Genomic DNA, 103,087 nt, shown 5'->3' with positions numbered 1-103,087 from the left:
CCCTCAATACGCTCCTGGCCTTGCGTGCCCGCCACCAACTGCCGTGAACAACAGGCCCCTTGACACACAGGCCTAATTGAAGGTAATATTTTATAATCTAGCAAATAGCAAAGAGAGAATAATTGCTTTGGGTTGTTCTTCAGCTGGTGATCTTTGTCTCTACTATTTTTCACAAATTCTTCCTTAAAGTCAGGTTCCTCTTGTACTAGGAATGTTCTACTATATACCAACATCAACCACATCCCACACAGAATCATACATTTATATGTGCACACATGCTCGTAGATGCACATACATGCACACACACATGCATCTATGCATGTACTAATTTAATAACAGTTATTCTCCAAATTGTGTTGTGTCTGGTAGATACTTAAACAGCCTATGCTCTGTAGACATGGTGCCTGTCAAAACTCATGAACAAAGCTGCCTACAAAACTTATCTCACATTCTCCCCCTGCATCTTCCATGTGTCCAAAGAAAGAAACCACACCTCCCCACCGGGAGAGAGAAAGCATGCTTGACAGGGCCACACAGAGCAGCAGACATGGATCTGGGGAGCATGAGCACATTGGTGACTAATAAGTCAACCTTGACCAAGGCTCTTGGTGTCTCTCCCCGAGTGTTGTGTCCTCCTTCTCCTGCTGGTGGGCTTTGATGGAAGGAGTGTGTGGTCTGAGTTAGACACGTCTGTCTGTGGCATTTAATAGTTGGAAGCAAACACCTGTTAGACCGTGCATGGCGGAAGAGTTAGAAACAGGAGAACTTAGGGAGTGTGGACTCTCTGTTGATGGCCCAGACTCTGTGCTGTGACATCAGAAGGCTTGGAACCCTCTCATCTTCACAACAGCTTTGCAGGAGGTGGGATTAGTTCCTGTGTTTTGTAGACAAGGAATACAGCTAGACAGATGCTGCCTGACATGCCAGAATCACAAAGCTCAGAGCCACAGAGTGAACTGATGGGGCTGGTCACACTCCATAGTTGCTCACTATCTTGTGTGTTGGAAAATGTGTGTGCATGTGTGTCATTGTGTGTGCATGTCTATAATTTATAACCTAAATTTTAATAGGTTAACACTCAGACTTTTGTCTCCAATTATTTTATTATAATGTATTTTCCTCTTCTAACATGTTGGAAGCATAGTAGTTATTTTAGCATTTTTTTTGAAAACCAATTCTGTTTAATGACTTTATGACGAGGATGATAAACATATTCATTTGCTAAACAGGAAAAATTATGATGGGGAAGTGGCCTTGCTTTCATTGAAGGGCTTAACTTGAAACTGAAGTTCGTTGTTTATGACTTGGGTTTATGACTTGTTTTTAACTCAATTTCCAGGTTTGCAAGGAAACCATGGAGAAGGACTTATCACCAAGTCTTGTCATCAAGTTGTGCTATTGTTTTCTGTCCTTCCTTAAGTGGGTGCTTACTTAAGAGGCTCAAGTAGAATTGAGAAATAGAACCAATGGGCCATAAAAACCGGATTTAACCTCCAGGTCAGTGTCTTTTTCCAAGTGCAGAGGTGGAAACAGTTCCAGTGGCTGCGTTCGCTAGGGAAGGAGTAGTATTTGGGCATTAAAGATTTACCAAATTGTAGTTTCACGATTCTATTTTTGGGGCATCACTGAGCCAGCAAGCCCTGCACCTTCTGTACCTGAACTCTGCACATCCCCTCTCTAGTTTACTATAAAAAGGAGATTCTTTAATAAAAAAACTGGACACAGAGGAGAGTTGGAAATTTCTTTAGTTCTTAAAAACCTTCCTTGTGGTTCCTGAATGTCTGGCTGAACAAGCAGAAACTGGTGAATGGCAGGGAGGAGACACAAGTAAAATATTGTCTTTATTTAAAGTCTTCGTTCAGAAGGAAATGTTATGAAAATGATCACATCAAGGGCTCTTGACACAACTCAGCAGTGCTGCATTGAAGAAAACACACTTTACATGAAGTGAAATGAGAACGATATTGTCAGGAAACGTGTGAGGGGCTAGAAGATTCTTGAACATGAGTCAGAGACTAGCTGTTTTGAGTCCAAGATGGACCTCAGAAATCATCTGTTTGGCTTTGCATGGTGTGTTTTAAACTATTTAATTGACGCACAACTTTAAATTTCAAGAAATTTCGTCTTCAAAATTGGGATTTTTAGTTCTCTTCCAATGTTAGCTCTGCCTACAGTGGACTAACATCCTGATGAGCACAGTTGGCTGCAGCTGAGTAACAAGAGTCCCTTTGGGCATGCTGGGCCCTCTCTAGTTTACCGCAGTCTCTGCCACTCCCTGCTGCCTCCTACCCAGTATATCTCCCTGTAGAGTAACTCTGCCTATACAATTGAATCAACCTAGAGTAACTGAACCTGAGGGGGATCAGAAGATGTACCAGAGTCCCCCAAGAAATTATCACCCCACCTTGTACATCAGGACAATGAGGCTCAAAGACAGGCTGGTTACCCAGCAATTGCTCAGATTCGAGTCTGGCTCTGGCTGGCCACAGAGCATGACCCCAAACAGTCCCCAAACCCAGTTCTCCTCCAGCCCCCAAGGGCCCAGATCCCAAGTGACTACAGTGACTCCTTCCCCCGTCCCCTTTCAGCTCTCATTTTCCTATAAGGTTATTATTTTTTTTTTAATGACTCTTTAGGTCCATGCTCCAAGTGGGACTGAACTTTAATCTCAGGAACTCATGCAAAGGCCACTGCTCTGGAACGTAGGTGCTGGGGCCTGCCAATGATTGACTGCTGAACTCCATCACCCCCGCTCACAGCACAGACACCCCTTCACGGCTGCGAAATCTAACCTGAGACTTTTTTTATATCTCTTGGCAAAAAAGCTGCTCTCTCATCAAACGTACAAAACACAAAGAGAACACATCCATCCACCTGGAGACCTTTCTGTATGTTCACATGGACATTACTGGTGCCAGAATAGCCAACAGCTGGCTTTATAATTTTATCTTAGAATTAAAGGTTTTGTCCTAAAATTTAGAATGAAAGATTCAAGCAGCTCCAACATCACTAAAGACTCCAATGCAGTTGGTGTCATTTCAGGCTTGATCTGGGGACAGAACAATGACGAGGGATAAAGACCTTAAATGATGGTAGTTGCTGAGGCAGGAGTCTCAAGTTCTGTTCTGGCTGAAGGGCTGGAAGTGAGCAGAGCCAGAAGTCAGGCAGATGGGCGCAGAGACCAGGACCTGGTGGGGGTGTGGGCAGAGGAGGGGAGACGGTGGGCACAGGCACATGGACAGAGAACGCAATTGTCGGGGAGCTGGATAGTGGTGTTTTCTGCTTCGCTCCCTAAGACACTTCACACCTCCTCAATGTCTTGAGTTGTCCAAGTGATATATTTTTTTAAGGTTTATTTATTTATTTATATATACAAGCACTGGGTACAGTCAGAAGCCCGGGAGGGTGAGAGAATTCACCAGAACCAGAGTGGGGAGCAGAGCAGGCAGAAGGACCGAGGTACACTGCTGAGGGGAGCAGCGGGCGGCAGGAGAGGCCTGCGCGCCATGCGGGACCCTCCTCCGGTGGCCGGGGAGCAGCCGGGGATCGAACCGGCGCCTCCGAGGCCGCGGGCAGCTTCGCAACCCAGCGCTCAACCGCTGCGCCACCGGGGAGGCCCATGTCCAAGTGATATTTTAAAAACATGGATCATTAACCTCCCAGTGGCTTCCTTTCCACCAATGGCAAAACCCAAAACCCTTGCCACAGTCCAGCACCTCCATGGTCTCACCCTGGTCACCTCCTGGCTCCCACTTCCCACCCCTCCACCCAAGACTGTACCCGGGGCCACCTCTGTGCTTTTCCCCCGAGGCCCCAGGTGGCCCCTGCCTCCAGGTCAGTGTACCGGCATCCCCTGCCAGGACACTCCCCGCCTGCATCTGCTCTTCCTGCCAGCCTCCTGCCCACATCACCTCCTGAACAAGATCCTCTCTGGCCTGCTGCTCAGCACCACCCAGGACACAGCTGTGAACCCCTCACACCTGGCTCACTGCAGCTGTGTTCACCTGCTTGCCCTGTCTCCCCCACTGCCAAGGGCACTGTCCCTGCCTGACTCTCAGCCCCGTTGCCTCGTGTGGGAGCCTCCACAGCACTCATGACAGGCAGCACTAGCTGGTAGGCTGCGGTCTCTCCCTGCAAAGGCAAGCCCAGATGGAGGTGGGGGGCCCACCTTCTAAGCCCAGCTGGGAGACCTCAGCTCTTACTACAGGAGAAGTGAAGGACAATCCCCAGGAGATACCCCTTGAGGGAACCCCTGGCAACAAACCTGGCCTGCGAGTCACATCTTCCACACGTCAAAGTTACACCTGCACAAGCGATCAGCACTCACCTGGCCAGTCAAGGGGCAAAATGGCACGCGTGCTTGCCGACAGGAGACTTTGCCGTGAACACCACACCACCCACCTGGTCCCCAGTCAGCCCGCCGAACCCCAGTCTACTCAGGCAGAGCCAATGAAACCAGGCCCGACTCTGCTCTATGCAATCACTGGGCTACAGTCTTTAAACTGTCCAGTTTCCAGAATGCTCTGTCCAGTTCTGGAAACCCTTCTAGAATAAGGGGACATTCTGGAAACTCTTCTAGAATAAGGGAACTAGAGAAATGTAAGACAATAGAGGACTCTGGAACCTGGGTCAGAAAATGAATAGCTTCCAGTAGTATTTGGAAAGAGGGGGACAGAACTTGGCCTGTGAGGACAGCATTGTCTCAATGTTCCGTTTATTGAATTAGATAATCGCGTGTGCTTATAGGAGAGGAAGCCTTTTCTTCCCTGATACTCGCTGATACTTGCTGAGGGGTGAGGTCTACAGTTTACTCTCAAATGACTTAGCGAGAATTAATGTGTGTCCCATCGCATCGTCATCTACTGTACATATTACGTGAGCCATAGTGTATGCGACCAAAAGCAAGCAGATGCGGAAAACATTACCACGTTGAAGCATCTGGTGAAGGGTGACAAGGTGTGTCTGGCACAGTTCACCCCACGTTTCCCTAGTCTGAGATTGTCAAAATAAAGAGTTGCAAGAATGTTTACAGAGCAGCAAGAAGGGTGCATGGCTGGAGGGAGTGCAGCAGCCCTGCTGCCTGGACCAACCTCCAGGGCTTCTGCAAAGTGAAATTAGCGAGTCACAGGAAGGTGGCCGGTGGCCCACCCCCCAGAGGCATCAGAGGGGCTGAAACTCAGAAGCAGAGTAGAAGGGGGTGGGCAGGCTGCTGGGGTGGGTGGGGACTTGCTAACCAGCAGGTATGAAATTTCAGTGATGCAAGGAAGTCCTAGACAGCCAACGCACGACACTGCGCCTGCCGAGGCTGCACGGGGCGCTTAAGGTGGTTGCAGGGTGGAGCTCATCTCTGGGTCCTTGTCACGATCAACCAAAACTTTTTCAACCCAGCCCACCATCCACAGAGAAGAACTGCTTCGTGCTCCACCTGGCTTCCTGGGGACCTCAGCTCCTGCAGGGAGACAAAAGCGCTCCCTGTGGCTGCTGAGTCATTCCTTGTTTAAATGTCAGTCCTCCCCGAGGAGGGTCATATTTCATGGAGTGCTGATCTGGGGGTTTATGAGCTTCTATCTACAAAGTACACAGAGGGGAAAGATACACGAAGTAGTGTGATAGTAGTTGATACGCAGCTTCACTCGCCATGCACTCAGGCACCCACATGCACCCAGGCACCCACACGCACCCAGGCACCCACACGCACCCAGGCACCCACACGCACCCAGGCAGCCACACGCACCCAGGCACCCACATGCACTCAGGCACCCACATGCACTCAGGCACCCACACGGACTCAGGCACCCACACGCACTCAGGCACCCACATGCACTCAGGCACCCACACGGACTCAGGTACCCACACGCACTCAGGCACCCACATGCACTCAGGCACCCACACGGACTCAGGCACCCACATGCACTCAGGCACCCACACACACCCAGGCACCCACATGCACTCAGGCACCCACATGCACTCAGGTACCCACACGCACCCAGGCACCCACACGCACCCAGGCACCCACACGCACTCATTGCCCGTCTGCACCCGTTGACACCGTCCAGCCCTGAACTCGATGCCTCACCTGCCCCCTCGTCCACTTCACCTTCCTGGGTGAAGTCACACTTTAACCGGAAAGGGACGAACCTCCTTGGCCTCTCTGACCTGCCCTCAGGAGGTGAGTCCTGACTCCACCCGCATCTGACTTCCTCAATAAGCCTTCTCCGCGCTGCTGACAGGTGCAGGCCAGCCGCGACCCCAGAGGTGACGGAGGGGACATCCTCGACCCCCTTGTGTCCTCCCAACCTGCCATTCTCCCCTGGGTGGGCCGCTGAGAGGAAGGAGTCGCTGCCAGGACAGCTCAGGGGGTTGACACAGACCTAGTGGGAGTCGTATTAAATAATTAACTCGATCCCGACTCCGGCTTGCACCTCCTGACCTCTCATCCGATCCCAGCAGAAAACAAGTCCCAACACTGGGAACTGGAATCTTAACCCCCAAATTCTTTACATGAGGTGCAGAGCCAGACGGGAACGTTGTTCTGAAAAAACACTCATCTGGAGGCAAGGTGCTAGGAGGCGTGGACAAGAAATAAGAAAAAGAGGAGCAAGAGCAGACAGGACGAGCAACAAAGTACAATTTTTAGAACCGTGAAGCTTTTCAAACAACAGGAGAGCACCCCCAGTGGCTTGTTAACCCGCCACGCTGGCCCTCTGCTCCATATTTCCATCAGAAATAAAATGTTACAGAAGAATTTGAGTCATCCAACTACTAATGAACAGTTTCAATTCACTGGGGAAAAAACTGCATCAGGCTTTGTCTTACAATAGGGCAACTTTCAACTCTTATCCCATGGGCACGTAATGCAAAAAAAAACCTTGTCACAGCTCTTGGGTTTGAAGTGTTCTGCAGGCGTCTGGTCGCCTCTGCATGTCTCGGGGTCTCTGAATCAGCGCAAGGCTGAACTCACGCTAAGAATGAACTCCCGCTAAGAATGACTTGTAGGGCCTTCCCTGGTGGCGCAGCAGTTGAGCACTGGGCTGCGAAGCTACCCGCAGCCTCTCCAGCACCGCTTAGATCCCTGGCCTCAGTGGGGGAGGGAAGGGTCCCCACAAGGCGCACAGACCTCTCCTGCGGTGCCCGGTGCACCCCTCAGCAGTGTATTTCGTCAGTCTGCCTGTTCTGTTCCCTGCTCTGGCTCTGGTGAATCCTCTCACCCTCCAGCGCTTCTGACTGTACCCAGTGCTTGTATAAATAAATAAATAAATCTTTAAAAAAAAAAAAAATGACTAGCAACTGCCTTTGATTATTCAGAGGGTCATTTCCACTGTCCCCTTGAGTCTAAAATTAAGTGCAATCCTTTAAAATTCACAGGAACAATGCGTGGAGCAGAAGGTGCCTGCCCCGTTCAAGAGAGAAACAACTGAGCAAGTGCATTTACCTCCAGGGACAGCAAGCAGAGAGGCCTGGTCTCATCACCAACCCAGTGGCATTGCTGCTGCAGCACTGAGGCTACCAGAGGAGGGGTACAGGGTGAGAGCAAGGTGGGGAGGGAGCACTGTGGGCTGTGCTGGGGCGGGTGGGGTAGCAACGCCTGAGGGAGGAGACCCTATACTTCTAATACACAAAGAGGTGGACTGGTTAGTTACTGCAATGAAAACAAATAAAACCCTTGGCACACCTAGCCAACTTCCATTGCTGTCCTCTAAAGAGCCAGCCATTCTACAGGACCCAAGTACCAGAATCACAGAACTTCAGGGCCAGAGGAAGTTCCACACTGATGGGGTAAGGCGGTTCCAAAGTGTAAGGACACCCACGCCGCGTCTTGGAGATCCACCGCACACCCGGGAAAAGCTCTCAGACCCAAAACAACACCAAAAACTTACTCAATTTCTTAGTGCCTCACTTCCCTGGGTGTGGATCACAGCAGGCTCCATCATTAAGACCCTTATGCTCATACCTGGGAACCAGCACCCCATGGACCTCATTCACCTGTGGTGCCATTGAGCCAAAGAACTTTCTGCTGTAGACATAAGAAGAATGTCTCTGAGGCCAGGGGCAGATGCTGGCCAGGCTTCTCCAGAGCTTTCTCCCTCGTCCCACACACATAAAGCTCCGCAACTGCCCTTCTCTCTACCCCACTGACCAGGAAAAGCAAGTCACACCTCAGCGGAGCTCAGGGAGTGGGTGAGTTTTTCTCTCCTCTTCTAGACCAATCGTGACGTTATAACCTCTGTCCATTGAGGGCCTACTGAGAGCTGGACAAAATGGCAAATCATTCATTTAATTCTTACAACCCTGGGTAAGAAGATTCCCACTAGCTACCCCTCATCCTCGCTGTTACCCCCACTTCACAGATGAGCTGAGGTTTAAGGAGACAACCAGCAGCATGGCCTCTGCCACCGTGATCGTCCAGGGCCTTCTATGGAGGACGGTAAACTCCCTCGCCCTGTTTATTGGTGATGGTGATAATGGTGGTCTAGACGCAGCAAAAAACTTTACAATTTTTTACTAGTTATCTGCCAAGCAAAGAGAATGCATCCAATTTACAGGTGAGGCGAAGACTCAGAGGAAGCCAGTTCCCAGTTTTCAGGAAAGATCAAGGCTCAGCCCGACTTGCTCAGAAATTCTGCTCTGGGGCCTTCCTGGTGGCTCAAGGGGTTAAGCACAGCACTGTGAAGCTGTCCGCAGCCTCTGCAGCACGAGTTCGATCCCTGGACAGGGAGCTACCCACATGGCGCAGCAGACCTCTCCTGTCTCACCTGCTGCTCCCCTCAGCAGCGTATTTCAGTCAGTCTGCCTGTTCTGTTCCCCACTCTGTCTCTGGTGAATCCTCTCACTCTCCTGCACCTCTGGCCTGTACCCCAGCTCTTGTTTAATACATTAAAAAAAAAATTCTGCTCTCCCAGCAGGCAGGCGTGGAATTCCACCCATCCCCAGTCCTTAGTGTCCCAGGTAGAGAAGCAACCTGAGCGAGTTTAGGTCCGACTTGTCTCCTGGGGCCATGAGGCCCTGGCTGGGTGCGCCGGCACCTTGTGGAACCTGAGACTCAGCTCCCTCATCTGCAGAGGGAGGCCCAGCACGTTGCTTGCCTGGCTCTGACCCTCCCTCACGAAAGGCCGGTCCTTCCCTTTATGCACCTGGCAGTCCTCACCATGTTGATCAGAAGCTCGTTCAGGCCCCAAGCAGCTGCATGCCCACCCCATGGGTGCTGGCGGGCCACGCTCCAGCACCGTCTCCCTGGACACGTCGGGCTAAGGCGCTCTGCCCCGTGGCCTCGGTGACCACAGCGACCTGGAGAAGGTGATTACTCAAAAGCCTCCTGACCCGGCCCGCGAGCCCTGGCAGCTGGGCCCGGCCCTTATCAGGAAGCCCAAGCCTGGAGCTGCAGCTGCAGGGAGCAGGCAGCCAGCCACGTCCAAAGGTCGCCAGGAAAGCTCGGGGTGGTTGTGGGCGCTGAATCCTTTCCTCTGGGAGTCACCTGTGCAGAATTTCCGAGCGATCTGCTCAGCACATCTCTGCAGCGTATCCGAGCGATTAATCCACCTGCACAGCAGGTCTCAGTGGTTCCCAATTCACTCAGCACTTGGGGGGCTCAGAGGGCGACAGAATCATTGCTGGGAAAGTGAGACGTGGGGATGACAAGGGAGGAGGAGCCAGAGGAGAAAGAAAAAGGGGGAGCTCTGCAGACTCTCAGGGAGAGGAGGGATTCTGGTTCAGCGCCCGCGGGTCCTGCACTGTCCACCCCCACGGCTGTCCAAACTGGGGTTCCTGGCAGCACTTCCAGGTGACACGCACCAAGAGCCCCAGAGTCACCCCGAGGGCTTATGAAAACTCAGGGTGCAGAGCTCACCCAGCATCTGGGGCGCAGCCCCTCAGCAATAACAGGGGAGGCCAAGGAGGCTGACATTCCAGAGCCAGAGCTCTAACTGGCAGAATTGGTAGTCATGGTATTCAGTGGAAAACAGAGCTTTTATTTATCCCAGATGCTAGTGATTTTCTTGATAAGGAATAACAGAAGACGATTATTTATCCCTTTGCAGAGACCCGGGGGCCATCTGACATGCAAGCCTACCGCACCCCCTGCTGGCGGTCGTGGGAAGCGCAGCGGCTCTTGGCCCATCTGGTGTGCAAGCATCTCCCTGCAAGTGACTCTTGACAAACCAGGGTTGGGGGTGCTGGGCGCTCCTTCCTGCCTTTGTTTCTTTAAGAGTAAATAGTTGTGACTGATCACAAAAATCTGCAAAGAGCTGATGAGACTCAACAAAAACAAAGAAAATAATCCTGTCAAAAAATGGGCAGAAGAGCTAAAAAGAAACTTCTCCAAAGAGGAAATGCAAATGGCCAACAGACATATGAAAAAATGTTCAACATCACTTGTCATCAGGGAAATGCAAATCAAAACTACCATGAGATACCATCTCACACCAGGGAGAATGGCACATATTAAAAAAACGAGCAACAACAAATATTGGCGAGGGTGTGGAGAAAAAGGAACTCTCCTGCACTGCTGGTGGGAGTGCAAACTGGTCCAACCACTATGGAGAGCTGTGTGGAGATTTCTGGACCTACTAAACATAGAGCTTCCATAGGATCCAGCAATTCCACTCCTAGGTATTTACCCAAAGGACACAGAAACATCCATTCCAAAGAGCACCTGCACCCCTGTGTTTATAGCAGCACTGTTTACAATAGCTAAGCTTTGGAAACAGCCCAAATGCCCAAAAATAGATGACTGGATCAAGAAGACGTGGTCCATATACACCAGGGAATATTACTCAGCATTCAAAAAAGATAAACACATGCAGTTTGCAGCAACATGGATGGTGCTGGAAGGGATCATGCTCAGCGAAATAAGCCAGAAAGAAAAAGAAAAATCCCGGATGGTCTCACTCATAGCAGGAATCTAGAAAACTTAAATAAGGGACCAGGAAAAAGAATAACTATAAGAAAGAAAATATCAAAATCAACAAACGACTATGAACCAGAGACACTCTATGGGGGGTGGGGGGGCGGGGAAAGGAGAGCTTGGGGTCAAAATAAGGGGGTTGTAATTGTATGGGGAATATAAAAATAAAATTTAAATAAAATGTGAAAAAAAGAGTAAATAGTTGTGTAGTTGAAATGTCTTTGACCTAAGGAATAATATCTATCAAATTACGCACAGAGCATTACTGGAGAGATTTGCTGTTTGATTTTCTCATTTAAGCACACGGAGTTCATTTTCATGCCTAAAGCCTCTTGCTGTCCACCAGACACATCTCACATTTTGGGGAGAAATGCCCCGGATACTCAGAGGCCCTAGGATCTTCTCCGTTTGGAGAGCGTATCTGTGGACTACTCACCTCACTGAGCCCTGATTTTGTCGGCTGGCTAAAGGCTGATATTTCCTGTCTGATTAAACCTGAAAGTTGAAATCTGTATATATTCTATTCAAAAAATATTGATGGGAAATGACATCATCCACATGCTTATTTGCCAGGATGCCCCAGGGAGCAAGGATCCAGCCAAGGCGGCCATTGCAATACACATTAGCCACTGCTTGTGGAACGAACTGTCTTTTCTTAAATGAAGATCAAGAATCAAAACTCTTCACAAGACTGGCAGCTCCTCCTTTCTTTGAGGAGTTGGACCTTCTCTTGGAAGAAGGGACCGTGTTGCCCCTTTAACAGCTGGACACACAGAGGCTTATGCAAAGGTCATTAGAATAGATTCCTTACAGTCTTTACACCACTTACTCAGAAGAGGGCATTTCCAAAAGTTGCAATCAGGAGGACGTTTTCATGCGTGTGGATTTTCCAAGTATGTGGACTGCAGCTTATTTTGTTAAGAAACTGTGCATTTGCCCCATAGCGGGAAGCAAACAAATCATGAATTCTAGCTGCTGCATCCTAAGAAGGGGACGGACCCCACCTCCTTGAGATGCTTTCCTCTAGAACGTGAAGGGCAGGTTTCTCGCATCTAGAATAGACTGTCATATGGAGAAAGCACTCAGAATTCATAAGCTTGTCTATCTATTCTGAAGGAGGAAATTTAATGTGACTGTATTTTTTGGGCTTTTTATGCCAGAGATGGGAAATAAGGCAGCCACCCCGTTGAGAGGAGGGTCTCCAGACCCAGGGTATCACCATAATTATACACAAACAGGAAAGTCAATTTATTAAAGCAGATTCAAGCTGCAAAACAGAGCTTCCATATGATCAGTGGGGGTACTGTTCTTCGTTCCCCAAGAGAAAGAATAGAGAGAAAGTGGATGGTTCTAGACACAATCAGGAAGCACAGTGCATCTTCTCCCCACAGCCGCTGGGGTGAAGGACTTAAATGTGTGAGCCAGTGGTGGAAGAGGGGAACAAGCCAGCAATGGAAAGGAAACAGAATTTTGCACGCAGACCTACTTTAATAATGTGCTGTGTGTCTCCACTTGTGCACAGTATGTGTTCTTCTCTGGCTGTAAGTGTCCTAGCCCATTAGCAAAGCTACAAGCTCAGCCCCCACCCAAATAAGGACCCCCCCCCCCCCGCCATGCACATTAAAATGCAGCCTTAAAATAGTACAAAGTGCTTCTGCCAGCCCACCTGGGACCTATGGAACTTAATCCCGGGGAGGCAGTGAGGCTGTACCAGGTGCTGCCAGGTGAGAACCTCTGAGCTGCTGGGTGGGCAGCAAAGCTTTTCAGACTCATAGAATGTTAGAAAATAATATTATAATAGGTATTATTTAGAAACTTTGTTCCATGCCAGGTACTGTGCTAAGCATTTTTTAAAAAATTCTATGGTTTAATTAATGCTGCCTATGAGGTAGACGCTATTTTAATCCCTAACTCCACATGGGAATTAGGCCTTTGTGGTTCCCCAGGATTCACTGGAAGCTTACAATTGCTATTTCTGCAAATTACCCCCATTCCTGAGCTCCTCTTGTAGGTTTTACAGAACACCGATGCTGTGGGTGGCAGGTGTTCAGCTGATCAGAGACTCAGGCTGCAGACCCTCCTGGCACTCAGAGCTGGGTTCCGCTGCCACTCCACGGTGCCCCCCACTGGAACACTGAGAGCAGGGCACTTAAGGTTGTCTTTAGAACCTTTGGGAATTTTCTTTGACCTAGAGACACACAAGCTACAGCTCAGGAAATAGGGAACATGGAACACAGGGAGTTAGGCTAATTTCTTGGGACCCTCTCAGGATGTCAATGCTCCTACCTTATAAGTAAATATTTCAATCTTTGAACTATTGTTTGACAAATAACTTGCAGCTGATGCTGTTGGTTCCCCCACTTCCCTGCAAACAGAACCTGGCTTATTTCTCCAGGCAGGAGCATCCAGCCCTAAGGGAAGAGCCACACTCGCTGCAGGTGGATGACATCACGCAGCGAGGCCTTACAATCCTCCAGGGACCTGTCTGTAGGTGGGCAATTAACCCAAGTGACTCGAGGCTGACCTAAGAGCAGGAGTCTCCATTAGTGGTTCTTGGAAGTGTTTTCCTTCCTGCCATGCAGAGAGAGATATTTTTGTCAGGCTAACCATGAGTAAGTTCAGGGACAAAACCAGCACTCTCAAGATCCAAGGGAAGACAGAAAGAGCTTTCCTTAGGCCTTCCTAAGCCCAGTGCCATCCCTGGGGTACAAATCTTCCCCAGTGATAAACAGGTGTCCTTCTGGCTTAAACCACTGTTTGTCTTCTGCTTCCCCGCAGCTAAGAATGTTCCCCACAGAGCCACAACTTCCAGGCAAAGGGAGTCAGAAGTCTTTAGAAAGAGAAGCTGGAACTAATTTTAGGGTCCAACTTCCTCAGACTAACACTGTGCCACTGTTTTCTGCCTTTGTTTATTTATTCAAACTTGACCTTCCATATGGTTAACCCCCAAACTCTTCAAGTTTCCAGAGTTTGGTTCCAGGCGATGTATTATTATCTACAAACACAAAGGCTGGATTCCCTCTGCGTCTTTGACAATATAACACCAGGAGAATTTCCAACTACTTAGGCTGTTCCAGAGGAACCGCTCCCATTCCAGGGCAAAGAAGGGACCAAGTGTTGGGGTGTGTCCCCAGTCCTGGGAGCGGTGTGTCGGGGTGGGGGTGGGGGGGTGTCCCTGTACAATGGAGAGAGTGGCCCGGGGAGAGAAATGCAAAATAACATGATGTTTTGCAACCATCTTGGCAGGTAGGTTCATTGTCAGTTCTCACAGGTGAGATCATTTTGGAGCCTCCGTAGATTCTTACAGGTCTTTAGTGCTGGCCCAGGGAACTAGGTACAGGACGCACCAGGCAGGGAGGCTGGGTGCAAGGATCCCAGCCCCCCCAATGAATTTCTCTGCTCTTCCTCTGGCATTATGGGTCTCTAGTCCCTGCTCAGTGAGGCCGCACTTATAACCCTGGCCTCTGGCACAGGTGCCTGCCCTTACACACGCACTCCCGCTCGCTGGGGCCCGGTGTCCACGCTCATGGCGCACGTGTGCTCCGCCCCACACCCCCGGCTGGCATCCACACTATGGCAGGTGGGCAGAGAAAGGCCCCATGGCTTCATTTACCCTACACAGAGCAAGTGAGGGATTTCCCAGTGAGCATGGCAGAGGCACGCTCGTACTCATGATGCGAATTCTCATTTCTTTCAGGGTATTTTGGTATAAAATTGCAATGGTGGGGCATCCCTGGTGGTGCAGGAGTTAAAGACTCAGTGCTATCAAGTTATCGCCAGCCAGGGTGGCCTGAGTTCGATCCCCGGCCAGGGAGCTACCCACATGGCACAGCAGCCCTCTCCTGTCTCCCCGCTGCTCCCCTCAGCAGTGTATTTCAGTCTGTCTGCCTGTTCTGGTCCCCACTCTGTCTCTGGTGAATCCTCTCACCCCCTGCACCTCTGGCCTGTACCCCAGTTCTTGTATGCATAAATAATTTAAAATAAATAAATAAAATTGCAAAGGTCAGAAGCAAAAACCAAATTCCATTCTTGGTAAAGTTAAAAGACCAGTGAAGAAATTTATCCAGGTGTCCCTGAGGTGCCTGAGGGGAAGTAAAATGAGCAAAGTCTTTGGATGAAAGGAAAGGGGTGGGGGGAATCCCAGGAGGCCTCTCTAACAAGAACCCTTCAGGCAGAGGTACCTGCCTTTCTTGAAAAATCCCCAAGACAAGCACTTGAGAAACCTGACTCTTGGTTTGAATTGTGGGTAAGGAGAAAATAGGAGACTCGCAGCCATCCAGTCAGTGGAGTCTTTCTAGATTCTTGTTTCCCCCTCTTGTTGACTGTTGTCTGGTTCACAACTAATTTGACAGCAAAGTTAATTTTTTTAAAGTTGCTCTTGGCTGAATCCCCTCCCCCTAGTGAATCTAACTAAATTTCCACCAAAGCAACAGCTCTCGTCGTTGTGATCCTATCGCTTGCTGCATCACTACCTGTTCTCAGTCATTATTAACAGGTGCTGCGGGCATCAGCCAGCACGGGAGACGGAGCCCGGCCCCGCAAGTGCAAAACTCAGAAGTTGGGAAGAAAATTGCCTGGAATCACCGAGTCGCACACACCGTCAGCTGCCACGGGCGTCCTCACTGTGCCTTCCAGACTGTGTGTGTACAAGCAAGAGTCACGTGTTTACAGACAGGGTGGAGGAAAGCCCCTCGGCAGGTGACTAATAAAGTCTACTAAACCCCGACCTTTCATGCCAAGACTGGGCAGACAGTGGACTTCCCTGGGAAAGACTCAATTGTTCTCAGATCAGAGTGCAACAAAAATCGTCTTCTTTTAGAGGATTTGCCTCACTCAAACTGTTAACTCAACCGTCAATCAATAATACAAAGCATCTTACCAGACCAGCTTCTCCAGTGCCTTCCAGTCCAAGCTGCCAATAGCTTCGCCCTCCTGGGACATCCCTGCTTGCTCTTGGGGGTCCACTTTGCACCCCCTCCACCTGCTGTGCCTCCAAGGCCAACCTGGATGGACTATATCAACACACAATAGATGCAAAGTCCACGCCTTTGGGCTTCCGGGTGGGTTTGGCCAATGGGAATATCAGGCAGGAAATTAGAGGCAAGTAGGAGGAGGAGGTGACCTTTGAAGAAACGTCCTACTCGGTGAGGCAACCAGCTTCTTCCTTCCTAGGGTTCACTGCTGCTGCCCCTCAGTTTCCACACTGCCCTCATCCTGCCGCCAAGTCCTCACCCACGCCTTGGAAATCAGTCTCTCAGAAGAGAAATCTTCCTTGAATTGTCCTCGCTGGACATGTGTCGTCATGCCACCAGATGACTTTCTTGGGTTTTAGCTACTAACTTATGATTCCAAAGTCGTAGGAAGAGAGAAGGACCGGGAAGATCCAGTTACTGAAATGCTTTCCTGTTAGCGATAGGTGTTGTCCAGAATCCCAAACTGCTTTTCAGAAAGCAAACTTGGTGGCCAGGGGCTGGCCTGTTTGAGAAGCTCTTTGAGCAAAGGCTCCTGAACAGCTGTTCTCGGCTCTGAACCAGGCAGAGTCTTTCTATGAGAGTTTACACACCATAACTGAGAGTTTACACACCATAACTAACACAAGAAAATGTACCTCCCAGGAAGTCACAGCAGTAAATGTGTTCCCCAGGATGGCCTGACAGGGCGAGAAAACAATAAGCCCTGGTTTTCTCTTCTCTCTCTGCTTTTCGGCTTCAACAGGCAAGGGAATGTGCATGTCTCTCTACTTGTTAATCTGTGACCCAGTGTAGAGGCAGGAGGACACAGGGCAGGATCTCTATGATCTGAGCAGATGGGGTAAGGAGAGAGTCCTGGAGGCCTCGGTGGCTTTTGCAGGCTTTTAATGGGATTTAGCAGGCACAGGGCAGGCAGAGGTGCTGGGTGGCCAGGAGGCTGGCAGGCCTCCCAGCTCCCAGCAAGTCTTCACTCTTTCTGGGCTCTCCGGCATTCTCTCATGTTCTCTCTGCTTCTCTGCTATCATGGTTCTTCTCTCTGCTGGCGTCCCCATGACACCGCCCTTAAAAGCCCAGTCTCTCAGCCCAGGTGTACCCACTTACGCATGCCCACACCTCACTCCAGGTGCCCGCCATCAGGCATGCATTCAGGACCGCAGGGATCCATCATCCATCCTAATGGCTGGAGGGCAGAAAAGCCTGACACTTTTTTCACTTACCCTACACCCAGCCAAGGCTATATTCTTCTTAGCCTTGTATTCTTTTATAATCTTAGCACTTAGTACAGTGCCGAGCACATCAGAGCTTAATAAAATGTTGGAAGGAAAGAAATTTGGACAAATAGAAGGATGGATGGGTGGGTGGAAGTGTGGGTGGATGGATGGATAGATGATGGGTGGATGATGGCTGGCTGGGTTGTCATTGGTTGGTTATATAGAGGGTGGGATGAATGAGCGGTTGTCTGCTAGTCCGAAGTCTGGTAGAAACGACAGTAAATCAGTCATTGCAAGCCTGGTGAAGTGCTCACTGCGTTCCAGGCACGATGCTGCAGGTTTTCTGGGCACTGTCCCACTTGATCTTCACAAATGACCTTAAAGTGGTTCCTATTGACTCCACATTTTACAGATGAGAACTCTGAGGCTAAAGGGAGTGAAAGCACCTGGCATTGGTCACACTGCTGGCAAATGGCCAAGACAGATTCAAAGGCAGGTCTGTGTGGCCCCAGTGCCAAGGGGCATACCAAGCGTGGGCAGGAGGCAGGCATGAGCTCAGATGCTGTCTGTGCCACTGAGGGCCTGGGTCATGTGGACAGGTCACCCAGACTCAGAAACCACCTAACTAAAGTCAGCCTAATGTCCCGTGTTCTGGGAGTGTCATCAAGATGAATTGAGGTCCCAGCTCTCTCTGTAGATCACAGCCACACAGCAGATGTTAAAAAGTGCAGGAGATGGGTCAGAGGTTGCAGTTGCAAAGCCAGAGAGTGTCTCTTTTCTTTTGCACATCTCCTTTTGAAATTCTTTATTTTGGCTAATTCAGGTGGGGCTTGAGTTGAGAAATAGCAATAACAACACTGGCTGAAACAAGCACCATTTATTCACGCCAGTGTTCTGCTGCATGAACCCATCTCAACCCCACACCATCCTAAGAGGGAGGAACTAGGAGTGTCCCCACTTTCGCAGTAGGGAATGAACTGAATATCAGAGAGGGTCAACAAGTCTCCCAAGGCTATCCATGGAGGATGGCAGAGCTCACAGAAGGATCTGCCTGGTCCCTCCCTCTTCACTCTGCTTCAGTAATCTATGATACACCTATCCTCTTTCATGGAACACACACATTTCTTTGCTTACTCTATGCTAGCAACTGTTCTGAACACCTCAAACATTAACTCATCCTCATAAAAACTTTATTAGGTAGGTGCTATTAGCCTCATTCATATAGGCAGAGAACACCAAAGCCCAGAGAGGTTGTCATTTACCCAAGATCACTCAGCCTTTCCAATTCCAAACCCACTTTTAATTAAGTTCACAAAGGAAACCAGTGCCAGGCACTACAGTATTTGGGGAGTGACAGGCTTGAGTGGCCCACAGACTTACTGATACACGCCCCCATACTATCAAGTTGATTCCTTTGCAAAAGGGTGAAGGAAGCAGATAATGGATCTCAGCTCTCAGCCTTACCACAGAGCAGCTGATGGCAGATAGTGGCCTCGCTGAGAATTCCATGAAGATGCAAAAAGTAAGCCCAGTCCTGGCAGAACCTTGGGCATCTGAGAGAACCTGAACCATAGGTCTGCAGGCAAAACAATTCTGCATTAAAGGTCTATCGATCAGCAGCCCTGGGCCAGAGAAACAAGCTGGAGAAAAGCTCAGTGTCTTGTTTGACAGGGATACGGTGGACACACCAGGATGAACACTGAAGGTTAATTGCTCTGAGTAATACTGTGGCATTTAATCCTGGTGCCAAAGGAACTGAGACAATATTGACCAAGATTCAGCCAACATCAGAACACAAACCCATGAAAATGCTCGTCCTGAGGCAGACTCCAAGCAAGAATCTGAATATTCAGGAACATCAGCCAAGGATGAGGAAGTCCCTTTGGAATCTAAAGTTCCAGGTCTCCCCTGCCAGCATCACACTCCGGGGAGTGCTGTGTAGCAGGGCCTTTGCTAATGAAGCTCTCTGCAGGAGAAGGGACTTTCTCCGCCCTGCCGGATCCTGCACTCCCCAGAACTGTGCCCTTGTTCTACTCAATCGCTTCCTTCAGAAAGTCTTTCTCCCCTCCCTGGGCTAAGATCAGGCTTCTTCTCAGCCCCATCATTCCCCTTTTTGGCTGCCAGTTGAATGATTCTTCAGTTTATGTGCATGTCTTTCTCCTTGTTGACCTGTGACCCAGACAAGAACCATACTCTTCTTATCTCTGTATCCTTTCTCAATCTTAGCACTTAGTACAGTGCCAAGCACTATAAATGTTGGGAAGAAAAAAGTTTGGATGAATAGAAGGATGGCTGGATGGATGTACAGCTGTATGGATTGTGGATGGATGGGTTGTTTTCCAAAGCTAGTGCTGCAACTGAGGAAGACGCTGGGAAGACACTTTCAAAAAAAAAAAAAAGATTGATTTATTTATTCATACAAGAACTGGGGTACAGTCCAGATATGTAGGGGGTGAGAGGATTCACCAGAGTCAGAGTGGGGAGCAGAACAGGCAGACTGACGAAATACACTGCTGAGGGGAGCAGCGGGCGAGACAGGAGAGGTCTGCTGCGCCATGTGGGTCACTTCCATGGCTGAGGATCGAACTTGTGCTGCAGAGGCTGCGGACAGCTCATACTCATAGGTTGCATCTTAACCCCTTGAGCCACCAGGGAGGGCCTAGGAAGACACTTTGTGCTGTGTTTTCACTGCACCTTCTCTGTGTCTAGAGAGGTTGAGGTTCAGAAATTCCGCTGTATTCAAGTTGCCTACAGCTCAATACAGCAACACGGAGCAAAGGCTGCAGCATCGAGCCTAGGGCAGCTGGGGCTGGACCGTCTCCATGTGCGATTCACGCGATGATGTTTGCATGATGGTAAAATCGGCTACCACACGGGTCTCAGAACATCCCACGTAATGTATGGCCACAGTTGGGGCAAATAACCACAAGGAGGAAGAAGATACCATTATGGCTATTCTGAGTGTGCTTTAATCACCCACGAAACCTTGCCAGTCTCTTTTTTTCTTAATCCCTGGGAGCAGCGTGTAGCATGTTCAGAGACAAATTTCATTTTCTCAGCTAGAGAAGCAAAGACAACCCGTGTCTGAACACTTTATGGGGTGAGCTGGAAAATCTCCCCGGGGAAAGACCCTCCCAGAGTTAATCTTATAGCTTCCACCAGAGGGCAAGAGAAAGATGGAGAACAGCGTGTCAGAACTCACAGACTTTCCTCTGCTGGGTCAGAGTGACCCAGCCCATGACAGAGACCTTGGTACAGATTCTCTATCAAAGGAGCACTTGATGCTTATGTATTTGCTCAGAGATTATGGGGTTTTAAATAATGAAAATAATGGTTATGCAGTGGATGAAAAAATTCATGCTTGCTCTTCTAAATAGACACATAGTCTATTAAGTATGTGCGACTATATTTATATTCATACATGATATAGGATGCTAAATGCATTGCATTAAATATGTAACGCCGAATTGTATTAAATATGTAACACATGAAATATCTGTAGCACCAATTCATCAGGATGCTTTCATGTTGTCATGGATCCCTTTATCTTGTGTCCCTTTACTTCCTTTTTCATACTTTTGATAGAAACTTGGGCATAAAAAGCAATCTATAGTTCTTTAAAATGTATCCTAGAAAGTGACAACACAAGGACGAGGGCAATGGCAACTGATACTGAAACTCAGGGGGAGACAGTGAGGGGGGAGACAGTGAGGGTGGAGCAGGGAGGGAGAGAGAGCAGTGACCTGGAGTAGAAACAAGGAACACAACCTTTTAAAAGCCGTAGCAGCCAACATGCAGCCCCAGCCAACTGAGATGACACGGTATTTCCAGAAACTTACAGTTTTTAACAAGAAGTTAGAAGTAGGAATTTTGCATCTATTTCCCTGACGATTAAATGTTGGCAATTCTTGCTTTTAAAGGACGCTCTTACCCCTAAAAATATCTGGAAATTGCATCCTGAGATGATGTCCCCCAGGTGACTTATTTTCACCTCTGCCTTGGCTGAGTAATGCAAACTTATCAGAATGAGGTCAAGTGCTGGAAGATGAAAGGGACTGGGTGTCAAGAGTCAACTGTTTTGACAACTGACAAAAAACATAGACAAATGTTCGATAAACAAGTGACCACATCTTCAACCTCAAAGTCACTAAAGGGAACAAATCACAACATGGAATAGTGATAAGACATCTGCTTTTTTGACTGAACAAATACAGATCATTGTTAACTACTCATGCCCAGCTTTAACCTGGATACAAGGAAACCCTCTCTCCATCCATTGGTCCATCCACCCACCCACACATCTACCCACCCACCCACCCATCCACCCACCTATCCACTCATCCACCCACCCATCCATCCATCCATCCATCCATCCACCCACCCATCCATCCATCCGCCCACCCATCCATCCATCCATCCATCCATCCATCCATCCATCCATCCATCCATCCATCTACCCACCTACCCATCCGTCTCATCCATCCATCCACCACCCACCCACCCACCCATCCATCCATCCACTCATCCATCTCTGGATGGAGACCTAATCCCTGATCTTGGAGCAATCAAATGTATTAAAAGCCTTTAAAACATGATTTCTCTTTGATCCAACGGTTTAACATTTGGGAAATGCTTCTAAGAGAAAAATCTAGGAAATGACAGCAATAATAGTGCTGCAAGGTTAATCTCTGCCACCTTTGTGAAAGCAGAATATGTCAGACACGTAAATGTACTACATGGCCAGAAAGCTGATTCATCTGGGGCACAGCCACTCACAGGAACTCACAAGCTTATTTTAAATGATGTGTTTTTGGCATCATATATAATGGAGAAAAAAAGCAAGAAAGAAAAATAATATGTCTTGGCTTTCAAGCAGCATTTCAGAATCACTAGTATATGTGTGATATTCACGTGGAAGGAGAAAAACACCAAAAGAGGACATTTCTCAATGACAGAAATATAGATTATTATTCCTTTTTTTTTTTGCTCCCTGCATATTTCATAATGAACATTTATCCCTTCTTTAATGAGACAAAAAAAAAGGCACATATATTCAGTTTTGTTCTCTAGAGTCCTTTACATTGTTTAAAATTATCAGGAACTCCAAAATGCTTTCAGTTATGAAACTTTGTGTTGCTGATATTTACCACATTAGCAATTAAAACTAATATTTTTAAATGCTTATTATGAATTTATTAAAATAACAGTAAACCCATTTATGTTAACAAAAATAACAGTTATGAAAAATAGCCATTTTGCCAATCGTTTCCAACAAAACTCTTTGGCTTGTTCCAAAATCGAAGAAAAGGCAAAAGTGTAGTATGCATTTTTGCAAAACTCTTAAATTTCTGCTATAATGGAAGACAGCTGGATTCTCATACATGCTCTGCTTTTAATGTCTTTCTGTATGTTCTTTTGGTTAAAGAATGTAAAGACAACCCCACCCTCTGAAATGTCATCCTCCCCGGTGACAGAGTCAGAAAGAAAGAGGTATAATAATCACCTTTGGAAATGGTAATTGGCTTTATTGCACTTGCTAGAACATTCTGTGGCAGGAATAATCTGTACAGGTTTCCAGAGACCTAGAGAAAGTCAGACACGAGTTTGCATGTTCCTTGTTAGCAGCATTATTGGAGACTGAATAAAACAAACAAAAGGCTATAAAAAAAAATAACAAAACTCCCCCCATGTGTCAGGTATCATCAGGACTCCATTCTGCTCCGTTGATCATTGGTCTGTCCTTCCATCAACACTATACTCTCTTGATTGTTACACCTTTATAATGAATCTTAAAATCTTTTGGTTCTTCTTTATTTACCTAAGAGTTTCATCCACCCATTCTGCAGTGTTTCTCCTGCACTGGCATGAACTGAAGCTTTTCAAATTTTAACAGCACAATGATAGATCAAAATTTTCATTTGATTATGTGCCCTGTATTCTTTTCATATATTTAATCCCTTATCTATAACCCCACTTTAATGTAATCTTATTTTGATTTGATTTCATTCATTTTTATTGCCCAACACCATCCCTTTCATCACCTAACCCTTTCTGCCCTGCTCCTCCCAGCTAGTCTCTGCAGCCTCCATTTGGTTCTCAGCGTCCGCTGGTGAACAAAGAGGTCTGTCTTGTAGCTCAACATCCAGAGAGGAAGAACCGGGCTTTCCCCAGAAGCTGCCGCTCAGGAATCCTCACCCACCATTCTGAAAGGTGGAAAAGAAATAAAACACACTCCTGTCGGCCTTTGTGTCTGTACTTTCTGCCTCTTAATTGTGTTTGCCCCAAGAAAGGAAGCCCCATGAGAATCCACATGAGGGGGGATTATTAGCACTTCAGGATGCCCATTTCCAGCTCTGTGTGCAGAAGTATTTACAGATGCTCCTAATTTAAAACAGCTTTCTGACTAAAGTCTCCAGTAGCTGAGTGCATCGAGGACACTGCAATATTTACACGTTTATTCTCCCCTGTGTTCACCACAGTGAGGTCTTGGGACAAGCTAGGAAACTGGAAGAAAACTGATTCCTCTCCTCTTGCCAGGTCAGGAGAGGAGTTAGTGTGGACGTTGTTAATTCTAAGGACTGGAAGAAAGAATAGAAGGAATGAAATTAAGGGAGTCTCTTACCGACTAATTGAGTTCTTTCCCCCATCCAGCACCCACACACGCCCTGGAATCTCACTGGAGTGAAGATTTAAGCAGCAGGGGACTTTATCCACTGGCCAAGGAATGGCGAGGGGAGCTCCTACTCTGAAGGCCTGCTCCCCAAACAGGGAGAAGCAGGGAGTTACGTGGGGAGTGTTAAGGAGGGGGGGAATCTGGTCAAAGGATTTCAGAGAAATCAGAAGTTCCAGGGGCTGCATTCACATCTCTGTTTCTCCCAAGTTTGGTCTCCACAGGATCTAACTATGGAGCTGGGGCCTCAACCTTGTCTGACTGCTACCTCCATTTTGATCTCAGCCGGTCTCACCTGGATTTCTGGTTTTGCCTACAAGAAAATGTGAGTAGAGCCAGGACAGCCGGAGTAAACGGACGGGACCTTATGGTCACAGGGCCTGGTGACATTCCATGGTGCCTGATTTCCAGTCCTCTCCTTCATGGCAATGCCACTTCATTAAGTACGATGTGTTAAGAATTTTCTGTGCATTATCGCACTCAACTTCCATGACAACTCTGTGGCTTGAATGCTGCCAAGGCCCCATTTTACAGAGGATAAAACTGAAGCACAGAGAAGGCAAGACACCTCCCCAAGGTCACACAGCTAATAAATCCCTGAAGCCAGGATTCCTTTTACAACTATGTGACTCTAGAATTGGGTTTCTGACCATGACTAAGTCCTGGGTTTAGCCTTGAGAGACTGACTCCAGCATTTGAGACAAGACCTTTGTCTTCTCTGAGACACTTACCATGTCATGGATTATAGTTAGGGGCACATAGGAACATTTCCAAGAAAGTGATCTGGAAAGTGCCAAGTGAAGAGGAGACGCACAGACAAAGCTGCCATGAGAGGTGCTGTGTCAGGCGGGCTGGCTGACCGCTGTCACTCCTGGGCCACGCCCCATCACTCAGTGACCAAACGCCAGCGCTATGGGCTCAGGGGGAGCCCTTGGGGTGGGGGGTACTCCAGGCTGGCTGGGGGAGGCCTGGAAAATGTGCAGAGGAGACTTCCGATTTCACACTGCCGGATGACTTTTTTCTAGCACGGTGGCCAGCCCGAGTCCGCGTGCCAGGAAGGCTGGTTGATAAGGAGCACTGACAACTGCAGGAGTCTGTCAATATTTGAAGAGGGGTGGAGGTGACCAACAAGAAGAATAACAGGCAGCCTCGCCAGGAGGCCACCTCTTTAGGTACACATGTCCCGAGGAGACCATCTTAGCGAACACCTGCCGTGTGGACAGAGAAGGGAACCTCTTCCACCAAGAAGCTCGCACCCCCCGCTGGTGCCTCCAGCCAGTGCCCTGGGCTTGCTGTCATGCTGTGGTCGAGTCCTGAAGTCCGTGATGAATTTTTGTTAGTCCTTGTGTTGTGGAAGTGAAACCTGCTGGGGCAGCCCACGAGGGTGGTCGGATCCAGAGCACGGACCACACCGTGCTGGCCCGGACGCCGGGCACGCTGTGGGGGCTGCTGGGTGTGCAAGGCAGCGCGGTCACTCTGGAAGAGAGTTCGGCCGTTTCTTACAAAACTAAATGTATTTTTGACCTTTCTATCCAGTGGCAGGACTGTTTGGTGTTTACCAAAAGGAGTTGAAGACTTATGTCCACCCATGGATGTTTGTAGCCATTTTATTCTTAATAGTCAAAACATGGAAGCCACCAAGATGCCCTTCAGTAGGTGAGCGGATAAGTAAAGCGTGGTCCATCCAGACGGTAGATTTTTCAGCACTAAAAAGAAAAGAGCAGGGCCTCCTAGCGGCGCAGGGGTTAAGTCTCAGGGCTATCAAGCTATCACCAGCCACTGCAGCCTGAGTTCCATCCCAGCCAGGGAGCTACCCACACGGCACAGCAGACCTCTCCTGTCTCCCCGCTGCTCCCCTCAGCAGTGTGTTCCAGTAGATCTGCCTATTCTGCTCCCCACTCTGTCTCTGGTGAATCCTCTCACCCCTCCATATCTCTGGCCTACACCCCAGTTCTTGTATGCATAAATAAATAAATCTTTAAAAAAAAAAAAAAGAACGATGTCGCCACTGGCACAGGGGCTGCAGAACTAGCGTCGTGTGATCGGGGGGGGCTCTGTGAAGTCCTGCTTGGCACAACACAAAGGTGACGGGCAACATTCAAGCAGGTATTTTAAAATTTCACTTTTTCTTGACACAGAATGTCTTTGAATAGCAAATAGAATACAAGAAAGGGGAAGTGACACGAACAGGGAAAACTTTATCTTATGTCTTATTTTTTATTATTGTGAGCATTGAGGTAAGGTTGATGTACAACATTTTCTATGTTGTAGGGGTGTGTTGTAGGGCTCAGTTTAGGGGGTAGGTATGTCATCACACCTCCCTGCTCTGCTCCCACCGCACCCCTATGCTCCCTCTCTGTGGACCTCACTTCTGTGGTCAGATTTCAAGGGTTTGTTTGGCTTGAGTTTGTCTGTTCCTTTGAAAGCTTTATCTGTTAATTCCTTTCATTGTGCTCCTTCCTACTTTCAGAACAAGGGGCTCCCCATCTGCCTCTGGCACTGGGTCCTGCAAATCCCATAGCAGTGGGCCCTGCCCCCTCCATGACCACCAAGTAAACCCTCGAGGAGGGTCTACAAGACGCCAGATCCGCCACCCAAATGGACACTCACTCATCTCCCCAAACCTCATATTCCTCTTCTGCAAAACGGGTGCGTAGATCCTAAGTATGACGTCACCGAGATGGATGGACAAGGGCTTTGCAGAGAGTATAAGGCCATGGCAAGGCAGTTACTGCCACAAGCAAGAAGAGGGAGCCAGCCCAAGGAGGAAGTGTGTGGCAAGTCCTGTGCCCCAGCAGGGAGGTGGCCAGCTGGCATCGCAGCTGCTAGGAAGGGTGCAAAACAAGCCCTCAAGAAACACAAACACACTCCCAGCCACGGAAGGTGATGGAGACTCGGGGAGGGGCAGCGCTGCCTCCAGCCACACCGCTGGTCTGGAAGTCAAGCTCTAAGGCCAGGACTGGAGCCCAACCTCTTGAGCGTCCTGGCCAGATGCCTCTGAGGTTGAGGCTGGCAGAGTGTGGGCATGCCAGCTGCTTAATAGCTGGGGTTTTTTATGTTCCAGATGTAAATGCATTAACTTTATTAAATTCCAGCACTGAGCAGGAATCAAGGTCACGGCCCTAATTATGGGGCCTCTGGTTGTGAAATCAGCATTTATTTAACCATTATTTTAGTCTCTTACATGTTGCTCTCTGCAAGGGGTCTTCTATGGCTCTCCCCAATTGTCTCTCCTAGCTGCTTTGGCTTTTGTTATGCAATGAGGATCACACTGGGTGATTATAGGTTTATTTTGTAGGTCTGTTCAATTACAATGAGCCAGGCCTCTTGGCCTCACCTCTCTAGACCCAGGCCTATATATAATACTCAGCAAGAAAGCATGTTGGGTACCTGGAAAAGCATATTGATGAGTAAAGCCACAATAATTACTACTCGTGTTCCTCCTGAATGTTTTCTCAAGAACACTAAGTAGTATAATTTATCATGTTTCTCTTTTTGCATTGGCTACTAGGAAGCTCGACATCACATTTGTGAAGTCTTTGTTGCATATGTATTTACGATTCTGGTGTCCTTTGCTGTATCCACTTATTTTTCTCTTCTTGAATGATTTTTAATTTATGCTCTTATACCGCATTGTACATGTCCTTGGGAGACATGGAATGAATGTCCATGCTGGAATTAAATAAACGAAGCAACCAGCCTTGAATTTCTAGCCTGCAGAGAAAAATAATGCCCTTTCCAATGCCATGCTCTGTCTCCAGAGCAATAAGCCACCCTCAGGTTTCCTGCTTTCCAGGGTCCTAAGCCCTTTGGGAGTGATGTTTACCTGAGTGGGGGCAGTGCGGTGGATGAGATGCTGTTTCCTTCCGATTAGGTGGTTAGGTGGTGGTGGAGGAGGTGTTCTGGAATAAATAAAGGTGAAAGGCAGATCGAGCTGCAAAATCTTACAGAACGTGTTTTCCTTGTTCTGACTCTGACCCACGGTTACTGGGCGAGGAAATCAGCCTCCCAGATTAACCTGGGGCTGAGGTTGGAGAGGGCATGCTTGGAGCTCCAGGGAGGCAACAGCGAGAGAGAAATCAGGTGCTGGGTTTTTATTGGAGAGGGGGAGGTCAGCCCCCGAATCCAGGAAGAGAACCTGCTGCTATAGGATATTCGGGGTGAGGAGGGCCCCACCCAGGCTGGTGTTTGCCCTGCTCTGTGTAATCAGCAGCAGACTCCGAACGAGGAAGCCAAGGGAGCCGGGCTCAGGGGGCAGCCAGCCGCTTGGCACCAGCAGGGGACACACACCCTGAGCAGGAGCAGCTCCAGGTGACCGAGGGGATTGGAGACATTCTCACCCACCCGTGCTCAGGACACTTCAGACAGGTAGGTGCTTCCAGAGCTATCAGCTGGCCTGGAGGTTTGTTGTAAGCAGTGAGACATAGAAGCTGGGGGTCAGCGAGGCATGAGTCCATCCCTGCTCTGCCCCTGAGTCCCCTATGTGGTCTCAGGTATGATTGAGCTTCAGTCTTGCCATCTGTGAAATGGACCCCACAATGGCTGACCTAAAGGTGGTCCATGTGAGTGGCAATGTGAGTAGCAAGGTACAAAGCAATACAACAGCTCTACTTGCATGGGTCTGTTGTGGGTTATTTCACTCGTAAGCCTGGAGGAAGGTTAGTGGGTGTAGGGGTTTGCTATGCCAGTGGGGGCATAGTGACAAGAATCCCCCGTAGAAAGTCAAATTTGGGTCTGCACCTCGGGGCAGAGCCAGAGCAAGTGGAGGGGCAGGGAGGAGCACTGAATGTTTTTTGTGATTGACTCTACCCACAAACCTTATTCAATATTCCATCTTGGAGGGGGTGCTGGAGTCAGGCCCTCGTTGTAGGACCCCAGAAATTAGCTCCCCTTCTGAACCCGTTTCCTGCTTTAAAGGGTCCTGGTGATTAGAAGTTCAGGCGCCCTGGAGGCAGAATAGCCAGGGACATTCTGTGCCCAGGGGAAGGCTGGGCTCCCCAGGAATGGCTTGCTGCACCCCTCTGGGCTTGGGATTCCTCACCTGGGAAATGCAGAAGATGATTTAATAACAGCAGAGAGACCAAAGTTTCATCGTGAGGGCTGAGAGGCCGCACGCACGTGAATAGCAGTGCATTTACTAAACATTTGCTGCTATTTTCATTGTTGTCATCACCTGTGAGTTATAATGGGGAAGAGGCGCAGAGGCAGGGGGAGGAAAGGAGTTCCAGAGAGAAGTTGTGGATGAGATCTGGGTCAAGTGGGGCAGGACTTGAGTGCGAGGAGGGAGGCACTCCTCGGAGCACAGACACCAGAGCACTCAGCTGTCAAAATATACTTAAAGCTAGAAATTAAAAACCCATACCCAAACACCCACAGTAGCCTCTTAAGGATAGGAGCAGTTAAAGCATTGATTTTGGTTTTTTGCAACACTGAGTTAAGATGTATTATTCATCATGGCTGAGTTTTCTGATGCCCCTTAAAAAACGTGCTGCCAGGCGCTGCACCCCGGCCCCAGCCGTCCACGCCCTGCTGGGCCACGCTGACTTCTGGTTTCCTGGCCCAAGAGCACAGACCCTACTTTTTCCCTGCATAAAAGCCGGGAGAGGGGTGTTGCTTTGTAGCTTTCGATTAAGGGATAGTGAAGGGGAAGGGAGGGCGGGAGGAAGCCAAGTGCCAAATCTTGGAGGATTCTTTTTTCTGCAGATTTCTGAAATCCAAAGGGCTGTCTTTTTCTTAAGAGGCTCTTGCTTTGGGAGCGTGATGGTTCTGGACGAGCCCAGCCTGGCTGCTTTCTCATGACAGGGAATGGCGGGGAGCTGGTAGGAGGGTCCAGGGAGGTGCTGCCCCTCCGTGCTCCCTGCTCCAAGCACCACCTTGTGCATGGGCAGCGCATCAAGCTTCTGCTCATTGTCACACTTTCTGCAGCTCATCCTGACACCCAGAGCCACGCCATGGAGTTAAGGATCTGGTGCCTGATTCAGACTCTACGGGGCCTCTTCAGAGTGCTCTGACCTGGGGAGCTCTTCCCCTGTACTCAGTGAACCCTCTCTTGTGAATGAGAATGCAGGAGTGCAAGGTGCCACCCCCCAAGGGGGTGAAGGGTGGCCTCCCAAGCCTCAGTTTCCCTTTTTTTTTTAAAGATTTATTTATTTATACAAGCACTGGGTAGAGTCAGAAGCGCGGGAGGGTGAGAGAATTCACCAGAGCCAGAGCGGGGAGCAGAACAGGCAGAAGGACCGAAGTGCACTGCTGAGGGGAGCAGCGGGCGGCAGGAGAGGTCTGCGCACCATGTGGGACCCTCGCCTGGCTGCCGGGGATCAAACTGGTGCTGCAGAGGCTGCGGGCAGCTTCGCAACCCAGCACTCAACCACTGCGCCACCGGGGAGGCCCCAGCCTCAGTTTTCTTATCTGCGTAATGGGAAGTCATGAGCAGCTGTAAGAGGGGGAAGGAGGCAGTGGGGGTTTCAGGCAGCCCCAGTGCCTGTCCCAGGGCAGGGAGGCACCGCTCACTTGCCCCCATTCTAGCCTGTGCCTCCTTGAGCTGCTCTGGCGACCTGCTTCACCCCAGTCCTGGCCTGCCTGGCCCATGGGAGTCTTCCCTCCGTGCTTGCTGCTATCAATTCAGCTTAAAGTTGCTTGGGACCATGTTGAGCTTTCTAGGAATGTCAGTGCATGGACGCAAACATCTACCCAGTGTGCTGTACCCGTAGCAAGACATCAGTTCCGGCACCTTCCTGAAATACTGGGGTAGCTTTGATAAAGGCCTCTGCTCCTGGGCATCTGCAAGTCAGCTCGCTGGGCTTGGGGCAGTGAGGACAGATTCCAGGTTCTGGTTGTAACAGTTACCCCAAGCTCCTGCACATGGGGGTCCTGGTGGCAGCTGGGGTATAGGAGGGTACCCGGGACAGCGGGCCTGGCAGAGGGATCTGTTCTCTGTACTCACACTGACCCAAGTCCTGACCTTTGGACTTGGGGGCTGGTGCCACCGGGCGCACCCACCTGGCCGTGCTGGCCTGGCCTCGCTGGATGCTAAGGAAGGCCCGCAGTTTGCCGACATTCCATTGCATTGATCCAAGGTGTTTCTGTTTGCTCGGTGACTCACTGTGTCACCATTTCACCCTGCGGGCCTTCCCCTTCCAGGGAATAATCATTAGTGCCCGCAGGCAGGGCAGCTTCAGAAAAACTCTGTCTCCAGGCAACTCGTACCAGGTTGGCTGTTTGAGCTGTTTCCAGGAGGAAGCCTGATTGTTAACCTGTAGCTCAAACGAAGCAACACAAACGCCCATCACTAGCGTCAAAGAAGCAGGAATCCAGGGCGACTTCCTGAGGGGCCAGTCAGTCCTCTGCTGGTCACAACATGGACCACATGTCCTGACCAGTTGTGATTTGTAGGGAAAATGGAGCAAGTCAGGCTCTGTCGCCTCCCATCACTGGCCTCTGCAGTTGCTACCTGCAGCCTTGCTGCCCTCTAGTTTCGTCACCCACACGTGATAAGGTGTTATCGCAGGGGTGCTGGGGGGCCCAGGGAGGGCACGCGCCTATGATTAAGGACACAGGGGCTGGGAAGCCAAAGGGCATGGGGTGCACGCATACATTGTAAACACAGACACCTGGGCCAAGAGAGGGAGCGACTGGGGAGACAGGGAAAGAAGCCCAGAGAAGTCAGGGAGAGACTCCCAGCTCCTCCTGCCTCCCTCTCTGCCTGCTGGTCTGCCTGTATCTGGTCCCTGCTTTAGCATCAAAGGCCCGTCAGATCTACCTAAGACTCCAAGATTCTTCTCCATCTGCCTAAATCAGCCACGAACCTGCTCAGCCTGGGATGCCTGCCCCAACGGGATTTTAATTTCTTATTGCAAAAACAGATGTGCAGCAAATACTTTATGGTCCACGTTCTATTACAATAAATTAAATATTTAATGAAATGTGACGTAGCAGGATGCAGTCAGAAGTGAAGTTTTCATTCTGGAACCAGCCCGAATGTCTGATTCTCCCACTTACTCACGAGAAGGCAGCAGCTTGGCCTGAGGTGCAGCTCGGCCTGAGGACCGGCCTGGAGAAAACAGCCCAGGAATGAGAAATAAAGGGACTTTCTCCTTTGAACGGCCCCCAGCAAAGACTCACCTGCTGACAAAATCCCAGGGCCTCAAACACGAGTCCAATTTCAAAACCAAACCCCCGCCAGATGGCGGCCCGTGTTTAATGTCAGATAAGGTCACAAGAACAAAATAACACCGTCCCGTCAGTGCAGGAAAGACAGGGCGTTTTGACATCACCTTCAAACCCAGCTCAGTGCTAGCTCTTCCAAATGAAGAAGTTCTTTTCAATGAAAGGCCCTTTTACCTGATTTATTTTTCGAATTTGTTGGTGACTAGAATAAACGTCAGCACTGCCAGAAACTGTCTACAGCACCTGGGGCCTCAGTGTTGCATCTCTTAAGTGGGCAGAGAGGAGTCCTTGCCTCCCATAATGATGCCCCCACTGCTACCCCTGCAGGTTCCTCCCTGGCCCGGGGCCCATTCAGGGTACCTGGCATCAACTCCTTCCATTCTCACGGCACCTCCCAAGGGGGTGCTGTTAACCCCATTTCTCAGAAGAGGAAACTGAGGCCCAGCGCAGCTTCAGGAACCTGCCCAGGGTCATGCTTTTTTCTTGCATTATTATTCATTTTTGTACAGTAATTGGTTTCCCCCCTCAGGTGTGGTTCCTGTAGTTCTGCCTTGTGTTCTTCTCTCGCCCTGACCCCGCCCTTCCCTACCCTGCTGTGTGCGGGGGTCACACCCTTTCCCTGTGGGTGGCACTGCTTTCCACCAGCACCCAGATCCCCATCCACGTCAGACGGTCGGCCTTATGGTCTGACGAGTTGCTCTGTCTTTTGGGGAGTCGCAGGATGTGCTTTCTCCTGCCAGCTTTACCTGAAGGCTTCGTGACAAGCAGTGAGAGCATCACCTTGGCCTGCAACCCGGGACATTTTCTTTTCTTTTTTTTTTTTTCCATATTATTATTTAAGATGTTTACTGACAGGTGCTTGCAGTTGACTTTTTGAAAAAATCAAGTTGTAAACTTGTATTACAAATTAAAAATGAGGTTCTTCAAAATCTCATCTTGACCAGATATGAAACAATTTAAAAATCTTTAAAGGTGTATAGAGAAAAACCAGGCTTTAAAAAAAAAAAAATATTTGTCATTACCAAAAAAGACATCTTTAGGTAAAAATAATAAAAACCCCATACTGCATAGATAATGCAGATAGTTCTGGTTATCTGGTCAGCGGGCAAAAAGCAAGCACTTAAGGTCTTCAGCTCCAATCTTGTTTATTTCTTATTGCTGGAATTTTGTATTTTCTTCCTCAGCCCTGCAGGCTGAATGGGTTCATTTCTGCTGTGATGCTGATGGCGGCCAAGAGGTGGCAGTAATAACCCTTTGCTTTTGTGGCTCACAAAGCCCGCTCTGCCAAATTTGAAGGACCAACTTCTCCACTTGTTGCAACTGCTGGTGGACAGCAGCGCCGTCTGAATTGGTTGTCACGGCAGAGGGCTTGCAAATGGGTTTTAGGTTCTTCTGGCCCTGAATTTGCTGAGAGAAGACCTACAATGTGCAATTACCAGGATAATGTCACCCCAACCCCCACCTGCCAGCTCACCCTTCTCCCAGCCCCAAGGACTAGTCAGATCCTCAAACATTCCTATTGAAATTAACCCCCAGATTGACTGAAATTAAGCTGAATAATGGAGCTTTAAGAGCTTGTGAGCCTGTTGGCAAATAATTTATAATTTTGTGAAAAGCTGGATTTAGACAGAAACAGTCCTCTGCACGTGTATTCTTGTGAGCAAGCTTCGTCGGGGCACTGAACCCCAAACCTCCATTTTCTCACCTGTGAACTGCAAGGAAAACACCACTGCTTGTTGATTTTCTGTGAGGAGAACATTTGACTTCAAGCGGAGATTTAGAACAGTCTCTCAGCTCACGGTAGACACTCTCCACACTTAATGTCGCGATTACTGTTTCGTCATTAAGTTAGGGTTTGTGGGCTGCTGTCATTGCTTTTATGCACAGCAGTTTCAAATTCCGCTCGGCCTCAGCTGGACCATCAGTCTCGGCTGCCTCAGTGCCCCGGTCCGACTGTGGCATGTGTGTTACCTACGGTGATCTTGAGTGAGGGCTTCCTAGCCTTGCTGGAAAGGGCCAGAAAGGATGTATCTTGGGATTTGCTGGCCATTTGGCCCCTGGGAGAACTTCTTGACGGCCACAGGATCAGACACCATCAGGTGTGTGTGTGTGGTGTCCTCCAGGGCAATTTTATTTATAGATACTAAATTTGAATTTCATATAATTTCATTGTCACAATCTGTGACACATGTGATTCTTGATTTTCCCGCAGCCACTTATACAAATGTAAAGCCCCTCCTAGCGTCCTGACCAGATGAGAGCAGGCAGCCAGCTGGATTCAGCCCCCAGCTGTCCTCGCTGGCCCTGGCCTTGCAGACTTAATATTCTACTCAGGATGTCCCATTTGTACATGGGAGTGACATTCCACCTACACATACCAGAGACTTTATAAGTAGAAAATACTGCAGGCTGACAAGGGAGCTGCGTGTTTGAGCAACGCTCAGCTTGGTCATACAGTGCGACTCCGAAAGACTTAAAATCCCAGATTGGATTATGACCGGAGGCCCCAAGAGCAGCTGTGGGGTCTGTGCTTTGGGGGCCTCTGTGATTTCTGATCATTCAATGCTTCTAGCACTAGGGCAGTGAAACCTCATACCAAGGGCCACAGGGAATCTGTGAGGACACACCAGCTGCTTTCAGCCAGAAGCCAACAACCCGGCTTTTCCTCTGAGACCTGCCCTATCGGGTGGGGCGGCGGCCGGGTCTTTGTAGAGGGCTGTGTGGGAATCGTGTGTGTATGCGTAAAAGAAATCTCCAGACAGCCAGGCGCAGCAAATTGGAGTGACTGAAGGAGGCCTAGTTCTGGAACCAGAAGCCATCTGGGTCAGACCCTCCCTGGGCCATTTTCTGGATGTGAGTCCTTGGCTGAGCCTTAGAGACGCAATTCCCTCCTCTGCGGCAGGGGGCGTACTGCACGGCTCCCTCCTGGAATTGGGAGCTCAGGCAGTCTGTGCCTGGGTCTTGCCTCTGCCCTTTATGGGGTAACTTTTGGAAATTAATTTGATCTGTGACCCAGCTCCGTCACAGCTAGAGTTAGCGGATAAGAAACCTGTTCTGTGAACCGCTGTGGGGCTTGTCGGTGTCTCTAAGGGAGATGATTCTGGAAAGACCCTTAGAACACAGTGGCTGGAACAGAGAATTGCTAAATGCTTGCTGATAGTTACCACTGTTAGGATAACAAGGCCCAGGCAAGGTTCTGTGGCCATGTGGGCAGGTGCCCAGCCGGTGCCTGCCAGGTGAGGGTAGTTAGCAGTGATGGTTCCCCCATTCTGTCAATAAGTAATAACTTGGCACTTGACAGAAACAACAGCTGCGCTGAAGTTGTAGGCACAGTGCCTGGCCTTATGGTGCCCACACTTTATTGGCCAAGGGAGACCGAGGTTAAAGATCCTATCTGGCCTCCAACTCTGGATAATGGCTACCTCATTCCAGAACCATCTTACCTAGCACTGCCACCCCCGCCCTCTACCAGGCCCCCTGTGTTATGTTACAAGGTACCTGTATAAGTAGCAGTGACCGTAGGTACTTTTGCTGCTTATTAAAAACCACACACTCTGATGGTATAAGAACTATGGGGACTACACTTGAGGGGAGAAATCACTGTGCAAAAATGAGCAATGATGTAAGAAAATAAATTTAATTATGAAAAAATAACACTGGAAATCAGACACTGCTCTAACCAGTTTGCAACCATTAACTAATTGAGTCCTTGTAGTGTTCCTGGGAAGCACAGAGAGGTCAGTTAACTCATCCAAGGACACATAGCAGTGAGGGCCAGAGAGAGGACTCAAGGCCAGGTTGTCTTGTTCTACTCCCTGTGCATGACCATGGCTCTGGGAGACCTTGAAATCTTGGAAACGGCCTGGTTTGTGGAGTTATCACATGTGCTATTTGTCCACCAGCTCAGCTCTGTGAGTTCCAGGGACCTTGACTGTTTAATTTCCAGCTGTGACCCTAATGCCTGGCCCAGCATGATATGCAGCATTGGTGCTCTCTCTGTATTTGTTGAATCTATAAAAAAAAATAATATATATTTAAATAAATATATAAATATATATTATTTATTTATAAATAATAAATATATAACTCCCACTACTGCTAAGTGGCATAGAAAATAAATGCCAGTGATATCAGAGGCTTGAACATGGACCTACGTTGAGGATCAAAGAAGACTAAAAATGATAAATATTCTTTTGTTATCCTTATTCTAAAATCTCCTTGATATCACAGCTGGGACTCACCAAGGGAAGGAAAAGTTAACTGCACTGACTACGCTTTTCTCAGGGATAAATTCTTCCCCCCAGCAGTGAAATACAGTTGAAAAATGGGCAGCATTTGACTTTAATTCTGTTGAAAACACGAATCCGACACCTCTTCTCATTGCCCAAAATAAAAATGAGCAATTGGCCTAACTTGTGTTTATGATAATGTCGGGGCACAAAGGAGGAGCACCTGTACCCCTCTGGGTTCTTCTAGGCTGGCCAACACTCAAACAGCATCCAATTGGGAAGATAATAGCAGAAGGAAGTTTAGCAATAGCAGGTCTACCTCTTGGAGACACGGGAGACCCAGCAGGACTGAGCAACGGGCCCCCGTGGCTCCAGACACCATCTCAAGTAGCTCAGCAAATCAAGGGACTTTGTGGGTGAGACAGGCAGGCCAGTGATGGAGGTCATGGGAAGATGCACGAGTTTATCTTTTTTGATTGCTGAATAATATTCCATTGTGTACATGTACCACATCGTCTTGATCCAGTCATCTATTTTGGGGCATTTGTGTTGTTTCCATAGCTTAGCTATTGTAAATTTGCAGCAACATGGATGGAGCTGGATGGGATCATGCTCAGTGAAATAAGCCAGAAAGAAAAAGAAAAACACCGGATGGTCTCACTCATAGCAGGAATCTAGAAAACCTAAATAAGGGACCAGGAAAAAGACTAATTATAATAAAGTAAAAATCAAAATCAACAAGCAACTATAAACCAGGGACATATTACAGGGGGTGAGGAGGGAGTAGGATCAAAACAAGGGAGCATGGGCATTGTATGGGGACTATAACCAAGATGAAAATGCATATATTGTGCAAAAATGACAAAAGATGTAGGAAATATACAAAATTTTAAAAAAAGCAACCTGCACTCAGCCTTCAGAGCCCAGTCCCTGAAATTCATCTTTTGCCCAAAAGATGTGTTTTGGGGTGGCAGATGATTGCTCTCCTACAATATACACCCATGGTACCTTGTTGGGTCTCTCCTCCCTCGTTGCACAGTCAGGAGTAAGGCTGGTATTTGCTCTGGGTTTTTATTTCTCTTTTCCCTCTCTTGCAGGAGCAATGGGTAACCAGATGAGTGTCCTCCAGAGAGTGGAAGACCAAGAGAATGACTCAGAAACAGACACCCCCAAGGTAGCGTGCTGGCCCCCTTTATGTCCCTAAGGCCCTAAAGACTTGATACCTACATTTACACACAGAAGACTGAATTTCCTCATGAAGCGCTGTGTGTTTCATGTCAGCTGAGAGAAAAGCAAATTAAGCTTTAGCATGGAAAAAAAAATACAGAACGATGCTTGGAGCCCAGTTAAAATGGAAATCCCTACAGGAGGAAGAGAATCCCTAACGTTACTAAGCTACTACTGATAGTGCCGTAGAGATGATTCCTGCTCAGAATCAAAGGCCTGATTTGAAGAAAGGGGCTGAGAATAGAAGACCCTACAAGCTGGGCCTCACCCGGGATGGTTTTGCATTTGCCCTGGGGAACTTTTGAATCTCCTGATATCTAGTCCCCATCCCCAGCCCACTCACCCCCACACAGGCACCCAGACCAACTGAAACACCAGCCGTGGGTGTGGACCCAGACTCAGAGGCTGCCCTGGCTCCCAGGAGTGGGTCCAGGTCTGAGAGCCTCTGGCAGAGACCAGAAGAAAGAGACAGGACGGTGGGGCGGCCAGAGACTTTCTCATTAGAGTTGAAAACAGTGTTCACAAAATCTCCAGACTTTCAATATTGGCCACTGGTTCCAAAACCATTTTTTTGTAAATGGTGTGAGCCAAATAAATCAAATTTGCATACCAGTCACATCCCAGGGATGCCAGTTCTAACCTCAGGGAGAAAGAGTTTGATGCTTAGAGTTTTTGATTTCATGATGGGATTAATAACTTCAAGAACATGGGCTGGTTGCAGACAATCAGAGCCATTTAAAAAAAAAAACAACTATAAATTATAGAAAGGGATTTTCCTACCCTCTCCCCCCAGCCCCCAGGAGATTCCATCTCTAGGAAGTTGTAGTCTTTCTTATTTTTTTCCCCTCTGCAAGTATTAACATATCAGCATATATTATGCTCCTGATAGAATGAGCAAAGCACTTAGCAAACAATCGGTAGTCAATCAACCTCAACTCTTAGTAGCAGAATTTAGATTATTTTTTATAAAATGACATTCTGTAACCCGCATCCTCTTCTGCAACATTTTTTCTATGCGGGTGTACATGTGTGATGCATGTCTGTGTCTCTCACATGCACGTATCATCTGCAATAAATAACCCAAGAGAAAAAAAAAAAGCAGCGAGGACAGTGGCCTGAGGCTGGAAATAGACTGACCGGGAGGGGGGCAGGGAAGGGTGGGGCCGGGAGCCGAGGGGAGCACCTGGCTCAGGAAGCTCGTGGGTGCAGGGGGTGCAGGGTCACCCCTCCCCCCAATACTGGACTCAGCCTGTTACATCCCCCCACACCCCCTTGGACGAGCGCCCAGCGTGCCCCCCGTCTTGGGGGTCCACCTAGCCTGTGCTCTGGGCTCACAGGTGAGGCAGCCACCCCGGGAACCCCACGGGCGGCTGTTTCCCTGCCCTGAGACTGGAGGCCCCAGACAGGCTTTGCAGGAGTCTGAGCTAAGAGGCGCCTCGAGGCCTTGAGGCGCGTCCCTGACTCTGATCGCCCCAGAGCACTTGCCTCACCCGGGGGTCTGTTCCAGGTGGCCGCTGGGAGCCAGTGCGAGCAAAACGGGGCGCCGGTGATGCTGTCCACCCACACCATCCAATACTACAGCGAAGGTCAGTGCCGGGCAGGGGCTGACCCGGTGGGGGGCGCGAGCGGGGAGCCCCGCCCTCCTCTGGAGACTCCGGAACCTTTTCTGGGGCCGGCCAAGGCGCACACTGGGGGTTCCCAGGCGGCTCAGCTGGTCTCTGTGCAGGCCGCGCCTCCCGAGGACCTGCAGGCACGAGTCCCCGGGCTCTGTCCTCTGTCCTGGTAGCCCCTGGCGCCTGGACCTCCAGAGGGTTCTCCCTGGGGACCCACAGGGCCTCTTCCATGCTGGTCCAAATTCCACCTGTCCATAGGGAGGCGGCCACCGGGGTCAGCACCCCCTGCTTGACCTCCTCCTCACCAGGTCATCTGCAAAGACCCGTTTCCCAGCAAGGTCCAGGTGCTGGCCCTGAGGCCTGCCTGGGGAGGGCAGGATACTTTCCACCCTCCAGACACCCCTCTTGGGAGCTGTGAGGCTGCAGGTGAGGATTTACCAGGCAGCAGAGCTCGGTATTCAGGGTCAGGCAGAGCCAGGGTAAAATCCCGGCCCTACTCACACACAGGTCTATGTGTAGTGGATGTTTGAGAACATGGTTTAATTGTTTTTAATGTTTACTTAAATTCTCAAATTGTTACAGGGCAGGGAGAGGGGCACCCCAGAACCCCCAAACCTGCCTGCTGTATGTAGGCTCTGCTATCCATCCCATGAAGGCAAAACATATAGACTTTTTTTTGCTGTTTACATAAACTTTATTTATTTTAATTTTATATATTTTTTACATCAGTTTTCATTTTTGCACAATGTATGCATTTTCATCTTGGTTATAGTCCCCATAAAACATATAGACATTTAATGGAAAAAAACTTAAATACAGTTAGTAGGTGATGCAGACAAGACAAAGAATATAGTTTCCAAATCAAGTTACCCGTCCCCTCGTGGGTAAAAGTCCAGACAAACAGTGTTGGCCCAAAGCAAGGCCCGAAAGCTGCCCCAAGTCTAAAGCACCTTCGGGTGGGGACCCATGGAAAAGGGTCAGAAACAGCCCAGACAAGTCTGGGAGGAAACGAGCAAAATCAAAACCAAGATAAAAGCTGCCATGGTCACCTCCCCATGGGTCTCTCACCCACGTCTGTTCCAATCAGTCCAGGACCAAGAAGCAGGTGCAGCTTCTTCACGTGTCTCTGCTCCCTGTGCCTCCTCCAGGCCTCCTCTGGCTCCATCCTCTTCCCCCTTCTCCGGCCTCCTATCCAGCTTCTCTTCCCTGCTCAGCTCCTCCCTCCCTTGGGTGGGGCAGGGAACATTTTCCTGGGGACCACCCTGTTACAAAATGACTGTAATCGCTTGTTCCCACATTAGATTTTTTTCCATCACTTTTGCTGAGTAAGCAAAGTGTTGGTAGATTTTTTTTTTTTTTAATTTCTCACTCCTTAGAACTCACTTCCTCCCATCTCATCCTCTGATAGTAAATGTCTCCTAATCAGATGCAAAGAGCCTGGAGACAATTTCAAGGAGAGTTTACTTGCTATTATTGACAAATGAAACAGGTACTGATTCCCTGACATTCTCTCCAAGTCACTGAATATGTACTTATTTTACATTGGCATAAATTAAAAAAAAAAAAAAAAAGATTTACTTGCCATGTATGCTCCTGCAGCTTCAGGCACAGCTGGATCCAGGCGTCAAATGCTATCATGAGGCAGCTGGTCCCGGGATCTCTTGGCTCTATTTTCATTTGTATTTGTTGGTTCTGAATGTGATGACCAAGGCCACCATCTCCAAGGATGGCCTTTCTGGTTTGCCAAACGATCCTGGTTTGCCAACCCCAGCATAAAGAGTGCAACTCCGATAAGTTTGGTAAGAGTCACAGGATTTAGGTTTTTTTTTTTTTTTCACTTTAGCTGAGGCCAGCCTACCTACCAGAGAGATAAGCATTTTAGCAAGAGAATTAGAAGCTCCAGGTGATAAACTTGGGAATACCCTCAACTAAGTTTGGAGAGAGGTGAGGAAGAGCTTCACTGTCATGAACATACCATCTAAGAATCCCTACAAGTTCTCAAAAACACTTGCCCCGTCCTCTGTTACCAAGTGCTGTGCTTTGCATCTGCTACAATCTCTGATTGCTCTGAAGCCCGGTCTAGGTACCTGGGTGTAAGGACTCTATCCTTTGTCAAAGTGATATAACATCACTTTTAAAAGTCTGTCCATGAGATGACCTTTTCTATCAAAGACTTTTTCTCTGGTTATAACACTCTTACCACTGGCTTCCTTGGTCCCCAGCCAGAGGGTGAGGCTGAGAGGAAAAAGACTGAAAGAAATCAGTGGATGCTCCTGGCATTCTGAAAAGCCCTTCCTTGTTTTGAGTCTTTGTCTCCCCTTTTTTGTCAACTGTTCCCTTTTCTCCTGGCATGGACCATCCCACGAGTCATTTATATTCCCTCTGACACTTCAGCTGCCTCACTGGGTCCTCGGCTCCCATGACACATCCATCTATTTCACCTCCTATTCCTATGCTCTCCCTCCAAAGTCTAGTATCTATCACAAGTCTGGAGTCCTGGATCACAGGCACAGGGGGAGAGGAGCTAGTAGACAAGGGCTGTGTGCTGGCAGGTGACTTGCTGGCGGTCCCAGCTGATGAGGAACCCCGGTGCTTGTCACAGGTCTTCTGCCCTATTTCTTCTCTTCTCCTTGATGCTGAATAAGAAGCCACCTGCTGCACAGGTTCCAGCACTTTCTCTCTTGTTTGTTTGTCTGCTTCTGACCCTAGATACTGGGAGATACTGGCATCTAGCAAAAGCAGTTGCTATTGGCTGTGTGTCTGTGTGTATCTCTGTGTGTGTCTAATTACACGCTAATGAGCAGCGTGAGCAGACCAAAAGAAACTCTGATTCTCCTCTTTCTGTCCTTCCTGCAAACAGGTATGAAGAAGTGGCTCACTGCACATGTATAAATCAGTGCAAAGAAACCTTAAAACTCATCACGGTCTCTGTCAAGTGTTGAGCACCTACTGTGCTTACTGAAAAAGCAGCGTGCTCACCCTTTGTGTGAGTTTTCACCTTTAAATATCACAGCCTCCCTGGACGGGAGCTCCTATTCTTCCCATCCTACCTGAGGGGATTCAGTGATTTGGGGTGACTTGTCCAGGACCACACAGATGATCAGTAGAGAATCTTGATCCTTAACTGTAAGTCCAAAATGTGTGGTATCTTTTCGCCTAAATATTGCCTTGATTTCTAGAAGGCACCCAGCAAAGAAGGCGGTACAATTAGGTGAAAGCAGAAGCAGGTGGATGCTGGAAGCGCACGCCCATGCCTGCCCCGAGAAGGCAGAGGTCTCCACACAGACGGACCTGGGCAGCTAACCCACCACCCCTGGGTCCGTGCAGGCTCTGGTCTAACTCACCTTCTTTTGCAGACAGCTGCTAGTCCTCCTTCAAAGGGAATCTTTCTGAGCATCACCTTATAAAATCTCCCATTATACCCAACAATCTAAGTGAATGTAGGTAAAAAGAACATGCACGTGGGGGTGGGATTTCTGCCCTAACCAGACTCTACCCCTTACCAGCTTGCTGGCCAGGCCAGGGAAGATGGACTCACCTCCCTGGTGGTGAGTTTCTCACTTGTGAATACTGAGAACAGCCAACGCCTGACCCATACACGGTCCAGGCACTGTTCCATGTGCTTTTAGAATATCAACTCCTGGATTCGCCATTAAAACTTTTTGAGACTGGTTCTATTTCTTGCCTCATTTTACCAGAAAGTTGAGGCATAGAATCAAGTAGCTCAGATGCAAATAGATAATGTAGCTCAACAGTTCTCCAACGTGTTTTTTGGCCGCCAGGGGACAACTGGTTATGTCGGGGGTCATTTTTGGTTGTCAGAAGTGGAGGATACCCCTGGAATCTAGGGGGTGAGGGCCAGGGGGGCTGCTGGACACCCGAGCATGCACGAGATGGACCCCATAATAAAGCAGGATCTGGCTCCAGCTATTAAGGGGGCCAAGGTGGAAACCCACCCTGAGCTCCAGAGCCTGAGCTCCTCACTCTGCAGACTGCTGGCTGAAAGCACGCCATTGGCTTCTCTAATGTGAGCGCCGCTGGTTTTTCCATTCATCGGCCTTGCTACTTTCATCTCCCACTGCTCACTCCCAGGACCAGGGTCAGGAGACAGCTCGATAGCCAACATCTGCATTGCACGGTCACCACAGAGCCAGAGTCCCAGTTGGCACGACGGTCTTTGTGTATCAAACGTTCGGAGTCCATTATTCACCCTTGAGTTTCCTCGCTGGCTTGAATAACCGCTGTTTATGTTTGTGTTTACAGTCGACTTGGGGATAAGCATCCAGCAGGATAATGTGGCCACTTCTTCCTCCGACACAATGGAGCTCAGCGCTGTTGAAGATGCCAACAGAGAGAATCTTGGGAGAGAGGCCAACCCTGAGCCACCAGCTGCTAAATCTCGTTTTTTCTTGACACTCTCTCGGTCTGTACCAGGACGTGCCGGAGACCAAGCCACGGATTCATCCAGGGCGTCAGTGACGCCTGATGTCAGCTCCAGTGAAGCTGCAGGGAACAAAGGCTTGAGTGAGAGCCGGGCACTTCCGACAGCAGCTGCAGGCAGGCCCGCCCCGGATAAAACCCCCGGGCAGGCCCCGGCCCCGGACGGAGGATCCTCAGCCACTTGGGGACCTGTACCTCTCTCACCTGAGTCGGGGGGCGCAGCCCCCTCCAAGCCCAAGGACGCCAGCATTTTTGACAAAATCTTCAAACTGGACAAGGGACGGGAAAAGGTACCAAGTGACAGGAGACAGGAAGCAGAGAGCGAAGAGTGTCCAGACCAGGCTGACTGCATCCAGGGACACCCCAGCCACCATGTCCCTGCGGAGGCGGTAAGTGCTGGAGGGGCAAACATTTGGTTCTTGCGTGAGCTCTGGGATCTAAGGGGCGCACAGCCATACCTCAGTGGTTCTGAAATCCCCCAGGGGTCCTGACGAGGTATCAAGCCATGGAGCCCTCTAGAACAAATAGTGCCTCACAGCCTGATGCCTTCCCAAGGCTCCCGTGGCAGAGGTACCTGTTTGAAGAACAGTAACAGCTGTGCCATCTGCTTTAGCTAAAAGAAAAGAGGAGGTGAGTTACACACGGATCAATTCATTTTTCCATGGATCTAAGATGGAGGGCTTATAAATACAGCTTGTATTTATCATCAGTGACTTCTGGAGGGACAGGCAATAGCAGGATGGCGTTGATGTCTCAAAGACTTCAACAGCCTCCAGGCTCAGGAGCCCGGTTCACATAGCAGTTGGTAAACAATTGTTGGGAAAACATTTCATTTTTTGCCACTAATAGCCTGGATGGATCTTTATCTTTTACCCTAACATTTAAATACTAAAGTTTAAACTCTGGGCAGATTCTTTCATGTACTCATTATTTTCCGTCAAGCTGGAGTAATACCTTTGTAAAGGCTAGATCTTTCTTTAAAAGATATCACTCGAAATGGTCGCTTACTTTCCTGAGCAAAGAAAGGCAAGTTCTTTTTGATCTTACAAAGAACACTTATGTTTAACCTGCAGAGTTTATGTGTAGAGGAGCCAAGCAGAGAACTCCTTGAATGAAGAAAGAAATAGAAGTTGATGTATTGTATTTTAAGGCACTTGTTTCCTTAGTTAATGGACTTTTAACAGTATTTTTTTCAAAACCGGAGGATAAAATTGAGTGCCTCTAGTTGAGATGAGGAGCAGGAAAATAAAATCAGTGTTTGTCACGTGGCCTGTGTGATGGCTGAGGATGTACTTGATTTGAGGGTCCTAATGGCTGCAATGATGGTGATGAAGTCAGCACTACAGTAGCACGCTGAGCTCTGTCCTAAGCTCTGAGGTGTATTATTTTCCTTATAGAAAATGAGTATCATGTCAATTAGTGATTTTAATGCATCCAGACTGGAGTCAAGAATAATATTTTATTTTTTTTTTTTTTTATAGAGGCATGTTTTTTTATTTATTTATTTGTTTGTTCGTTCGTTTTGTTTATACATGCACTGGGTACAGTCAGAAGCGCGGGAGGGTGAGAGAATTCACCAGAGCCAGAGCAGGGAGCAGAGCAGGCAGAAGGACCGAAGTGCACTGCTGAGGGGAGCAGCGGGCGGCAGGAGAGGTCTGCGCGCCATGTGGGACCCTCCTCCAGTGGCCGGGGAGCAGCCGGGGATCGAACCGGCGCCGCAGAGGTCGCCGGCAGCTTTGCAACCCAGCGCTCAACCGCTGCGCCACCGGGGAGGCCCAAGAATAATATTTTAAATATTAGACACCAGTGGAAAATTCTAGGCAGGTAAAATTGGGAAAAGATAGTAAGTTTCCTGCTATCAGTACTTTTGCTCATTTTGTGAGTTCTGAATCTATGAGCTGATTTTCAAATTTTCTTTCAAATGTCTCAAAAATTGCCTTTCAAATGCCCACTTCCCAAATGCACAGTTGAGGACCAATTGAATAGCTTCCTGTATAATTCACAGTGAATCTTCAGATGCACCACGTGTTACTGAGGTGACATGGCCAGCCACAGGTGAAGAAAGACTCCAGGGATTACCAGGACACTGTTTGGTCCTTTGGGGGTACACTGTCCAGCAAGAGCAGAGGAACAAATCCCCATAGGATTATGCAAGTTGCCAAATGCTCCCCTGGGGAAGACCCAGCGTGGCAAGGATGCCTAGACACCAGGAGAATTAGCCTCACCTGCCCTTGGGACATTCCACCAAGTGTATAACCCGAGAGCTGCATAGTTCCTTGTCTTAGGACTGTAAAATAAGCATCAATATGCATGAATATTTGAGAAGCTCTTTGCTATTTTACTCCAAGTGGGGAGACTCTTGTTCACCCTCACCATTGCTTCTGGACTCCTAAGGCCATTCTGAGATGGTGATTTTTTGAATAGGCATGTGTCTCTTTTACGTGGGCTAGCAGAACCCATCCATTGCCTGAGGTAGGAAGAGACTGAGTTACTTATAGGAAGAGAAGGAAGGACTACTATGTCGCCACTGAGGAGAGGTGTCTGGTGACTCAGCCATCTGATCGCCATTCCTGGATGTAGCTAACCTGGCACCCCAGCACCTCAATCCTCTCCTAGTCTGAGAAAATTGATGAGACAATCTAGATCTGTGCTTTCTCCACTCAGCGTCCTTTATCAAAAACCTGAAGGTCAGCGCCCCCACTGGTGTGGCATGATTCCAAAATTAGGTTGGAATCAGAGGGGAGGCTTGTCCGGGGCCACACAGGTGTCTGATAGAGTCCACTGGTGGGTGGTGGTGTAAAGCTATAGAAACCTCTTAGAAGACCCCAACGTGGCAACTTGTCTTCCTTTCTGTATGAGTGAGTTCGAGTCCTTGGATTCATCCCCAAAATCTACATCTATTTTTGTTGTACCACGATTTTCCAGCTGGGGTTGGTAGTAGCAATGGAATTTGAAATATGGCGTCTTCATTCTGCACTGGACACACAAACCCCAGAAAATTTATGAATAGCCATTCATTTCTCCTTCAGCCAGTGAACGCGTAGATATGCAAATATACATATCTGCAAAGTCTTTTTCTCAACAAAAACAGCCTTCTGATTGTGAGTTTCTCATCTGATCCCTGGCTGACAGTCTGTATTTGGGGGTCACATCAGTGGTTCTATATGTGTATTGAGAGAATCCAGCCCCCCGAAAGGAACACAAATCCAACTTCTCAATCCATGCTTTTCTTGGTGGGAACACTGCGTTGTGCATAAATGGAGGTCAATGTATTGATTGAGAGTCTTAGGGTAAATTATGCCCTGGGCTCAGCCATGTCAGCTGTCCCCCCTCTTCCTTCCCACCCCCGCCCCCTCACAGGAGTCTGTCCCCCAGGGAGGCTGCCTTCTCCTTACTGGATTGGAATTCCAACCACAAACCCAAGGGCTGTGAATTGGGAGAAGATGCCCCCATTTCATTCTGAGGGGAAACACACAAATCTCCTGTGTTTTCAGAACGACAATCTTATTTTTGTGCCTTATAAAACTACATTCAGAGCATAGCATAATTAAAACAAGGCCAGAATTCATGAACAAATGAAGCATTTACTACATAGGCCAAAGAAAAGATAAATTATACGCCTGAAAGGTTCCACTGAGCTGTGATTCACACAAACCAAAGTGTTGGCAGGGATGAGATATTTTTTATTTTTCTCTGCCCCCAACAACTGAATCAGAGCTATAAGATATGCATTTAAGAGATTCATTGCCAAAAAATTGGTCAAATAATGAAAGCTTGACCGTTATCAGTTAAAAAAAAAAAAAAAAAAAAAAACACTAGATTTCTGTGGTCAGTCGGTGCCTCCAGAAGTGTCTTCATGTTGGGGGTTGGTGGAGGTGCTTCAAGTGTTGCCCAGAACAGATTTGTGAGATTTCATTTGCGAGATTTCTTTTTCTTCTACAAGTTAATTAAATTCTGCAATTATTATTTAAAACCACCCACTCTGTGCAAAGCATTTAAAAGCTAAATCATGCCTGGCCCCAGTTCTTCCAAGGCCATGCAAGCTACTAAGAAACATTTATTTATTTTTTCATTTATGCATACAAGAACTGGGGTGCAGGACAGAGATGTCAGGGTGAGAGGATTCACCAGAGACAGAGTGGGGAGCACAACAGGCGGATCTACTGAAATCCACTGCTGAGGGGAGCAGCGGGGAGACAGGAGAGGTCTGCTGCGCCATGTGGGTCAGCCTCCTGGCCAGGGATTGAACTCAGGCCACAGTGGTGACAGTACTGAGACTTATCCCCTAGGCCACCGGGGAATCCCTACTAAGAATCATTTTTTAGGGAAGGTTGTCATTGCAAAGCACAGTGCACCTCAAATTCATTCAGGTGACAGATAATAAGAAAAATTCTTAACTTCCTCTTCTCCCCTTCACTCTTGAACTCACTCCTTTCAGGTTTTCATCCTCTATAAAACCTGCTCCTGTCCTCCCCAACCTCTCACTGCAGCTGCCAGCAAGGGGCATCTCAGTTCTTATCCTGCCAGACCTGCAGGTGACCCCAACTCAGCGCCCACCCTTCCCTCATCCTGCACTGGTCTCTGTCCTGACCTCCTGTTGCCCCTGTCTGCACATGGGAGCTCCCCAGACTCCAGCCCTGGGCCATCTTCTCCAGCTGCACTTACTTCCTTGGAATGCTCCCCCCCACCCCAAGGGTTAAATAGAGCCATCTGCTAACAAGTCCCAATTTGATACCTGTAGGCTTCTCCCCCAAAAATCCAGACCTACATATCCAGCTGCCTCTTCCTTAAGTCAGCTGGGATTTCTCCATCTCCACGTGAGTCACTGAGCTCGACACTGAGCTCGTCCTTCACACCTGACAGCACCACACAACAGCCGCCATCCCCTCAGTGAATGGCACCTCTGCCCACCATGTTTAGGGTAGAACTGGAATGAAAGGACTGGGTCTCCAGGGCCTTGTTCTGCATGGTTTAATCTAGGGAATGAAAACACAAGCACTGCGGTCAAGTAGCCTTGGTTTCAGTTCTCTCTCTGTTGCTGACTGTGTGATGTTGGGGGACTTTGCTGAGCCTCAGTTTCCTCATCTGTAAAGTGGGGATAGTTTATTTTCGTATCAAGCACATTTTCATATTATCCCCACTTATGAAAATTAAATAAGACAAGCCACAGAAAGTATCTATCACGAGGTAGTGTGTTTTGAAACAAAGGAAATTTAACTATTATTGGTATCATGGTCTCCTTCCTTATTATGCCACATTTTACTCTTTTTACCCTTCCCTTCCGTAGCCCTCCACCAAAACTCCCAAAGATGGCACAATTGAATCTAATTTGAAAGCTGTCTAAGGAAAGACTTAGGTCCTAACTTGGGTCAAAATGGTGCAGGATTTGTAAAATGATTGTGGAGATAGATTTTAAATGCCTATGTCCACAAGCCCCCATTTCTTGATTTGCCAGGTAAGGGTCTCTGGCTATTTTTCCAACTCATTTTGCATTATTCCCTTAAACTCTTCAGCCACCATCTGCTTCCAAGCATTTTCATCTGCCTGTCTCTCTCTCTCTCTGTTTATCAGACATTTACTTCCCTATCAAGTGCCAAGTTCCATGAAGCTGATCGGATGCCCCCCTCCTGGGTGGTTCTAGGACATGAATCCCCTTACGCATTTTAGCATGCTATTTTCTAGGTCAAATTTGACAACAAAATCACTCTGAAAGAATCATCTCATGAAACACCAAAATTCACAAGCAAACTCTACATTTTTTACCATTTTACAAATCCGGAATTCAAGCTTCAGAGACACCAGATCACTTCAAGTTACACAGCTGGAAAAGAATTGTCTATTTCCAAAGCACATTACTGCTCAATGCTGTGTTTTTAACCAATATTTTGAAACTTGTGCAATATGGTCATAACTAGACAAAACAGAATAATATTAATGTGAGAAAGCGCCAGTGGAATATGTTAGTATATGCAAATTGGAAGTACCAACTTCATCTCAAGTTAAAATTTAAAATAAGAACCACCTACTCCTTCCAATGTCAGGCAGCCAAATGAGTTATAAACTGGATTTTTCTACTTTGTTTTGCTTGCCTGATGTCCACAAGACCATACCATTTCAACATGTCGAGAGAATTAACCTCCCAAAAGATTTTGCCAGGACAGAGGGAAAAGTCATCTCAAATGATGCATGTTTGTGAGTGAGCAACGTTCTCGACTATCACCTTATAATCTTTAGGAATCATTTGAATTTAGTACTAAGAAACATCCAATAAGAAATGTATGCACAGCAGAGGTGTTGGGAGACTGAGTGCCCTGGTTATGAGTTCAGAGTCTACTGCTAATGAGCCAACTGGTAGAGACAAAAATGATAATTATCCCATTTTTAATTGCTCATCCTTCCTACTGGTAGTGGTGTGTCATTCCTACTGTGTAGCATATCATTCCTACTGTTTCAGCATACCTTATTTGCTTTGATTCCTATAACAACACCGCCAGGTGGATACTTTTATTATTACTCAGCAGATGAGGAAACTGGGGCTCAGAGAGGTTAAGTTTCTTGCCCAAAGCCACACAGCTAAATTAGCCAAGAACCACAATCTGACCCATCAATTGCCAAACCCTGTTATACTTGGTGATTTCAAAACTTTGTGTTTTCATACAAGAGGAACTTACTGTCAGGCTGAGGAGCTATTGTAAGGATAAAAGATGATATAGATAATCCAAAGCAGGGAAGCAAATAAAACAATATACTTCCAAATTGTGAAATAGGTCTAATGGTCTTCCAATATGGTGGAGTTTGAGTGGAACATCATGTAGAGTGTCTTTGGCTACGAGAAAAAAACAACAATAAGCTCCCAGTAGTGACTTATAGAGGAGAATGTACTATTTTTCATGCATTGTGAGAATCCAAAAGTCAGGGGCATTTGGTTGGTTCAACATTGTCACACCCACAGGATGCTTCTGTCTGTCTTCTCCAGCATCCTCCATGCTGTGGTTTGGATCACAGGCTTGGCCTCTCATGGTTTTAAGATGGCGACCGTAATTCCAAGTATATCATCATAATGTCCCATCAAGCCAAAGAGGAGTTTCCTAAGCTCTAGCTGGTGGCTAAAACAAGTCCCACATCTGTGTCAAAGCAGGTGAGATTGTGCAGTAGATCGCAGGCTCTGCCAAGAAAGATGATTTGCCACAGATAGAAACCAGGTCCATCTCTCTTCCCAACTGTATATCGGGAAATCATCAAGAGAATGAAGCTGGCAGAGACCATTTATGGTCTCCCCCATGGTCATTTATTTGAATCTACTCATGATCTTAGCTTTCTAACTTTGACTGTGACCTATAAAAATAGATTGTACATCTTGACATAACACGACCTACAGATTGTGACACACACTAGTATTTTTTCCTTCTCCTCCTGTTTTGTTTGATGTTGACTGAGGGTGGTGTTGACTCACCAAATTATTTTCCCATCCTGTGAATAGTCGCAGTGTGAAGTTTGAAAGAATCTATTCTACCTTCATCACCCTTTGATATGTGGAGACAGTGACCTTGAGGGATGTGACTGCTTGAGGGATGTGACTGTACGTGGTGTGCCCAGAGCCTGGCACCTGTCGGCAGGTGGTGATGTGTGTTAGATGCACCTGTGAGGAATAAAGATGGCACAATGCTCTGACTTTCCAGAGAATGCTAGAATACAGCTGAATGTCATTGTCACCCCTGCTTGACATGACTTTAAAGAGAAAGTGATTTCAAAGAGTATGCATGACTTGCACTATGCAGAATCATATATTAGTATCACTATCTGGTATTTTATGAAGTCATTAACCACATGCCATCGTCTTAACATTGTTGAAATATGAAGCAAATTGTTTTTGACAATGAGTTTGCAAAATAATTTTTAAAAAAAAAATTTTTATTGCAATAACGGTTCACAACACTGCCTGTGACTTAGGGGCACAGGTTCACACCTCTTCAGATGTCTGTTTCCACCCCAGGCCCTCCACCAAGTCACCCAGCATCCTCTACCATGGGGCCCTCCCCACTTTGCTCCTACCTCCCACCCCACCCCATTCATTCAGCCACAGAGTGAGTTTGGGGTTATCTTTCCTTTTTGGGTTACCCAGTCTGAGTCACTCTTTCCAAGCTTATAATCACAGCTCGAGTGTATGGTGTGTTTACCAGCTCAAGAGAAGTGATTACTAAGCTCATGAGGCCAGAAAGTGGGGGAGCTAGAGTAGCCACACTTAGCCACTACGCCTCTAAGTGCAAAAAAGGAAACTCTTAGAACATTCTAGAACATCTTCCAGCTTTAAAATGTCTAAACTTGGTGCTTCCCAAACCAGTGTTTTGTGGAACATCAATCCAATAAGCCAGATGTAGAAATAAGGTTCCTCCACCAAATACTTGTGGAAAATACCTCTTGCTTTGTACTCACTCCTCAGGACTCACGGACACCAGCCTGCTAACGGCTCCTGGACCTCGCAGCAAGCTCGCCAGCTTCACTGTGTTTAACTGAGTGCTTCTCAGACTTAATCATCCATGTAGCTATCAGCCGGCTCGGCTGACACATCTCCCAAGCAGCTGTTCCAGGAACCGCTGAGCTAGGCATGTAGACTGAGTTGAAAAATGACCTCTGGTGGGATGCGGCAAACCAGCAGAGGTTTTATTTGTCCTAATGGTGTTTTAAATAACATTTTCATTAATTAGTAACATTTTCAGATTGACAGTATTCTAAAGCTATGAGATTTCAATGTCTTTCCCCATTTTGGACATTTCTGAAACATGGGATGTTCTGCCTCCTATTCCAGATGGGATGTGAGTCGTGAATGCCCCTGGGCATGGGACACTCTCTCTCTGGCCACTAAGGCCCCACCCCTCCTGCTGGGTCCCCAATATGTCGCCCCATGACCTGTCCATCGTGATCACACGTACATTGCTATCTTCTGTAGCAGAGTGAGAGGTTTCCAGTGCCTGCCGTTTTACTTGTAGCATTTACCACAATTTGCAACTACTTAGTTGACCCTGTGGCTAATAAACTGCCAATCCATCCAGGAAGTCTACAGTCAGGTAGATTTCATGTAATTTCAGCCATTTTCATGTATTCACTCAACAAACATTTGAGTGCTTACTGCGGATGAAGTAGAGTCTTAGCAAGTATAGACTGGAGAGGAGACTGATATTTAACACTGGGGAAGAGGTAGAATCTGGAGGGAGTTGGGTCTAAGCTAAACATTCAGGGAAAAGGTGACTTTTTTTTCTTTTTCTGCACAAGAACAAACAATTCTTAGGAAGTCTGCAGCCTAATTTTGGCAGCATTCAAAGCAGTGTTCTCACTATTGGGACGTGTTTGTTAAACAGATGGCAAACATGTTCTAGGCTATGGGTTATTAGCTTTGTGTTTTGAGTCAGTTTTTTTTAATTGTTGGATATTTTCCTCTAATAAATGTGAAATGCCATTATCAGTCTGGAGCTTGTACGGGTTGGAGGACTCTTCCACAAATCCCTTTTCTCCTATTTGGTTTAAACTGGGAATCATGCCCCACCACTCTTTGCCCACAGCAAATATGCTTTTCCTTTTTCTATCATACACACACACAGGCTTTATTTAAGAGCATGCCAACTCGTGTGTCCTTAGAAATATCCCCAAAGAAATGACTGCTGCCAAAAAAAAAAAAAGAAGCACGAAAAGAACCTTTTATTGCTTAATTCTTTAGCCACATTTCACTTGCCATTGGAAATCAAGTTGACAAATTCACTTCCCTTCCAGTGGAGGAGTTGCTGAGAGAGAAAATGGGAAGCCCTTATTTATAAGAAGCAAGCGTGAATTGCTTTCTTTGATAGATTTCCTTCTACCCTCCACCTATGGCTATACCAAACAGCTGGTTTATTTAATCTTATAAATATACATGTCTGCATCAGCCAACACGGTGGATGGAAAAGACTCGACCGTGTAAAGACCCTGTGTTAGATTTCTGCCAAGATGTGAGATGTGTTTTTAATATCCTGAAGTTATAACTGTGGAGTATGGAAGCAGGGGATCTTACGGTTGACAATGAAGAGCATCAGGCTGGGTTATTAGTCCGTCCTAGCTTGATTCAATTAGTATATGCAGCTTAAGTGGACCAAGGTGCTTCTCTCTTCCCCCAAAAAGGCAGGAAGGCCGATAGGTGGAGTGCTTTAGATCTGTGTCATGCTGTTTAAATTACCCTTCTTGGAGACACGTCAGAGGCCGATAAAAGATCTTGGTTTCATGTATCCATTTTCATGTTTTTGATTGCCTCTGAAGTCTGGTCACTTTTAATCAACGGCCTGGATGGCTAGGAAGCTTGGTTCCCCCGTGGTACCCGAGCAGGACACAGGTGAAAGTCATAAAATACACATGCTTTTGAATGAGCAATTTGGCATCTAGGAATTAACTGAAAAAATGAGCAAGCTTTTATTCAAACTGCTTTTTAAAAGCCAGCATTAAAATAAAAAAAGTCAGCATCGTCTGTAAGAGAAAAGTTGGGAATGATCCAATAGGAAGGATTTCATGCTGGCAGAGAACACCCTCTACTAGGATGGTAAACATGACTGACAGTCGGAGAGCAGGTTTCTAAACTGTGTAAAAGGCTGCCTTCCACAGGTGTCGATGCTCCTCCCAGAGGGTGTGCAATGAAAATGCACAATATGTTAGTAGTTGTTTTTCAGTAATGCGATCATGGGTGCATTTTACATTTTTATTCTTTGTCTTCTATCTCCTCAATTTTATAAAAGGAAAAGAACAGCATATTTATTGCCAAGCTAAGTAGAAGAAAATACTGCAATCCAGGCAATTTCCTGATTGCTCCACCAGAGCGCGCTCTGAGGCTGCAGCCAGTGGGCTGCTGGCAACAGCTTCCCTTAGAGGTTGTGTTCACTTACAGTAATTCCCAAACCACACATCCAGAGCTTGCGTGATTATTCCTTGTTTAGAAAAAACACTGGCTTTTTTAGAAAACGAAGTAAAAAAAAAAAATACCAGTCGGCTTAGAAAATTTTGAAATTCCACAAAACGTTTTTGGTGGACTGGAGTCTGAGGTTTCCTTCCTGCTTGTTTAGCATTTTTTTTTTTCCCTTAGGCAAATTGGAGGCTAAATCCTATCTTCAAAAGTTAACAAAACCCCATTTTTCTTTCTAAATCTGACCATCGCTCCATGCAGGTGACTGTGCTCTCGAAAGAAGAAAAGTAAAGACTTAATGGCTGTCTGGAGACCGCTGTTGCCTGGCAAACCATGCCCTCTGAGCTGCTGGGGCATCCAAGTGGGAGGGGAAACAGCTCTCCTTTTCATCCTAGGCAGCACTTGGCTCAAATTTCTAACAGATGGAAAGCAGAGGAGTAATGAGTTTCTGTACCGCTCAATGTTTGTCAGACAAGTTTTCCTGCGTGAACTGTGTCAGGCACTGATTCTTGGTACAGAGCTTCCAGGTGAAACCGGTGATGTCTATCAGTGGGGGAAGATGAGCCGACCTCCTTCTCTTTGGCTGGATCCAGACAAGGCTCCTGGGTCTTGGTTGTCCTGCCTTAACCTACATATTCAGTTTGACTTTGGTGATCTGGGTTAAAGGAGGCTGGCATCCTGTTGACAACTCATAGCAGAAGGAAGATGCCAGGAGTCCCACATGGGTTTTATTACAGACAATCAAATTATAACAAGGCGGCATTATTTTTCATCATGACAAATTGTGATCATTTTACTAGTGTTCCTGCCTGTTGGCCCTTTGAAGCCAACAGAAAGGGAAAATGTCTAAGCGCGTCTTCCCAGCAGATAAAAAAACAAAGCTTACACCTTGAACATCTGTTTACTTGAAAGACATTTCCAAGTATTTCCTGGAGAACGTTTGTGCTTCTGTCTAAAATTTCTATTTGATCAGAATGATCTGGAGGCCTGATGAGAATAGCAAAGACATGTTTGTAGTTAAGGGCAAAGAGCATAGTACAAATAACCCATGTTTAAGGCACGGATAACAGACTGCTGACTTGGGGCAGTCTCTTCCCACTGTGTTTAATTTGTCCCTCTAGATTTTATACAAAATTTGGAATTAGTTGTGCACATTTTTTTAATTTTTGATAGGTAATACATTCACCTGGCTCAAAATAAGACATTATAAAATGATATCATTGTCTACCAATGCCACCCCCAACATCACTGTTTGTATCCTTCTAGGGTTTTGGGGAGTAGATCCAAGCAAATACAAGTATAAATTCTAACTCCTCCTTTTTACACAAAAGGGAATATACTCTGCTCTATTCCATGTTTTTTTGCTTCCAGTTAAAGCTTTTTATATCTATCCAGAGAACACTGCTTTCTTTCTATTCCTCTTTACACTACTATCTGTATAGCTTCCTCGTTTGTAAGAGTTGCATATTATTCCATTGAATGGCTATACCATATTTACCACAACCCTAATTAATGACGTTCAACAGTTTTTGCAAACATTTGCCATTGCGACACTAGAATAAGTACATCTGTGTATTTGTATATTCTGCACGTTTGCCAAATTTCCTTCTTCAACATTAGCAATCAATTCACATACAGTCCGTGTTGTAACCTGCATCGTCCCTAGTTACCCAACTTAATTTTTACTGATCAACAATTGTCTGTCTCTCCATTTTATATCTTCCTTATTCCTTCCACTAGCATTGTGTGGTTTTCAGCATATACCGTACATGATTTTAATTTTCATTTTTTATGTAATTGTAAAATTGCTATTGCATTTCCCAGTTTTATTGATATATAATTGACATATTGTGTAAGTTTAAGGTCCATAACATGATGATTTGATGCACATACATATTGTGAAACGAGGGCCACAGTAGGGTTAGCTAACAGCTCACCTCTGTCAGCTCACATAATTACCATTTCTTTTTCGTGGAGAGGGCATTTAAGGTTTACTGTCTTAGAAACTTCCAAGGATACAGTATAATATTGTTTACTGTAGTCACCATGGCTTCCTTAGCTCCACAGAATTTATTCATCTAATAATGGGAGAGAATTTCCTTCTCTCTCATGACATTTTTCTCTGTGCATTCATCTGTAGACACTTGTGTTGTTTCCATATCTCATTGAGATCTTTTTAATCTCCTTTGGCTTTATACTTAGGGTGCCTTACACACCCCTCTACCTCAGCTGAACTGAATAAGCACCTCCAAACACTCCTGGCCATGTCTCCACCTCATCCTTTTCTACAAAATTTTCTTTTCTTTGAAATTCTTCTACCACCCTTATCCTTCAGTAATGTCGGCCCCATGGGCGAAAGCAAGCACTGCTTTACCCTCAAGCCTTCCCCCAGTCAGCTCCATGTTGGGCAGTGTGCTAAGCAACTGACAGGCATTATTTCTCATGAAAATGGACAACAAAATTATGCAGTAGGAATTATTACTCATCCCACATGAGGATGAGGCTACGGCCCTGCTCAGGTCCTTGGTTTGTAAGAAGCAGAGCTGGGAGGTGAACAAAATTACCAGGGGGACAAGAAGCAGGAAGAGATAACTCAGAAAATTCAACTCAGAGAAACAAGCCTGAACCTGACCCAGATAGCAGCACCGGCAGAAAGCACATGAAAGGAACGCGTCTAAATGGCTTCCATATGTTTGAAAAGTTAAGTAGAGACAGAGAAGATGTATTTCAAACTCAGGCTTCTAACGGTGAAAACTGCAATGTTTAAGGTGAAAAATAGGCTGGGGAAAATGAACCGCAGCGTGGATGATGCAGGAAAAAAAGTTTAAAGACAGCACTACACACTGCAAAAGAAACAAAAAAATTCATAAAAAGAGGAAAGCCCCATTGTGGAACTGCAAGGACAAGTTGGAGCAGGCTGACATGCCTGTAAACAGCCTGCAGAAAGGAGGGGGAGGGAAGGTGTCTGAAGATGCAATAAGTGCAAATTGATGATGGACTCTCTAGGATCAGCCGTTCATTCACTGATAATTATGGAGCTTTTGTTAGGTAAGATATTCCAGGTGCTGGAAAACACAAGGGTAAAACAAACATTCCTCCCTTCTCTGCTTTGTATTCTAGTCAGGGGAGAGAAACAAAAGCAGAATGAATCAGTTACATTTTTTATGCGCTGCAGGGTTTCTCCGGGCACTCCTGATATTTGGGGCGGGGAATTCTCTGTCCTGTGCGTTGTAGGATGTTGTAAAGGCAGGACAGGCCACAGTGCAGGCTTTCTGATCCCATGCAGACCGGGTAAAGGAGGAGTCAGAGTCCTCAGTGGTTTTGCAGGTTTTTTATTGGGGTTCAGCGGGTACGTGGCAGGCAGGGGTGCTGGCTGGGGGACTGGGAGGCTGGCAGGCCTCCCAGCCCCCAGCAAGTCTTCACTCTATCTGGGCTCTCTAGCGTTCGTTCTGCTGCTTCTCGGCTTCTCTTTCGGCTTCGGCTTCTACTGCTGCTCCTGGCGTCCCTGTGACTCCACCCTTAAAAAGCACAGTCTTAGCTCAGCTGAATCCCATCTACCCTTCCAGGTGCCCGCCATCAGGCATGCACTCAGGACAAGGATCCATCATCTATCCTGGTGGCGGAAGGGCAGAAAAGCCTGATATTTTCTTTACCCTACAGATGTTTAGCCGAATCCCAAGTTTTATCATCTATTTGTGGCAACCAAAATATGTCCCCAGTCAGTATCACTTGTTCTGGGGGAGAGAGGAGATTATCCCTGCTTAAGAACCTGTGATGTTAGAAGTGAAATATGCCAGCAAATGAAAAATGAGGCCATTAGGGGCCATAGGATGCATTGGGTGGGGTGAGAGTTATGGCAATTAAATAAAATAGGGTGATAAGGAAGGACCTCAATAAAACTGTGACATTTGAAGAAAGACTGGAAGGGAGTAGGTAGAGTGCTCAGCAGGCAGGAATCAGGTGCAAAGACCCGCAGACCCTGTTCAAAAAATAGCAAGAAGGTCACTGGCATTACAGTAGTGTGACCTACGGGTCAGTACAAGAAAAGGGGCCAGAAACTTTACAGGGATGGAGTGGAAGAGCAGCAGTCGCCAGGGATAAGCAGAATTCTGTCATCACCGGAGAAAGGAATGCTGGACGGGCAAAAGTAGGTAAAGGTTCCACTTGCCAACTGTGAAACTTCTGAGAAGTGGGGGACACTGTGTAAGTATATTCACTCCTCATGAAGACCTTGGCTTTCCAGAACCTGGATTTCATCTCTGTGACATCAAGTGCTACTGCTTGTCACAGATAGGATGTTTGTGTCCCCTCCAAAATTAATATGTTGAAACCGACCCCAGTGTAATGGTGTTGACAGGTGGACCCTTTAGGAGGTCACGAGGGTGCTGCCCTCAGGAATGTGATTAGAGCACTTAAAGAAGAAAGCCCAGAGCCAGGAGGTGGCCCAGTGGACTGAGCTGAGGTCTTTGGGAGCTTGGGTACTGGATGTGGATGTGGTGGCGTGAAACATTCTGCAGTGGTATGGAGTTGAACCTCTGAATCTTGGGCAGTGTTGTAAACCAACATTACTCCAAAGTAATGCAATAAAGAAAAGATGCTGGAAAGATCATTGGCTCCTTCCATCACTTGAGGTTAGAGTGAGAAGATGGCCGCCTGTGAACCAGGAGGGGGTGCTCACCAGATACCAAATGTGCCCACACCTTAATCTTGGATTTCCCAGCCTTCAGGACTGAGGAATAAATTCCGTTGTGTCCAAGCCACCCAGTCTGTTTGGTTATAGTCACCTGAAGAGACTGAGATGGGCTTATATCTACCCTGGTGTTCAGGCCTAAGGATTTCTAGCACTGAAGATGTTCATTCTGGCCATCCTGGTTAGAATTCCCAGACATGTCCCTCTCATGTCCCCTGTGTGTCCTCAGACAAGTGTTCTGACCTCTCTGAGCTTCATTTCATGTCTGAAAAATTTTGTTGTAATACTGTTCTCCAAAGTTGTTAGGATTAAATGATGAGTTGAGTAGTTTGCATGTTATACATGCATCATATTTGCCATTGCGTATTATTCTTTTTTTTAAGATTTATTTAATTATGCATATAAGAACTAGGGTACAAGCCAGAGGTGTGGGGGGTGAGAGGACTCACCAGAGTGGGGAACAGAACAGGCAGATTGACCGAAGTATACTGCTGAGGGGAGCAGCAGGGAGACAGGAGAGGTCTGCTGAGCCATGTGGGTAGCTCCCTGGCTGGATATGGAACTCATGCTGCAGTAACTGCGGACAGTTTCATAGGTTGCGTCTTAACCCCTTGCGCCACCAGGGAGTCCCATTGTGTATTATTCTATAATGAATGATGATATATGAAAATTGGTGGCCTTGTTCAGAATTATATTAGCTTAAAAAAGAGCCAGCACTGTGTACATGCAGTGCTGAAAACATAGTCATGCAACTGAATTAAAACATTATTCTGGTTGGGGGAGTCAATCCATATCTGTTTACACTGGGTTTCCAGAAACTGCCAGCCTCAGAAGAGGAAGCATAAAATCAGGGATTCACAATGCAGTGCTCCAGACAGGGCAGAGGGATAACCGTGGTTTGGCCCGGCTCTTGGGAGTGGAGATAAAGCAGGACTGATTCAGAATGCATCCAGCCCATCCAGTATACTCCCAGATTCCATCTTACTTGAAAAAAACTTGAGTACTTATTATTTTTTTAAGATTTATTTATTTCTGCATACAAGCACTGGGGTGTAGGCCAGAGGTGCAGGGGGTGAGAGGATTCACCAGAGACAGAGTGGCAATAAGAACAGGTGGATCTACTGAAATACACTGCTGAGGGGAGCAGCAGGCGAGGCAGGAGAGGTCTGCTATGCCCTGTGGGTCAGCCGGGGATCAAACTCATGCTGCAGTGGCTGCCGGTAGCTTCATAGTGCTGAGACTTAACACCTTGAATACTTTTTTAAGATACTAGCATTCACTATGGGGACATCCACAATGGCGGTTGTGGAAAACTCGTGAGAGGTGTCTCTGGAGATCATGAACAAGACATTAGACTAGGAGACCACAGAGATGGAAAATGTGCGCATCGTATATAGTCTCTTTGCACAATTGGGAGAAAGGGTTTTTGTCTGGAATGCAACGTGCGCTGCTGCTTGTTACCCTCTGACACCAACAATGTCCCTCCAACCAACAGCGAATGCTGAGTATGTTAGAAGGGGGGGGTAGGGGAAGAGTGACTCTCATAAGCTCCTGATTGTTCTATGCACCCGTGGGCAGAAGAAGTATGGCTGGAATTAGGGGGTAAATAAAGAAAGAGAGAAAGAGAGCGAAGCAAAAACATTACTTGGAGAGTTACATTCAACAAGTACAACTGTGAAAACTCTGTTCTGATCCTAGGACATAGTTGACAGCGAGGGCAGAGGAGGACAGGAAATCGCCGCTTTGAGTGACTCTCTTCCTGGGGACCCAGAAGAATTGGAGGCTGTAAAGGAGGATCCCCAGATAACAAACATAACAGAGAATAATCCCATCATGAGCTTCTTTAAAACGCTGGTAAGTCGTTGCCTTCCTTTGCCCTCCATTGTATTGCTCAATAGTTGTATTAATTCTCCAAAGAATGAGTATTGAGTGCTGTGGTGCTGACATCCTGCAGCTGGAACACTGGAGAACATGACAAGGTGGGCTCCATAAGGAAATTGTATTACATGGGATTCCCCATGAGGGAGCCTGGGGTTGAGAACCCGCTAAGGAGAGGCGCCCAAATTGGGACACGAGCTTTGTCATGTGGGTCCCTACCGCCACGCATGTCTGATGGCCATAGGTCATGAAATGACTGATCAATGGCTCCCCTAAGCTGTTGACCCGCTTGGCCACTCCAACAGCAAATAAAAGGGAACTCACTTTCTATCTTGTTACATCTCAATCTGCCATTTTAATTGGAGGCAGGGGCTGTGTCTCGCCTGGCTGACTCATGCTAACTCTGCCGGGCAGAGTCCACAGTCTGGCTCAAAGCAGACCCTCATAAAGGGCTGAATGAATGAAGGCATCATTCAGACAGCTCTAGATGTGTTTGGGCTGGTTCCAAAAACCAAGACCGACTTCAAAAGGTAAAACAGCAAAAGTCAACAGCACAACCACAAACGCAGACACCAAAGGTCTGTGTGCTTGCTTGGGTCAGGCAGAAATGATGGAAAGGCTGTGGTTTTCTGGGAGACAGTTTTGAATGTGGTCAGGTTCTCTGTGGATGTATAAACCCGGATGCATTTCATTATAAAATATTGATTTAAACTCCTGCATACCTAGTCTGAGGATTTCTACTGAACTCAGGATGTGTCATTACATTCTTTACCTGTATAGTAAACTGAGTCACTCTAAAAATTCCATGTACCTATGACATAAAATCATCCACAAGAGCTATGATTTCTAACTGTTTTTTCTCAAACTTTTCAGGTCTCGCCTAATAAAGCTGAAGCAAAAAAAGATCTGGAAGACCCGGTAGGTGGTTTAAACTATGTTTATGTTGGGTTTGTATGTAGAGTTGGATTTGGATTTGTTTCTGCTTCTTTGTTGCTGATTTTTTTTAATTTTATTTGTGTGTACATCTATCTATATACTCCTATATATTTATCATTTTAATAGTGTATATATTTATGTATATACAATAATATATAATAATGTATATATTTAATAGGGTATATATTTAGTGTATATATTTATCATTTTAATAGTGCTGTTAGATTGTCCTTAAAATGTTTCATTTATGTTAATGCTATTTTAATGATATTTTAGTGGGAAGCTTGATATACTTGCCAATCGAAGCTAACTTTCATGTCACAATAATCAATTTCTTATATAGAGTAAGAACAGAATGCTAATAATTATATATCATCTTAGTCTTTTTAGTTGTGTGTAGAGAGACTTAGAGAAGATGGTAAAAATTATTCACTGGAAATGAGAGAGAAGTGAGACTCAATTTAAAGTGGACCTTAGCTGTTATAGTTTTGGTTTTTTTTAAAAGTGTGGTTTGGGTTTTGTATGGAATTTGAAAAAATTCTATGTCCACGAGAAAGGGAATTGTTTGGTGAATTGAGATGGTCACTACTGGACCCTTGCCAGAGGGGAAGGGCGAAGGACTTGGGATGCCCGAGACAGCCAAAGTGTTTCACTGTCATCCTAGAAACTCAGCTGGTTCCTCTTAAAGTAACTTTTGTTTGGAACAACTGCTTCCTAGAGAGGTTTTCCCTTCCCACTTGACAGAACTGATTATCTCTAGAAAACACATGGTTCAGATTTCACGGGAATCATGGGGAAAGTCTAACTTAGTGACAAATAAGTGTCTCGTGTTTTTCTTTCAATCACTGCAAGTGCCAAATCAAGGCTTTGGCCAGCCCAATACATCTGCTGTTCGTATTTGGAGAGGCCAACGTAGGAGGGAATCTTAGAATTAGTCTTAGGAGAACCTGCAGACACCCCAACCCTGCCATTCCATAGCCAAGTGCTCCTAACCTGTCTGAACCCAAATCTCGACATCTATAAAACTGGGATAAGGAAAATTCTATCTCCCCAGTCCCAGCAGTGACTGCAGATATGACAATGCCCAGAGGTCCCAGAACTCTATTCAAATGTCTGTATCCCGATTTCCATAATTACCGCAAGGGAGATTGAAAAAGATTACCTTTATATTGATTGGTTCCTCTGGAATATTCTTCTTCCATTGGGGAGAAAAAACAAAGGGTAGATCTTGGTCATTTACAAATGCTTTCCTATAAAATAATTCATTTGCTCCAGGGCAGCTAAGGTCAAGTTCAATGAATGGTTGTTTCCCTTTTGGGCCTATGTCTTGATTGTTTGAAGTTGCTGAGTCAGCACAATAGGCTCTACAAAGGGGGTGGGGGTGTCGTCTGACTTTCCCAGAGACCAGTTACACCATCTTCAGCAGCTCTGGCACCCAGGCTTTGCCCAACCCAGAATAAGGTCCCAATTCAACCTAGCTAGGTGGTAAAGTTTCACTGTCCTGCTCAGAGTATGGGTCATACCAGTGGAGCTGGGCTGTCCCAAACAATCCTCCCACACCCCCAAACACATACACAGACCTCCTCCCAGACAATCCCCGCACCCCACACAAACCTCCTTCTACAAACTGCCTCTCATACTTTGCCTTTTTTACATGTTTTCTACTGAAGCTCTTTGACTCATGCTTTGGAAAAATCTACACCACTTGTCTGTCTTCACATTTGGTCCTGGGGTTTTTAGCACACTATGTACCCCCGCAAAATCCTTTGCTGTTTGTAACTTGAGTCAATAATTCTGAATGATTGTAGTTGGCCTATTTCAGTTCTGAGGGCCCCCTAACCCCCCCCCCACACACACACATTACACACTCATCCACACACACTCTCATCCACTCACACACATGCATGTGCCCTTTGGCTTCATGGACTAACTCACACTAGAAACTTCTTTTCCCTGGAAGTCTGCCCATCTAGAAGTCAGTAAAAATTGTTGTGGGCCACAGTGCCTCCCCGAAATTTCTGACATGAAATAAAAGGAGATCAGCTTGAGGATGGAAGCCATTCAATGGCAGTATTTGCACTGAGACCAGAATACAAAAATTAATCATTTGTTTTCAGGTATTTTATTCTTTCTCATGGGGTAAAAACATTTAGATACTTGAAACTATCAAGTAGGACTGTGTCTTCTTTCTGATTTGGAACATTTTTTCCTCTGTTGTGTAGTTAGAGCTTAAACGTCCTCTCACTGAGGACAGAAGATGGAGTTGTGTTCACCCAGCTCATTTACAGAGTGCCTTGTGGTAGACCGATGTGTGTGCGGAATGCACTGCCTACGTAGGCACTGTACCAAAGTGTCTTTGAGGGTTTACGAAAGTAAACATTTGTAAGATCACTTGAGGTTGGGGGGTGATACACCAGAGCTTAATTGTGTAAGGGTCTTAATGCACTGAAAAACAACAGAAAAAATGGATTTTGTTTAAAGTCAAAGTTCTAAGCTGTGACTGCTATTGGCCAAAAGGCATCCAAAGCAGAAATTGTCTGTGATGGCCAGGTCGGGCAGAAGATGTCTGAGATCCACGCTAAAGGCACCAAGAAAAAGCACCTGGACAGCCCCAGGCTAGGACTCGCCTTTAGGAAATTCTTTAGGCATAAGGTCTGTATCTTGTTAAACTGGCAGTGAAAAGAACCCTGGTCTCCACCCACATCAGCTGGGGATCCCCCAGCTCGGCTTCTATGAAGACAGAGCCTTGGGTGGTGCGGGTCGTTCAGGGGAAGGTTGTGTGAATCAAACGACAGTGACTTTCTTAAGTCTCCATAAATACAAACATCACCCCATTTTCTTCCCAGTGCGGACCAGGGTTCTGAAATTGTTCTTCTAACCCCGTGTTTCCCAAAGGTCAGAGGTATGCCTGCTGCCGTCATCATTTTTGTCTGCTAGAGTATTTATTTGATATTTTTATAATGAAATAGGTTCATTTCCTGAGTAAAGTTGCCTTTAAAATAAACCTGTATGCCATCATGCATGGGAAGCCAAAATCATGTTTCCTAAAGGAAGCCAACCTTTCCTATGGCTGATAAAAGAAGGTATCACATTCTGGTTACCTCATTTGTGCTAATCCCCTTATCTACTGCACTTTATAGCTTTTTTAAAAGGCAATTGGTCAGCAATTAAAGACAGATCAGCTCCAGGTGGAGATTTTCCCTCCAAAGTTCTTAGATGGATTAAATGAGAGCTGGGAAAGGATTCACTACTTCACTAGCGGAATGTTATTTAGTATCTCGAATCTCCTCCCGAGCTAAAATCATCCTTGATGACATCAATGGTTTGCTTCCTACACTTTGGGAAATACTGTTCTAACCTCCAAATGACAATTTTTTGCCTTAACCCATGCCCAGCGTTAACTACGTTTATACTAAACCCACATAAGAGCAGAACAAACCGTGAATGGGGACAGAGCAAGCTCTAGCCATGTCCCAGGGAAGGAAGAACACAGAGATTCAGTGTGGGGATTTCACCCCAAGAAGATACCAATGTTTGGAGCCATGAATTAAAAGCACCCCTGAACTGGGTCGGTATTCATGGAAATTTGTTTGAAATATCAACCACTCTCCACTACATTGAATGAAATTATTAAAATCCCTTCCAGCTGGAAATTAAAGTCCCAGAACTGTGTATGTAAATGACAGCTCCGTAGAAAGTTCTCACGACTGAATCTGTGTTTGCATAAACAAAGTACGTTATGAAGCCACGCTTTAATTCTGCACAGGCTTGTTTTGTTCTGTAAAGAGAGAGAGGGGCGGAGTGATAGATATTACAATGGGGAGAGGAAATAAAATCTCCATCCTGCTGTTTGTGGGAGACAGGTGCTAACTGCTAATGAAGTAAGTCTTCAATCTCGTACAAAGGAATCAGCTGAATTCCCCCATGGACCGTCTGTGACAGGGGCTTGGGAGTTTAAAAAGTATATGACTTTCCCCCTCAGGTCTGCATTTCATTATGACATTCATGTCATGCGCTGCAAAGTTTCAAATCCCCAGACTCAGTTCCTGTTCACAAGTGGATTCTTAAATTCAATAATCCCTAGAGCTTCCCCAAATGATTAGCCTCAAGTCCTGCCCCTGAGCTGCATTTGGGCGAAGGGTTGATACTGCAATGCAGCACAAGCCTTCCCATTACGCCCTGAGCTGCATTCAGTCTCTTTTTACGTAAAAATAAGGGAACAGTTTCCAAAGGTTCCTAATTCCCCTATTTAGAGGAGCTCGAAGGGGCTCCTTGGCTTTTACCACTGTGCCTAGGACAATTGTTTCCTCTGATTATTCTGTCGTTCAAGGAGATAGAAACATGGCACCATTAAAACCAGCCTGATTTATCAATGAACCTACTCGCATGAATACAGGAAGGGTGATACTCATCCACGACTTCACTGTAACCTAAGACAGGAAGGGAAACATCCACACAGATTCAGGGATAAAACTTGAATTATTATTTTCTTGTTTTGCTGGAAAAAAATCCAATGGTTACAGATTTGGGTTAACACCAAGATTCATTTCTCTATGTCCCAATTTTCCTTTCTATAAAAAGAATTTTCTTCATTTAAGAAAGTGCAGAAACTTGGAGTTCATCCGTGAATAAGTTTATGGTTATGGTTACGAGAAGGCTGTTTACGTTCCAGTGCTGCAGCTGGATTCTCTTGGTTTAATCAGAATCACACTTTTTGCACATCTCCCCCAACATGGGCTGTGACAACATGCTCACAGCTCACACACATGTTCTGGTATGTTTTTTTTAGATGCCCACACATGCAGCCCTCCCCACCCAGGTTTCCTGGGAGAACCCCTAACCTTCACCCGCCCCCCAACCCCCGCCTCTGCAGGGCAGCTAAAACACTAGCACCTGGCATTGGGGGTCATGAGCTTTGCTACAGTCACTGTGTTCAGCTCTTGCTGCAATAGTCACACCTTGCTCACTCCTCCCGCCCTTGCACACCCAAAGGTGAACACAAGACTGACACTTACCAGGGCAGCAGGTAAGGCCTGTGCTGGGCAGTCTCCTACTCTAGCACGTTAGAATTTCCTGGAGAGGCTGCCAGACAAATTGCTGGCGCCCAGTTCTGTCCAAGTTTCAGATAAACAGCAAGTGATTGTTTTAGTCGATATCAGTATGTCCCAAACAATAGCTGGGATACACTTGTGCAAAACAATTATTCTTTATTGACCTGAAATTCAAATGTAACAGAGCATCCTGTAGTCTCTTAGTTACTTGCTAAATCTGGCAAGAGATTTCTGTTTTCTGAAAAAAAAAGAAGGAAACCACTAGGTAGAGGACACTTGTCTCTAACTTAATTACGATTCGGAGGTAAACAGCACCACCTGCCTCAGACCACTTGAAACAGGGCAATGCAGAACCTTCTGAGCCCAGCATTCCTGCTCTCGCTCTCCATAAATTGCACAGGTTACTCTAAATCCTGGCATTAAGCAATGTTGTGCACTGTCTAGGATCATTCTAGGATCAAGTATTACTAAAGTAATTACTTTGGTCCTTGATCTCCTGATTCAAACTTAAAATCTGCTCAATAAACGACTCCTGTTAGTATCAAGGGACTCAGCCTCGGGGTTATCAAGGAGTCAGATTCTTGCATCAAGGAGTCAGATTCTTGTCATTTGCAGATGCCCATTGGAGGGGCAGCGTGCTTTGTGGAAGGATGTTAGGAGCACTTGCCAGATGTCAGAAATCCAGATGTGCGGTCAGGCCAGGCCACTCGTTGTGTAGCTCATGCCCTCCGTTTCTTCATCTGTGAAAATCCTGGCATTGGAGGGAATGGTTCAATCCAGCTAATTTACACTTACTTTATACGTAGGTCAGTGACCCCCAAAGTGGGGCATGGGAGGAAAGATTTCTATTTAACTTAGGTTTATGTTGACCCCTCTTTTATTTCAAATTTGGGTCAGTAAAATCATACCTGTTTATAATATAAACAAAACATGCATGTAGTGGAGGTGCGTGTAACTGTTTTGTCTGATGAGCCACGATGAAAGCATGTGAAGATCGACAATCCAGAAGCAAACTAACATTCTTTTTTTTAAAAGAAAAAGATTTATTTATTTTTGCATGCAAGAGCTGGGGGATTGGCCAGAGGTGTGGGGCGGGATAAGACAGAGCAGGGAGCAGAACAGGTGGATCCACAGAAATCCACTGCTGAGGGGATCAGCAGGGAGACAGGAGAGGTCTGCTGTGCCATGTGGGTAGCTCCCTGTCCGGGGATCGAACTCCTGCCACAGTAGCTGCAGACAGCTTCATAGTGCTGAGACTTAACCCCTGTGCCACCAGGGAGGCTGCAAACTAACATTCTAACAGCAAAGTGCCTCTTCCCGTCACCTGGACTGTTGAGTTACTCCCGTGAGCAGGACAAACAATGGTTCTATATACTTGTTCCCAAAGGAAAAGATCTTGGCTTTTCCCAAGACTTTAACACAAATCCATATTCATATTAAAGTATTTGGAAACTACAAAAAGATGTAAAGAAAATGAGCATATATATAATCCCAGCCCACGTTTATTTAAAAAAGGCATTTTCATGTTTGCAATCTTGAGATGATTTTGAAATGTCTTAATTTTATAGGGTGCTGAAAAGCCACCCGCCACTGCAGCGGACCTCAAGTCAGACAACGTCAACTTTGCCCCCCAGGATACTCAAGCAGCTGCCAAGAACCCTGCAGCCACTGAAATAGCAAAGGACGGTGCCAAGGAAAAGGGTGCCGCCACCCCTCTGCCACTGGCCAAAATGTTTTGGAAAAAGGTAAGCGCTCTTTTTGGGGATTTGAGGGGCATTTTGGATGAAGATGACTTGAGAAATGCTTTCTTCGCGGCCCATTGAGATTCTCGGCAGTGTATAAATTTTCTTCTTCTGCAAAATGACTCAACTAGCCATTGCACCAAAGACTTGTGACCTACTCCGGGGAGGGATGAAATGCCTCTCGTGACAGAAACAGGTTTCGTGGGAAAGGAAAGGAAATGAACAAGTGGAATTTTTCATTCTTGGAATTATTCCCGCTTATGAGAGGGTTGTGGTATTTCTCTCACGGTTTCCTTTCTCTCTGAAATGGAGTCTTGCCGTGGCTTCCGCCTGGCTCCTCTGAGTGCTCTCAGCTGGGTGCTGTCTCGGCCCCAGCCAGGGGGAGTCAGACATTATGAAGTTCTGGGTCTCACCCTCCTTTGGGAAAGCCTGGGTGTCCTCCAGGCCCCCACCTCCCCAGTGACAGGGACATTCACACACTGTCTGATCGTGTCCCCCATAATGAGGGTGTCCCACGAGGACGTGGTCGGTGGGGTTGAGTAATTCTGAGAGCTATTCCTTGATCACCGCTGAGCAACCCCAGCTGCCCCACATGTTCCGAGCTATTGTCTGTTTTAAATGAGGCCAAGAGATGAGCAAGAAGTCAGGGCGAGGAGGTGGGGTGTGATTCACAGAGCTGGAAAATCCGACTTCATAATGTCATGGAACATCCAGTTGGCACCCGAGGAAGGCAGGCGTCAGCTCAGATGCTGCTCTGCTCTTCGTGTCGCTCTCTTCTCCAGAAGCTGACTGGCTTTCTGAAATTCTTTCCTGTTGTACAGAAACTTTCCTTCTAGATTCTGCCCAGAATGTAGTGACACTTAATGAAAACTTTGGATGATGTCATTTGTCATTCTATTCTAGTCCTCCCTGCCTGCCAACATGTTCTCTGCAGTATAATGTAGGGAACAATTTCAAAGCTAGTTACATTCAGGTACTGGTGACAAGGAGGGTGACGTTGGTGACCCGTATTCAAACACTTTCATCTGAATAAGCAGGTAGAGGCAGATCGACGGGTACATCTAGAGGTGTATAAGTGCAAAGTGCTTTAGGACATACAGAAGCAGCACATTATTGATTGCACATCTATTTTGCTCAAGGTGAGGATGTGGATTTGGTTTAAAAAGTAATCCAATGAAGGAAAACCTGATGTAAATAAATAATGGTAGTGCTGTACGCACATAATGGCAAATGGGGGTGGGGGGTCTTCCGAGCAGCAGAACCAAGACAGAACTGACGTGCCAGAGATCTGCTGGACAAAGCCAAGAGGGGAGCGGGCAGGGCCGCAGAGAGAAGCCTGTAGACGCAGAGGGTCTGACACCTGTGAAGGGAAGGAGGGAATGAAGGAGGAGCGGGTGGGAAAAGCCTCAGACCCAGGATGGTGCTGGGCCAGTGGGGGATTCCAGAGCAGAACTTGTCCACTCGGGGTGCCCGCCCCGTCCATGGTGGCTCGCTGCTGGGAGCAGCTGGGGAGAGCACCCCCAGGGAGCATCACCCAGGACGCAGAAGGCGGAACAGTGGGCTGTGCTCCTCCAGGGAAGTCCGAGCAGCGCGTGTCCGTGGCGCCACAGAGGGGGCAGATGATATGGCCAAAAGGAAAAAATGACCAAAGTTTGTGGAACACTTTTACTTACAGGGTAAGAGTTTGAAGTGGGACAGATCTGACTGTGTCTACCCCTGTAGCTTCAGTTTCCTCATTTGGAAAATGCATATCACACCACCCAGGGCACAGAGGTGGAGCGAGAACCCAGTGGAACACTGGACAGGCCTGAAAGTGGCCCATGTCATCTATTGCTGTGCTCGGGAGGTGGGCGCTGACTGCACACGCTTCTTGGTCTCTCGGAGCCGCCCAGTTTGGGGGAGCCACCAAAACCACCAGCCTCAAGTATTTTACCTTTTCTGAGCTTTGGGATTGATGAGGATAGGTTGGTTTCTCTTACAACCTCAGGCCCTTCCCACCCCCAGTGATAAACCTGTTGGAGGTTTGTCTTTCCAATGGTAGAATTACATCCGTCTCAACTTTTTGTTTTTTTTTTTTACCATTATTTGACTATTTGTTAGTAGACTATAAAAATCATGAGGTTAAGAGAAACCACAACCAAATCTTCTGTAAATCTTCCTTATCCTTCTTTTCACCTCGGCAGGAAGAGTAGGATTCAGTAGTATTGCTGGCCATGGTCTCTGCGCTGGGTTCTTGTGTGCAATGCTGTGTTCTGAGCACTGGGCAGCGAGCATGAGGCTGCCCTCCTGGAGCTTACATTCTCAGAGTTGTTTATGGAACAGAGTAAGACCTCTGCAGTCTTTGAACTGGAAGAAGTTTGGTTATATAATCAATCTCGTAAAAATTTTGAAACACAAAGACAAATGTAGAAAGTGCTGATCATTTTGCTAGCCAATCCTAAGAGTTTGCCTTCTCTCTTAATTGATAAGATCTTAAATGAACTGAATTTGAAGTTATGAAACAACTCTTTCCCCTGGAAAACTGTGGTTCTGAAATTATGTTATTTTTATAACTTTTTTATGACTCTAAGTTATTTTGACTGTACGTTACTTTATTGCTGAAGTTGTCCTTCTTATAAAACAAATACAGAAATAGCCTTTGAGAAAATTAATTTTTAATTATGTTGTACTTGGCAAAAAATGTTTACATTCTACATACCTGGACTAAATATGGCTCCCCTGTTGTGAATTCATCCGGGTACCGTTTGCTCTGTGACCTTTTCAAAAGTGACTTTCCCTATTTGCGCTTCTTTTCCTCATCTGTTGAATGAACATTGGGCTAGACGGTCTTCAAAAATCTTGTATATGGCAAGTGTTGAATTCTGGGCAGGATCGGGAAGGTGGGGCTGTGTAATCTTGGGCAAATTACTTCACTGCTTGGAGCCTTGATTTTCCTATCTGTAAAATGGGACCATGCTTATTTTAGCGTTATTATGAGAAACATACTAAATACTCAGTGAATGGTGTTACCATTTCGTCACGTATGAACAGTCAGGGGTCATGGTCAAAATATCCACGTGTGGCTTCTGCCATCCACAGCACCCTGGGCTCAAAACACGCCTCAGGCCCATTGGCTACTGTGAAAACACTTGAACTTCACTTGGAGGAACAAGATCAGTGCACATGAAAACACATACATGCACACATGTGTGTGCACACAACTAGAAACTGCATTTGGAATCTCTTCAAAGTAACTCTTCTCTCCCCTCTTTGAAGGAGAGAAATGAGTGGAAAAGAAATGTGAACTCTGAAGCCAAAGAGACGTATCTCTGCCAGGCCAGTCACTGGCTGTGTGACCATGAGTGGGTCACTTAAACCCTCCACGCTTCGGTTTGCTCGGCCTCACAGGTGGCCACGGTCCGCCTCCCGGATGACAGGGGGGCACCAATGCAAGCGACTGGCTGAGGCGACTGAAATTTCCATTTTGGAAGGATGAGGGCTACAGTCCTGCGTTAATGGGATGCAGGTTACAGATGCCCTGGGTGTCTAGCAAAGAGGTCCCCAGTACACCCCAATTCAAGGGTAGCCAAGTGCTCTAGTCGCCACCAGGAGCCTACTGAGCAGCACTGCTCTCCTCGGACCCAGCTGGGAGCTGCTCACCTGGAATCCTTACCCCGCTGGGGGATTCTCTTTCTGGAGACGCTTTCTTGAAATGCTTATTTCTGCCCACCCCATCCACCCTGATGTCTAGAAAACACTGTAGATGCTGAACCGTAATTACAGAAATGGTTCCAGCGCTCCAGCTCTGGCGTGAGTAAGTGTCTTTACACAGGTACTGGGAGGAGCTGTGGGGCTACCAGGCGGAGGTGACCCAGCCCCCCTTCAGCATGCATGGCCTTCCCAGGCTGGATTTCTGGATCCTTTAAACAAGCTGTGATCCTCAGTCTAACAGCCCATCTTTGGAAGGATGGACGGAGGCTCAGAGACCGGTGATTAACTTGCCCAGGGCCACACCAGAGCTAAGAAAGAAGGTGACTTGGCTTCACCGGCCAAGATGCTCTAGACCTGGCTTCTGGGTGGGTTTTCTCTTGCACAGGCTCAACACTATTGGCGCCCTGGCTGCTCATTCTCTACGAGGGAACTTTGCATGAGAGGGCGTGTCCGCCACCCCAGTGTGAAGCTCCACTCACAGGCCTTTGACTGTCATACAAAATGGCGGAAGGAGTGAGGATGGTTCTGGGACCCAGCCCTAAAGCTATAATTGGTCTCGGTGAAGTGAAAAGTCACCCATTCGCCCTTCTGCTCCTGTTTCTCAGGTGACATGAAGAGGAATGTGTCTTCTTGATCTTAAAAGAATTTTTTTACCACAGGAACATTTGCTGTTTTCCCTTTTTACCAAAGACTTATAATCACGACTTTGTGAATGGTGGTGTTTTGCCCAAGCACAGTTGTTTCACTACATTCTTTTATTTACAGCAAGGATGTGGATGGCACATTCACCATAATAATAAGCTGTTTTCTTTTAAAATGTATTTAAGTGAAAGTTGATTTTTGAAATCAAAAGGTTGATTTTTGAAAACATACCAAGTACATAGAGGGGGGACGTGGAAAAGTGAAGAAACAGAAAAATTGTCTACAAACTGATAAAGTTTGAAAAATGCTCAACGAGACTCATTCCCAAGATAAGTCGGGCTTCGCCTGGGTAATATACCTTGGAAAACATGAGTTAGCAGCTTCTTTTGGAACAGATTCGATGTGCAATGCCAAGTGTTGAAACATCAGAAAGATCTGGAAGTCTGGAGCGGTAATGAAGGCCATGGACACGCCAGGTTCAGAAGCAGCCCCTTCCATCCCCAACATCCAGTTCCCAGTTTCCTCTGGAACTGCGTGAGCAGCAAATGGCCAAGAACTTTCCAGACACAGGAAACCAAAGATGCAAACTGGTCTCATTACAACCCACCGGAACAGGAAAGAGGGTTTGGAAAACTGAAAATGCTCTTCTGACATAGACGGCCCTGCACCTAATGAAGGCGATCTGTTGACTCTTGAAATTTTTGTGGGTCTCATTGGAAGAGGTCTGACTTATAAAATACTGGTTAGTTGCTTGCAAGTTCTAGTATTAAAAAGCACCCTAAAAAGCTGGGAGAAGAGGTACAGAGTTCCAAGAACTCTGATTGCTTGAGAATACCTTTCAGTCAGAAGCTTCCAGAAAGCCCCTGGTCCTTTCCAGGGACACATTATGGCTGAGTAAGCTTCTTCACTGGAAGAGGAAGATAAACAGAAAGAAATGGTCTCCCTGGCTCTTGTCTAGGGAGAAAGCAAGTCTGTAATAGTGGGGCTCCTGTAATCCCCCAAAAAATGTCATCATGGAAGTTGTCGTGGGAGAGGGAAACTTGGCTCTCAGAGCCATTTCCACCGCATTGCAGTGTATCCCCTGGAACAGGTAGCTTACCTCTCTGCACCTCCATTTCTTGCTGGAAATGAGGATCTCCATGCTGACTGCTTGGGGCTACCGAAGAGAAATGACATACACTGAGTCCTTAACGCAGAAGACGCGTTTGCAGGTGTCAGTCCTTCCGCACCCACTGGATTTTTAAAGGTAAAAAATAAAGGCAGGAATTGGAGCAAAACAGGGAGGAGATCTTAACCTGGAATCCAAGGAACACGGGGTCTATGAACACCCTGCAATTATTTGCAAAATATTTTATTTTCCTGGGAGGAGGGTTCACCAGTGTCAAGGGAGTCCTAAAGTCACCTCCACAGGTGACACTCGGGCAGCTGATGGAATGACTGCCCTGAGTTTTGATGGAGCTGGATCACTCTTCTGCTCAGGACTGTACTCTCTGCTACATTTATTTTGGGGAGCAACAGTGCTTGGAGCTGGATGTGTTGGCCTCCAGCTTTCTGACTCTTCAGAGATGTGTTTTAACCAAACCTCACTTTGATAGGATGAAATCGACCCAAATTTCGGGCTCATGCAGGAAGCAGCTTCGGATGCTGGCACACCATGGTCAGGGTGAGGCTGAGGACCCCACTAATTACAGCCGTGCCTGCTGCCTCCATGAGGGGCCTGGGGGGCATTTCCCTGGACTTGCTACCAGAAATTTCCTAAGCAGCCCCTTTGTTTTCACCTAACAATATCTGGGTATGTTGTGACTGATCCCTTATGTCCCTGTTTGTCAGTTACCAGAAGATACAAAGGCAGATGTGTTGCTGGCCCACACCCAAGACTGTGGGTTGTGTTTTCTTTCTTTCTTTTTAATTGCATTACTTTTATTGAAGTAATATTGGTTTACAGTACTACATGATTAGAGGTACAGGTTCACCCCCCTTGAGATATATGTCTCCAAACACACCCACCTCCCAAGCATCCTTAATCCTCCACCCTGGTCCACGCAGCCCCTTCCCCTTGGTGGGGTTTGCATTCTCCATAGCCACCCCCTCTCCTGGCTCCATTTAGATCCTGGCTGCACCTGGAGATTCCTTTTCTCTTTATTGCATTTTAACAGGCATCATTTGTATTATCTTGTGCTGCTGTTCACTTGTCTGGGTCTCTGTCAAGTTCCTTTGGAACGAGGTTTACAGAAGCCATGACCAAGATCGCGCCGGAGGGCTGTGAGCCCAGCTAAGCCTTCACTTTTTGGTAACATCCTGACTCTTTATTTTTATCTCTCTTTTAGTCAGTTAAAGAGGAATCAGTCCCCACAGGTTCAGAGGAGAATGTAAGTTACGTGTTTCATGACAGAATCATTCCATTCTCATCTTTGGCACCTTGGGCCCCTGGGCATTTCACCTCTGGGATCCTGAGTTCTTGCGTGCTCCAAGTGTGATCCATCTGCCGTAGACTCTTTCAACCTTTTTCGGGATTAGGGGCCACCGGGGAATAACATTGGATGAATATTTGTAACTGGAGAGAGGCGAACTAAATGCAAAACCAGAGCACACGTTTTTGTGATTTCTTAGCCTGCAGGGGTTGAAAGAGTCTACGAACCATGAGACATCTTTACACTTTCTTAAGACACAATGACGCTGCAGCCTCTGCTTCATTCTACCTTGATTGCTCTTTCATCTTGATTTCCATGGCAACCCCATTCTCTACTAACTGTGGGCGGTACCGGCAAAGGTAGTTGCATCAGACGCGGCATCCTGCTGCAGTATTGCTGTGACTGGTCTTGGGCTGGAGGGCGGACTTTGTGAGTCTACACCTGAGCCTCCCTGGTTTTTTGGGTGTTTTTGCCTTTGATCTTCTGGAGTCAAAATGTTCAAGACAGTGCATTCATGTCTGCAAGAGGTGGCTCTGTGGGAGACACACAGAAATGTAGCTTTCCAAAACACCTTCCAGAGAGATGAATAAACTGGCCTGCTGAGTTTCAGACTCTGCTTTGAAAGTACAGTCTTTGGAAAATTTTATAAGCGGGATGAGTGAATTCACAGGTCCTTAATATAGAAGCTGATATTTATCATTTTGCCAAAGCAAAATATGTTTGGCTCTTTCTAGGTGTCTCTCATTTACTTGCCATAGATGGGGCTTGTGTTTTCATTTTAATTTCATTGTTGGAACTGAACAGATGTTGAAGAGCCAAAAAAATTCCAGAAATGTTGTGGTAGGGAATGAAAATTAGAAAGACTATGTCATTATGCGTGTTAGGAGAAAGATCTTTGAAATCTGCTTTGTTGTTGTTGTTGCTGTTGTTTTTCTTTCTCTCCCTCATTCCTCATTTCCCTTCCTCCCTCATTCCTTTCTTCCATTTCCTTCCGCTCTCTCCCTCTCCCTTGAGTCAAAATTTATAGCTCAGTCAAGCTCATGTCTCTCATAATTCCAGAAAATTCTGGTGAATTTATCAGTTTTACCTGAATTTATCAATTTTTAGAGAGCCAAAATCTCCATTTCAGCAACCTGCAAAGAGAAAATCCTTTACATTTAAAAGCTGCAGGCCCAATCGGAAGCACCAGTTAACTTTGAGCTTCCCAGCTCTCTGAGACAAACCTTCTTTGGGGACAGCAAGCAAAGCTGCCGCCTGAGGAGTCCTGAGCCTCTCACAGCTCACACTTTTCTCCTCCTAATGCAAAATTTAAAACAGAAATAGGAACATGACATAAAGCTAAGTTATTGATGCCAAAAGATAGCACAACACCTGGTGGAGAGTGAAAGAAAGGAAACTATTTTCCCAAGAAAGTAAATGGGCATTACAAAAATTGCTTTACATTTGCCTGACAATTAACATTTCTATTCTTAAGTTTCAATATTTAATCACCTACAGAGTATTCATTGGAAAGAATGGGTCAGAAAAGCTTGCCCCATTGTCCCCAGACTCTGACACTTTTCGGGCCTCAGTTTACTCACTAAGTGGGCATAATAATAATACCTACCCCTTAGGTTTCCTGTGAGAACTGAAAGAATAATGCAGGTAACGTAGCCCCTCTGTGCCTGAAACCAGGGAAGAGCTTGGCAGTCCAGGAACTTGCAGACCACCCAGATGGGCCAAGTCTGACCCTGTGAACTAAAATGGATGTGAATGAACAATGATGTAAAAAAACTTTAAAAATTAAAAAATGAGAGATTTAAAAAAAATTTAAAAATTTTAAAAAAGAAACTAAGAAAAACACAGAAAATAAAAGAAGGATGTGGAGATTCTTGAATGGTTGAAAACAATTAAAAGAAGAACGACTATTTCATACATACAAGTGATAGGACATTCAGATGTGTGATTATGAATAAAGTTTTATTAGAACAGCCACACCAAACACAGCCACATGCATTTCTCTGCCCCGGCCTTGGATGCTGCTTGGGGGCTACAGGAGCAGAGCTGAGCAGCAGGGCTCCTGGAGGGAAGTGTTGGCCGCCCCTGCAGCAGCTGTCAGTGCCCTGGGTCGTGAGTGGAGTGAGCGCTCCCCTGTGATCAGTGGTCACGCACCTCACAGCCAGCTCAGCGCCCCCTGCAGGAAAGGCACATGCACTGCAATCAGCTTAATCTCCTCCCACCGGGAGAGATGGCTTTTACCAAAGAGTATCAGATACTCCACCCTCCAGAGCAGGACAAGTAGCTTTGATTATATTACAAGAGGATTTTTGTCCATCTATTGTATTGATTTTTTTTTGTTCAATTATTTTTATTGAGGTGATGCTGGTTTTCAACACTGTTTATGATTTAGGGGAACAGGTTCACACCTCTTCAGATGTATGCCACCACCCCACACCCACTAGGGTCATCGTCCTCCCTAGTCAATTGGGGGCCCCTCCTGACTTGCTTCTCCTCCTTGTGCTCCCCCTCTGGTAGCCTCAGTTCTGTAGTCAGATCGGTAGGGTTTGTTTTGGTTTAGTTTTGTCTATTGCTTTGTTTTGTTTCTTTCTGTTCCTCACAGGAGTGAAATCCAGGAGTCTTTTAACTAGCAACTTCTGGTTAAAATATCATTGAGTGCGTTTTTAAAAATAGCTCTATGGAAAGTTTCCAAAACCAAACTATCAGTCCCTGCAAGTTCCTGTATTTTTACAAAGCAAAGGAGAGAGTGATTTCAACATTTCCCAACATTTTTCTTGGAAAAAAAAAATCGGCTTTGGGGCCAATTGGTAGTTTAGTGCTTTTTTTTTTAGAATGTGCTTCTGGGGCTGTCAGAAATGCCATCTATTTTTCTTACAGTAATGATCGGATCCATTAGCTGTAATCTGAAAATGTTTGGTCATTGTTTAACTGAGTTAACATTGTAATCAATGAGGCAGGGGGAATTTTTCCTCCTCACTGACTAAGAAAATAGGTATTTCTGTTGTTTATCTCTTTGTAAGCAACCTTTCAGCACAAAAGAAAGAAAACTCAAGTCAAACTGGATGAAAAAGAAAATAGCTCTTTTTGGGTCTCAGCACTAGAAAGTAGAACTGGTGTCAAATGAAGTTTGACTCAGATTTCTCCCTTAGCTCAGCCTTCCTGGCCTGCTTACATTTTCAGCCTCCCATCATCATACTACCCAGTGCAGAGATTACGCCATTAGAAACCCTGACCTCTAGGGATTGGTTCTCTCTCATTTTCTCAAATGGATTCATGTGTTTCATTAGTCAGCTTCACCAGGTTGTGGTACAATAACAACCAGGCCCAAATTTCAGTGGCTTTCAAAGCCAAGATTCTTTTTTTTCTCACTCATGCTGCATGTTAGCTGTTAAGTTGGCTGTGACTGAGTCACAGGGCCTCTCCCTGGGATCAGGACTGGGGAAGCAGCCCCTTTAGTCAGAACACACAGTGGTCGTGTCAGAGAGAAGTGGTATCAAGCTTCCTCTGGGTTGTGGTTTAATAATGTATCCTCACACTACATTCTCCAGCAAGTCACCCAGCTGTGGGTATGACATACAATTCTTTTACAGGAAGGCAAAGTGAGTATTGGGGGGAGAAAAAATCATACATTCTGCCACCCTGAACTCCTATGATCAGAAGGTACAGCTTGTTGGTTGGACAAGACCTGTTCAGTTGGCTTCAGCCAAATTACATGACCTTATAGCTAAAAGAAGATCCTTCCCCCATAGAAAAATGGACACTCTGTGAAGCTAGAGAGAGAGAACAGTTATTCAGTAGAAAAATAAAATCTCGGGCCTCCCCGGTGGCGCAGCGGTTGAGCGCTGGGTTACGAAGCTGCCCGCGCCTCTGCGGCGCAGGTTCGATCCCCGGCTGCCTCCCGGCCACCGGAGGAGGGTCCCACATGGCGCGCAGACCTCTCCTGCCGCCCGCTGCTCCCCTCAGCAGTGTACTTCGGTCCTTCTGCCTGCCCTGCTCCCCTCTCTGGCTCTGGTGAATTCTCTCACCCTCCCGCGCTTCTGACTGTACCCAGTGCATGTGTAAACAGAACAAACAAACAAAACAAATAAAGAAAGAATAAACATGCCTCTATAAAAAAAAAAAAAAAAAAAGAAAAAGAAAATCTCTACGAAGTCTTTGTAGTCAAATAATCATGTTAAAAATCAACTCAGAAAGAATCTAAAAAAGAGTATGAAATAATTTTTTTTTTAATCATTATTATATGGTAGGTGGTTTAAGTGGATGAAATCTATTTTTGCTACATATCCGTTTCCAAAACTCACAGCTCTAGCAAAAAGACATAAAACAAATGTCAAGGGTAAGTAAAGTACAACAGTTACGGGTAAATGTGAAACCTTTGCCTGAAATACGTAAATGCACTATTTTCATGCAAAGTATAAAATCCCCTACTGAAATCAAGAAAGCAGGATTTAATTCTAAAATAGAGCACAAATCTGATTTTCATTATGTCCATCGTACCCAAAATCAAAATGAGTAGATGTAGTCATGTATTCTAAATAAGGAATGGCTTTGTTAAAAGCCCTGACCTGGAAGGAAATAGGAAAACAATCAAATCAGATTCATATGTTTATATATGCAAATAAGCTCCTTACTTAGCTCCAATACTTGTGAATTTCCACACTGTGTTGGTGGATTTTCCTTGGCTGCTGAAAGCCAACTTCTTGGTCTGACATCAAAGTCAATGGGAGTCTTTAGAAGTACCCCCACAACCTTTTTGCCTACCGAAATGGCTGTCCTTTGATGAATGGACTGTCACTAGGATTTATGACTTGACACCTCTCAGCATTTGGAAAGACCCAGCAAGAGAACCACTGGCAATCAGATAAAGTTGATTTACAAAGTGATTGCCATACAATCTGATCATTTCATTATGTCAAATTCCCTCCAGGCCCCTTCCCTCCCCCTAAAATAAACACAAAAACTTGTTACTTCAAAGACAGAATAATTCTGAACTCAGAGTCAATGAGTCAAACTGTTCACTAACTACCCAAGGCCCATTTTCCTTTCTTCCATCCTTCTTCCTTTATCTTTGGTAAGGTTGGCAACTGTCATATGCTGAAAGTACTTGGTTGTGAGTACTGTGTCTCAACCAGTAATCCCATGTCCTTCACCAATAATTAGTCTAGAGATAAGGACATGACCACTGGCCAATGAAATGTGCCCTGAAATAGGGGAACCAAAATGAAGAACTTCATTTGAACAAATCTTTCCTTGTTTGGATATTGGGCCAAGGATGTGATGCCTGGAAATGTGGCAGCTACTTTATATCCATGAGGTAACCAATAAAAGAATGAAAATCCTGCAAGCCAACAATGGCATAGCCAAAGGATAGACTCTTTCTATCCTTTGTCTTCTTAGGGTCATTATAGAACAACTGAACCAACTCCAAAACTCTTACTTACAAACTTCTTATTGCTTCTTTTTATTGGTTAAGTAGCTATTGGATATCCAATTACCAGTAGACAATTCCATTCTCATTGATATGGCTACTTGTGGTGTGATTTTGGCCCAATCATTCAATCAGTCAGCTTTTTCATAGATAAATAATATTATCTATAATGTTATCCACTATGAGCTGTCTTTTGTAACTTAGTAACTATTTACCAAAGTAATATATTAAAAGTTCTTTGCAGAATATTGGGCATAGTAAGAGGTGTTAATATCATCTCTAAGGAGGTGGCTGTTAATATCATCTCTAAATAAACATGTACATAGTGGGTGATTCCAGATAATTCCAGATAGAGCAAGTAGTACTCATAGTACACAAGTAACAACCACTAGCATTGATTGAGTTTTTATTATGTGTCAGACTGTTGGAAGAACTTCACATGCATTGCCTGATTTAATTCTCAAAATAATTAACTGCTGTCTCTATCCGCATTGAGCAATGAGAAAACAAAGATTCAGAGAGTAGCAGCTGCCTTGGTCTACAGCTTTTGTAAGGAACAGTCAAAACTTAGGCCCAGACAGGCTCCCTCTAGAAGCTGCCTTGTAATCAACACATCGTCAGCCTGCGTTTCAACTTTACCCCAGGGCTCTTATGGCCGAAGCTACATTTTTCAGAAATGCAACTGAATGACACTGACCTAGTTATGGAACTCCACATTCACAGCAGACTGCCGACCCCAGACTTTTATTTGGCTCCAGTCTTTGCCTGGTTTCCGGATTGGCCTGAGTCAAAGACCTGAGCCCAGCCTCCCCAAAGCCCAGTGCTGTGTTGGACCTGTCCAGTGTTTTCCCTACCACTGTCCCTTGTACGCTTTTCAGCCTTTCTCCTGTCCCTCTCTCTCTTATTCTCAGAAACCTCACTTTGTTAGTGTCTGCTAGTTTTTTTTTAAGTATTTTTCTTTGTTGAGTTGTTTGCTATGTGCTCATCCAATATTTGTCTCAGTCATTCTGACCTGCTTTACTACACATCATTCCTTCAGACTCCTTCCATGCTGCTGTCGATGGCTACTACTGCTTTCTTTAGGGCTGAGTAGTACTCCACAGTGTGGACAGGCCTCCTGCATCCAAGCCTCTCTCAGTGGCTCGCAGGTGGTTTCCCTGTCCCTGCTGTTGTAACTAGCACATTTCCTTAAGGCCATCCTCATAGGGATAGGGCTGCTCCTGATTTTTGCCTTGGCCAGGTGTAACTTAGATTCATGGTCCTACCGCCTGGATGAGCAGGCTCTGAAGGGTGGTCTCCAAAAGGACTTCCTCGCTAAGCCTTTACCCACAGGGGGCAGGAATGTTGCCACTTCCAAGTCCATCCGTCCGGCAGTGGTTGAGGAATTGGCTCTGGGAACATGATCTATGACGTGAATGACACTTCTTGAAGTTGCGCTGTGGGGAACAGTCACAGATTCAACCCACAGCTACTATGTGGAGGGCAAGGCGACTAGGATCCCACTTTACAAAACATGTTTCGGGGGACATGCTTTCTTTTTTACTGTCTCATTACCTGGCAAAATAATCCAGGAGGTGTGTGAATCGCCTGTAGAGGTTGTAAAGTCCCAAGAAGCAGAATCAGCCTTACAGACGGTGGATCTCAACGAAGATGGGCATGCTCCCCCCAAGCCCGCAGAATCAAAATCCAAAAGAGAAGAAGGCAAACCACAGAAAACCTCCATCCTGGCGTTTTTCAGACAAATGGTAAGCCGCTTGCTTCCAGCCCAGTAAGTCCTCACTTACCACGGTCAATAGGTTCTTAGAAATTGTGATTATAAGCAAAGTGCGGAATCACGAAATCAGCTCCTTGAGTAATGACATTTTGTGCAGCATCCGCTGGGAGTCTTTTCCTCATCAATGTTTTAATGAAATGATGTTATTCAAGGACCTGCTGTACAGGAAAAAGGAAAGACCTAGAACACAGCTTCCAGGGACAAAGGACCCTTGTGAGACTCGATAGTAGATTGCATGTGTGGAACGTGAATGAAAGATGCGTACGAATTGTCAGTGAGAGGATTTATTCAATTTATTCAATCACAAGGAAATCTCAGCTGATTGCTAATGTCCCTTAACCTCTCTTTAACCCCATGCTAACTCCCTTTTTGATAGAGAAAGCTGACTTTGGGTCTTGAGTGAGGGCAAACAATAGCATCCACCGAGAAGTGGCTATGACTTCTTACTTCACTTTTTATTTATTTTGTAAGTTTTCCTTCTGTTTATGTAAATGATACTGCAGTTCTCATGCTGGTAATGATAGGCGGTTTCCTTTGAAAATACATTTACTACATAAAGAATATAAGGCATTTTTTAAAGGATTGGTAATACATAGTCCGAGTTATATATTGATTTTGGAGAAATTCTGAAGGTGATGTGTGAATGACACAGTTTGGACAGGGCCGATTTATTAATTCCAATAAGGAAATGACAACATAATCTTCTAATAATAATGAACATGCAAATATGGTCGGTGAATTTGCCATGCCTTTAGTTATATCGAAGGGAGAGAGTGTGGGCAGGCATCTTTTGGTGCCTATCAAGAGTCTTGTACATTCAATAGCTAAACAGCCAGAAACTTAAATCATACAACGCAATAAAAGCCAAATTGGTTAGAAGACAAAAAACAAAAACTCCTGTAAAAGGTCATTGGTTTAATTCTCTTTTAATGAAAAACAAGAATTTCATTATAGTATGCCTTTATTTTCAGGAGCATTGGGGAGTTTAATCCTTTGAGAAAGCAATCTCTAATTTCACAGGCTCAACCTGTTAAGGAATTCTTTCTGGTCCACAAAACAAAACCAAACAAAACCCTTGCCAGTGGGAGTTGAAGCATATTAGAAACAACTCTGCTAGAAATTGTTGACAGGAGCCATTTTCTTTTATTGTTGGATTCTCATGGAGCAAGAGGAGAGAGGGAGTCGTGGGCAGTCCATGTAGCAGGAAACCCATCTGTATTCCTGGCAACTTGGCACCGAAAATGGGGATCAAGATTTGAGCTTTTGCAACCAATTTTGACACCATATCAGGAAAGAAAAGAACATTTGGCTTATTTCTGGCAACCCATCTAAACTACAAATGGGATCCCCAAATAGTTCATAACATTGAGGAGGATCCAACTTTCTTGTTTCTGGATGGAGTTGAGAGTTTAAAAAAAAAAAAGAAAGAAACCCAAACAGAATGACGTTCTCTTCCAAGTAAGCAACATGAGACTTCTCCACTTAAAAGAGAAAATACAAGAGTGCTAAATAAGGATAGGAAACCTTTAAACCACCCACTGAATCCATCCAAAACAAATCCTTGCATTCTAGTTTTATGTCACTTAAGTTTATCCTCCAGGGATATCCACTAGATATTGTTTGGGGATATGTTCTAACAGTAGAAACTGGGTAAGTCTGAGTTATTAGAGGAACAAATTGGAAACAGTGTCCTTTGAAATTGTTTCTCCATCGGATGGGGCTAGTGGGAAAAGAAAACATATTTTCCCAAACAATCCTCTATGGAGTCATAGTACTAGGTCTCATAATGCCCATTGCTCTTGTTATTTATTGTCTGTTAAAAGCATGTCTGAGAGCTTGAACACTATTTTTTCATTTTAATGTTTAAACACCAAAGTTTCCATGATTATTGAGATTTCTCCTGAAATTCCAAATATCCTAATTATACTTGTCTTTTATGCTGTTCTGTTTTCATTGGAACAATGTAGTACCACTGCAACTAATTCAAGTACACAAAAGACACAGTTCACCACAATCCCCACCACTCCCTATTGTCACGCCCAGCCCAGCTCACTCATTAATCCTATTTTTGTGGGTATCTGAGTTTGCCATAGAACTACCTCATTCTTTATGAAAACTTCATCAAGTCACATTGTCTGAATTTATCATAGCCTGATTAACCATGACTCTACTCATAGATATTTTGTTTGTTTCCAATGTTTAGCACTTTATTCATTCACTAACTCAACAAGTAATTATTGAGCAGCCACAATATTCCAGACAATAGGGTTACGGGAGTAAGCATCAACAGATGTGGTCCCTGTCCTCATGGAGAAGAAGGCTAATAAATTCCAGATCTGTTGAGCACACACCTTGAGTCTTACACATGTGATCCCTGATGCTTCAATAAACCTGCGTGAACATCCTTGTGCACTGACATTTTTTCAGACATTGTTTATTTCTGTACAATATTTGATTTCTTCGCTCAGGTGTAGTTCCCATACACCTCCCACTGCCACATCACCCGTGAACTCTCACCACAGTCCCTTGTGCTCTTCCCTCCCCTATTTTGACCTGTTTCCCTCCCCCTGCCCTGCTATGTGCCTCAGATCTACATGTTTTCATATCTCCATAGTATAGATTCCCAGGAGTCAGCTTCGGCAATCATTTTCAGGAAACATTTTTGATAATGTTTTCCTGGCTTCCAAACTGATTTATAGTTATTGGGTTTATGCAGGAAAAAAAACTTGTTCTAAAATGCTTGACAGTAGAGACAACATCTGGATCATGACTGTGGTTTTTTAAGCTGATAGGTGAATATTTCAGCCAGATTTTAATTATTAGCAAACTACTATAGTTTTTTAAAAATAATAATTGAATAGAAAACGCAATTGCAAAGGCATCACACTTGTTTTGTATTCAGTATCGCCACTCATCAGATCACTGATTTTCTGTCTTCTAGCCCCTGACTCCCTTAAAGTTCTTTCAAGTAATGCATCTTGCTATCCCAAGGCAAAGTAACTCCTGGTTGAGTATTTTTTCGTTTAAATAAATGCACGGCCCAGTTCATTTCTAAAGAAATCTTTTTGTCTCCAGAAATTAACCTCTCTTAAAAATAAAAATAGCAGGAATATTATTTTTCAAATAATTCTATTTGAAAAGAAAATAGAATCTCAGTTTTAGCATTGCCTCCGACACATGTGAATATACCTCTTCACAAATATCCTTGGGGTCCCACCGATTTTCAAAATAATTGCAAGGAATAGCTAAGACATCTGTCATGCCCTAAATAGAAAAAGATTCTTATATGTATTAATTCAGTTGTGTGTCAAGAAATTGGATTTTTGACGCACCTAGTATATTTTTACAAAGCGAGTGGGTGGAGAATAGTCATGCGCCCACCCAGCAGGTAGACAGCTGAAGCTTAAAGGAGGGAGGTAGGAAGAGACAATAGATTGATGATTTGTCAATATTAATAACACCTCATGCTGGAAAAGTGCTTTCCTCCTCCAAGCTACCGTCATTTCCAGTATTACATTTAATCCTCCTCGTGCCTCTTTCTTTAGACCATGAGTTTTGTAAGAAACTCTTGGTGGGAATAACATTCTCAGGCTCAGAGAAAGACCATGAGCTTTAATTCTGGGCAAAGTAAAACCCACAGAGCTTTTTTATTGATGACAGTCAATCTAATACATCTAAGAAAACCTGTTGAAATTTACTATCTGGAGGAGGGTTTTGTGACGGTAATTAGAAGAGAGAAACTGGATCTCCTAACCCTAGTTCTTCCTCTAGTCCTAAAATAGGGATTCTGAGTTGCTCTTTGGGGAAATTTCTGAAAGCAGCATTTGGGGGGCCAGGAGGGCAGTTTGTAGCTCTATCAGCAACTAGCATTCCTTCCTTACGGGGACTCTGTGCTGAGTGGACACTCCTCCGTCACCAACAGTGATATTCATAATAGCTAGTGTGTACTGCCTGCCTGCAAGGGGCACTGAGCCCATCATGTGCCTTGCTCAATATCAAACTGTAAAGGGCAGGAATGGACACAGTGCAGGTTTTCTGATCACATGCAGACCAGGTGAAGCAGGAGTCAGAGTCCTCAGCGGTTTTTTGCAGGTCTTTTATCGGGGTTTACCAGACATATGGCAGGCAGGGGTGCTGGGGGGCCGGGAGGCAGGCAGGCCTCCCAGCCCCCAGCAAGTCTTCACTCTATCTGGGCTCACTGGCCTTCTCTGCTTCTGCTTCTGCTGCTGCTGGCGTCCCCGTGACACCGCCCTTAAAAAGCACAATCTTAGCCCAGGTGAATCCCATCTACCTAGGCCCACACCCTATGCCAGGTGCCTGCCATCAGGCATGCGTTCAGGACCGCGAGGATCCATCATCTATCCTGATGGCGGGAGGGCAGAAAAGCCTGACATTTTTCCTACACAAACCCTGCGAGATGCCCTCCCTGGCCTTCTGCGCAGACAGGGCACATGGATGCAGTGGGGCTTGACGTCTCCTCCTTGTCCTCCTGAGTTACTGCAGCTTCCTGGACTTCCAGCAGGAGCTGCTTTTTTTGAGAGTAAATGGAAGGAGAAAACCCTAAACTCCCTCTCCAAGATCATCCTCTTACTGGTTTGCCTGAGATGCCATGGTTATGGGCGGGGCTTACCCAATGTTACAGCCAAGAGGAGAATGAACACATGAACACGTACACTTCGGACTTAAGTTTTTAGAATAGTCTTGTCACTAAAATGAGGTTGACCTTGGCTGTGTCATTTTGTCCCGATTGCCCAGTTCCACGTCAAGTGAACATCTTGGTAAAACACAGCCTTTGTTTATCCTGGAAATGTCTAGTAGGATCTGTTGAAATGAGGCTGATCCAGTAAACACTCCTGCTGATAGACTCACACTAAATTAAAATCTGGTCGCAAAGCTTCCTCTGTTCAATCTCAGCTTTGATTGGATTCACTCTCTATCAAAATACATCTGATTTCTTCCCAAGAAATATGCACCCAACACCAAACATTCCACAGTGTTTTGAATCTGAGTGATAGCTAGTGGGGATGGCTCCTCAGAGCATGCACACGATGAAAACCACAAAAAATGACTTTATTCATCTGCAAGGCTGGGGTGTCAGAACTAGGTCCCAGCTCGGCTCTGCAGGCCGAGGGCCCTCAGGGGCTTGCTGAAAAAAGCTGCCTGGTCTGGACAGTCTCCGAAATGACTTACTAGTCCTCAAGCTGCTCTTCAAAGCTCTGAATAGTTTGAAAGAATTTTCATCTCTTTAAACAGTAACTACTGCTTCTGACAGCTGGGGAAGGAGATGAACTTCTGCGGTTATGTCCTTTGAATACAAAATCCGATGGGAACTATTCTAATTTGTCTCTGCAAGAGGGATCTGCAAAGAGAGGGAGGGAATAAGAAAGGAAGGAAGAAAGGAAAGAAAGAAGGGAGGGAGAAAGAATTAAGAACTACTAGTATTAAAGAGGCCTCAGATGGATTTAATAGCACCCTTAGTCTGAACTCAGTATAAATTCCCGTTTGAACAAATATAGCTTCATGCAACTCAAAATGAACAACAGAGAAAAATCTTAGAAAACTTTGAGCTACTCTTCTTTTATTCATTTTGTTAAGTGGATGCTCTGGTCGCAGGGATGCCCCTGAGAGCCTGAGGGCTGTTTGCAGGATGCTATCCCGGGCCCAGCGGGAGGGATGGGATTGAATTCAACCCTGTTGCTCCTTGAAACCACAGCCTGCACTCAAGGCTCTGCAGCTGTCATTGCCATGTTAGAAATGCAAATTCTTGAGAAGGGTTCCAGATGTATTGAATGAGCCCCCTCAGGGCGGGGCCCTTTAATCTGTGATTCCACAAGGCCCCCAGGTGTTGCTGAGGCAGTGAGCTTGGGGGTCACTGCTTTGAGCTAAGTGGACATAGCAAATGCAGCTGTCAGCCAGATTCAGCTGTGGATTTAGGGACTCTCTACGGAGATGCTTGATCAAATGCCTTCAAAATCTGGCCATGAATTGTCTCTCATCAGCAATTTTGATTCGGGTGCATTCCATCCCTGTCGTGGATGCCACTGACCGCAGGGGGCACTAAAGGATAGGAAATGGAACATCAGGCACCTCCTATTTCTCTACCAGGGGAGGAAATCCGGAACACCCACCCCCCAAATGTGACCAATAGAAGACTAGCAATGGTTTAATGGTTCATTTATTCCTTCATTCAATGTGTTCTACTACCTCCTGGTTCCAACGTCAGTAGCTTCACCATCACTTATCCCAGAATGACTTACTCCCAAGGTTTTGGACTTTTCTTGTTGTTTGGGGAAGCCAAGGCTTGAATGTCATCAAGCTCTGGTTACAGGCTGCATGGAGGTGGGCTGTTCCAGAGGGATGTGTTTCCAGCTGGTCTCCCTTTGCCTTGGTCCCGAATCTCAGTGGCGAATGACTGAGCTCGTCCATGTCAGAAGTTCCCTTGTGCTGTCCATGTCGCTGTGCTTGTGGTCACTGAAAGGCCATTGTCTGTTTTGTTATTTTAGTCAGTGAAAGGGGATGAAGGGCTCACCCACACGGAAGATATAAATGGGAAAGACTCCAACTACCAAGTAAGTGGCCTGGAAACGTGGTTTGGTGGAGGGACTAGCTGGTCGATGCTCGCTTCTTTCCAGCCTCGTTTTCAATGCTGTTCTCAACCACAGCCAAGGCGTTGCATGGCTGCAGGTTGAGCATCACTGTAGACCAGGCGCTGCCTTGGGCTCTGCAGACACCGGCAGGAACAAACGACGCTGGCTGCACTATTTTTTCTCACAAGGTTTTCATACACTTTCTTTCCGCTTGTCCACATGGACAGTCCTCTGCTTTGGTCTTGGCTGACCTGTCACCCCTCAAGAAGCCCTTCCACACCCAACCATCATCCTGCTACATCTTCTGCTTCATGACACTTTCGTTCTAATGGGTCATTTCTCTGAGTCGCGTCTTCTCTCTCGTCCCCTGCCCCTCAAGGGCATGTGGGGGCAAAAAGGAGCCTCTTCTGATTTCCCATCTTGCATTGTACTTGGCACTTAGTAGGAGCTATTTCTTGGATAGCGAATGGGCTCAGGGTTTCTGTTCTCTCTCCCCAGGAAACATAGTACATTTTTTTTTAATAACTATAGGCTTGTTTGTTTTTTAATGGAATCAACTCATGTTCAACACTCTACAACCTGTGCTCTTTTTTTACCTGAAAAATATCCCTCCACAGAAATGTCATCAAATATCCCTCTGCTAGTTTTGTCAGACAAGGGGTTAAGAGCAGGAGAGGCAGACTCGCTGGGTTTGAATCCTGCCTCAACCAAATTTTTGGGCCACGTGACTAAAGGCGAATTATCAAATCTGTGCGAGCCTCTGTCTCATCTGTGTGGCGGGGCTAGGAGAGGAGGTGGTTCCATTGTGGTTGTACTTAAATCAGACCCTGTGGAGTGCAAAGAACATTCCTGTTCAGATGCCCCCTACACGTTCATGGGAGAGAAACACAGGCAGCCTGGAGACACAGCCACACAGAGGTATCGGGGGTGAAGCTCCCTTTTGAGAATAAGTTTGTTCTAGGAGTAAGAGGAGGCCTCGAGGCTGGAGCAGAGTGCAGAGGGAAGCAGGAGACGAGGCTGGCGCCCCCGGGGGCTGCATTCAGCAAGTCTCCATGAGCCGCACCCGGCACAGATCCACAGCCTCGCCTAAAAAAGTGTCCAGGTTAAGCACTGACGTGCAAGCAGATGACCACGGGTCCCAGTTTGCCAAGGATTTTCCTGGTTTTAAAACTGTCAGCTCCATGTGCTGCAGTGCCCTCGCTTCCAGGCCAGCCAAGAGGATGGGTCCACTTGTGGCTGGCATTTCTGTGGACGCCATCCAACAGGCTCTCCAAAACCAGCTCCTTCATCCTCACAAGCCTTGGGGTGTGCTGTCTCTGTTGCTCCTGTGTGGGTGAGGAAGCCAGGACGTCACTGGATTTCTGGTGATGGAGCAAGGTCACGGGGGAGCTCACTTCACCCATCCCTTGGACTCCACACACCAAGCTCTTAGTCACCCACTGCCTCTTAGAATCTTCTGAGCCACAAAAGCCATAGGGAGGGGCTTCCCCTAGTGGTGCAGGTGGCTGAGCGCAGCCCTGTGAAGCTGTCCGCAGCCTCTGCAGTGCCGGTTCGATCCCGGCCGGCCGGCGAGGGTCCCACATGGAGCAGCAGACCTCTCCTGTCTCGACTGCTGCTCCCCTCAGCAGTGCATTTCATCAGTCTGCCTGTTCTGCTCCCTGCTTTCTCTCTGGTGAATCCTCTCACCCTCCCGCGCATCTGGCCTGTACCCCGGTTCTTGTATAAATGAATAAATAAATCTTTTTAAAAAAGCCATAGGGAGTGTTTGAAGGGGTCCCCTGGTTTCTGGCCTTTCTGAGAGCACCCTGGTGGGACTGCTCATTCTCAGGTGAGTGTCCTCTCTGGCTGCCTCTCTAGGGGCAGTTGTATCTCAGCAGTTGCTACCACCTGGCCGCTGGCAACCTGACGGGAGCTGGGGTTGCATGTGGGGTCTGACACATCCTTCTCCAGGAAGTTCTGCCTCCAGATGGCTGCCCCCCATGGAGGCCTTTGCACTAACTCTCCTTCTCACTTACTTCTAAAGATTGTGCTTGACCCACCAAAATGAAATGAGAGTTCAGACGATAGCCACATTCTCAGTCAAAACTGCTCCTTGGTATAGAATTTGTGGACCTGGCACGAAACTTCATGAAGCAGAGCTTATAGACATCTATGGGTCAAATATGGCCCCAAGTGTCCTTGGGGTTTGGTGGTTTGCCATAAACAGGGCTTTAAAACTTTTGAAGTCAATATTATGAATTGATATATTTTACATTAAAAAAAAAAATCAATGTGAAGTGTCCAGTGAAGAACTAGAAGATCTGAGAGTGCTGGAGCTTACTCCTACCTGGTAGCTCTTGGCTGAGCCTAAGTAGCTTTGTCCCTTTAGACAGGGCATGTGCTATTCAGTTCATCACAGTTTCCACCCTTCCAAATTGTCTCCCCATCACCAAAGCCAGCATTGCCTGAACTGGTGCTTTTCTCACACTAGAGAAATAGTTCTAGTGCTATTTCATGCCTGGGGACAAAAAGTCTCAAGGTGACTTTTCTTACCCCTAGCCTCTTTCATATTTTTATTTTATCTGTCTGGCCCCCATATTCAGTTCAAGTAAATGAGGGGTAGAGAACTACTTTCCAGTAGATGTTTTGTTTCTGTAATTTACCTCATATTTGCTAGAATTTTGGGTGTTACAGACTTGTCCCTCCAAATCATGGGAGCCAACTAGGACAGCAAACATTTCACTTCATTGTGAATGATGTATGTTTAAAACTAAACATAAATAATCATTTTCTTCTACCACTGTTTCATGGAGTGAAGGGACAGTTTCATATCAGAAATTCAGATAGACATAAACGTGAAGAAAATAATAGGCATCCTCAGGCAAAGTGTCAAACGTGGTTGACAGTAGGAGAGACCCTCTCAATGCTGGTTTGCACACAAATGGACTTCAGGAACAGCTAGCTCCAGGGGCACACACCAGGCTATCAGTCTGTGGGAACTTTCTCCTTCTCTTTTCATCTCTCAGCTTTGCTTTTTCCTTTTTAAGTAGATTTTTCCTGGAAATGGTGGGGACTCTGAGAACCTCAGCCTTTTAACTTCATAACTTCAAGTCCAACGGAAAAGGAGCAGAACTTTTTCTGGGTTGTTTCAGCAAATTTCTGATATTAGCTCCACTTTTATATATGTTGGCCCATCCTGAACCAATTACAGCAGCCCAGTCAGATGCAGTGCTCTGATTGGCCAGGCCAGAATCACATGCTCTTGTCCAGGGGTGGAATTAATTTATCTAAATCCCATGGAATGATCGAGAAAGAAGTGTGGCTCCCAAAAGGGAACCCAGGTTCTAATATAGAAGGAAGCATTAATTATCCATTATAATGATCAATTACTAGGTAAATAAGTACCCCCCACCCACCCACTGTGACCTTTTTCTGGTTTTTAATTTCACCCAGGACTCGTAAAAATGTGGATCCAGCCCCATGTTTGAACATCTCTGTGATAAAATGTTTGTTCACCTGCTATTGAGTTGTCTTGTAGCCACTAAAAATGCATCTTGTCTGAACTTGCTGTAGACATCAAACTCAACAGAGAAGGCCACCACCCCTCCGGAGCCAGAACCTCCAGTGGCGACCCCGAAGGGCAAAGAGAGCTCGTCCAAGGACAAGAAGGCAGCAGCCGAGGTGAACAAGCAGAAGAACAACAAGCAGGAAGCCAAAGAAGCAGCCCAGTGCGAGCTGGCCGTGGTGGAGGTGAACTCACTGCAGAATGGGGATAAGGCCCTGAAGAGACCCGAGAGGCAGCGGCAGTCCCTTGGGGGCTTCCTCAAGGGCCTGGTAGGTGGATGGCTGACCTCTTCTTCGTGGGCTCTGGGCCAGGGTGTTCTTCCGAATGCCAAGGGCTAGAGGCTGGCTGGACATCAGTCAAACTATTATTTTTGAGCACCTACCGTATGCTCAAGGCTGTGCTACAAGGTCCACAGGGGTCTTTCTGGCCCAGAACCCACAGGCAGGGGAGATGAGAGAAGAGCTGGGGGGGTGGGAGGAGGCCAGGACCCAGCCTGGGGTTTGAGAGGCATATCAGGGAAGGCTTCCCAGAGGAGGTGACATCTAAGGTGGAATTAACTGATGGAGAGAGGGAGCCAGGAGAGGTCTGAAGACAGAGCGAGTTTTGAGCAGTGAAGACTCAAAGGTGTGCTGGTGAGCCAGCAAGGAAGAGAAGCTTGACTGGTTGCAGGAGAGGACACAAGGGCAGGAACAGGTGATGACAAGGAGCATTGATGTTTAGGGCATCAAAAAACAATTGTGCTATTTCTTGGATGGCAGAAGTAATGACGTCTTGATGCAGAGGAATTATTTTTACTGACACGGCAATTTTAGGCAGACTGGTGTAGAAGGTATTTTAGATTTGCCGTTTCAAGTACCGTCACAAAATGTGTTCCTACAGAAACCCAGCTCTCCTACCCGACTGCGGCTCCAGGAGTTTAGATATTTCCAATAACCCATCCATTCACTTCACAGATATTTGTAGAATGCCTTGTGGATTCCAGATAATGAGTCATACCAACTACAACCTGGGGGCCAAATTGGCCCACCACTTTTGTTTTATAAATAAAGTTTTATTGGAACACAGCCACATACCTTCATTTACATAATGTCTGTGAGGTTTTCACACTAGAAAGGCAGAGTTGGCTAGTTGCAACAGAGACTGTATGGCTCACAAACCCTAAAATATTTACCATCTGGCCCTTTACAGAAACAGGCAAGGCTTGAACTAGATGCTGGGGATATATTCAGAGAACAAAGGAAATGGGACTTCTGACCTCAAGAGCTCACATTTTTAGCGGGAAAGCATAACACAGATAAATTAAACAGCAGAAATATAAGTGAGAGTCATGGAGGGGAGATACACAGGATAATGCCACATTGTTGCTCTGGACAGGAGGAGGGCAGACAGGGCTGGGTGTGTGCCTTTGATGGATCCAGAACATTAATATTTTGAGATGAGTCAACAAGGATTACTGGTGCCAAACAGGGAGAGAGCAAAACTCTTTAGTCCAGAAGGGGGGACACATATGCAAAGGTCCTGGGGTTGGGATGAGCTTAATGTGCTTGGGGAAAAGGATGGAGCCCTGGTTTTGGAGGCTGGTGAGTGGGAAGTAGGTGAGGCTCAGCAGTGGTCAGAGACGGCACACACAGATTTGCAGAGTATTGATGGAATCCTGCATAAGCTGGGAAGTTACTAAAGGTGTTAAAGAAGTATTGGAACTTTGTTTACAACTTTTAAAGGCTGTTTTTGCTGCCTTTAAAATGGAGAATGGCTATAGAAGCTCAAGAACAGAAATAGACACCCAACTGATGCACTTCCAGTGTTACCTGGGGGAGCTGATGGTGATCTGCTTGCAGAGGTGACAGGTAGACTGCAGATCCCCTTCTGTGGGGCCGTGTTCCATTATTTACATCATCTCTTTAACCAAGGGACATCCCCATAAGCCAGGGACACTTGGTCCCCAAGCCCCACCTCCTCCCAGGGTCACCATCAACAGCGGTGGAGGGGGGAGGCCTTCCTGCCACTGCCTGAGCATGAAAGCAAACCTAGAAGATGTCCAAGCCGGACATAGCTCCCAGATGCTGCACCCCTGCCGAGAGGACCCTGCTGGCTGCAAGACCCCGGCCCAGCCATGGAACCCACAGACCCCAAATGAGCTCCTAGCCGCCCTCACTGACCCCCATCTGGCCTTGGCCTCCAGTGCACCTTGAGGGATCTCTGCCCCCCCCAGGGGGTGTCCTCTCCGCTAGATTCTTCTTCCCACTCTTCCAGCGCACTGCGCGCGCCCACCAGGAAGCAGGTGGTGCCCAAGGAGCTGAGGAGCCAGAAGGAAGTCTCTAGAAAGCAACCCAACTGTCCGCAGACGTTTTGCTTTTGAGCAAAGGAGCTCACACCCTGCATGAGTGCAGGGTACACCTCACCAGGCCTGCCCAACACCGCGCACACCTCACACCACACAGCCCGCGTGCTCCCCCTGCCGTGCTTGCAGTGTCTCTGCGTGCACCCCACTCCTCTGCACCCCATCCTTGGCTTCGCTCTGCGGGACTGTGTGCATGACACACGTCCCATCCCTGGTACATGGGCTCCCCCGCCTCCCCGTGCAGGCGGTGCTGTGCACAGCGTTGCCCTGCGCCGCCCTGAGGCGCTGCTACTGTACCTGTGCCAGCGGGGCATGGCCTGCACACATGGTGCTAGTATTGTGCTACTACTGTATACGTGCCAGTATTGTCACTACTGTACAGTATACTAGTGCAGTATGTTACTACTGCATACACTGTACGAGTATGTTACTACTGTACTAGCCCTTTATGCTGCTACTGAACAGACACTAGTATAGTGTTGCTACTGGCCGGTAGGATGTCCTGACTATACACTAGACTAGCATTTTATTTTACTAATGTACACTATGCTAGCATGTTATGTTACTACCGTATGCACCACACTAGTATGTTGTTACTGCCATATGCACTATACTAGTATTAACGTTACTGCTTTACACTATGCTAGTATTTTTTTAAAGATTTATTTATTTGTGCATACAAGAGCTGGGGTACAGGCCAGAGGGTGGGGGGTGAGAGGTTTCACCAGAGACAGTGTGGGGTACAGAAGAGGCAGGCAGACTGAAATATACTGCTGAAGGGAGCAGTGGGCGAGACAGGAGAGGTCTGCCTCGCCATGTGGGTTGCTCCCTGGCTGGCCAGGGATGGAACCTGTGCTGCAGAGGCTGCAAATTGCTTCATAGTGCAGTGCTTAACCCCTTGCACCACCAGGGAGGCCCCACTATGCTAGTATTTTATGTTGCTACTGGAAGTAAATTATACTTGACAGAAAAAGTAAAACAATAACAACAAATAGTACTAATAGTACGTGACTCGAGTTTATTCAGCCACATTCAGTCAGTATTAAAGAAGACCTACTGTGTGCCAAGCACTTGCTAGGCACCAAGGGAACAGCCCACAGTCCTGGGGGCTTCCAGGCTGGCGCAGGAGACGGTGTGAGATAAATAACCTCGATGCTAAGGTGCTGGCAGATCGGGATGTGGTCAGAAAGTGACTAGAGAGAACTCTCCTTCCCTGAGATCAGCTTTATCACCCCCATGTTAAAGCGGAAGGAACTGAAGCACAAAGAGTTAAGTAATTTGTGCAAAATAACTGGCTTGTCACAAAGCTAGAAAGTAACCGGACTGGTCCTGGAGCTCAACATCCAACCGGAGAGCCTTCATTTGATGCACCAGGTATAGCTAGTTAGCACATCAGGCACAGAGTTCAGTGCTAAATAAAAGGCAACAGCTGCTGATATTAGAGATTTTCATTAAAATACAACTTCTTCTATTTTCCTCCAGGGACCAAAGCGGATGTCGGACGCCCAAGTGCAAACAGACCCGGTGTCCATCGGCCCCGCTGGCAAATCCAAGTAAACAAATCACTGCAGCCCCCACGAGGGCTCCCGCCTCCGAGATGCCTTCTCCCCTCTGCACCCCGCCCCTGTGTACATACTCTGTGTCCTGATGGTTATCACGTGAAAATCCACCTACAAATTAGCCTGAGCTGTTGTATATTAAGGTGTATTATTTATGTCTCTGGTCCAGTCTTACCTGGTAAATAATGTAAAGACGGTTGAGCAGGTTAACTCGTCAGGTCAGAGGAGCCGAAGGTTGCCAAGCAGGGAGGTGGGGGGATTGGGGGGGTGGGGGATTAGGGGGTGAGGGGATTGGGGGGTGGGGGGCGAGGAGGGAGGCCTTAGGGTTAAGTGATGAAAAATGGTGGTCACAAGTAAGTTGCCGAAGGCAAATGCCTGCTGGGAGGAATTAAGCTTTGTAGTAAATACACGCTTATCCTCTAAGCTTGACGAGGGAGCCGAAAATCCCTTTGTTTAAATTCACATTTCAAGGAGGAAGAGCCTGGAGTCTGTCGGGAGGTTGCCAATTTCCTGGGATGGAATGCAGGGGAGGGGCTGGGGGGATGAATAAGAGTTGGTTTTCCAATAGGGCCCTTGAAAGTGATTGACGAGAGGGTAGCGTTTGACTGGAGAGGGCTTGAAATGATTTGGGAAAACAACGGCTTTGGGAAGCTGGGTGACAGGAGCAAGGATTACAACTTCAAAAAGAAAAAAAAAAAAATACCCGAAACAAAATAGACCAAGTTGCCAGTTTATTTGGCACCACGAGGGGGCGCCGGGGCCCCCATTTTAATCCGCCTGCTGTATCTATCCCTAACCACGACTTGGTCTCTGCAATCTTACATTATTAATGTTTCTCAGATGGCTGAGGGGCTTGCTTCATCTGTTCTGTCTGACACTTATCTCAAGTCTGTCTGTAATTTCCTAATGTTCTCAGGATGTGCTCTGATAAAACCCACCCCGTAATCCCAGTTAATAAAAATTTACAGATGATTCCAATACCTAAGATTTTTAATACTTGTACAGATGAATAAACAGGACCACGAGTCTATTAAAATGTAATTCAAAGTAGCACATGATTGACTGGTAGCTACCATGCTTACTGTATCTTGCTTTTTCTGATTTAATAAAAAAATACATTGACACGGAAAGCATCTTTTAATTTTCAACTTGCAAAGCAGGTCTCTCATCCTCCGTGAGAGGCCTGTATCTAAAATCAGTGCGCCCCTGCACCTTCTCTCTCCCAGGTCCTCCTCGGGCATGGGCCGTGCACATGCTAACGTGCGTTGTGTGTATTTGCCTGTGAACATTCATGCATGCATGTAAAACATGCTGTCTTAGGCCTGCTGCTGAGGAAGGGCTGAGCAGGCCCGGACTGGAGTTTCCTCCAGACGCCCAGAGGCCCGGGGGCAGAAATGGCAGCACCGTACAGTACCGGGTGGTCCTACCTTCAGGCAAGGGGGCAGCCTTGTCCCCTCCTGAGTCATGGGCCACCCTGGTGGGAAGGTGGTGGCACAGGCAGGCTATTCGCAATTGAGCTAAGAAGCTGAGATGCCTTGCAGCTGAGAGGAAGGCTCCACAGCATCACACCCTTGCTAGCAGATGTGTGCCTAGGCCCCCGAGGCGCACGCCAGCCAGGCTGGGGGCAGCTCAGTGCCCGCGCTGTCCAGGGCACACAGACGCAGACGTGATGTAGCGCAGGCCGGCTCGTCTGCACCTGTAAATCCATCATGCGGTGAAATAAACAGCGAAACTCTCCCCTGACAAGTTTGCACCTTGCAAATAACGCCATGGCTTGTGCGAAAAAAGACTTGGGAAATAGGTTTGACTAGTGTAAGATAGCTTGAGAGTCCGGTGCTGCCCGCTCCGGGCTGGAGCAGGCCAAATGCCAGTTTTCACAGGAGTCAGAGGCCTCCTCCTCGAGCTGGGTTATAGCTTCTTCAGACCTCCTGCCCCGAACCTGGGGGAGCGATCTCCGTGTCTGCCACGCACCCGCCCTGAGCCCCACCTAATGCCACTTCAGGTCTGAATGCTTAATCTGGCACAAATCAGGGGGAGCCTCCTGGGGAAGCCTGTGATGGGGCGACTTTCCCTGGCTGTCCCCATCTAAAGAACATGGATAAGGCAAGGAAAGCAGGCAGCTGGTATTCCTTTGTCTCCCACAAGAGGAGGGGGGCTGGGTTTTTTGCCTGGTGACCTTTGACCTCTGGTGAGCTGGAGCTCCCCTAGTCCATTGAGAAAGGTGACAGTGTCATTTGCAAGTCTCCCCCCACTGGGCACAGGGGCTATTTAGGCCTCCAGAGAAATGTCCCTCCCACCTCCCACCCTGGCTCCAAAGCAGCAGGAGCCCACCCCCCCCACTTCCCCCCAAAAATAAATTGGAATAAAAAGGTTCTCTCCAAAGCAGGCCAAGGATTTCTGTGCCTGGCTTCCCATCCTCCTGGCCAAAAAAAGGAGAGGCATCTTTTCATGAAATTGCTGACTGATTTTTTTAAGACAATAAAATCTAAGCCAAAGAGGTCTCCACAATGACTTCCTCGGGGACTCTACACCCAGATGTGGAATATGAAGCAAGTTAAAACTCCAGTTGGGTGAGGGGAGTTGAGAACCCATTTCTGACGCATTTACAGCAAATACTAATGTCCTCGCCTCATGCTGACCTAGTGTTTACAAAGAGCAGAAATCCCCAAGTGAGCTGGGGAGAGCTTGGGATGGACTCTGAGGAGCTGGGGCTCCTCCAAACTCAGAGCCCAGAGAGGCAGCAGGCAGCGCCGGGGGCCGCTGCTCACAGGCCAAACTCAGTACCTGCGGGCGGTCCTCGGTGCCCCTTTGAAATGCACTGACTCATTTACTTATCTACTTATTTATTTTTAGGTGCACAGGGATGTGCGGCTTCTCCAAGGTCAAGAAGAAGTGGCCTTTCCAAAAACTGAACTGTTGAGTGAAATGGCCACCCCTGGGGGAAAAAAGCCAAAAACCAAAAAGTCTGCTTTCCAGTTCCAGCCGACAGTGACTTTCGGACCGCGAGCCTTAAAAAGAATTCATTCAAAAGCCCAGTTGTTCTCTGCAGGTCCCTCCTGAATTCATCACCCCTGGGAAGGGCAGGAGCTCACCCAAGACAGGATCAAAAGGGGAGGAAAACGGAATGAAAGTGATGTCTTGTGTTTCCCTGTAACCCCAGCTCTTTAAACAAATAATCAGGGGCTGAAACACTCACATAGTCTTTCTCTCTCCCTCTCTTCCCACCCCCCACCCGCACCCCACCCGCCCCTTGCTAACACTCCAGATGCACTGGGGTCCCCTTAAATTAGATTCCAGGAGACGAGGCTCTGTGTCCCGCTGGCTCCAGAAGGCCAATTCCTGCAATCTGGGGCTGACACATGTCATTTCTTAAATTGAAAAGTCCCAAGTGGATCTTAAGCCTTAAAAAATAAAATCAGCCAGCCTACCCACCTTCAAGAGAAGGAAAAGGAAATGGTTTCAATGATGAACTCCCCCAAGCTGCAGAGGCAGGGAGAGCGCTGCAGAACTCTAAGATTAGAAGGGTTGGCTTTAATCACCCTCCCCATGTCTCTCGTTAAGCCTTTTTAAAGGCAATTGGCACCGTGAGTAGAATCAATCTCCTCTGTGCTGCTGATCCTGTTCTCTATGCCAGTGAGAATACAGGGGAGCTGGCCCCCTGGAACTGAGGGTTCCCATTAAAAAGACAAGAAATGACTTAGTGGGCAGCCAATTCCTTACATTTGTATTTCAGAGCCTCAGCGCTGGCTTGGGTGCGGGCAGGACACAGCTCTTCCCATCAGTTGGTTTGCTGGGAAGTTTAACCCTTTCATCTGTTTCCCTTCCCAGAAAGCGACTCATTCCAGGCCCTCCAGCCCCTGGCCCCTTAACTAGCCCTGCAGAGGTAGCCGCTTGTGCAATTTCACACAAGTTAGGATGATGATGATGATGGTGATGATGCCTTATATGATCTCTTTATAGCTCCTAGGCTGCTTCCGAATCCATAATCTAATTTGAAGCTGTGTGCCCCTAACTGAATTTAAATGCCTCCTTTGTTACATGTTATTGTGAGTTGGTCTGCACCTATATGAGATCCCACGGGCGCCCAGCTGCGTCTCTGGCAAGGCTGGCCTCTAGGAAGGGCTCTGGGATCTGGATTTACTCCCATGAAGGATGTTTTCCTTAAACCAGACCACAGGGGGGCGTCCCAGGAGCTGGGGCCCCAGCACCACTTACAACCAAGCCCTTTGCCCAACTGCCTGGCCAGGAGGTTGGGCCAAAGCAGCTCCGGAGAGTGTGTATGTTGATTAACTTCGAGAGTGCGGGGTCCACGGCTAAGGAAGAAAACTCCAGCAAGAGGGTCAAACTGGGCCTGTGGACCAGACCGCCTGCTGTGAGTTCCGCTCCCCAACCCCCAAGAATAAGGTGGGTTGGTTTGTTTTTCCACCCTTATCAGCTCCATCTTGGAAGACACTTAGGGGAGGCTGGTGCCTTAGGGGACCAACCACTGCAGCTGGTGTCAGGAGGCATGGGGGGGGGCCGCCCCAGCCCACCCTGCTCTGCCAGCGCCTTGCCTCTCCTGACACTCAGCTACAGGCCAGGGATGGGCACTCTTGGCCTCCTTCCTAAGCAGAAAGTGCCTGCTCCTGGGAGTTGCTGTGACTATGGAGGGAGGCCCTGCGCAGAGCTGTTGAACATGGGAACTCTCAGCACCAAGTAGTAGATCCGGCTCCGACGGACTAACAGTAATAATAACAGTAAGGACTTTTATCATTCCATCTAGCAGGTGGCTAATAATAATAAGGATGTGATGCTGAACCTGCCTCTGACTCTCTGGAACAATGCTGCCAGGTTCCACGGATTCACTTTATCCTAAAACCCATGCCAATGGGCGGTTGCATTTCCAGGCAAGGGTGCTTAGGGGTTGCCACCAATGTATTGATTTATTATTTGGGTGATATTGAAATGGTGTGAAAATATAAGGCAGGTATTACCCATTAGTACCTTTAAAGTTAACCATGCTCCACACCAACCGTGGCCCATTCTGAGGCATTCTCCATGCTGCCATCAAAGTCTAGCACAACGGCCGCAGATAGTAGATGCTCAATAAACACCGGTGGGATGGACCCATTGATAGATCCCGCTGCGGCCCCACCTGTTGGGAAGTCGCTGCCTTATGCTCTGCTTCCAGTTTATTTTCACTGAAAGCTTTTGGTGACTCCAAGTAGGCATACCCTCCCCCGGGGAACACCCAGTGGTTCTGAGAGTGTGTCCCGGAGCAACAGGCATCAGCCCCACCTGAGAATAATTAGCCCTGCAAATTCTCCTGCCTGCTGCAGGCCTGCAGGATCACAGGGGCCCAGCGATCAGCGTCTGAGTGGGCCCTCCAGGTGGCTCTGATGCAGAAGAAAACTTTAACCCCTGGCCTAGGAAGTGTTACTACTCCACTAGGCACCAACTGTTTGCTCCAAACAGCACCAGCACCGAAGATGCAAACATAGTAAAGGCCGACGTTGAGCCTCACTGCCTGCCAGTTGGCACGCATCATGCAGGTGACCTGCCTCTGCCCATTTCACAGATGGAGAAACTAAGGCTCAGAAGGGGCCACTTTGCCCAAGGACGCACACAGCCAAGCCTGGGTGGAAACCCAACCTCAGCTCTTGGAAGCGTGTTTTTGTGTCTGTGGGAGAAAGAGGCTGGCAAAAGACAATAATGCGATGTAAGAGAAGCCGATGCAGGCTGTGCAGGCACTGAGAGGAGACACTGCTGCGGGACACACGGGCAGCGACGGCCCTTGGAGGAGTGACAGTTGCGCTAACTACGAGGAATGAGTAAGAGTCGATCAAAGGGATTCCCAGCAGAACTGGGAATGAAGAGCATGGAGGGAGACTTGCAAGTCGTTCAGTGAGGCTGTGAGGAAGAGAGATGAGAGGGTGCGGGCAGCAGAGGTGGCACAGGCTGGTCACCAGGACAGGTAGTCATGAGGCCAGAGCAGGGTGTCTAGCCTTTCTCCTGAGGCCAGTAGGGAGCCTGGAGCGGCCTGAGCTGGAAGGTGACAGTCAGACTTGTGTTTTGCTCACAGGGAGGATCAAATACAAACCCAAGTCAACCATCAGCCATGCAGAGACCCCGAGATTTCCAGCCCTCTGGTCCGGACTGGCCACGTCACTGCACACCAGCTATGTGTTTGCTCCGAAGAGCAATCCTCTCTGCTAACTATTTTAAAGTGTCATTATTTTCTTTTTAAGCCTCTTTCAAGCGTGTGGGAACTGACCACATAGATACCAGCCGCCAGTGGCTTTGGCCTTGCAAGGACGTTTAATTTTATTTCTGACTGTCCTAAGTGTGGATTTGGAATTCGGCCCAGGGTCCACAGTTAGGACCCAGGCTGTGAGAACTTGAACAGGCTGCTTCCTCTCCTGGAGCCTCGCTTTGCCTTCTGTAGGGGGGAGCACAGGGGTGGCCCTCTCGGTGTGAGGCTGAGAAGCAAGACG

General features: G+C 46.8%; 1 protein-coding gene across 4 annotated transcripts; it reads left to right on the top strand.

Moving 5' to 3' along the window:
- The first annotated feature begins 27,870 nt into the window (after nt 1–27,870).
- On the top strand, nt 27,871–96,854 carry BCAS1 (brain enriched myelin associated protein 1). Of its 4 annotated transcripts, XM_037500632.2 has the most exons (13): nt 27,871–28,119; nt 37,244–37,320; nt 38,881–38,959; nt 43,250–43,815; nt 60,733–60,888; nt 61,786–61,830; nt 64,366–64,500; nt 68,468–68,644; nt 75,301–75,342; nt 82,381–82,554; nt 89,087–89,152; nt 92,723–92,983; nt 96,538–96,854. In XM_037500632.2, exons 2-13 carry the CDS (start codon nt 37,249–37,251, stop codon nt 96,610–96,612), a joined length of 1,848 nt encoding a protein of 615 aa, XP_037356529.1. In that variant the 5' UTR covers nt 27,871–28,119; nt 37,244–37,248; the 3' UTR covers nt 96,613–96,854. The 4 variants fall into 4 exon arrangements, with proteins under 4 accessions (XP_037356529.1, XP_037356521.1, XP_054554314.1 ...); XM_037500624.2 differs by lacking the exon at nt 64,366–64,500; XM_054698339.1 differs by lacking the exons at nt 64,366–64,500; nt 75,301–75,342; nt 82,381–82,554.
- Nucleotides 96,855–103,087: the final 6,233 nt, after the last annotated feature.

Source organism: Talpa occidentalis, unplaced genomic scaffold (assembly GCF_014898055.3).
Source record: "Talpa occidentalis isolate TD23 unplaced genomic scaffold, MPIMG_talOcc4v2.1 talOcc4.10, whole genome shotgun sequence".
Taxonomy (NCBI): domain Eukaryota; kingdom Metazoa; phylum Chordata; class Mammalia; order Eulipotyphla; family Talpidae; genus Talpa; species Talpa occidentalis.
This window is presented reverse-complemented; position numbering and strand designations above follow the sequence as displayed.

Bases quoted from the DNA above. Each gene is read 5' to 3' on its own strand.
- BCAS1 (XM_037500632.2), top strand. From the start codon at position 37,249: ATGGGTAACCAGATGAGTGTCCTCCAGAGAGTGGAAGACCAAGAGAAT. The intron at 75,343-82,380 runs GTAAGTTACGTG...AAAATAATCCAG, and splicing joins CCACAGGTTCAGAGGAGAAT to GAGGTGTGTGAATCGCCTGT. The intron at 92,984-96,537 runs GTAGGTGGATGG...ATTTTCCTCCAG, and splicing joins GGGGCTTCCTCAAGGGCCTG to GGACCAAAGCGGATGTCGGA.